This window comes from Castanea sativa, chromosome 4, assembly GCF_040712315.1.
Source record: "Castanea sativa cultivar Marrone di Chiusa Pesio chromosome 4, ASM4071231v1".
In the NCBI taxonomy this organism is placed as follows: domain Eukaryota; kingdom Viridiplantae; phylum Streptophyta; class Magnoliopsida; order Fagales; family Fagaceae; genus Castanea; species Castanea sativa.
Genome location: NC_134016.1, coordinates 143313 through 273329, shown reverse-complemented (window position 1 = coordinate 273329; position 130017 = coordinate 143313). Strand labels below are relative to the sequence as shown.

At 34.9% G+C, this 130017-nt stretch overlaps 7 protein-coding genes, 1 long non-coding RNA gene and 1 pseudogene across 19 annotated transcripts; 5 read left to right on the top strand and 4 right to left on the bottom strand.

The window, feature by feature from the left end:
• The first annotated feature begins 9011 nt into the window (after positions 1-9011).
• On the top strand, positions 9012-13611 carry LOC142631367 (uncharacterized). Its single transcript, XM_075805506.1, has 7 exons — positions 9012-9079; positions 9170-9216; positions 11738-11838; positions 12017-12073; positions 12154-12470; positions 12563-12787; positions 13545-13611. The coding sequence occupies exons 1-7, from the start codon at positions 9012-9014 to the stop codon at positions 13609-13611; spliced, it is 882 nt and encodes a 293-aa protein (XP_075661621.1).
• Positions 13612-19443: 5832 nt separating this feature from the next.
• LOC142631256 (F-box/kelch-repeat protein SKIP20-like) lies at positions 19444-21506 on the top strand. The gene has a single exon (XM_075805385.1). It carries the CDS (start codon positions 19833-19835, stop codon positions 21132-21134), a length of 1302 nt encoding a protein of 433 aa, XP_075661500.1. The 5' UTR covers positions 19444-19832; the 3' UTR covers positions 21135-21506.
• Positions 21507-21939: 433 nt separating this feature from the next.
• Positions 21940-25978, top strand: LOC142631255 (zinc finger BED domain-containing protein RICESLEEPER 2-like; annotated as a pseudogene).
• A 2158-nt stretch (positions 25979-28136) lies between these two features.
• Positions 28137-39196, top strand: LOC142631764 (histone-lysine N-methyltransferase ASHH3-like). Of its 5 annotated transcripts, XR_012843656.1 has the most exons (15): positions 28917-29056; positions 29639-29685; positions 29833-29962; positions 30347-30458; positions 32033-32132; positions 32704-32782; positions 32870-33041; positions 33129-33209; positions 33318-33492; positions 34189-34216; positions 34350-34437; positions 37255-37303; positions 37382-37465; positions 38409-38466; positions 38560-39196. XR_012843656.1 is itself a non-coding variant. In XM_075806076.1 (14 exons), exons 2-13 carry the CDS (start codon positions 29039-29041, stop codon positions 37451-37453), a joined length of 1053 nt encoding a protein of 350 aa, XP_075662191.1. In that variant the 5' UTR covers positions 28137-28276; positions 28909-29038; the 3' UTR covers positions 37454-37465; positions 38560-39196. The 5 variants fall into 5 exon arrangements, 4 of the variants coding, with proteins under 4 accessions (XP_075662191.1, XP_075662190.1, XP_075662188.1 ...); XM_075806076.1 differs by lacking the exons at positions 29639-29685; positions 38409-38466 and adding an exon at positions 28137-28276 and having other exon boundaries at positions 28909-29056; positions 29884-29962; XM_075806075.1 differs by lacking the exons at positions 29639-29685; positions 38409-38466 and adding an exon at positions 28137-28276 and having other exon boundaries at positions 28909-29056.
• A 2702-nt stretch (positions 39197-41898) lies between these two features.
• On the top strand, positions 41899-47490 carry LOC142633175 (putative methylenetetrahydrofolate reductase (NADH)). Its single transcript, XM_075807451.1, has 11 exons — positions 41899-42754; positions 42846-42906; positions 42991-43073; positions 43185-43358; positions 43906-44079; positions 44165-44265; positions 44386-44497; positions 45501-45581; positions 45668-45845; positions 46665-46999; positions 47110-47490. The coding sequence occupies exons 1-11, from the start codon at positions 42356-42358 to the stop codon at positions 47191-47193; spliced, it is 1782 nt and encodes a 593-aa protein (XP_075663566.1). The 5' UTR covers positions 41899-42355; the 3' UTR covers positions 47194-47490.
• A 2303-nt stretch (positions 47491-49793) lies between these two features.
• Positions 49794-54022, bottom strand: LOC142631810 (uncharacterized). The gene is made up of 3 exons (XM_075806131.1): positions 53385-54022; positions 52681-52887; positions 49794-50246 (listed from the first exon to the last, which is right to left on the bottom strand). Exons 1-3 carry the CDS (start codon positions 53895-53897, stop codon positions 50103-50105), a joined length of 864 nt encoding a protein of 287 aa, XP_075662246.1. The 5' UTR covers positions 53898-54022; the 3' UTR covers positions 49794-50102.
• A 5482-nt stretch (positions 54023-59504) lies between these two features.
• On the bottom strand, positions 59505-81350 carry LOC142631295 (light-mediated development protein DET1). Of its 6 annotated transcripts, none has more exons than XR_012843567.1 (14): positions 81133-81350; positions 80875-80923; positions 78135-78240; positions 76184-76614; positions 75803-76031; positions 74980-75153; positions 68726-68794; positions 68493-68549; positions 64875-64961; positions 61686-61850; positions 61376-61471; positions 61024-61123; positions 60607-60819; positions 59505-59820 (listed from the first exon to the last, which is right to left on the bottom strand). XR_012843567.1 is itself a non-coding variant. In XM_075805438.1 (14 exons), the coding sequence occupies exons 4-14, from the start codon at positions 78204-78206 to the stop codon at positions 60677-60679; spliced, it is 1623 nt and encodes a 540-aa protein (XP_075661553.1). In that variant the 5' UTR covers positions 78207-78240; positions 80468-80587; positions 80875-80923; positions 81133-81334; the 3' UTR covers positions 60424-60676. The 6 variants fall into 6 exon arrangements, 4 of the variants coding, with proteins under 4 accessions (XP_075661553.1, XP_075661554.1, XP_075661552.1 ...); XM_075805438.1 differs by lacking the exon at positions 59505-59820 and adding an exon at positions 80468-80587 and having other exon boundaries at positions 60424-60819; positions 81133-81334; XM_075805439.1 differs by lacking the exon at positions 59505-59820 and adding an exon at positions 80468-80582 and having other exon boundaries at positions 60424-60819; positions 81133-81334.
• Positions 68801-74961, bottom strand: LOC142631296 (uncharacterized). Its single transcript, XR_012843569.1, has 3 exons — positions 69570-74961; positions 69415-69474; positions 68801-69322 (listed from the first exon to the last, which is right to left on the bottom strand). It is a non-coding gene; the product is annotated as an uncharacterized LOC142631296 (long non-coding RNA).
• A 4982-nt stretch (positions 81351-86332) lies between the features above and the next one.
• LOC142631212 (nuclear pore complex protein NUP160) lies at positions 86333-124278 on the bottom strand. Of its 3 annotated transcripts, none has more exons than XM_075805326.1 (26): positions 123952-124278; positions 123471-123868; positions 123320-123380; positions 121254-121411; positions 112560-112645; positions 110720-110824; positions 110526-110623; positions 108716-108836; positions 103438-103620; positions 103067-103256; positions 102339-102910; positions 101625-101787; positions 100946-101220; positions 100641-100828; positions 95792-95868; positions 95328-95674; positions 94249-94317; positions 93841-94156; positions 93402-93530; positions 91452-91560; positions 91286-91357; positions 91055-91190; positions 88918-89025; positions 87679-87819; positions 87121-87294; positions 86333-87044 (listed from the first exon to the last, which is right to left on the bottom strand). In XM_075805326.1, exons 1-26 carry the CDS (start codon positions 124146-124148, stop codon positions 87003-87005), a joined length of 4515 nt encoding a protein of 1504 aa, XP_075661441.1. In that variant the 5' UTR covers positions 124149-124278; the 3' UTR covers positions 86333-87002. The 3 variants fall into 3 exon arrangements, with proteins under 3 accessions (XP_075661441.1, XP_075661442.1, XP_075661443.1); XM_075805327.1 differs by having other exon boundaries at positions 93402-93527; XM_075805328.1 differs by lacking the exons at positions 86333-87044; positions 87121-87294; positions 87679-87819 and adding an exon at positions 87885-88138.
• Positions 124279-130017: the final 5739 nt, after the last annotated feature.

The window sequence follows — 130017 nt, the reverse complement described above, 5'->3', positions numbered from 1 at the left end:
TAAGTATTTGACTATTTTGTATCCATATCAATATCATATTCATACATACCACATGTTACTAGCCAGTACTACAATAACATTTTCTTTTTTGTTTCAATCATATGTCTTTAATATTATTTATACTAGTCGCAAACCCGCGCGTTGCGCCTGATAATTATTTTATAGTAATTTTTTTTAATTTTTTTTTAACAATTTAAACTAATTTAATAAAGAATAATGTATTTCATAATCATAATTTTATTTATTATAGAAACAATCATAATGTAATATAGGAACAATCATAAATTATAAATATAAATTTTGTCGTATCAAAATGAAAACAATACAATTTTTCTCGAAATTCAAAATGCAAGTTAACGAAAATATTCGTTTTTTAATAAAAGTTAATTATGACATTTTGTGTATCATTAAAAAGAATATAAAATTTGGAAATTATTCTTTTAGTTTTAAATAAACATTCTCTAACTTTATTTTTTCTGCCTACAATTCAAAACACCGAAAAATGTAACTCAGAAAATTAATAAAACTTAACAATGATTAATTGGACCAATTAAGAAAAAAATTTGTTATAATTTCATCCACTCAAAATATATTATCAAATAAACAATTATTAGCAAAATCTAAGAATTAAATTTCTATGTGTGCATTGTTATAAAATAATAATAATAATTAAAATAAAATTGCTAAAGCTAAAATTTGTCACCCATCCAGTTATTTTCATTTAGTTAACCTTTGTTTTTCTTTAAATAAATGGCATTTTAGTGTACTTCTAATTCAACTATTAAGAGAACTTTGTCCGAGGTAATTTGCAAAGTAGCATGAGTTTGCCACACAATGTTGTTAGTTAGCAGGAAATGGGAAGAATTTTGGAGAATAATATCTTGAGCCTTTGAACCTCAAGTTCAGTGAAGAAATCGAGCCTCAAATCCTCAAGTTCTGATTGTTGACATAGAGATATTTTTGCTACATGGAACTCAAATTCCATAAAAGAAGGAGATGAATTTGAAGAACACAATGAAAATCTGAAATTCTGAAGAAATTGAAGACAAAGAGAAGAACCCACAAAGGAAGAAGAAGAACAGTCTGCATGGGAATAGAAAGAACATGATGAAGATCTAAAGAAATTGAAGAAAGAACACGATGAAGAAAGGAAACCACGAAGAAGAACCCAAGGACGAAGAAGAAAGGATTCCACAGAAGAAGAACCAAGAAGAACAAAGGACCAAGTGAACATAGGACATCGAGTTTTAAATACTCGATTGCCACGTGGATTTTTTCCACATTAGATTGCCATCACATACAACTCGAATTCCACCTTTGAACTTGAGTTTTAGAGTCTCGAGATGCTAGTTTGCTACATAGTTTTGCAAACATGACAACTAATTAAAATATTTCAAACATAATGTTAAATACAAAATAAATTCTACTTTGTCCACCACAACGGATTAAAGGATAAAAAAAAAATTAGTAAAGTCTCATAGTTTAACATCTAAATTGAGCACTATAAAAAATCATGCTACGTAATAGAAGAAATATCAATTTACAATAAATACTAAATTATCCAAATCATGCTATGTAATAGAATAATATTATATTTTTATATGCTAAATTTAATTCTTTATAATTCAATAGGATAACATTTAACAATCAAAAAGAAAAAAAAAAATTAAAACAAAACTAAATCGCATTAACCCAAAATATAGTTTTAAAGAATATAAAAAATTATCAACTTAAAGCAAACATGCAAAAAAAATAAAAAATCTACCAAAAATTTGAGAGAGAGAGAGAGAGAGAGAGAGAGAGAGAGAAACAACATTTTTGTTGTGAGGGAAAACTATGCATAAAATAGAAGAGATAGCGACAAATTTATAGTAAGAGAGTATGAATAAGAAGAGATAAAAATAAAGGAAGATGAAGGGAAAGGTGAAGAATGATATTAATTTAGAGGGTAGTGGGGAAATGAAAAGGTAAGGAATGGAGAAATGTTGGAGAAGTGTTGGGGAGATGAAAAGGTAAAGGAGGAAGAAAGGTTAGAGTAGTGTAAATATTAAAAAAATAAATGTTAAAAACAATTATAGAAAAATTGGAAAGAAAAAATATAATGACGGGGATGTTGATGTGGCTCAACTGGAGCGTAGCAACAATAAATGCTACGCTTCAGCTTTTAGAAATATTAAATTAGATTAGATTAGATTAACAAAACTTATCGGATCGTAAAAGAACACATCAATCATCATCCAATTTTTATTTAATTAAAGCATCCTTAACTAAAACAAAAGAGTGCTAGCTGTTTTAATGGGTCCGGTTAATGTGTGCCCTAAGGGCACACATTAAGCCATCTATTTTTGGAAACATTTTATGGGGAATTAAAAAAGTTGTAAAATTTTTTTAATTCTTGATAAAACTTTTTTTTTAAAATTGTATACTATTGTGTGCCCTTAGGGCACACATTAGTAAAATCCTTAATATATTTAGTACATACGTACGTAGGTGTATATATGGAATTATATATGATTGGACGACAAAACAACATAGAAATAGAAACCAAATTCTTCCCAGTTAGAGTAAGCATTAGTATAGTATCAATATGTGTAAACTTTTCTATCTATTTTAACATTAGAACTTACTTTTTCTATTTTACATGATCACTTTTACAAAACAACATCAAACTATCTATTTTATACCCCTTTTTATTTAAATAATCATTATTATTATTATTATTATTATTATTATTATTATTATTATTATTATTATTGGTGCAGTGTATCAAATGTGGAGGTGATGGATGCTTTGTCTGGAAGTTTCCTCCCGTTCTTATTTGTACGTCTCAATGGTTGTTCTTGGTTTCCAATCCCATAGCCTTTATGGCTTATCTCTTGCCTCATGAGAAGCATCTATTCCTTGGCCTCCTCAGGTGGATTGTCCGCCTCGGTTTCCCTAATCCACCTAGCACTTTGATTGTCCTGATTGGGCTAGGCCTGATTTGATAAACAGTTGGGTCCAATTATACCTCAGGTGAATCATGCTGATGGTTCCTTCTCTTCAGGCTCCCACCCCCCACAAATTAAATTTAAAATTACAAAAATTTAAAAGGAAAAAAAAAAAAAGGGTTTACATACTATTATATAATTTTTTTGCCTCAATTGTAATGTGGCAATGTTTGAGTGGTAGAAAGTCATTTATTATTAACATGAAATCTTTAAAAAAAAATAATAATAATAAGAATAATAATAATAATAATAATAATAATAATAATAATAATAATATATTATTATTATTATTATTATTATTATTATTATTTACCAAACAACCAACATTTTCAAAAAGCACTTTTGACCATTTTTACTAAACATTATGCTTTTTTTTTAAATGAAAATATTAACGAATTTCCTAAGAGTATTGATTTAAGAAATATTTTTAGAAACTTTTTATGAAAATAATTAAAAACAACTAACTTTATTAATAGTTTTTTTATATTTCCAATTAAAGTTGTATTAAAGTTTTCTTAAAATAGTCAATTAACAATTGTCCTAAATGCACCTATTAACATAATCATTTTGAAAAAAACACAATTTCATACTGTACTTTTTTAAAACTACAACTTTTTAAAAATTATAATTTCAAAAAGCTGAACCAAACTCACCCTTAAACAGGTAGACAAAGACAAAGTCAAGTGATAAGATTGCATAAATGCAACCTTAGAGCATTAGAGCACTAGCATCCAGGATGCCATAAAAAAATTTCATATCCCCAAACACTACTTTATCTATTTTACCAACGCATTTCACAACTCATCCAACATTCTAGTTCTTACTTTTACATACAATCCAATAAAATAGTATAAACTACTTAATAAAATAATAAAAAATACTCTTCTCTCTTTCTCTCACTCTCTTTTTCTCTTCACTCACAACCACAAGATTAAAAAATTATTTTTTCTTTACAACCCATGGACAATAGCATTAGCATTGGGGGGGGGGGGGTGTGAACCTCTCCTCCCCCTGGTTGCTATTTTACCATCTAGACCCTTAAAAACATGCTACATTTGGCGGTGGGTATCTAAAAATTTATACTATCTGTGAGCAATAAGGTTGTATATATACAACCTTACTGTTCATGGGTTGTAAAAATAAAAACTAAAATCTTAATGGAGTGAGAGAGTAAGAGGAGAGGGAAGAGAGAGATGAGAGAGACGAGAGGGAATTGATTTGTTTATATTATTTGTTGGTATAATTTATATTATTTTAATGAGTTGTATGTGAAAATTGAAATTGTGATATTGGATGAGTTGTAAAACACGATGGTAAAATAAATAAAGTAGGTTTTGAGAATGTATAATAAATTTTTTTTTTTTTTGCATCCCCGAATGCTAAGCATTAGCATTAAAGGGTGTAAAAACTCCCCAGTTGCTATTTTAGCAACTAAAATAAGCCAAAAGTCACAGACATCTAGGGGTGGGTTTGCATTTTTTTTATATACCAACTGTGAATAATTGGTTCTCATATATAAGAACCCACTGTAGCTTAGGATTTTAAAAATATATATTATTTTATACATAAAGTGGATTTTTAAGATGTAGAGAAGAGAGAGAATTGAATTATATATATTTTCAATGTTGTAGTTTATATTATTTTAATATGTTGTATGTAAAAATAAAAACTGAGATGTTGGGTAAGTTGTAAGATGGGATGGTAAAATAAATAAAATAGATTTTTAGGGTGTAAAATAGAGACTAATATGTATCCCCAGATACTAGTGCTCCTGTAGCAAGGTGGCAAATTTTTCAAGTAAGTCCTTTTGTTCATCCTCTTTCTTGATTCAAAATTCCACTATTTTCACTGCAGAAGTGGTAAATATATCAGCCTTTGAAAACATAGATTGGATCATTGATACAGGAGCCACTGATCATATGGTCCATTCTGTTTCAGTTTTTAGCTTCATCACTTGTGTGTCTAATTCCTATGTTTACTTACTTAATGGTGAAAAAACTTCAGTGACTCATATTGGAACAATACATCTCATTGAAACTTTAATCCTCACTATGTGTTGTGTCCCCTCCTTTACTTTCAATCTTATTTCTATTAGTCATCTTAACAAATTAATTACTAGTTGCCTCATTTTTCTTAGTTCATTTTGCTTTACTTAGGATCTTGCTCTTTGGAGCACGATTGGTCTGGGTAGAGAGCAAAATGGACTGTATCTACTGGATAACAAGTTCAAGACATTGTCTTCTATTCCAGCTTCTTCCATTTGTCAATTTGTTTGTACTTAATATGATCTTTGGCATTTTAGATTAGGGCATCCTTCAAGTGGAAACATGATCCTTTAAAATTTAAATAAAGTTGTCCCTTTTGTACAGTGTAATAAAACTACTCATTGTGACATCTGTCCAATAGCTAAGCAAAAGATGTTACCTTTTACTTCTAGTAATCACATCTCTGAATTTCCTTTTGATCTTGTTAATTGTGATTTTTGGGGTCCCTTCTCTACTCCTACTATGGATGGTTACAAATACTTTCTTATAATAGTTGCTGATTTTTCTAGATGCACTTGGATCTATTTGATAAAGGCCAAATCAGAAACTCAGTTGCTGTTGTCTCAGTTCTATGCTTTTGTTGAAACACAATACAACAAAAAGATAAAATGCATAAGAACAAATAATGGAACAACGTTTTTGATGAGGGATTTCTTTAAGTCCAAGGGTATAATTATGTTGCAACTCCTTAACAAAATTCTATTGTAGAAAGGAAACAACAACACATTCTTAATATGGCTAGATGTATACACCGAATTTCGTACCCCTTACAACTCGGGCCCCCATTCCCTAATAATGCTGAAATTCTAAAGCCCAAGGTTCGTGTAGGGCCCGATCAAATTACAAATTGACTTGAGAAATGTTAAGATGGAAAATATAACTTTTTATGAGCAAATAAATTTATTTATGGAAAATAAAGGCTAAAGAAACCCTCGGCCTACGTACGTAGACACGTACCTGTGCATGCAACTAGGGTTCCAGAAACTATGAAAGACAAGTTTTTATGCATTAATGTTGAGGTTTGGAACAAATCCCACATCATTTGGGAGCCGTTCCAAATCCCCATTTTTCAACTATATAAAGCCATACATGGTGCCTTTTCAAAACACACAAAAAATTCTAAGGAAAAACCTACGATTCACTAGAAATAGTGAATCAAAAAGGGAGTTTTTCACAAAACATCCTCAAGTCAATTTTCTTTGATTGAGACCATTTTTAGTCTTGAACTTTCAAGTTTAAGATTTCTAATCACTTTTGTATTTGATTGTGAATAGATTGATTAAGGGAAAAGGTCAAAATCAAAGATTGAAAAGCTTCTTGTTTGAGGTATTGAGTTCTAACCTTTTTTCTTTCATTTCTTAGTTTTAATTTTGTTTTCTTGCTTAATTTATATTTTAACATGTTTAGAAAGCCTAGGGTTTAATAGTTTTCTGTTTTAAAGCATGCTAGGTTGTTAGTTTTGTAGTTTTAAAGTTTTGCTTTGTTCTGTGTTCTTGTCTTTTGGGTTAGGGTTCTTCAGGGCATGTTTGTGTGTGCATGCTTTCTACATGTGTACATAGGCTCGAAGTATGTGTATACATACAACTGACCTGCGTACATAGGCCTATGTATGTGCATGCATACTCAAGCCTAGAAACCCTAATCCGAGTTTTCTGCTTCTGTTTCTTTGTTTCTTTTACATAATATGCCTTTGTTTTGACATTCTTGTATGTTTTTGAGTCTATGTTCCTCTATTTAATTACTTGTTTGCCTTTATCATGCTAGATTAGGGTTTCCTCTTTATTTCTTGCTTTGATACCATGAATATGCATTAATATGATCATGCATTAATGCCATAAGTGTTGTGATGCAGTAAAGTAAGTGAAGTAAGGCATGAATTCACATGAACATGCATTTTTGGGTGATGAACATGTTTTTTTATTGTTTAGATACCATGCTTAGATGTTTGGGTTACGTTTGATGTCAAAACCTTGTTGCCATGCCTATGGTTTTTGCCATGTTTGTTTGATGTTTGGGATGAAATGCCATGTTATATGCTTAGATGTATGCTAGTGTGTGTGTGAGTTTAAGATGCAATATTGAACATGTCTTTAATGAGATTAAGACGTAAGACACAATGAGTGGAAGCTGACCTACAGGTCCAAGCTGTTTTGGGTGCCTTAACAACTTCCCAAAATCGTTCCTAAACTCCGAACCCATACTCTGGTAGTAAGATCAATCCTTCCATGTAAGGGCGCTATATACATGGTTCCTAGATCATAAAACTAGGTGGCAACTCCTTTTCTCCGCCCCGGTCCACTCGGCCATGGCGTACTCCCCAAAGGCCTAACCACGCATTACGCCCTCACTAGAGCACTTAAATTTCAATCAAACATTCCTTTAGAGTACTGGGGTGATTGTGTTCTTACAACATTTTATCTCATCAATAGGTTGCCTTGTTCTATACTTTCTAACAGAACTCCTTATGAGGTTCTTTTTGGTCATCTTCCCTCTTTTCACATCTTAAAGTGTTTGGATGCCTTTGCTATATTTCTACTCTAGCACATCACAAAGACAAATTCTCTCCAAGAGCCACCAAATGTGTATTCTTAGGATATCCTTTTGGTGTTAAAGGTTACAAAGTCATGGATTTTCACACACATTCAGTGTTTATATCAAGAGATGTACAGTTTCATGAGTCTATATTTCCCTTTCAATCTCAAGTTCCTTCACAGTCCATTGACCCTTTTGACACTTGTTTTAATTTTTTTTCCTTACTAGTATTACCTACTCCCTTACCTGATGAACTTACTCCTATTCTACTTAACCCTAATTCACCTATAGCAAATACTGCCACTGACGCAAATACTGCAACTACTGTAGATTGCACTACTGCAAATTGCACTAATTCTACAGAGTGAATTTCCTTACAGATTCCTCCTTCCATTAATACACACTTTCATTCATCAAATTCTTTTCCTATTCCAGTCACTACTGCATCCTCTATTCCACCCATAAAATCCACTAGAGTTCATGAAACCCCTTCTTACTTACAAGATTACTCTTGTAATTTCCTTGTTAGTAATCCAATCTTAGGTAGTCCCTATGATATTAATAAAAGCCTTTCTTATGCCAATATTAGTACTTCACACAAAATTTTTGCTCTTGCTACAAGTGTTAAGATTCAACCGGAGTTTTTTCACCAAGTGATGACTTCTAAAGCTTAGCAAGCAGCCATGGACAAGGAGATATCTACTTTGGAACTTAACCACACTTGAGATATTAGTCATTTACCTAATGGTAAGACTCCAATTGGATGCAACTGGATCTGTAGGATTAAGTATAATCCAAATGGTTCAGTGGAGAGGTACAAAGCTAGGTCAGTAGCTAAAGGTTACACTCAACAAGAGGGCTTGGATTATTCAAAGACCTTCTCTCTAGTTGCCAAATCTATATCATTGATGGTGTTGTTATGTATTGCTATTCAAAGGCTAGGTTTCGAATCAATTAGATGTGAACAATGTCTTTTTACATGGAGACTTAGATGAGGAAGTTTATATGACTTTACCACAGGGATTTCACAACAAGGGGGACTATGATAATGCTGCTACTTGTAATGCTAATGCTGTTGGTACTGATATTACTGTTGGATACGCTAGGCCTCTTGTTTGCAAACTGAGGAAATCCCTTTTATGAATTGAAGCAAGCCAGCAGACAATGACATGCTAAGTTGTCAACAACAATCACTAAGCTTGGTTTTGTGCAGTCCAAATCAGATTATGCTCTTGTTGTTCATTCAAAAGGCTCTTGTTTCACAGATCTTTTATTTTATGTTGAAGCTACTTGATAGCAAGTTTGGGATAAAGGACCTAGGAGCTCTAAAGTACTTCCTAGGGCTTGAAGTGGCTACAATTGAAAAGGGTGTCAGCCTGAACCAAAGGAAGTATGCCCTAGAAGTGTTGACAGAATGCTTGGTTGCAAGCCAATGAAGACTACTATGGAACAACATCTCAGGTTGTCCAAAGATGAAGGTGATTTGATTGATGATCCATCTCAGTGTAGAAGGTTGATAGGAAGATTGATGTACTGAACTTTAACTAGACCTGATATCTGCTATGTAGTTAACAGTTTGAGTTAGTTTTTGAGTATGCTTAGACAACCCCATGTGTTAGCAGCACAACGGGTTCTACAATACATCAAAGGTATTCCAAGCCAAGGGATTTACTTTCCAACAAACTCAAATTTTCAATTGAAGGCTTATTGTGATGTAAACTGGCTTTAGGGGTGGCCCCCCCAAAATTTTTCAAATTTCCACTAAAGCATGTAAAAAAATTACATGCCCCCCCCCCCCTCAAAGTTAAGCTCCAGCCCCCCCCATATTATTCTCAACAATTCTTCTAGAGTTCTAGTCCAATAGAACTTCAAATTAAGCAAAAAACTTGGCCCACATCCAGCCCCACCAGCCAGCCCCAATTCCCTAATCAAACAAAATTATTCTTTTCTAAACCATAGACACTTCCAGCCCAACCCAAATCCAAAATCTAAAATACCTAATTAAACACAAACAAAAGGCATCTTCAGACTTCAATCCTCACCGTCTAAAAAAAAAAGAAAAAGAGAGAACAATCTAATGTACTTTCACGCCTCTACCTTAGTTTTTTACCTTCTCAGTTCACGCCTCCAATAGTGTCACACTCACGCCTTTGCCTTAGAAACAATCACCCTACAGGCTCACCGTGACATCGCTGCCTCCACCAGCCTGCTAAACTAGCCTTCATTGCCTTAACCTGAACTCAAGCCCTCACCTCAATTCCTCAAGGTATCTCATTCATTCATTCTCATCTCAGTTCTTTACTTGATTTCTCTCTCTTTTTCTCTACAACTGAACTAAATACTGATAGTAGAATAGAAATATCAAATATGTGTATGTGATTTCCCTTTGCCAGCAAAACAATTTATATTTATTTGACTTTGTCTTTTGTCTTTTTGTGTTTATTGTTATTGTATTCTTTATTATTTGATACATTGACTCTGAGACTAGCCTTTTGGCTTTTGTGTTGTTTGTCCATTAAGTAGGGGCCGGGTGGGGCTTGCATTGTGTAGTTAGGTAGTAAAGTAAGTAAATTATAAATGAAAAAAAAAAAAAAAATCTATGGAAGGAAATTGGGGTGAGGGTCGTGAGTCTGTGTATTTGGTTTTTAGTCATTACATTATACATGGTAGTGGGGTGTTGTAAATTTATTTGGTTTATGTTGTTTGTTTATACTTTTGATTGATTTGTTTATTTAGTTTTTTTTATCCTAAAAGGTCATTACTTAACTACAGGTGTATTTATATTATAATTCTTGTAAGAATGAATTTTATATGAGAATTTATTATCTCTCTCTCCCAAGTTAGTTTATCATTTGTTGAATTGATTTTTTTTTAGGATTGAAATTATGTGTCAAATAATGAGCAAACGACAAAAAATTGATGCATTTTTTAAGAAAAAAGATATTAATCATTCAAAACTTAGGAACTCTATAGAAACAAATGTTGATACTTCAATGCCTAATGAGCGTCCCTCAAAATGTTCAAGAATTGAATCTAAAGGGATAAACCATGATCCAGGATCTTGTAAACAAATATATGAATTCCCTGTCAACGAACAAGATGAAAATCGACGTGCTTTTCTCATAGCTGGTCCATATCATTGTTATTGATTCTGTTCCAGCCGAAACGGCCGGAATTTTTCGTTCTAGCATGCAAACCGGTACCAAAATACCCCACGTTCCACCTTGAGTCAGATTTCAGGCAGTTTCAGGTCATTTCGGTCTATCTGGACAATTTCGGCCAATACCGGCCGAGATGCAAATTCCGACTAGTACAGGTTTTGGCCTGCTATGAAAAAAAAAAAAAAAAAACTAAAAGCTCATTTACGCCATTTTGGGCTTCACTGTTTCTCATTCAGCTTCAACATTGTCTCTTTGAGCAACCACACTTCTCTATTGTTGACATTTCATTTGCTAGAGAACACTTACCTGTTAGGCATGTTGGGGTCCAGCCTTGATTGTGTGAGGAAGCCTTAAAACTTAAAACCAAAAAAGCATTAAAAAAAAAAAAGAAGCAGAGAAGTTTGTGGAGACTGGAGAAAAAGAATGGAGGAGATCAGATGGAAACGACATTAAGTGAAAATGGAACATACGTGTGGAGTAATGGAGGTTGTAAGGAAACTTCTAGGAAATTTCTTAGCTCAAAAACTAATCCTAGATTCTTATTTATTTACAATAATGCCACAAGTAAAAAGTTAAAAAATATTCACATAAATTTTTTATCAACTTTACTTCATTTGCTTTTAAGGGGAAAGAGTATACATTGTACATTTATTAATTTGTTTACAATTATGAATTTTATTTGTAGAAAATTAAAAATATTTAAATATTTTTTAACCCCACTTTATCTAAGATTTTTAAAAAAAAAAATTCATTATTTTATAATAGTAATAATATATATATTAAGGAACCCGAAACACCTTGAAATGGTACGTCGAAATAAGTCGGTACCGAAATATTCTATTCCACTAGACAAAACGAAATGGGTCCCGAAACGGAATTAATAACATTGGTCTATATCAACCTAGAGACATAAAGTATCCATACAAAGGACCGAAAAATCATCATCGTTGTTTTCAATCTTCGTGGTTTGAATCACATTCAAATTGGTTGGAATACTCACCTTCAACAGATTCAATCTATTGTCTACCTTGCTACCTTTTTCGTAAGAAACCAACAAGTGGTCCTGGATCAGATGCATTCACTGAAAAAGGTTTTAATAATTGGAAAAAGGTGAGAAATGTTGTGAGGGAAGATCCTAATACACCACATAAAATTGCTGAGAAATGTTGTGAGGATCTAATGAATTATTCAGGACATATTGACAAACTAGTTGAGAAACAAACATCAAAAGAAATGGAGAATAATCGATTGCAGCTTAAGACCTCAATATAGTGTGCTCAATGGCTAGCATTCCAAGCTTGTGCTTTTAGAGGCCATGATGAAAGCCTTGATTCAAAAAATGGAGGTAACATTATTGAATTGATAAAACACACATCAACTTTCAATGAAAATGTAGCTATAGTTGTCTTGAAAAATGCTCCATAGAATTCCAAATATACGTCACCCACAATTCAAAAGGAGATTCTGCATATTCTAGCTAATAAAGTGCAAAATGCTATTCGTGAAGAAATTGGGGATGCAAAATTTTGCATTCTAGTTGATGAAGCTCGAGATGAGTCGGAGAGAGGGCAAATGGCCATCATTTTGAGGTTTGTTGATAAAGAAGGTTTCATTAAAGAGCGTTTCTTTCATGTTGTGTATGTTAAAGACACTACTGCATTGACTTTAAAGAATGAGATATGTGATGTCCTTTCTCATTATAACCTCCACATTGAAAATATTCGAGGACAAGGATATGATGGGCTAGTAACATGCGTGGTGATTGAAATGGATTACAAGCTTTTTTTCTTAAAGATTGCTCATATGCTTATTATATGCATTGCATGGCTCATAGGTTGCAATTAGTTCTAGTTACAGCATCTAGAGAAGTAAAAGATGTTCATCAGTTCTTTGATCATTTGGTTAATATTATCAATATTGTTGTTGGTTCTAGTAAGCGTAATGATGAATTGCAACATGCTCAAGCAGAACAAGTTGAGAATATGATTGCTTCTAATGAAACTAAGACTGGAAGAGGTGCAAACCAAATTGGTGCTTTGCAACGAGTTGGAGATACTAGGTGGGGATCTCATTTTCAATCTATTTGTAGTTTGATTAAAATGTTTGATGCTACTTGCAAAGTTATCAACACTATCTCTAAGGAATGGGCTAACTATAAACAACACAGTGATACTGAGGGAACTTATCAGTTATTAACATCATTTAAATTTATTTTAATCTTCCATTGATGAAAGAGATAAAGGGAATTACTAATATTTTGCAACAACATTCTCAAGACCTTTTAAATGCCATGCATTTAGTTTCAACTACAAAATCACTTATTCAAAAGTTGAGAGATGGTGGATGGGAGCCTTTACTTGCTAGTGTTTTATCATTTTGTAAACAACATGAAATTGTTATTCATGATATGAATGCTCGTTACACTAAAGCTCGAGGTAGATATCGACGTCAAGATGAAGATTTAACAATGGAACATCATTTTAGAATTGGCAGATTTACAGTTGCAATAGACTTTCAATTACAATAATTAAAATGTAGATTTTGTGAGCTAACAACAGAACTTGCCATTCTAAGTTCAACTTTAAATCCCAAGGATGCTTTTATATTATTCAAAATTGTCGATATATGCAATTTGGTTAAGAAATATTATCCTCAAGATTTCACTGACAAGAACAAGAACTTTTGGAGTCTCAATTGCATTATTATGAGCTTGATGTGATAAAACATCTAGATTTTCAAAATATGAGTGCAATTTCCAAGTTATGTAGGGGATTAAAAATTTCAGGAAAGTCTAAAATCTATTTTTTGATTGATAGGCTTATTTGTCTTGTGTTGACCCTTCCAGTTTCTACAGCAACTACAGAACAAGTTTCTCAGCTATGAAGCTGTTAAAAACATGACTTCGCAATAGAATGGAGGATGAGCTTTTGGCAAATAATATGATAGTTTATATAGAGAAGGAAATTGCAAGGAATTTCATTATAGAGATGATAATGGATGAATTTTATTCCATGAAAAATCGTTGTCATACATAATTTGATGTGAATGTTCTTTTTCGTATGTCTACGTTGAACTAGACAATTTTTCATGTTTATTAATGTTCAAGTATTTGATGATATATGAAAGTTAATAATTTTGTATCCAATAGACTTATGAATTATATTTAGTATGTCTCTATTACAACCCAGCCCCCCCTCTCCCCCAAGTAATTATTCCTGGCTATGCCCAGTCTGGCTTGGATGTCCAGATACAATGAAACCATTGACTGGATAGTGTATTTCTTGGAGAGAGCTTGATTTCATGGAGATCAAAGAAACAAACAACGGTTTCGAGGTCCTCAGCAGAGGCAAAATACAAATCCATGGCCAGAACTTACTGTGAAATCACTTGACTGTTCTATTTGCTTGAGGATTTAAGGATACAACACACTTAAGGCAGCACTTTTGTATTGTGATAATAAGGCAGCACTACACATTGCTGCAAAGCCTATGTTTCATGAGAGGACTAAGCACATAGAGGTAGACTGCCATTTGCTAAGGGAAAAAATTCAGGCTGGGATGATTTAAAACTTTTCATGCTAACTTTCAATTGGCTGACGTTTTCACTAGAGCTCTTGGTGTGCCTGCTTTTATGAACTTAGTAAGTAGGCTGGGATTGTTAAATGTCTCCAGTGCTAGCATCATCTATACAAGGCCTTTCCAAGACACAACTGCTATATCTACTTCAGAGGCAGCTTTGGTCTTGAGGGGGACTGTCAAGAAGAAGGGTATGTAGATTGTTGAGAACAAAGCAGTGTTGAAGAAGCTAGAAGTGAAGAAGAAGAAGAACAAAGTTAAGAAGCCTCAAAATGATAAAGTCAAAGCAAAGAAAAGGCTAACTTCATTTAGTGAAACACCTGCGTTTTGGATGAAAGTTTTGAAGAAACTACTTGTTGTTTGAAGCTTTAAGTTGAGTATGTCACATTCACGAGCAAGCGGTTGTAGTTGGTTAGGATTAGCTTGACAGGTGCCTTAATGTTATTGGAGTAAGGCTATTAGGAAAGTTAGTTACTTTTCCTGCCCAATTTTCTTTCTTCCTTTTATCTGCAATACAGTATATAAACAGATCTTGTACATCAAGTTAGGTACAATTTTTCATTTACAGAGCTTTAGCAATAAGAAGCTATTCTCTCATCGAGTTTTCTCTCTGTTTCTAGAAATTTTCCTAGATCATTTTGTGAATCTCCTTTCTCTGTTTTTCAAGTTCTTTAATCGCCTTGAGATTTTAACAGACGACAATGAAAATGATTGTTTTGGAATCCATCCTCAAATATTCCTCTACCAAAAGGAAAAAAAAGCAAAAGCAAAGCCAACAAATTTAAAGTGAAATACTGAATCCATAATGGTTTTCAAGACAAAAACAATTAGGAAAACGAAATTGAAATTTCATACGTGAACAATGGCACATAAAGATAAAAGCACATGTTAAACGCGTTACGGTATACATCCACATCATGCCCCAAAATACAGCAAAAATACCCAAATGCAATTGTATTGTCATATTTTTGCAACAGTGGAATTCAATTTGGTTCGTGTATGACATGAAGGCAGTGATGATTGGTGTGTCTTCTATCTTGGAAGGAGGATAAGGAGAGGGATCTTTCTGGGTTACAAATTGGGCAGGTTCTGGCCCAGGCCGAAAACCAGAAGCTTATTTCATTCCATTATTAGAGGCAAAAAAATTTTGTATGCTAGGAAAGTCGCATATATGCTTAATTAGAATCATCATCATGTATTTAAATTGTTAAGGAGCAAGAGTGTATATAAGGAGCCTATCTTTAAATTAGCAATGAGTGGCAGAGAGATGAGATGAGATGAGAGATCCCCAATTCAGAGTCGCACTCGGACTCGGTCCCTTGCCATCAAATTTTTGCACGCAACTCAATAGTCAATACGGGAAGGCTTCTAGAAGCTGGATTATTATCTTATCTTAATAAATAATTCTTTATGACCTTTCATTTTGGTCCTACTCCATAGTCACTACTATTATTTAGACAGCATTCATTAATTATTTTGAGGGTTTCCTTTGTGAAATTGACATGATACTCTGTCAGACTCATCATCAAAGATGAAAGATCGATGGACCCTCCCTCTCTCCCTCTAGACTAATCGATTCCCATCAACAAATAATCTCCATTTTTAGTCACGCAAGTGTGATAGAAAAGAAATACGTACAGTTCCCTTTTTATCTGTCATGAATGATTGAGATTCGCTCCACTTTCCACACACTTTTCTTTTTTCTTCTTTCCCTCGCTACCACTACTACTGCTACTACTACTACTTTAGCAATTATAGTAAAGTGACAAAGGTGAGGTGGTCCACATCTAACTTTAATTCTGACGCTATCTCAGAGTGGTCTCCTTAATTTCTTGGTAATCCAGCCGCATACTTATTAGCCAGTTTACTACTCTCTAATTTCTACGCTTCTAGACAGGGGTGGAGCCAGAAATTTTGGTTTGAAGGGTCAAGTTGTGATGTTAATTTATTAGTTAAGACAAACCTCTATACACATATATATAAATTAATTTACTAAGAGAATTTATTATCTTCTAAATTTTAATGAGTATATAAAAGTCATGTATTTCTTCTATTAGACAGGTACAAAAATTTATCATTTTCTACATAGTTTAATTTGTTAAACCTCTTAAATTATATGATTTTAATATAATTTCTCTTTCTTTTAAGAGTACAATTGAAATGACTCAAAATTGGGGGCCAACTTCAATTTTTACGTGCTATATTTTTTAAAATGTATATTATATACATACTATAAATTAATTTTTTTTAAATTTTGGGGGGCCTTGGCCCCCCCCACCCTTGTGTGTGTGGCTCCGCCACTGCTTCTAGAAGTCTTGCACATGATCAATTCCCGCAACACTTATCATGTTTAAAAAAAGGTTGCGTTACTTGCGTGTACTACACAAACTTCTCACTTATTATTATTATTGATCCACCCTATTACCGCCATTTAAAGAACTTTTGAATCTATCATCTGATAATTTCTCAAATCAAACGGGTTAAGAAAATTTCTAGTTGTTTCGCATGCCAACAACTCATGCAACATAACAAAAAATTAAATTAAATAAAATGAACAATTACACATTACCACCCTAAAATATACCCTTTGATTACATTTTGTACTCCAAACTTTTCGAATGAACGTTATGCATCTTAAATTATAATCATTGTTACACTTTGCATCTCGACATTAAGTTCGTTGTTAACTTCAATAGAAAAATATGACACCACGTGAAAAGACATAATTTTCCATCTTCTCAATCCTTTAAAAACGAAAGACGAATTACATTTTACTACCTTAAATTGTACTCCTGATTACACTTTGTATCATAAATTTTGAATTTTCATTCAAGTTAACTTCAAACTTAATGTCAGGATGTAAAGTATAACAATGGTCATAGTTTAGAGTGCAAAATGTACATTCGAAATGTTTAGGGTATAAATGTAATATAAGATATAGTTTAGGGTTGTAAAGTGTAATTTTCAAAAAAAATTCACTATTTGTAAAATGTCGAGACGCCTAATGTCTTTATTCTATTTTATTACTATCTTTCATGTTTCCTAGACAAATGTTTAAAGTTTTTAAGGCCAAACCATGACGTGTCAATTACTTTGTTAATAAATCCAATTAATAAATTGTATTTATAAATAATAAATTTTCAGGATTTGACCAACACAAAACTTGTGGCACAATGGTTGCAAAATCGTGTGACCAAAAGAAGACCCAAACATCAATTCCTAATTAACCTAGTTAGGTTACATAGTTTGGTCCAGGTTTCAAAACATTGTCTAGACACCTATTTATGTATTTTATGATTCTTTCTAGCTATCTTTTTGCTTTCCATTTTTTCTATACATAAATGTAATTCTTCTTTTTTAAAACCAACAAATGCAACAAGAAGTCTACTTCCTAGTTAGGTTACATAGTTTGGTCCAGGTTTCAAAACATTGTCTAGACACCTAAGCATGTATTTTATGATTCTTTCTAGCCTATCTTCTTGCTTTCCATTTTTTCTATACATAAGTGTAATTCTTTGTCTTTTTTTTTTTAAACCAACAAATGCAACAAGAAGTCTTCTTCCATATTTCCAAATAGTGGGTCTTTCAAAGTAAAGTTAAAAATAATATATCTCTTCAAGCATAGGGAAAAAATAAGTCTTTATTTCATGGATAATAGAGTTCATGAAAGATAGAAATAAATAAGAATGTTAGGTACCAACTTTACAAATAGTAATTTTTATTTTTTACGTTGCGTTGTATGAACTGTCCCTCATGTAAAATTCGTACAAATTAAGACAATTGTTATCAAAACCACATGCCATCAATGAGAAGTTGCATTTGTACATATCTACAACTTTCATTTTTGAGCTAATGGTTGAGGATGGAATAATCTTCCCCATGGGCCATGGTTGTCCTGGCAGAGGAAAAGAAGCATATGCACACTGTGCCTTCTAGAAGATTTTTTTTTTATTTTTTTTATTTTTCCTCTTTATTTATCACCGCTATTTTGGCCATTGTGGCCATTGTCTTCTAGAAGATTTGATGGATTTCTGTTAGTTTGGCTTTGCATGTGGTCATCACTTTTATAGCCACTTAAAATGATGTAAGGTGGACACAGCTTTATTTGCTTACAAAGTTTCCCCTTGTGCAATTCTTGTCTTTCCTCTTTCCGTGTTTTCTAATTAAATCTGTCTTTCTTTCTATTTCTCTTTTGCATACAACATGATACATGCTATTGGATCATGAGAGAGATGTGTCACTTGATATGATAAGACTTTGTTTGTGTTCTTTCCTTCTTTTATTATTGAAAAAAGTTCTAGTGGGGGGATGAGCTGACTCCTACTACTGCAGAGTGAGGCAGCAGCTTTGATTCATTAACCTAATATCACCTTGAATCCACAGGATTAAAATTCTAGAATCCATAAGAATTTAGTGAACAATAATCTTAAAAACTTTATTTTTTAAATTCCAAATATTAAAAATAAAAAATCTTCATATAATTTGTACGATGTCATATTTAAGAACAACATGGTATAATCAAATAAGGTAACTCAATAAAATCCACCAAAAGACAAAAACAGAAGGTCTGTCTGAATTTTTTTTTTTTTTTTTTTCGTGTTGGACATTGTATCATAGAGTTACACCTTTATTAAGGCCTTATGAGTTTCAAATTAGAACAATATGTAACATAAATGCATACTTAAACTCATACATAAATTAAAGGAATCATGTCTAACATATTAAGGTGCTTTCCAGCCAAAAGGAAAAAGTATAACATAATGATATTCTTGAAACTGAGAAGGGTTTTTAGTCTAGTTATTGATAGGTTGATTGGTCAAATGCCATAATTAGTATAAAAAAAAAACTTTATTTAAGAGATCTCCATCCTTAATCAACGGCAAAGTGTGTTTTTCATCCTCAAAAGACAAGCCTATAACATATGTCTTTGATGCTAAGATTCCTCTCTGGCCTCCCCCACTTTATATATTAGAAGACAAGAAATTTTGCAGGCTATAGAAGTTAATTGAAAGGTAATTATGGGAATGCAACAATTTAACTATATACTAATCCCATAAATAAATAAATAAAACTATATACTAATAATCTAAAGACGCTCTCTCTGTCATCTTATCTCAATTCTCACACACATACGCATGAGGGAGTGCCTATTCTAGTCATTATATATATGCATCTATCCCACTAGGCCACTACTAGGCCTATCCTACATTAATGCTATTCCAATTCCTAGCCCAAACTAAAGTTCCGTCGTTGATTTCTGTGTCTCTTACTTTCTTTAAACCTACATGTACATCTTCTCCTTCCTTCTACACACAAAAACAACATCCATCCTTCAATCTCACCAAAAGTAACCCGAAATCCTCCACCATTCCACCTTCTATTTCTTCCCATCGTAAAAGACCTTTAACATCTTAGTATATATAGCTTTTCCTAGCATCCATTTTCATCTCACTCATTCAGAGCAAGTTTGCTTTGAGTTTTATTCAGCCTAGTGAGAGACTTAGTATAGGGGGTGAAAAAGAAAAGATAATGGGACAAGCAGAGAGTAGTGCCGAGAATTATGAGAAACAACAACAGCAGCATCAGCAAAAGCAGTTGATTCCAGGTCTGCCTGATGAGATAGCCATGGATTGTTTAGTGAGAGTGCCCCATCAATTTCATTCCAACATGAAATTAGTGTGCGAGAGTTGGAGAACCTTAATCATGCATCCTTCATTCTACAAAGAAAGACGCAGATCTGGCACAGCAGAGCATATGGTATGCCTCATCCAACCTCTTCCAATTCCAATTCCATCACCACCACAAAATGAGACACAGTCATCCAAGAAGACCCCAAGCCCACCTCAATATGGCTTGAGCATCTACAACGCCACACACCAGACTTGGCATCGGATAATGGGACCCAATGCAAACACCGGACATATCCCTATGTTCTGTCAGTGCGTGCCACTTCCAGCATTTGGGAAGCTCATGCTCTTAGGTGGTTGGGACCCCAAGAGCTTGGAACCAGTGACTGATGTGTATGTCCTGGACTTCATTGGTGGTTTCAAGTGGAAACGTGCAGCGTCCATGTCAGTGGCACGCTCTTTCTTCGCATGTGGAGTGGTAGGAGATTCAATGGTTTATGTGGCAGGGGGACATGACAATCAGAAGAATGCGCTGCAATCGGCAGAAGTGTATGATGTAAACGCAGATGAGTGGAGGGTGTTGCCACCTATGGCAGAGGAGAGGGACGAGTGTCAAGGGTTCACATGGGAAGGTGATTCCAGGTTCTGGGTCCTCAGTGGGTACAGCACTGAAGCCCAAGGACTATTTAGATCTGATGCCGAATGTTATGATCCCAAGACAGGATCTTGGTCCATAATTGAAGGGGTTTGGCCCTTTCCAAATGTTAGTCCAAGAGGCCTCACCACCACAATCACCATCAGCAACCAAAACCAATTGTGGTGCTTCTTGGGAGGACAGCAATTTAAGCAATCTAGGGACAACAATGAGATCCTGTGGAATGTGCTCAAGTCCGTTCAGCTTCCTGATGACATAAATGGAACATCACTATGTGTCACAGCTATTGGACAGGGTCAAAATCAATGTTGTATCAATAATCATCCTCAGCAGCAGCAGCGGATTTTCGTGATGAGTAGTAGTGGTGGCAGAGGAGTATTGTCATCATCAAATTGCGGAGAATGTGAATGTGAATGTGAAGGGAAGGGGGCATATATGTTGGAGAGGGAGATCAAAAGTAAAGGTGGTAGCAACTACAAATGGAATCATGTCCACACTCCTGTTGCATTTGCTAGCTTCCCATATTCGGCTTCGTACATTTTTATCTGAAAACTAACAGATTTACAACTGCCATCAGTCTTTTAACTCCTGAACTTTTCAGTTCTTGTTCTTTGGGCTTCTTTTGGTACTTGCTTCTAGTAGTTATGTGGACTTGGTTTAGTTTTAGTTTATCACTTCGATCATAACTTCCGGAATTTATGAGAAGAGAATGAGCCACAGAGATTAAAAGTTCATCTAAGAGTGCTTTTAAAATTCAGTCTAAAATGCTCTAGCTTGAGTTTCTAGTGCCCGTAGTGAAGTAATTGTAGTATTAGGTGCATTTTCAATAGTAGCAGTACTGTCTCGTCTTATTTGTGTGTTTTGTACTTTACACAGTTCAAAAGGCAAATAGTAGTAGTATGAACCAAGAATTGCTGGAAAGGATTCGTTTATCGAACGTTGAATTTCAACTTTTCGACTCACACTGGAATGTGCACCAAAGAACACATTGGACATTGATCACTTTTTCATTATAATAGGCCTACCATTCCCTTGTAAAGTATAGGGCTGCCCAGCGTGTATAGAACCCAATCAAATTGACCACATCTGACTGACCCGAAGCCCAGCAGGTCGACCTAAAGCCCATGATCCGTCGGATTCGGGTCCTTTTCTATGAAAAAACAAATATTCGGTTCGGGTAGCGGGTTAAGGGATTAAAAACCCGTATAACCCAACCTGGGCGAAAGTTTTAGATTAAAAAAAAATTTGGGTTCTTTTTAGGTGAACATGTGAAACTGAAACCTGATAAGACTAAAGCACTGTCACTGACTTATTAAGAGCTACACGCTATCTACACTTACACACAAACGCAAAGAAAAAAATCAAATCATTAGAAGCAAAAATCAAATCATCAGAAGTTCAAAACAGCTAAAATTCAAATGAACATCAGTCTTTCACAGTTCCACATGCAAAGGCTCAGTCTTCAATCCCATCTCAAACTTCTTAGTATCTCACTCTCTCATAAATTAGAATCTCACTCTCAATCTCAGTCTCCGTTCTCTCTACTCTCAATCTCAAGTCTCTCTAGTCTCAACCCTTCACTCCATACTCTCCACAGTCCAAACTCCTTTCCAAACCCTAACTGTTGATACCGCTGCCTCATCGCGACCACACCTGACACTGCTTCGTGTCGCTTTCCACCATGGCCATGGGTTAAGTCTTCTCATGCTCTCGGTCTCAGCTTCTTAGTCTCAAACTCTCAGGTATATTTTCTTCCTTTTTCATCTATCTTTTTCTCTATTTTGATATATGGGTTTTTCATTTTGTTCAAATTATTGAAAACTTAAAGATCATAATTGTGAGAAATTGCTTAGTCGTGCTGCCATAGAGTTGCATGTGCTTGATTCCACTACGAAACATAGTATCCAGTATAGTCACTCTCTCTATACTTTTCTGTTTGATTCAAAGATTAGGGGACCAAAACAAACTAAGTGATTGGATTCAAAGATGAAACCATAATTGTCTTGATTTGATTTGTTGGGTCAAAGATGAACTCCTAATTTGAGTGTACTCGTTTGTGTTCTTTTTCTTCGTTTTTATCTTGTGTAGGCTGGACGGTGTGGTTTGTATTTGCCTAATATTATGCCTTGTTCTGTTTTCTTTAATGAGCAATATACTTCATTGTAGAAATTTAAAAAAAAAAAAAAATGAACCCCTAATTTTAAAAGATGAAATCCTAACACACTTTTATTTTGTTTATTTGATTGTATGTTATTGTTAATTTGTTTAATTCATTTTGTTTTCCTAATTTAAAAAATTGAAACCCTAATTTTATACAGGAGTTGAAATTTGTTCAAGTAGGCTACTCATTTTGCTTCCTCTTCAAGTTTGAATCCCTAGCAACTAAGGATTCTTTAAGGTATCATTTATCTTCTGTTGTTTTTCTTTTAACTTCTTGTTGTTTGTTTGTTACTTTGTTGTTATTTTTGTTGCTACTTTGACATGTTATTGTTGTTGTTGTTGTTGTTGTGTCACTTGTGTGTGTTCTTCTTAGTGGGTTAGTAGTATCATTGTTATGGTAGTTTGCTAATGCATAACTTTGATGTCTTTAGGTTATGGAATCCTCTAGTGATGCACCTTCTATCTAAAACAACACCTATTACCCAAGTTAAACCTATTGCCCAAGCTGAACCTACTGCCACTCCAACTAATGCTGAGATTCTCCCACTTCCACCTAAAGGTAAAGGCAAGGTGTGTAATAATAGGAAAAAATCTACGGTTTGGGATCATTTTGAAAATGTAGATATTGGTGAGAGTCATTTTAAGGTTGTTTGCAATTTTTGCCAAAAAAAACTTATTTAGCTAATAGTAAGGAGCATGGTACTACCAATTTATTAAATCATATGCCAATTTGTGTAATAGAGATGCACTTAAAGGGCAACAAACCTTAGCATTTGAACCCAAAATGGATGGGGAGGAAGAGTTTCAACTTGTAAAAATAGCCTTTACTGTTAAGGCTTCTAGAAATGCACTCGTTGAAATGATTATAATAGATGAGTTGCCTTTTAAGTTTGTTGAAGGGTATGAGTTTCAAAGATATTCGACAACCTTACAACCTAAGTTGCGAATTAAGGATATCCCATCTCGTCAAACCATGGCTAGGGATGTGATTAGCATTTATGGTGTTGAGAGAGAGAGAGAGAGAGAGAGAAACTAAAGGGGGCCTTAAAGGGTCGTAGGGTGTGTCTTACTACGGATACATGGACTAATATTCAAAATTTGAATTATATGTCCTTTACATATCATTTTATTGATGATGATTGGAAATTGCATCAAAAAATTTTGAATTTTTGTCGAGTTGAAGACTATAAAGGGGAGACTATAGGTAGAAAAATTGAGATGTGTTTGCGTGAGTGAGGTATTAATGGCATATTCACTTTAACAATGGACAGTGCTAGCTCAAATGGTGCCACCATTAAGTTTTTACAAACTATAACTAAAGATTGGAAGGGGACTATTTTAGAAAATGAGTTTTTATACATGAGGTGTTGTGAATATATTCTAAATTTGATTGTGGGGGATGATTTGAAAGAAATTGATGCATCCATTGCTAAGGTGCATGAAGCTGTGAGGTATGTGAAGTCCTCACCAAATAGGAATCAAACTTTTTTGGGTTTTGTGGAGAGATTAGGCATTAAGTCTAAGTCTCTTCTTTGTCTAGTTGTACCAACTAGGTGGAACTCTACCTACCTCATGTTAAAAACCGCAGAAAAATTTGAGAAAGTATTTATACAAATGGACTTTGAGGATGATAGTTGTTCTTCATACTTTATGAACAAGAAGAATAGTGGTGGTATGGGATCTCATAGTGGTATTAATTTCCAAAATTGTAGGACATTTATGGGTTTTTTAAAGCTTTTTTACAATGCAACGAAGAAGTTTTCAGGTTCTATGTATGTTACTTCAAACACTTTTTTGATGAGATGTTTGTTATTCAAGAGAATATTGTCCATTTAAGTAAATCTCAAAACCACCTCTTGAAAAACATGGCAACTAAAATGGAATCTAAGTTTGATAAGTATTGGAGGAAAATGGATAAAATTAATCATCTTTTGTATGTGCCTGTGGTTCTTGATCCAAGAAAGAAATTTAGGTTTTTGAATTTTTTTTTTCTTCTGAAATTTATGGGAATGAAGTGGCTGATGAGATGATTGAATTGGTGAGGGGTACCTTGGTCAAGTTGTATGATTATTACTTTTGTGTTGATTCACCAAATGTACGAGTAGTAAGTGAGAGTGCGAGGACATACATAGAAGGTGAGTCAATTGATTGTACCGATCCATAAGTGATGGTTAATTCTAGGTATGAGCATTTCTTGGAGGCTAAGTAGTCCATAGGGTGTAGTAACGAGATTGACAAATATTTTGCTGAAAATTGTGAAAGTAGAAGGGATTTGAAATTTGAGATATTGGGGTGGTGGAAGGCCAGTTCAAATAGGTATGAAGGGCTGTCCAAATTGGCTAGAGATGTACTAGCTGTAACTGTTTCAACTGTTACTTCTGAGTCAGCATTTAGCACCGGAGGACCCATACTTGATCCATTTCGGAGTTCACTCTCTCCACTCATGGTTCAAAATCTTGTTTGCGCTCAAGATTGGCTTCAAGCCTTGGTTCCAATTTCTTTTCGCAAATCAAAGGATAAGTTAAAGGCCTTGGAAGATGAAGTTCATGATTTAGGTAATATTTTAACTTCCAAACTTTTGGTCTATTAAATGCTATTAATTGTGTCTTATTCAAATGAAATTTAATCTAATAGCCTTCATTTCTTTCTCTTTTCTAGTTATAAGTCACGCAGCAACAGGTGGTGGAAGTTCAAGCTTAAGCAAAGGTATCTCAATTAGTGTTGATGACTAATCACTAATCAAGTAAGTTTCTACCCTTACTGTTATTTCTATTGAGTTTGGTTTTGTCCTTTCTATTGTTTTTGGTTATTACTATTCTGCATTTTTTGGTCTTGTCCTTATATTTCTATTGATAAATATCTTTTTGCCCATTTTCTTGTAGGAGGAAGGACACATTTTGTATAGGAGGCAAATTTTTGGATACATTTTAGAAGTTCTTTTGGACATATTGCTTTTTTAACTTATAATTTATAAATCAACTCTTGCTTATAGGAAAGAAAACATATTAGTTTATAGGTTTTCTTTTCTATAACTCATGGACTTAACTATAGAGAATAGAGTAGTTGCTCTTTAATGCTTTAGAAAAGCTATTTTTTGGAAACACTTAGGTATTTCATAATTGTAACTAATTATAACTAACTATTGCCTTGGTAGTTTACTGCCTTACACACTTGCAGTAACTGCCTTTCTGCCTTCTCTGACTCTATGAAAATATTGTAAGATGTTCTTATTATCTGTTGTTGCCATACTTGTGGTGTGGTTGTGATTGTTTTATATGTTGGAATTTGTTTGCTAGCTTGTGTTACATGTATGGAATGATTGACACAACTTGGCAGGTTTAATAGGCTGAGATGGGCTTTTATGCCTATTAGACTTTCTTGATTTGTTTTTGGATTTTTAAGGTACTGCCCATGTCTTAAGTCTAAGGCATTTTGGAAAATATTTTTTTCTTGTGCTGTGTTTTGTGGTTTTAACAAGTGGTTAAAAAGTGATATTAAGTGTTTTTATGTGCTTGCTAATTTAGACCAGGTTTTTACATGTTATTTATTGTATTTTTGTTGTCATTATACGTGAACTAGAAACATTAAATTTGGACTGATAAGGCTTAGAGGTCTAAAAGATTCAAGGTTGTGTAGTGGCATACAAGCTGGGCTTGAAGGCCCAATTTGAAATAAATGATGTAAATAGAGGCTCATATGATATATATATATATATATATATATATATATATATATATATATATATATATATTGTTCAAAAATATATAAATCTTTGTTAAAAGTAAGCCCATTAATTTGAGCCCAAAAGGCTTGTCAAAAATAAGTTTTAAAAAAATTCATGCAAATTCACAGAATTTGCCCAATTTGAAGCCTAAACCCGCCTAACCGATGAATCCGACTCGTTCAACCAATGACTTGAACCGCCGGGTCCGACCTGTATTTTTAGTCGAGTACGGGTCACATTTTTTTGATAACCCAACCCAGTTGGGTCGAGCCTGGGTCAAACCCAAATTCGAGCCAAGCCGACCCATGGGCAGCCTTAGTAAACTATGCCTGTCAATAGTTAAAACTTTATTTTGCATTAGCTTTCAATATAATGCTCTGAAGACTGATCTATGTGCAAGAAATAACCATTTGACCCTTGAGTCCTAATCTCATTCATATTAACACCAGGATAACCAATAAATTGTTCGTTGTGAGATAAAATATAAAGAATATAAATATAAACTCACTATTATATCACATTTTCAGAGCTCCAAACTAGTGCATGTTCAAATTTTCACAAACTTCCTAACAAATTTTAGTTTTTGAAACCTATTTTACCAACAATCAAAACCACTAGAGGAAATTACATAATTTAAAAGAATTAGCACGAACTCTCCCTTACCTAGCTTCGGGTTCTTGAATAACTGAGCTAGAAATCAACCTAGCTTGAAGATTTGAAGGAATTTATGAGATGAATTGAAGGGATTTAACCCTTTGATGTTCCTAACCGTGAGAGAGAGGAAGGGGAATTGAGAGCTTGTTCTAATTTTCTTTTGAGAGGGAGTGTGTCCTAATTCCTAAAGATGTGAGAAGGGAAAGATTAGGGAGCTTACATGCATTGGCCGATTATTGAGGTTAGTGGGTATTTTATTATTTGGATACGAAGGTTGGCTGGGTTAGGTGGCTTAAATGGGTATAAGTGGTCCAAGTGTCTTAAATTAAATGGGTCATTATAGAAGTTCAAGTGAACCTTCCTTAATTACACATTTACATCATTAATCAAGTCACTATATCTATTTAAAGCATAATGAATAGCTACTTCAAAAAAAAAAAAAAAACACATAATGAATAGCCGCTATATATAAATTTTACAGATGCTGTTTTAACTCGGGGGTTGGCTAAATAAAATGGTAATTTACCCTAAAACTTATCATTTTTAACTTATCTACATTGTGGCTGCTAGTCCCCAGTCTAGGATTTCTAATTTTTTTCCCTACTAATGCTTTGTTTTATTTTTTAATATAATTTGATAATTGAACTTCACTAAAAATACGAGGATATATCAATTAAACAACAAGATTTTTGGCAATTGATATTATTAGAGAGCAAGCAAATAAAATAATATGAATAAAATATTTATAAATATGAATTGAGCTAGAAGAGAGAGTGGGAAAATTAAGTGATATGAAAGATGAATAGAATATTTGTTAAAAGATTTTTCTCAAAATGGCCTTAAATCAATGTAACTTTTTATTTTTAATTTTTTTAAATGTTAAGGAGCGTAAACTGAAAGAAGACGGGTCGGGTGGGTTAGTCGCAAAAGGAGATGGGAAAATGGGCGAAAAAGAAGCGGCCGCGCCTAGCCTTAGCCTTAGACTTAGCCTTAGCCTTAGGTTATGTATCTATGGATTGGGTTTTCTCTGGTCGCTGAGCCCCAGTTGCAAAAGTCACGTTCTGTCGTCTTGTCCTGCTTTTAGTTTTAAGTTTTAGTTTTTCTGGCTCACTGTCTCTACTCTGCCAGATCTCATTTCAATTCATTCTTTCCGGTAACCATTTCTTCTTCTTCTTCTACTTATTATGCTATGCTACTTTCTTTGCTTAAAAACCTACTGTTTGTGGTTTCATATTTCCCAACCACTCTCACAAACAAACAAACAAACTGAATCTTTTTTCTTTAATAATTGCTTTATTTCGTTCGCGTTTCAGTTTCTTCTGTGAAAAATTAGGTATTATTAACCATTCTCTGCTCTTACTCTTTTATCTTCTCAATTTTCCAAATTTCATATATGCAACTTGTTTCTTTCAGTTATTACCAAATTCCAACTCAAATTTCAAATGTTTTTCTTTTCTTTTTCTTTTTCTTTTTTATGAAACCTTACAAGATTCAAATCTTTTCAACTTTTCATTGTACATTTCTGAATCTTGACATCTTCCATTCATTTTTCTTTATACTATAGCCCCTACTATGTTTTTGTAATGTGAATAATTTCATAATAATTTCACAAGTTTTCTTCAATTTTTGTTCTTTTTCCAACTTCTTATTCACCTGAACTTGTTTCTTTACTTTAATGTACCCTGTAAAGTTGTGATTTGAGCTTTCATACCCAAACCACAAACTTAATTATTTCTTACCTATGATTTTTCATTTCTAATGCTATGTATTTTTCTTGATTCGTAGGTTACAGTCGCACCCAGTTTGATTCGAACTAGAGCTTTATTTTGCTTCAAGATATTGACTTCCCTACTCAATTGTGCGGAGGCCTTTATTTCTCAATATTTTATGCGGTGACTCTACTTGAGTTGAGGCCATGCCCGCTACAAAGAAGGTTGTTTTATCTTTTCTTATACATACTTTCTTGGAATTGAACTTATTTATACTCTGTAATTCTTTATTATATCTTGGATATATGTATATATGTGATAATGACGGTTTCATTTTCTTTCCTTGCTTGGTAGTAGGAAGTAGGAACTTGATTTTCATGAATTGCTTACTCTACAAGTGTTTGTGTGTGTGTGTGTGTGTGTGTGTACGACTCTCTTTGCTATATCAACTTTATTCCTCCAAAACCACAATGTGCTTGCCAAAGCTGTGAAACATCTTCTTTAATTGCTCGTTTCCCTTCTTGAAATATTGTTACGCTGGGATTCACATCTCTACAACCCAGATAACTTCTTTTTTTCGCTAAACAATGTATGATTGAAGTTCACTTTAGGAGCCTATAGTTTTTATGTTTTTTTATTTATTTGTTTTATGCAGTGACTTTACTTGAGCCACAGTATTTATCAGATCAGATAACTAGAGTTTTTATTTATTTTTAAAAGTATGGTTGATTGTGCGTTAGGCTAGCTCATTTACTTAAAGGTGAATTAAGCCACCTTATTGCCTAAATTTCCTTTTTCTTTCACAGGTCAGCAAATAAGCTGGCAAGCGCACATGTTTGCCGAAATTTTTTTGGTTGGCTCTCTTGTTTATGATATTTTCAAGAAATGATTGTTCAATTGGTTTAAGTCAAATCTGTTTTCAGGCTACCGTATTGTGTATAATGCTAATCAAATTATTGTGATTACTGCTCTTGCTTCTTGCTGTCTTGCGTTTAATCAGACTCCTGAGCATAATCGTGTTGGGAATGTCTTTAACAACTTGCTGAAGCAGATTGGGAATCCTGTTGATTTCGAACTTCCAGATTGGTTTAATAAGTGGAAGCCAATGCCATACACCTTTATAAGGCGAAGTATCCTTTTATAATGCAGTTTCAGTTATGTAACCATATCATAGTTGTAAGATATTATGTGAAATTTATTTGAGCTTCTCATAGTAGGTTTGCTGCTGACCCTGATTAGTGGGATAAAGGCTTAATTGAGTTATAGCAAGTTTAGCATTGGTACAATTTTAGTCATTTTTATTGTCATATCTTTAAACCTTCATTTATTATTTCATATATCTCATTACTTAGACTTGCCTTACATTGATTTAACTGATTTGAGTCTGTGGTATATTGGCTGACACATCAGTTTTTGATTTATAGTTTAATATACTCTGAAGTGTTTTGTTCTCTCCCCCTCCCTCTCTCAAAATCTTTCTATAGCTTCCTTTTGTTGATATTGACAAATTTAAGATATATACCTCACGAAGAGAATTAAAAGACGCCTTGAGGACGATGGAATATTCTGTTCCTGTAGCCCATCACCTGGATCTTCTGGCGTGTGTGGTAGAGATTGCCATTGTGGGTAAGGAATGTCTTTGGAATTATGGTTGCTTTACCTTGTATGTCTTGAAATAGGTCCATTAACAATTTAAATTGGTTGCCTATCCCTTATCAAGTCACAGTATTCAACTTGCCCTTGGTTGAGTTAGAATCACTTTGATACTAATCCAAATCACTGTAGCAGTGCTATGGTGAATCAGCCAAGAAAGCAAGTTTTTGTGGCAACAGTATGCTCACCAAGTTCCATTGTAGTCAAAGGTGAGGCAAGGTGCCACTTAGGTGCCCTAAATGCTGAGGTGACTTAAAGGCTCTAAGGCAAGGCGCCTTTAGAGCCTAGGTGAGCAAGGCAACTGCCTTAAGCCATGAAAAAGGTGCTAAGGGTGAGAGTGTTGTTTATATATTTATTTTAATAAATTTATTTATGGGAAAAGTTAACGAATGCCCTAAGTGCATTGGTTTAAGAAATAATTCTAGAAAACTTTTATGAAAAAAGAAAAAAAAAATTAGCTGCTTTTCATATTTTCCATTTAAGCGGTGTTAAAAATTTCCTAAATTGATTTATTAACAATTATTGTTAAGGGCACCCATTAACATGACCCTTTATCTATTAATAGAGAAGGTTGTTGTAAAACCTAGTATTAGATTATTAATTTAAATAATCATGTTATAGAATCTATTGTTAGATAAATTAATTTACAAGAGTTTGTTGTAAAACTTATTTTGTTAGATTAATTAATTTTATAGTAGAAGCTTGTCGTAAAGCCTATTGTTGGAATAACTAATAGAGCCTAAACTATGTTTATCCTATTTCGAAATAGTTTGATAGACTTAATTTCTTCATGCAACACATTTAGAAACACTTCATCATCATTTTTCAATGCACAAGTACATATGATTTAAGTTCTATATGTGTAATAAATTTATTTAGAATTGGGCGCCTTGCTTTACTCAAGCTAGCACCTTTTTGTCGCCTCACACCTTGGGCGATACAAGGCCTTGGTGCCTTAAGGTTGTCTTTCGCCTTTGACTACCTTGCCAAGTTCCTAATTAATGCATAAGCAAATTATTGTTAATGGATTTTACTCATTCACAGGGCATCCCATACTTATCAGTCATACGTGTTTTTGACTCCACGTGTAATACAAATACATGTATGACTGCATAATTTGTTGCGTTTTTTATTTGTTTTGGGCCAAGCAATAGGATTAGATTAAATTGGTGCATATATGAATGTAATTTTTCTAACTGAATATTAAGATTTTATCATATCAAAAGTTAATGCCAGAAAAGGCTATTGTCCAACATATTTGAATCAAATTACATCCATGATTTGTTCATTAACTCAAACAATGGTGTCTTGGGTTGTTAAAAAAATGTAATAGGAAAGTAATATTTTTCTTTATCATATTCATTATACTCTTGTCTTACAAGTCTTTTCAAATCATCTGGATTTGATTACCTGTTTCAAAAGGAGGTGGTTTCTGTAATGGGCAAAATGTGATTTGAAATTTACGTCAACTGTTGTTACATCTGACCACAAGATTCTTAATTAACAAAAAGGATTCCTGTGCATAATTTGACAGTTTATTCCTATAGGATGCTTCTGTCTAGCTGTTCTTCTGGCTGTAAATGTGGGAGTTCATGCCTCAACAAACCATTTCAGCACCGACCTGTGAAGAAGATGAAACTGGTGAAGGTATACTTCTGATTGAGGTTTTTATTTGAATTGACTTGCATCCTGTGCAGCAAGGTGTTTTTTATTTTTTACCCTTATTTATTGTTAGGTTTTATAATAAAATAAGAAAAATATTACAAAGATGGGGATTGGAGATACTGTAAAGGACAAAAGGAAGTACAAATGCTACAGACTATGAGTGAAAACAACCAAGCATTAGAAATGGCATGCTAATGTGATAGTTTATGCTGTATATAGTCCCCTACTCCCCTCCCCCACCCCCACCACCACCACAAATTTTCAACAAAGTTTAGCAACCAGCAGTTAGCAGATTGCGTTTTCAATAAGGCTCTCTCTCTCTCTCTCTCTCTCTCTCTCTCTCACACACACACACGCTTGGACATTGTCATTTGAGTTAATTGTTTGGGAATCCTTTATTTTCTTTTTGAGAGCTCATGCCCCTTTCAATTGATTTTATGTTTTGTTTTAGCATTCTCATCTCTTGTACATTGGATCACTTGAAATTTTTTTGTTGCAGCATGTACATGCACATAAAAATACCAATTTATTTTATGATGTTGCTTGCTTGCAGACTGAAAAATGTGGCTCTGGAATTGTGGCGGATGAAGATATCAAGCACGGAGAATTTGTAATAGAGTATGTGGGAGAAGGTGACCTCTTCAATCATTATATATGCCATCTCTATCTGGCTTTTTGTATTGTTTTGGATGCTGATTAACTGATGCTGTTTAATGCAGTTATTGATGACAAAACATGTGAGGAAAGGCTTTGGAATATGAAACACCGTGGAGAGACAAACTTTTACTTGTGTGAAATTAATCGAGATATGGTAATTGATGCCACATACAAGGGAAACAAGTCAAGATACATAAACCATAGCTGTTGTCCCAATACCGAGATGCAGAAATGGTTATCCACTGATCCATAATGCCAATTTTGTAGTTGTAATGTTTTTTATTTGTTCTTATATTTATTGTTTTGTTCCTTTTTTTCAAGGATAATTGATGGGGAAACAAGAATTGGCATATTTGCAACTCGTGACATAAAAAAGGGCGAGCATCTGACCTATGATTATCAGTATGAGCCTTTGCATAACTCTTAGATGCGTTCTTTTCACTTGCAATACATATGCCATAAATTCATGAGATTTTGTGTTCTTGTACTAAAGGCTAACAAATTTAGCAGGTTTGTTCAATTTGGTGCAGATCAAGATTGCCATTGTGGTGCTGCTGGCTGCAGGCGGAAGCTGGGGGTTAGACCTACCAAGCCTAAGATATCTTCGGATGCTGCATTAAAGCTGGTGGCATACCAGGTGGCTGTGTCATCTCCTAAACTGAAAGCAATTCTGTCTGGAGAAGATGTATGTATAGGTGGCTGTTTGATAATATGATATTGTCAAGATATGACCTAGAAACTTCAATCTCATTTTCCATTTTATCTCATGTTTTTAGTTTGATCGTTCCTAGAGCCTTTTAGCTCAACTAGCACCTCTTCGTGTTTCCAAGGGGGATGTCTAGGGTTCAAATCGCCCCTCCCCCCATTGTTGTAAATGAGCCCAAAAAAAAAATAATAATAATAATTATCTTGTTTGTTGAGTGTGGCTATGTCTCTCTACAAAGAGTATGCAAATATTTTTAACATCCTAAATACTAATCATGGAATTGGTGTTTGGGGAATGCTTAGGGGAGATTTGAAACACCAAAATTTTTTATTCCTCCATGAAATTGACATTTAGGCTTGTGAGTATCTGGCTTAGTGTATGGATCAGGGATTTGGTTTAGTAACTTTAGTTATGATCAGTAAGAAGTAAAACAGTAAGTACAATTCCAAGTACTTAGTTTTAGGTTTTGATAATCCAGCATTTTTTACAACTTAGCCATTAAAAAACTCTCTCTCTCTCTCTCTATTTATATTTATTTGGTTAGAATACAATGCATTTTGGTTTTATAAGTTTCTAGCGGCATCAATGGCTTGTTAAGTTATTTTCTGTGTAATACATGCTTAAATTTGAAGTTCTATTAAACATGGACTAACCATTGGGTTTTTGTTTGGAAAGGTTTATCAGAATGGAGGCTTACATGTAGGTAATGAAGTTTTTCCTTCATATGCTGTTGTTGTCTTCTAATATATCAACTGCATTTAAAATTGTAATGATTCCTATGATTGGTTTATTCGGAGCTCTTACTTGTTTATCATACTCTTAACTTTCTCATTCAGGGAGTTCGCATGTTAGTGAGCAACAAAGAACATGCTCCCGTAATTGTATTGGTGAAGTTATCATGATAACTCGCCCCATGAACAAAAGGTATTTGCCGAATGTCTGCTCCTTTCCTAGTATTCTGCATTTTGCAAGTGTTGTTTTAATTACAATGTCAAGAAAACTAAATTTGAAAAACTGCAATAGCCATAATTCTTTTAGTACTTATTTATATTAAGTGGTGTGCCTGGTATGCCTTTTCTCAGTTTCCCATTTCCCAACTGGAGCCTTTTACTACCCACCCATTCATTTGCAGGCGCCTCTCTCTCAGCCTTGGTCATATAGGCTGGTTACACTTTTGCTAGAAAAATTTATAATAATTTGGTCGCTTATTGCTTGTGACTATTTTCGTGCTGCTTATTGCTTATCAATGCATTACTGGACCAACCTAGTTGTAATAGAAGGATTCATTTGTAGCCAAATAGGCTACTTAGATGAACTCATCATATCCCAAGCAGATTGCGTGATGCTTTCTTTCATCTGAAGTGAGATGAATTTCCATCTAAATTTTCTGCAACTATTTAATTGTAGGCGAAAAACCCATTTTAGTCCCTATATTTTCACGCGATTCTCACATTGGTCCCTAACTTTTTTTTTCCACCAATTTTAGTCCCTATCCTGAAAACGCCTATAGTTTTCGTCCCTAGCATTATATCATTGACGGAAATTGTATAGCTGGCAAACGGCATGCACTGTTGGCACATTAAAAGCTGACGTGGCCATTAAAATAATAATAAAAAATGCCACGTTAGCATTTATATTTAAAAAAATTAATTTATTAATTTTAACTAAATAAAAAAATTATAAACAGAAAATTTTTTTTAAAAAAAAAACCAAACCTTGAGATCAAACCGTGTCTTTGAACAAGAAAAAATAAGAATCCAGTTCCAGATCTAAGAACAAAGAAAGAAAAAAACACCCACAAAAAACCCACCAAAACACTGCCACATCCAACCCATCCGAACCCAAAAGGAAAAAAATCAATCCATGCCTCACTGCAAAACACACACAAAACCCAGATCAATGCCGCTGGATCAAAACCCATATCAAAACACACACACAAAACCCTGATCTAAACCTATATTACTGCCACATCTAGCCACCGTCGCCACTAGATCAACACCACTACCATCGCACAACTACCATCGCACCACAACACACAAAAACCCAGCCCATCATCGGTGAGCTTGAGCAACCCATCATCGGCGAGAAATCACAACCCATCATCGGCGAGCTTGGCAACCCATCATCAGCAAGAAATCACAGCCATCATCTACGAGCTTGAGCAACCCATCATCGGAGGCAAGGTTGGCAAAACCCAGAAAAGTGCACACAACACATCAACCCAGCACTTGCCCTCTGTTTGGCACAAACTTGGTCACGCGCCAGCACTGTCTTGGTGTTTGGCTGATTTGGGACGGCCTTAGTCTCCAGATCTCTGTTCTGCCGGTCACGCGCCATCTGAGGTGCCCTTAGGTTGTAGATCGGAGAGTGGTTTGGGAGTAGAGAGAACCCGTGGGATCTTGGTTTAGGTTTAGGAGAGGGTTAGGTTTCGGTCTTGGCTTTAGAGCGGGATGATATATAGGGAGATTGAGAAGCACCCTCGTGGTGTTCGTTGTTTATCACGGTGGAGCAAGGAAGCTCCACCTGGGTTTAGATCAGAGAGAGAGATGAGAGCTTTGAGGGAGCTTCGAAGAGAGGGCTCGGTGAGGGTTTTCGATGAGGAGCGAGCCACCGCTTGTGGTGGTGGCGCTGATTTGAGGTTGTGACCTTGGGGTGGTTGGCCATGGAGGTCGTTTATGAGAGCTTCAGAGGGTAGAGAAAAGAGCTCGGGTTTTACAGTGGGAGATAGGGAGCTCAGGGAGAGTTTTGGTGAGGAGCAATCTGCCACTTATGGTGGCTATGGATTGAGGCTGGGTTTTGTGGCTGGGTTTTTGGTGGTGGCCGTTGTTGGTGGGGGTGGTGGTGGTTGTCGTTGTTTTCTGGGTTTGTTCTTGTTCTTGTTTGGGTTTTGAATTTTCTCACTTTTTTGGTTTTTATTTTTATTTCAGTCCTTTTTTTCATTTAGTTAAAATTTATAAATTAATTTTTTTGTTTTTAAAAAATGACGTGGCATTTGTGGGCATTATTTTAATATTTTTATATTATTCCGTTTGCCAGCTGTGCAATTTCTATCTCTGACGTAATGTCAGGGACAAAAACGAGAGGCGTTTTCCAGGATAGGGACTAAAATCGGTGGGAAAAAAAGTTAGGGACCAAAGTGAGAATTGCATGAAAATGTAGGGACTAAAATGGGTTTTTTGCCTTAATTGTAATCATAATATGTAGATAACTCATTTAGCTTTTATAATTGATTCATATAAATATTAGTTCATGGTTTCTTTTAAGTAATACAGCAAAGCCAGTGGTAATTAATAGGATTTGTTTTTGTTAAAGTGGCTTGCCTTTCTATGCTTTTTTAATTTTGTGTTAGAATTTGGTCATTTGATAAAAGTTGAGATGCAAGACCAGAGGAGTTATCTGTGATTGCAAATGGACTTCGAAGAATTATTCAATTCCTGATTTAGGTTTGTTTTTGTTAAATTTGGGTTGGAAATTAATATTTTTTTTACAAAATTATTATTCCTAAAATTTGGCAATGATGCAATCTGTTAATATATTTGATATAATTGAGTTGACCTTAATGGATTAATCCCTCTGTCATACTCTTACTTCCCATTTACTAATTTATCTATTTTTTATGTTATTAAAATTGTCATTTGCTAGATTTTTTTCCCCCTCAATTTTTGAGTTCTAACATACTGACATTTTATGTTATATTATAACTTAGTGTGCTAAAATTATTCCTTGCTTTATATGCTGCAGGTCCTTTGGTATTATTAAACGTTTTGATAAATTTTCCAGAAAACACTCAGTAAGGGATTTTCTCTGTTGGTTTCTGTTGATTTGATGAGTATGACGAGCCCATCTGAATAGATGTATGTTTTGGCAGATCATGTTTGAAGATGGTGCTATTGAATTTCTTGACATGACCAAAGAAGATTGGGAACTTGTAACATTGTGATTTAATTATGAGGTGAGTACAACTTTTGCTTAATATGGCTTATGTTTTTCATCCCTAGACTGTCATATAATGTTATCTGTATCTTTGAATTATATTTGCCAACTCTTTGAGCATTTGTATTAGCAAAACTGAGGGGGGAAAATTGTGATATTCCAAGAAAAAGTAATATTTGAAGGGGGATCACATGCTAACTCTTAGTGGGGATTTGGAGAAATGGTGAAAGCTTGTTTCTGGTCTGTGTTTTGAGTTTTGACCAAGGGTGTTACTTGAAGGCACTCAATGGGATTTGTCCAAATTGGTAAGGGTAACTTGTTTTGTTGTCTGCATTTTTATTTGGGGAAATGGTGGAAGCTTGCTTGTTGTCTGCATTTTTATTTTGAGCAGGGTGATGGTCAAAGGCACTGAAGTAGGCTTTGTCCATATTGGTAAAGGTTGCATATTTATTGTATAAAAAATTAAGTACGTTTCAGGTGATAGTGAGGCATTAACATTGAATTTAAGAGTTTTTGTGTCGGAATTTAAAGTAGCTATGGGTTTGGACAGGGAAAAGTGTTTATATTTTTTGTAAACCTTCTTTCTTGTTTTTGTGGGGGGGGGGGGGGGGTGGAGGTTTAGATTTTTTTTTTCTTTTTTTCCTTTCCACCCTTGTTTTTTTAATCTGTAGATGTATGAATGATGATGATTGTTTATACTTGTTATTAAAAACTAAGAAAAATAAAATAGATGGTCTATCCACTCTTGATGGCACATAATGTTGCTCTCTCTGTTACTTCTGTAATATCAGAGAGCTCCACAATCTAGATGTTTGTACTTACAAATTAAATATTATTTTATGCTTCTAGTTGTATAGAATAAATGTTTTTCTCTTATAATGTCTGCATTATCTTACTAGTTTAGCATGCACATTGTTTGATGATTTCGCTTGTTATTTTTTGTTGTTTTTTCATGGTTGAAGGATTTTGTTGAAGTAAAGATCCCACAGATGATAATAAGCATTTCTAACATGTTTCACTGTATGTGCATATTCCTTTTTCGGCCTTGGTTAATGGCTGTGAAATCAATACATAATTAGGTCAAACTCTGAATTTTTTTTGTTTGAATTTCAGGTAATCACTACTTCATTTACCGTTGCCTCCTCCGTTTCTCATGAAACAAAGATCCTTCTGTCTTGCACCTGACTCACAAGAATGTTATACCAAATGTAGGAACCCTAGCTGTGCTCTCACATAAATAAGGATTTGTCATTCCCTTCACAGGGTTCACAAGAATGCTGTACCAAATGTAATTTGTTCTTAATTCTTCTAATAAGGAGTTCATAAGCTGATTCCATTGAATATATATGATGCTTTTATTTTTTGGGTGAAGTGTGTGGGGGGGAGGAATATTTGGCTGGTAAAGGCACCCGTCTGGATTAAGTGTAATGCTTGTGACACTACGAAGTCCTATGAAGGCGGATAACATACACGCCTTGGGGAATGCATAGTTATATCCAAGAAAATGAGATCTTGTGCTGGGCACTTGATTTCAAAGTCGACTTGGTTTGTATTCTGCATCTGGGAAATGTCATTTGGATTATATGTTCTTAGAAGTAGATTGATTACAAGTAGTCTCCTTTTTTTAGTTTTCAACCAATGTCTTGATGTTTCATTTGAATTTTGGCATGATGAGCTTGTTCTTTAACAATTTGAGAGGCTTGATGCCCAATCAGGTAGTTGAAATTACCAACCATATTTTCCTGTTTCATCGGCATCCAAGATTTATAAAAATTTAAAAAAAAAAACATTATTTTTTGGGGCTGCTCCATATATAATAAAAGCATTGAATAAACAGATGTTTTGGTTCCTTGCATGTTTTATATTGGTATTCTCTCTCTCTCTCTAATCTCTTTGGATTATTATAATTTATAGGGTTGGTATGGATGTAGATATTTATTTATTTTCCCTTGCAGTTGTTGATCTATTTGTGTTTACAAATGAGTTCAGAGATTGGGAATGGATGGGAGAATTTGATAAAAGTCATTGATGGGTGTGTAAAATACTTGTCATTGTGCGACGAGGATTTGGCGAGGAAATGGGGATGGGGATGGAAAGGAATGGAGGTAGGTGCGGTGGTCCCACCCACCAACCATACTTACTTTAGGCCAACAATCCTGAATGTCATGCCTTCTCTGTATTTTTTAATTATGCGGGGTGCCGAGGAGAGAGAGAGAGTGGAGACTCGCTCAGTAGTAGTAGGAAAAGGATGGTGACGAGTGGGTGACCCTCGACCAATCAGGATTCAACCCCTAAAGCCTAACTGCGTCTTAACCGAGAATGATTTCTTTTTAGCTACAAAATAATAAAAGGAATAAGAGCTAAAGCCTTGTTTGAACCTCCCCTAATTTGGTCCATTTTGGATTTGGATTTGGATTTGAGACTAGTAAGCCTTTTCTCTCGTCACCAACCAAAGACGTTGAAAGAAACGTATTATGTACAGGAGGAAAGCAACATTAAAAATTAAGGCTCGTGCTATTATTTGTTAATTTGCTTTTTATAATTGTACACTTCTCTCCGCTATGAAATCGGAGTGGTGTTCAAAATTGAAATGTTACTATAACTTATTCCTTTAAATTAGATTAAAGAATATCATTTGATTGAGTTTATTATTAAGGGTAAAACTTTTTTTATACAATAATATTTCAACTCATGATTGCTTTTTAAATTTTTAATTATAAGGTCAAGATATTAATTGGGTTTTTTTTTTTTTTTTTTTTTAATGTAGATGAGTTTGAATTCCAAATTTCTTATTTGATGACATTAGACTTTATCAATTGAGCTAATTAAAACCGATTTAACGGTAAAACTTAAATATAGTACTTTAGATACAATATATTATATTCTTCAATTAAATTTAAATATATAGTTAAATTAATATTTTTTTTTATAAAGAGTTAAATTGAATTTAATTTGGGAACTTAATGTAGTGTAAATAAAATACCATACTTAAATTTTACCCATTATGTTTAGTTTTTAATTGGTGTTCAAGTATTTTACACATAAGTGGTAATGTGAAATATTAATATGAGAGTCCAATTGTTTAATGGATAATACAAATTTTAATACAAAAGTGATGTATCATCAATAATAGAAAAAAATTTAAACATCCACTTATAACTTACTATAATTTTAAAGTGGCACAAATCAATAATTACTACATTAGTTTAAACGTTTTTATTTTTTTTTACATAGTAAATTTGACAATAGTTGTACTCACATTTTTATTAATATTATGATTCTAACTTCTGAGAAAAAAGATTGATCTAAATGAGGACCATTCATGATTTTTTTTTTCAAAGAGGATTGTAAGAACATGAAGTTAGGCAGCCCATGCCCACCGAAAATTGTGAAATTGGAGTTCTTAAACTCGGCCCAAATCAATAAATATTTGTATAAAGAGTGGAATGAACAAGTTTGGGCTTCGCCCGATGACACAAATAAGAAAAGAAAAACTAAAAGCCTAAGGTTTTAATATATAAATGGATCTTTACAAGTTTACCTGAGGACAATGTTCTTGATTGTTACAAATACTGTTCACTTTCTCTCAGTTACTATTCTCTCTGTGATCTCCCTTTCTCAATTCTCGCTGGATCCCCTTCATCTAAGAATCTTTTTCCTTTATATACTCCATGATATCTTGCATCCTAACCCTCCATCTTTAATTCTCTCAAATCTCCTTAGGACACTTGTCCCACTAGACTCTTAGTGAAGGTGGTGGAAGGGGCTACTGAGCTGTGGATCCACTGTTTAGGCCACTTTCTCATTAATATAGCTGATAAAACTGTTACCAATCATTTAATGCGAAGGAACATGTGAGACTTTTACAAAAAACTTCTCATAAAGATCCTATTCAACTCCTGAGACACTCACTTGCACCCATTATATCCTTCAAGGACACTCCGTTACTTCCCATTCTATCCTCGGACCACCTCACTCCTCGGGCCGTGAATGCTCCTTCTAGAGGAGCAATTGAAGGTTACAACGGTACTTCCCATCTTTGGTCCTTAGGTCCCCACAAGGATTAAAGAAAAAATATTTATTATATTATATTTTGAAGGAGGTGAGTGAGTAATTGGAGCTTCATTAAAATTTGAGCTGAAGTATCTATTTGACAAAGATTATTTTTATCAACTTATTTTACTATTCAGCTTATTTCTGTTATTATTCATGGGTTCTACTACACTTTTTGATATTATTTATGAGTCTCACATTATTTCAGCATATTTTTACCTTTATTTATCATAGTTTCAGCAAAATAAACGAATTTTAAATATACTCAAAGTTGATCGACCTTGTTGTAATAGGTAGTGTAATATGTGAAGAAAATGTGGGTTGGGAATTTGGTCAAGTACGCGAAGAAACAAACATTTTTCAAATGAATTGACATGCAAATGTTATGGTACGATCAATGATGCAGCCTGGCCCTGTAGTCATGCGTGTGTGTCTCTCCCAACTCCCAAGAGAAGAAAAAAAGCAATTTGGTATTAGGTGAGGGAAGGGGGTTGGGATAAGGTGTTGCGCGAACTCATGATAAGGATGATAGATCTGCCGCCAACGTGACGATTGATAAAATGCTGTCGTCCTTTTTTTCTGACGTGGAGTTGCATTTCCTCGGCTCGTAGACCGCGGGGTTGTTGAGCTAGAGTTTTATGCGATTTCTCTCTCTATAAAATGGGAAGCACTTAACACACAATCTCTCTCTGTGTCCGTATTCTGACTCCTCTCTCTCTCTAATCTCTATCTCTAATCTCTAATTTCTTTCTTACTTATAATAATAGAGTGAAATTTAATCTAATTCATCATCTTAATTATTATTAGTAGAGTGTCGGTGGTGATTTCACAGATCCGAGTGGTGGGAGTGGGAAAAATGAAGGTAATAGAGAAGATCCGGGAAGCAGGGGAAGATAAAGTGGTGTTCTCCTTCGAGTTCTTCCCTCCCAAAACTGAAGATGCAGTGGACAACCTGTTCGAGAGGATGGAGCGCATGGTGGCTCACAACCCTGCATTCTGCGACATCACTTGGGGAGCCGGTGGTTCCACCGCCGATCTCACTCTCGACATCGCCAACAGGATGCAGAACATGATCTGCGTCGAGTCCATGATGCATCTCACCTGCACCAACATGCCTGTTGAGAAGATCGATCACGCTCTTCAGACCATCAAGGTTAACGGTCTCCAGAACGTCCTCGCTCTCCGCGGCGATCCTCCTAAAGGCCAGGACAAGTTTGTTCAGATCCAGGGTGGCTTTGCTTGTGCTCTCGATCTCGTAATTCTCACTTTCTCTCTCATTCTCATTCTCATTCTCATTCTAATGTATCTCAGTATCTCATCTCTTACTGTTACTGTTAATGTTGTAGGTGAAACATATCAGAGCCCAATACGGTGACTACTTTGGCATTACCGTTGCTGGTTATCCAGGTTTATTTTCTTCTTCTTTTGTTTTTTGTTTAATAAAATCTTTCCTTTCTGCTGCCTAATAATAATAATATTTGCTCTCTGCAGAGGCACATCCCGATGCGATCGGAGAAAATGGGTTGGCTACACTCGAAGCTTATCACAAGGATCTTGTTTATCTCAAGCAGAAGGTAACATAAGTGAAATGAATTTAAAGAAGAAAAAAAAAAGTGAAATGAATATACTTATTTATTTTTATTAATAATAAAATGTTCTCTTGTGCTTATGTTATGGTGTTTTAGGTGGATGCCGGAGCAGATGTAATCATCACACAATTGTTTTATGACACTGACATTTATCTCAAATTTGTGAATGATTGTCGCCAAATTGGAATTACTTGCCCCATTGTTCCTGGAATTATGCCTATTAATAACTACAAGGGCTTCATTCGCATGACTGGTTTTTGCAAAACTAAGGTAATTCACACACTACTTCCATCATTTTATTTTTTCATTCCTATCCGCTGTTTGGATTCATTCATTTGCTCTCTAATAATTGAGTATATGCTAGAGTTCTAAACAAATAATATTAATGGGTAGAATCAGTTTTTAAAACTCTTGAATTATGTCAAACCTATTATATGCTTCAGTGAAGAAAAATAGCTAGAGGGAGACCTAAAAGGACTTGTTCATTAAGAGTATGATTTTGGATAGGATACTATGACGGAGAAGAATACATGTAGCTCACACCTATCATAGGATCCATGCATGACCCCAAAATTTTGGGACTAAGGTTTTATTGGTGATGTTCTTATTGTTGTATTAATAATATTTTTAAATGGACACAAACTTCGTAAATGTAGGAAGTGGAAAAGCCTGCCCTTGCATGTATTTGCTAAATGGTTACTCGTTATTGTTATGGTGTGTTCTGTTGATAACTTGTGAAATATGGTGATTCTCTTTCTGTCTCTCTCAGTACATATCAATGTGATAAGAGTGTTTGCATCTTTTGGCATATTGTTAGATACCTGCTGAAATTATGGCCGCCTTGGAGCCTATCAAGGACAATGAAGAAGCTGTCAAAGCCTATGGAATTCATCTTGGAACTGAAATGTGCAAGAAGATTTTAGCTCATGGGATCAAGACAGTGCATCTTTATACCCTAAACATGGAGAAGTCAGCATTAGCTATATTAATGGTTGTTTCTCATATCCTAGTCAATTGTGTGTGACATATTAGTACTCATACAACATTTAGGTACTGATAATGGATGTACCTGGCAGAATCTTGGTCTGATTGAAGAGACCAAAATTTCAAGGTCCCTGCCTTGGAGACGCCCGACTAATGTTTTCCGTGTGAAGGAAGACGTTCGTCCAATTTTCTGGTATGCAACATTTGAAACTGCTATACTTTGGACTAAAATCCAGCAATTAACTAGGGATGCACAGAATTTATTGTATGTTTAAATTTCAAGACTTCTTATCTTCTGAGCCATTGATGGTAGGGCTAATCGTCCAAAGAGCTACATATCAAGGACTATAGGCTGGGACCAGTACCCACGTGGCCGGTGGGGTGATTCTTGCAATCCATCATATGGAGCATTAAGTGACTATCAGGTGGGCACGATCATTTAACTTCTAATTCTTTTTATGGTTTCGTACTAAATAGTAAAAATTCATCATGTTGAACCTTTCACTATCTTTAAATTCTCTGAGGAAAACATTGAGAATTCCTTTCTTTATTAGCAAATATTTTTGGCAATCTCGTTTGGCTTGATGACAAGCTTATTTGTTTTATTGCAGTTTGTATTATGTTGTTTCATTGATATGAATAATTAATGCTTAAACAATGTTGCATTCATTTCATAAGGCTGATATTTATTGATGGCATCTCCTCCCCTTGTAAAAGCGAGGTGGAAAAATGATCATGGGTTCAAGACCCACCGCATGCGTGTGTAAAACTGAACAAACTAAAAATGTTGGTTTGTAATAATAAAGGGTTGTTTCTTTAGTGGCATTGCAATCATATCTATTTTTGTTGGTTTTACATACATATAATATCTAAATGTCAATGGTCTTTGGTCTTAGGAACAATAGCATTACATTTTTTGTTTTAAAAAGGTTTACAACAGTAGTACATCATCCCGATGGTGGTAAGGAAATATGCGATCTGGTTTAAGATAAAGTTAACCCTTGTGGAGTTAGTTTGTCAAGGCTCTTGGTGGAATCAATAAATAAAATCATCTGAATGGTAGTATGTTGCCTATATGGGTTCTGGCATAATATGCACACTCTCCAAGTGGTGATTGCCTGGATTGTAACAGAATCTTGATACAAGTAGAGAATACAAAACCTCTTTGGTTCTGTCTCAGTCCTCATAATGAATAATAATACCTTGAATAGCTGTTTCATTCTTCTATTTTTTCATTTATATGAAGTCCTAGGACCTTTTCTCTTTTGTGTATCTGGCAACTGCTTCCTTGTGTAGAAAATATTTGTTGAATAATTTAGTTTTAATAAATGGAAGTAACTGTGATTTGGTTAGGCTACATGTACTGTTATATGTATTTTCTTTAGTCATGGCCACATCTATAACTTAAAGTCATAATTTATTGAACAGTTCATGCGGCCACGAGCACGTGACAAGAAACTTCTTGAAGAATGGGTTACACCCTTGACAAATGTTGATGATATTCAGGAGGTACAGTCTCCATTTTGGGCGTAATAGTCTTTCCTCATTGCCAGAGAGATTTCCATAATTTTTACCTTGAATTTTTTCTAAATCAGAAATTTAAGAAATACTGCCTTGGAAAATTGAGAAGCAGTCCATGGTCAGAGTTAGATGGGCTTCAGCCAGAGACACGAATCATAAATGAGCAGCTGGGGAAGATTATTACAAAGGGATTCCTCACTGTCAATAGCCAACCGGCAGTCAATGGGGAAAAATCTGATTCCCCATCTGTTGGTGAGTAAAAATTGTTATATGCATTGCATGTGTGTGTTTGTCATCCTAAAAATTATGAAATAACTTCATATCTTATGTCTATGTGAGTGTCTCTAGCACGAGTCAGATGTTAGTAAAGATTTAATTTTCTTTTGATTCCTACTGTTGAGAATCTTACTTTGAAGTGTTTAAATTGCTGAAGAATCGAAAGTACATAGAGAACTCTATTGTGCTATAAGCTGATATTATTGAACTTTGATTCCTGGGATATTATAAAAGAGATTTTGTTTCTATTCCCATTAATGAAGATTAAAATAATACTCTTTTTTGTAAGGGGTTCCATAATATTTAGTTCCAAGAGAGAATGTATGGCTCTAAATTTAAGCATGTGTCCTTTTACCAAGAGTATGTTGCTGGATTCATGTTGTGGTTTCTTCTGGTTGTTGATCTTCACCTTCTGACTTCAGTTTGTACTTGGTAGTTTCATCATCCTTTTCCATTTGTGCTATATGAGTGTTCACTTTTACTAAATAAATTAGTTATTAAATAAAGACATATGTATATATGAATTGACATTGTTCTATCTATTTAGTTCTATTAATAAATAAATAAATTATTAATGCATATGTTTAAGATGACTTGTATGTCTGGCACTTATTTTGTTCAAAGATTGTTGTCAAATTAAACAGTATTACCATAGGGGAATTTTTCTCTATTTTCATATTTTGAAAGGTGATCTGATTTAATATTTGTAGTTGTTTGTCAAAATAATTTTTAGATCTTTGATTTTTCTGGCTATTTAAATTTTGATGCCTCTTGACTAATTTTGGCACAATTCAGGATGGGGTGGACCTGGAGGGTATGTTTATCAGAAGGCATATGTAGAGTTTTTCTGTTCCAGGGAAAAGTTGGATGCACTTGTTGACAAAAGCAAGGCTTTCCCATCTCTAACCTACATGGCTGTGAACAAAGAAGGGAATTTGATATCCAATGTCCACCAAACTGCTGTGAATGCTGTGACATGGGGAGTCTTCCCTGCAAAGGAGATAATCCAACCAACTGTTGTGGATCCTGCCAGCTTTATGGTGTGGAAGGATGAGGCCTTTGAAATCTGGTCAAGGGGGTGGGCTTCCTTGTTTCCAGAGGGTGATCCATCCAGAAAACTGCTTGAAGAGGTCTGTTCTCTTCATATATGTGAAATTCTTTTGTTTATGACACAATCACATTCACAGACACACGTGACAAAGGGTTAATATATGTAATATTGATATTCTTTATTTTGCAGGTCCAGAGCAGCTTTTACTTGGTCAGCTTGGTGGATAATGATTACATCCATGGGGATCTTTTTGCTGTTTTTGCAGAATTCTGAGATGAACTGTGATCTCAGTCTCTTTAATTCTGGGTTCAAGTTGGTTTATATAAGTGTTGTCGGAATGTGTCAGTTTATAATCTTATTGCTTTGTATTAATAATTCATTGGGATTTTGATAACTCCCCCTCCTTCATGATGCAAATTTTATATTTGGAATAACAAGTAATCGCGGTTAGGTAATAGAAGTGTGCCAGTGTCCCACTAGTTCAATGGGATTTCACGGAAGCAACCTATATTGAATTTGTAAAAAACACCGCTCTTTGTACGGTAATGCTAGGCCCCTGATTCTCTGTCATGGCTTCCCGTTTACGTTTTGATGTTATCAGTATGAACGTCACTGCATTCCATTCATGTTGCCAGTTCTAGTCAAATGTGCTGATGAATCATGGTTTTCTTGTCCTCAGCCTAACACCAATGACTACGAAAAGTAAATATAGGCTGGGAACTGTTTCATCATTCAATGGTCCGTATGCTTACCATTGGGAGGTGGTATTTTGTATCAAAGGATATATACCTTCCCCCGGCCTCTTGTCATTGAGAAAAGATAAAAGCAAGGCCAACTTTAATTTATATATAACTATATATGTTCATGGACGAAGTTTTAATCCGTTTCACCATTTCAAATTCTCAATTGTCCATAAGCTTTTCGTTGCTCCTTCGACTAAAATAAGATGACAAAGCTTGTATTTATGGACTGCTTTCTTCCGAATTAGTTTAAGGAAAATTTCATAACCTATTACTTGACGATAGATAAACTATTGATAAAATAATTTACATGTGATTTTCTATCAAAAAGAATTTTTTTTTTACTTGACTTATTTTTACTACTGAGTTTTTTTGGCGTGATAGTTACTTTACAAATATAAATATTTGTGAAGGGTAGAGAGAGGAAAAAAGGTAAGAGCCGAGATTCAAGTCTCTATAAAGAAGTTTAACACACATGCATTTTAATTAGATTAGAGTAAAATTTTATCTCAAATTTAAAAAAAAAAAAAAAATTATGACTTATCGAATGAGTTTACAAACCAGTTTGGTGGTGATTTTTCCTATATTCATCATGCAAATCTACTTTAAACTCCAAAATATATATATATATATCCTCGTTTCCTTAGGATACTCTATGATAGGTGCTGTTATTATCAAATTTGATAGATATCACTCCTCTTATAGGAGACAAGGCCAAAATATAATTTAAAATTTTTATATGTAAATAAATTTTATTTCATAGGAGCTACAGCATGGTAACATTTCGGTCTAATTCGGTCCACTTTAGTTCATTCAGTTCGATTCGGTCCATTTTGGTTTATTTGGTCCACTTCCATGATGTTTTGGGAGGAGCAATTTGTGTAGAAAGAGGAGCTGTTTTATTAACAATTATGTCATATTTTCAATGTAATGTTGGCATGTTGTTGATAAAATTACAATTTTCTTATGTTATTAAAGTATTGTATATCTTTTCCAACCTAATATAATTGATGAATTTACTTATATATATGCTTCTCTTTAGGCTATATAAAATGAACTGTTTGTAAGAAGCACTAAAAACAAATTTTAACTACACATTATATTATTTACCAAATATCTCACTTATATAATAATTGAATGTAAAATGTATTATGTTTTCTTAAAAAATTACAAAATTTAAAACACTTTCAAATAATAAATATAGATAGCTGATCACTTCATAAGTATAAGTATTTGTAGAGTGTGAAAGGCAAGAGCCGAGGTTCAAGTCTCTAAAAGAAAGTTTTACACAGATTTATACTTAGATTAGATAGAGTAGAATTTCTATCTTTTATATATATATATATATATATATATATATATATATATATATATATATATATATATATAAAATCTAATATATTGTATGAGCTATATTTTATTAGAAAATAATCATATCATTTTAAGAAGAAATTGAGACTAATACTAAGTTTCATCTACTATTTTTATTTTTCACTTAACAAATTTCTTCTTGCATTGAGTGAGTCTGCAATTAAGATAAGTAAAGATGTAACTCTTTTTACTTTACTATTTCAAACAAAAAGTGGAAAATCCCTACTTTTATAATTTTGAGCTTTATCTGACCGATTTAGAATAATAAATTATCTTATCAGCTTTAACTTTTAATCACCAATAAAGGCAAAAAAATGATTTACCAGTTACCACTTGCCAAAATAGAATATAGTGAAATCCTTCGGTTTTAGAGGAGTGCGAGAGGGAGGAAAGGAGGTACTTCCAGTTTCTTTAGAACTGCCTTTGAAAAATAAGAAACAAAGATTTCAAATAATAGGGATCCATTTCAAACAAAATCAAATTTATTTTGTCTAAGAATCATTTCCATTGCATATTACACAATGCATGTCAACAAATATAATATTGTATAACCAAAAATGCAACCACAGTTACTGGTAAGCACCAGCTACAGAATATATACTATATAATATTTCCTGTGGGATGATCACGCCATTATCCGAGGTATGAAAAGAGCACACAACAAAAAACTTAAAAAAATCTTGATAGTGAAAATAATAATAATAAAGGCCCTTAGAACTTTAAATAATAAAGATGCCCTTAAACTTAAAAGACTTTATATTCTTAAGCAAGCAAAAATTTTATTAATTGAGAATGGAAAGAATGTACCCAACAATCATCTAAAATTACAGCAGCCAATCACAACCTCATGTCAAGTGTGGGGGAATGAACCCAAGTACAAGACTAACATTTGGGATCTGCATAAAGGCCACTGACAGCTGACAGAAACTTAATCCTCAAGATTCTAGCAATGTATTTTTATAAACTAGAAATTATAATGTCACAAAATAGCCTGAAATATATCGTATGGCAATCAGGAGATTAGGCATTAAGAAGCCATGCAAGACTTAGAAGTGTGAAATTGCCATCTGATCATGAGATATTTGCATTCTTTAAAGATGTGGACACGACCGCACCTGCAGATGTCCGCATTACATGCAACCCAAGCATAGCAGTGCAAGAAGCATCCGTCTTAAGATGAGGCTGCACTAATTCCCAAATCTTTTTCTTCTGAATCTACAGATTGTCATACAGAAAACAATAAAATGCAGAAAATTAGACTCTTTGAATGTGTTAAAGAAAGGAATAAATGATGATCATGATATTGCTCAGAAAAGGAGGTGCTAGAAATTCTTAGATACCCGCCATCAGACCATTCATTATTTATTAATGGGAGAGGTGATTACCATAATATGGGAATGTTACAGTGGTCACAGCTGGTAGGGACACCTCACAAGGGATACCACACCACTTGAATATTCCACACAGTTCTTCTAGAAGAGTATAACTCGTACAGCACAAGTCTACAACATAATTTTCTGTATATTATCTCTCCATTACTCTTCTAACAGAATGTACATAGAGAAATGAAGTATAAACCTCTCTAACAGAATGTACATAGAGAAATGAAGTATGGAGTGTAGACCTTATAAACAAGTGATAAACTACTAATTATTGTAAAAGCTTAATGTGGGACTCTCTCACACCCTCGGGTATAAACAAAGACATACAAATGACTTTAGCATGTATTCTAAGAATCTATAAAAGGTGTGGGTCATTATCAAACACACCCCTCTCGTACTACAAAATTGACTTTTTAAAATCTTGTGGTATCTAAATAATGCAATTGACCATACTGTTAGACTTCTGTCCCTTTTTTATTGGATGGAAAATGACTATGTGGGCACATGTTCATAGTAACTGATTCCTACCCACCAATCAAAAAAACTGATTCCCACCTAACACATATCTCCACAAGGATTTGTATCCTAAGATTGCATCACTTTTCTTACAAGCCAAGGATCCATTTATCTTGATGATACACCTCATCCTACTCCCAACCTCTTCAAAATAAAGAATGCTTGAAAAGGCTACCTAGCAACAAAGGAAGCTCTAAATAGATTTGGAAGCCATGTTTGATAAAAAACTTTAGCACATAGCATACACATTGTAAGTGCAAATTAAACAAGGGAGCACTGAACAAAAAATATCACATAGAGGAGGGGATTATAACTCATGAACAATTTCCACTACATGTTTTTCAAAGCACTTCCAGCCTAAATCATAGTCTCTCACAAATTAGCTTGATAATCATATAGGCAAGAAAATCCCTCTTGGCTAAGGGGATTCTCAGTAAGCTGAATGAACACATAACATATTGACCCTAGAGGTGTTGGTTGTAACATTGTAACAAGAGAAAAGACCAGGTTATGAGGACTAAGAAATTGGAAGACACTGGTTGTAACAATCACAGAGAGCTGGAGACTATAAACTTCAACTAGGTCAGAAAAGGGAATTCAATAAAATGAACAAGCAATTTATGCTTTTCCTTGTTTCAATTTGATGTAACAAAACTATCAAAGTGTCAAAACATGTTTTTGAATTTTACCATATTTAGTGGAGCAAGACCTTGGAGTTTAAAAGCTATAGCACTTCAGTATATATAGCTATAGACCCAAGGACTAGTTATCAGGATAAGTCACATTACTATTACTCACAGCAGGGGAAGAGGAGGAGAAAGAAATGCAAGTACATCATTAAACATGAACAAGAATCCACAACAAATGTCTAGAAACAGTAGAAAGGCTTCTGTTTGTAATCAAATTTCAAAGTGATGAATCAACAATTACTCCCTCCCTCTTTCAATAATTACTCCCTTCCTCTTTGGGCTATCTCCAAATAATTGAAACTTTCCACAAGTAGACGTTCTATTTTCTACACTACAGTCACTTTTTGCCAAAAACTAAATGAGATTCTCATAAAAATTAGCGCCATCTCTATTATAAAGGACATTCTAGGAAGATCACCATACCTTTACCTTTTCATTAAGAATTGTGCCATTTCGAACATTACAAAAAAAGGAGATAGAAGGAGTAAATAGAAAATTGATTCGGAAAAAAAAAATTAAAAAATAACGCACCAGATATCTGGTTTGACAGGCTACTAGTCTAATAAGCTATATCTAATTCAGGTATATGGTCATTATCATTAAAAAATGGGTGTAATATTTTACATAATGATCTCAAATAATTTGACATTAATGCAGCTATTAGCATGTTAACATGTGCCTATTACGCAGATATAAGTTCTATCCTCAAACCTCTTAACCATTTCTTTTTTTTTTTATAAGTAAACCTCTTAAAAATTTTATACAGTAAACATAGATTCCACACAAATAAAATAATACAAATTATGTGTTATTGACCAAGGTATTTGTGCAATGATTGTGCAAACACTGATTGACATGCAAACCAAAAAATTTCGGAGAAATTTTTTTATTGGTAAGTCACACATGAACTCAGCGAATCTTGGACCATGACTTTACATTCCAGCAATTCTTATAGAGGGAGAGGGTATCGTATCGTTTGAGATACAGTTGATTCACTTGTTTCTTTTCCTATGTTAATTGGAGATTAAATGCTTGAATGCTTCAAAGGAAAGAAGTGGGTACCTGGTTGGGTGTGGCAGCAGCAGGTTGATTTTCTTTTTCGTCTTCTGAACCAAACCAAATTCTTTCACCAGGTAGTGAATCCTCTGGAGGCACTAGAAGCTCAACATTCTCATGGGATGCATCAGAAGCAGCCATAAGCATCCCACATGACTTGACACCACGCATGTTCCTTGGCTTCAAATTAGCCAGAACAACTACTTTTTTATCCTGCATGTAGATGTATATCAAACATTTGATGCAGTTTCACAGTGTATACTGAAACAATTAATTTGGACACTGACAAAGAGTGAAAGTCCATTTTATTTTTTGATAAGTAAATATCAACATTATGAAATTTCCAAATTAATGAGCAGGTAAAGAAAATGACTTTACTTTTTGTGTTCTCCTTTGGAAATGATTTCATTTGCTTCCTACATTTTTCTCCAAAGATTGATGGGAAAAAATCAGGTTTAGTCAGATCTCATAGTTTGAATAGATATAACTGTTTCTTTCTTTCCTTCTTTGTGTTGAATCATGGAAATGCTAAGATCTGATTAAACCCTGATCAAACTATGTATGTATATTTGATCTCTTGAAATCTATTATTCCCTGTATGTCTTTTTTTAAAACATTTCTGGGAGTGTTTAGTTTAGCTATTACTTACTACATGTTACATGGAATAGAGCATATGAAAGAAAGAAATTGAGAATTGAGATAGAGCTGACCTGAAGGAGGTGAAGGGGAACAAAATTGACAAGGCCGCTACAGATGGTTCTGGGTTCAGCTTCTCCAACATCGACCTCTTCGACGTAAAGAGAGTCAGCCTCCTCATGCCTCCACGCCTTAACAACACGCCCAACCCTTATGTCCAGCATCTCCGCCGCTTCTTTTATTGTTATTTCCGGATCCTTCTTCTTCTTCTCTTCTTCTTCTTCATTTTTGTTAGTGTTACTACCAACCGTCGCCGCATCAGTATCGGCCGCCGCCGCCGTGCAAAATGAAAACGATGGCACCCACTGTGACTGTCCTCTTGCAAAGGAGGAGAGGGCGAGTGGCGATGGAAGACGACCATTATTATTATTATTATTATTTTGGTTATGGTTATTGCATAGTGTTACTGATGATGGTGATAAGGACGAAAGCAACAACGCTCTGCCTCTGCTTCTCAAAACCTTTGCAATTGCACAATAAGAAGCTGTTGTTATTGTATTCGTTGGCACTGCCATCGCTACCATCATCCTTCAATACACTCACGAATCAATGTCATAAGGATATGGATATGTATGTCTATATATTATTATCCTCACATCATTTCGTTACCTGCCTTCACCACAAGTCACAAGTCACAACTCACAACACAAACTCCCCCTTTTACAATAAGCATTACCATTATTATTATCATTGTTCTCAATTTTTTTTAATTAAAATTAAAATTATTGTGATTTAAGTGGTGAACGTTGTAATTGATTTTTGGTGCAAGTGAAAATCAAACTTAACTCTTATATTTAAGAACAAAAAACTTTTTTAATTGAGATAATTGCAATCCATTAAATTATTGAAAAGCTTTTGAAAAATAATGAAAGAGAAACTAATTGAATTCAGCTAATAACTTCAAGTTTTTTCTAGTTTTTGTCATGCTCTTTATTTTTGGGCGAAGTTTTTATTTTTGATTTCTCTAAGGGAATTAGGCAAAGTATTTAGTTTAAGTTTTGTTCTTCACATTTTAGATTTATAATCATGTGCTATTTTCCTTCTAAAATAATAATAATAATCATGTGCTATTTAGAAATTTTATAATGTGAAGTAACTTCTATTCTCTAATATCAAAATCAGATCAAATCAAAATAGATTGAATCTTACACTACCATCTGATTGGTGGTGAGAAAATGAACAAATAAAACAAAATTTTGAAATTTATTATATGTTGAACATCTCCTAAGTGCAATTATTTTTGTGATTAAAACTACACAAAGTTTTGATGCCATTTATGTCATAAAAATAAAATGACAAACACCTTTAAATAAACTAGTCACAGAGAAAATTTGTTAAAAATACTTTGTTCTCTCTAAAAATTAAATTATTTCTAAAATTATTTCGTTTATTTATCTCTACCAATATATCATTACGGCTAAATCACTTTTAAACTAAACTAACAAACTAGTCCAGGTATAAGTGATTAACCGATTTCCATAAAGCAAGAATTAATCTACACAAAGCATATCAAAATATAAAGCAATATGGAAAAAGGGTAAAAGCATGCAAACCACAACTAAAAACTAAAGTGTTTAGGAAGAGGATAACTCGAAGCTCAAGCAGAAAAACCTCAACTTGAACCACACTGTCAAAAATCTCGACTAGACAAGATAGTTGCAGTACAATAGAACACTATGAACCCTCCAAGCCCAGAAGCCTAGGTGTATTAAGCCCTCCAAGCTCTAGCTAGTAACCTGCTTCTCCAAGCCCTTTCTCCTTCTAGCTTACCGGAGACCCTCCATTGAAGCGCCAATGTAAACTCCACTAAATAGATTGGATTTTGAATGTAGCTTCCTAAATTTCCAATAACCTCACTCGCTACTTACAAGGGTATGTGTATATGTGAGATGAAAGAAATACAAATCTCAATCAAGGATTGAAAGAAATGGAAAAAAATGTATAAAGTGTTTTTGCTCAACAACCATGAAACCTCACTTAGTGTGTAAAACACTAGTGAATATTTAAACCCACAATTACAAAAATACCAACACAAGCTTATATTCAAACATTATATGTGCAGAATGATAAATATAAGCTATACTTAAATATTGCAAACTACTTTAAGCCATAATTTAATCACAACACAGCAGTAACTAAAAGCAAAGAGCAAGGATTAGAGAGAAGTAAACACAAGATAACACTGGCACGTGTTATCGAAGAGAAAACTGAAGTATTCGGTGAAAAACCTTCTGCCGCCCTCCAAGTGGTAAAATGATCCACTAAAATATCAATTAGGATACATGAATAGCAATAAACCCTCCAAATCTAACAACTCTCGGCTACCAACTTTAGTTTGGTCAATTCTTCATCGGTTCTTCACCATCTCATCAATTGGTGTTAGGCTGAGCGCTATAGGATTTCCCCCTAAACGATAATTTCTTTGTCCCAATACATGTGTGATTGGGATGAGCTCAATCCAATCGAGTTTAAGGTCCATTACCCTCTTATGGGCTGGACTTGGCTACTCAGGCCGATCTTGGGCCTTAGCTAAATGGATCGGTATTGATTTTTTGGGCCCACCCCACCCCACCCCACCCCACACCACACCACACCACAGGTACATTAATATAAAAATAAAATACATACAAATTTGTCACTAAATAAAGCTAATTAACATAAACTTTTCAAAAAAACAAATATAAACTACTTAAAAGAAACCAAACAATCAGTTTGAATCAATTTTCAAAATTCAAGTTACATATTACAATTCATAAGAAAAATTGTACACAAAAAGAGGGGATAAGTAGAACAAAAATGAATAATTTTGTAGATGAAAAATATGTTTTTATTCATTTTAAGCAGGAGCACTACGTTACTCATTAGTTTCAAAATTTTAACTAAGAATTTAAAAGTTTTATTTGACTTGGAATAGCACCGCCATATTGAGAAATATTTTGTCTAATGGCATTCGATCACAGAATCCATTAATAATGGCATAAATGACTATCATATAAAAAGTGGCATATGGAAGCCACAATAATAATAATAATGATAATAATAATAATTTTATTATTATTATTAGAAAACTTCTAACCATGTGCATATGAATGAAAAGACAAATTTCAGAAGAACAAATTTTTACTACTAACTAGGAAGTAGGATGGTGTAGAGGATTTTTTTGGGTTCAAAAATACACTCGTCAGGATATTTGTGAACACTTCTCGGACAAAAGCTGGCCGGGTTGGGTATTGGGCCTGGTTCGTTCTGCAGGATGGACATGACTAGAATTGGGCTAGATATTTCCTAAAAAAATTATCTCACCCCAAACCAACACTCCAAACAAATAATAAAATATAGCCCTGTAATTTGTTAGCTCACGACAAAATTAGTATATCAGAGTATGTATGTAGGGTGCTAAATAGCTATAGCACACCAAGCAACAAAATTTGTCCTACAATAGTGTATAGCTATTTTTAGCTGTGCACGGTAGTAAATTTTTTTTTTTAACGTTCGCACTACTTTTTATTATTTTACTATTTTACAAGCTCTCAGTCGCACAATGTGACTCCAACTTGTGAGTCACAATACAAACCCTTCATATCTCTCTCTAACTCTGAACTTGTAGACAACAATGGCGAACCCAAGTCTGTATGTTCTTCTACTTTCACTTTTTTGCTTCTCATCCTCCATTTCCTTTTCTCCCAAGCTTCGAAAAACCCAGATTTGGAACCTCTCTTGGCGTTCAAAGCCTCTACAGATAAAGCAAACAAGCTTACAAGTTGGAACTCCACCACCAAGCCTCTCTGTGCGTTCACACTATTTTTTGGCGACGAGACTTGCTGGAAAACGAAGGGAGAGAAGTGAGAGTGGAGAGCAGAGAGGCACAGCACAGAGATAGAGAGAAAGAAAGAAATTAATAAAATAATATTGTAAATATATTATTTTAGTGTGATATTTATATTATTTTATTACAAATAGTTCCACTTATATTAGATGTTTTGCATAGTAAATAAGTAAAATAGATAAAGTAGTTTTTTGTGGTGTCAGGTAGCTAAAAAAATAGCACTACTGATAGATGCTCTTAATAAGTATTTAATAACTGTATTCTACAACATATATATAGAGACACAGGTAGGGATGGCAATTTAGATCCGGCCCGCGGATACCCGACCCTAATGGGCCGGATTTTACCCGGCCCGACCCTAATGGGCCGGATTTTACCCGGCCCGATAAAGAATAGGGTCGGGTATGGGTTTTTAAAAAAAAAACCCGAAGCGGGTTCGGGTCGGGTCCGGGTTTTATAAAAAAATCCGAAACCCGACCCGAAACCCGCCCCGGATAAAAACCCGGTTATGGAGGATAAGACATTTTGTAAGAATTTCTTAGTCTTTTTCATTTGTTAGTTGGAGGATAAGACATTTTGTAATTTCCTAGACTTGTGGGATTTATTTTGTAACTTTTTAAGTGATTTGTTGATTTAAAATCTTAGTTGTGATTTATTAATTTATGATTAACTTATAATTTGGTTTGATTTGGTTGCCCTATAATGTGGCCTAAATGCCAAATTTTGGCATATGGGCCATGTTAAATGGCTTGAATAGACTTGAATCTAGGGAAAAAATTTAATGCGCTTAAAAAAAAAAAAAAATTGTTAGGCTAGATTTGGGCCCAAGAAGATAAACGGGGCCCGCGGGGCCTGTGGGGCCCGGCGGGGCGGGTATGGGCTCCGGGAAAAAAACCCGATTAATAATCGGGCCGGGTCCGGGTTCCGGGTCTTGGCCCGCGGGTCGGGTCCGGGTATGCAAAAACCCGGCCCGAACCCGACCCGTTGCCATTCCTAGACGCAGGATGGTTCCATGCAGAATAGAACTTAGCCAAGAAAGATGTTGACAGTGCATTAAAATGTATATTTATTATATATCTATTTGGGTGAATATATCCTTATTATTATACTTAATTTGTATAATTAAATTATGATTTGTATTAATTTATATTGTTTATCTTTATATAATTTTTTTAATAAAATATCATTTATTATGTGTAATTTTATATTTTCAGAAAATCATGTGAAAAAGGAATTTATGAGAGTTTGTGGGAAAATAGCGGTCAAACTAGAATTAAAGAGGAGCTAAAAGACTATGCTTAAATGTCTAAGAATATTCGGTTGGAGTGCTTGAGACGTGTACAATGTTTGAAAAATGAAAAATATTAGAATCACAGCTTTTGTCACATTTGTCACAACTTGCTCACAGGGCAAGTTGTGAGTAGTGGAGTAAAAGCGGTGGGTCCACAACACCACCACTTATAACTTGCTATCTAAATTGTAACAAAAGTTGTGATCTTAGCATTACTCTTGAAAAATTCATATTAAGAAAAGAAATCATGAAGGTATATTCTGAAAAGGAAAAATTAGATTTGAGTACTGATTAGTATTTTGAGCTTGTCTCTTTCCTCAAAATCCAATTGACACAAGGTCAGATGAGCTGGAACTGTGACTTAAAGCCCTACAATTTTGTAGTTTTGAGCTTTCTGAATTTCACACTTTTTGAAGGCTTAAATTTATCGGCAAGTTGTTGTTGAAAATCTGGACAAAAATTAAATAATCAAGAGTTTTATTTTCTTTGATTTTTTTTTTGGTTAGGTTTTAATGTGGGTTGTGGGAAACGAATTGGGGGGACACAAAAGTTGTATTTTCTTTTATACAGTATGATAATTCATTGTGATTCTTCTTAAGCTTTGAGATGACAACATACTTGATTGTTCAATGAGATTTTTCTTTATGTATGAGTTCTTCCATGCTTTTAATAAATTCAGTCATATTTTTCTCATTATTTAAATGTCATAGTTTCAATTAGAAATTAGGTTTTAAGGTGAATGAGTTTTTCTGAAAATTATTCTAATTGCATTGTTAATCTAGGTTACAATGTGTTCTTAAATTGTCTCAATTCAACTTAATCATAGGTTTTTCATTGTAAAAAATAAAATCAATTATAAAATTTATTTATTTTTAGATCATAAAGAATTTTATATCAATGTAGGGAAATGCCTTAATGCCCTTGTATTTATACTATTGATTTTAAATAAGTTATTATTATTATTATTATTCTTGTTTACAATCACAAAGAAAAATTACTCTTTTTCTTCATCAATTTTTTTTTTTTGTTTACATTGTCTTTGAATTCACCTTGTTCCTTGTTGTTCGACCTTGATACTCTCATAATTATATTGCTACGATCTCCTGCACTTAAAATTGAGCAAGCAATTTTGGCACTATTGCCGGAAAGCTGCCGTGTATTCAAAGACAATTACCTCATCAAATTACTTCATCCTAAGGTATTCTACAGTGAGACCTTTTCTTTGGTTACTTAGCCAACCCCGTCAGGACGTTGGCCGGGTAGGCCCTTCAGGTCCTCTTTTCCTTGCTCTTTTTGGACTTTCTCTACTGGGCTTGGGACTTCATTTGTTGACCTGATGACATTAAAATACAGGTATCAACAAATGGAAGGCAGACAATGTAATATAACGTGCTAAGCTAAACCACTTTCTCATTCACCCTTCTTCCTATCGTTATTGTTTATTATTTGAGAATTTTAAGGCATTGCACAACGTACATGGATTATCTGGGAGAATTTGCTCTAACTGTGTTTAGATGTAGCTTTCCACTGAAAGTTTATTTGTTTAAAATATAATCTTACATGGAACAAAAAATGAGACTTGAACAAATTGTAAATATAAATGAAGTTAAAAATGTTAGTAAAAAAAAAAAAAAAAAAAAACAATTGCCCCGGACATATAGTCAAGTTAGCCAGAAATAGTTTGGTACCTCTCAAAAAAACTAGTGTTAATGCTCATGGCAATGTTGAAAAAATCTAGACTTTAACAAGCATTATTTTCGTATAGGTATAACCTTCCCTTAAAAGACATTGACTAGAGGATGAGAAAAAGAACGGGTGCAAGTCAAGAGTGAGAAAGAACGTGAGAATCAGATGGTCGCAAATTCCAATCAGCAACATTTTTATATTTCATCTGTTCTTTTTCTTTTGTGAAAACATTAATATAAGGCACTACCTATATCGAATCTCAGGGAGAATTTCCTAAGCCAATAATGAGTAATTACTTTTGCTTGTTAATGCTCATTGCAATGTTCCAAAGTCGTGAATGTATTGTTATGGGTAAGTGCTTCGGGTGTACAACGTTGAATGTGCATTATTATACACTACTAAAATAAAAATAACTTTGCTGAATATATCTAACCTAGAGTAGAATCTCATTAAAGGTTGTTGTCACAACTTGGAGCAATCAGCCGACGAGATTTATAGAATCTTCATCTTCGGAAATGAATATTCACAACTGATGGCTGTGAGAACAAAAAAGTATGCTGAATAGAGAGAGCAAGGGGTAAAAATGGATGAAACAGGAATGAAGAAAACTTTTTTGTCCGACCATCCGCACTACCAGCTTCGGGACCTAATTAAAAAAACCAGATCATAATTATCATGAATGCTCCAAAACTCAACTGAGCAAAAGAATTAAAGGACAACCTTAATAACACAAGCAGAAGCTCATGTTATTAGAAACAACGTGTGAATTAATGATCATGGAATTCAACCATCGCTGAGACCATTTTGTTTTTTTTGTTTTTTGAAGATACCAAAAGGTGAAGACATATACCTAGTTTGATCTTAAATTTGAGGGAACATGGGGGCCTTCTTAAAATGAACTTGATGGGATGGTCTGTTGACGGTTTATGCCGGTCGGTTGCAGATATCAGCTGCAACAGTGGACCAAAAAACATGAGATAATGGTAAGAGTTTCAGATGGCATAATGACAAATTGCACAGTAGCAACTGAGGGTGAGAAAATAACAAAAGAAGTTGGTTAGTTTGATGCTCAGCTTTCAGTCACTTTCTGGCTTGTCATTAAGCAAGCACAAAAGAGCATTCACAGCATGCCATTCAAAAACAACTACTGGGTATGTAATAGCACAGAGAAAGGAGGGAAAACAATAGTTTTTGAATCAAACCTTTTCATCAAACCGAAAGAGAGATTGGTCAAAATAGGGAGAAGGACTCTGCGACTGACAACTGAAAGGTAAAGAGCCCAGCATCTTCTTTACAAACTGCAGAATTCATTGGCTGATGAGATATGAGGTTAATACAACAAAGTTACATGGAGTATGCAATGATGGAGCCATACATCAACCTTCTTATCATGCCTTATAAACATACAATAACAACAACAAAGCCTTAATCCCAAATTTTTTGGAGTCAACCTTATAAACATAAAATATAAAAATATTTACATGTAACAAGAGCTGCATATGAAAATTTCACCTGTGAAGAGCTGTTTGCTTTATTTTTCATGGATCTTAGTTGCTCCAGAGCATGAATATTATTTGAGTGAGATGATATGAAATTCATATACAAAGAATTTCTTGATGTCGAGTGGAAGTGGTCGCAATACTGCTCAAACAAATGATATAGGTCCTCTGCAGAATTCTACAAAATGTATAAATATAACAACAAAGTCTTAGTCCCAAAATTTGGGGTACAAAACATAAGGGACTGACGCAGGACAACCCAGAACAAAATTGAAACAACAATAAAATAAATGGATATGACCTAGGAGTTAGCACCTAAGTCTAACTTGAAGTTAGCACCATGCGGGAAAACCACTAGGAGTCAGCACCTAGGGTAGACCTGAAGTCAACACCAGACCAAAGAAAGACCAAACGTCTATTTTTACATTCATCAAAATATCAACTATCTCTTTAAGGAGTACAATAAGTTGCTTATAAAAGATTACTAAACCCTAATTCTAATTGGCTAGGAAACCCTAATTGTTTTGTTACAAAAATAATCTGGCTTCCAAATTAAAATATTAATAGCCTAATAAACTACTAGGACCTAAAACATAAAAAATACAATTGACTTGCAAAAATAAATAATACTAAATAAAAATCTTCTTGCATCTCCCGCATTATTCTCCTCTAGTTGGAGAAAACTTGACCTCGAGTTTTAAAGCATTGAAGGATAAGGACGATGACAAGTAACACTTGCTTCAAGTCTGGAATCAACTTAGGTAGCACAGGGAAAAGAAAAACCTTGAATTCCACCAAATCAAACTCATTTGGAATAACAAAATCAATGTGTGCAATCAGTATAATCTCGTCTTGAACCTTATGAACCATAGGAAGCACTGTGGTTTTAACCTCTTCGACTTCACCAAGATGTAGATCTTCAAGGACTGTGGAGGGTTGATCAGAAGCACGTTCAACTATTTCAACTTTCACATCATGTGCACCCTCAAGCTTGCTGGGTAGTTTCTGAGTGGGTGTTATTATCTTTTCTAGCTGGGTATTAATCCTAGTGATTATTTGCTTCCCCAATGTCCACGAAATAGGTGAAACATTCTGATTTACCTTTCTTACAATAGCAAAAAGTGACCTAAGAAGATCCAAGGAAATGTTTTCAGTTTCATTTATGACCAGACTCATAAATGTTTCCATGACTGAAAGTACAGCAGGTGGATGGTTGGACCTAATCATCTTCAAGAAACTTTGAAACATCTCAACAACCAATGCATCACACTCAAGATCCAACATCACCAAGCATAACTTGACCTTTGCAATAGTATCAGGAATTGAAGTCACCTTCTTATAAGAGCAAGTAGACACATGAAACATTTTCAAATGCTGCCACAATCAACTAAAATATTTCCTTCATTTGCTCATCCTTATATGGGGCATCTGGTGTTGTTATTCTTGTAATCTCAATAATGCAAGATACAACTGAAACCTTCACATCCATTTCAGCATGTCTCAAAAGTTTATTATTGATTAGAGCCTTTACTGAGGGAAAAAGTGCACCTCGCACTAATTTGGATGGTACTTGCTCTACGTATGCTAACAAATTTTCAACTTCATCAAGAAGAGTAAGGAGTTCATTAATGGAGGAAGGAGGGTTAAGGAGTCTATTCTCAGCCTCCTTAAGCTGCTTCTCAAGTTCACTATGAAAGGAAGTCTTTTTTTTTTTATAAATTTTTTAGCTCAGACTTAGGGGCACAAATCACAGAGATTGAAAGTTGAAACTAACGTTCTGATTTTTTTTTTTTTTTTGTGTGGGGCCCGGGTCTTCTACTTTTAAAAGAAAATTGGTGTTGTATAAGTTGGGCTTGGGGCTTGTTAAAAGGATCGAGTTGTGGGTTTTGCAATAGGATGACTTTTTTTTATAAAAAAAAAATTGGATGCTGGTCTATTGGATTGAGCTAAATTTATAATGGGCTGTATTGGGTTCTTTATTTGGGCCGGGTAAAATTGTGTTTGAGTGGCTAATGGGTCAGGTACAATTTTGAGAGACAAAAGCGCTGGTGTTTTTTTAAAAAACAAAAAGCTTGGTTAGGCAGTTGGTGGGATTGCGTCAGCGGCGGTAGCACTGGGCAAGTGAGGGCAATGTTGGCGCAACATCTAGAAAGGGATGGTGGTGGCGTGCGAAGCAAACTTCATGAAAGAATTCGACCAGATCCAACTGTGGGCATTTTTTTTTTGGCGGTGGTGTGGTGCGATGGTAGCAATGGGCTCTTATCTCTCTTCTTTCTTTGACTTTGTAGTTGCAGGAATTTGAGGACTTGACTGTGGGTTTAAGATGCAGGTTTCTGGTTGGCTTGAATATTTGGTTTTCTATTCGGTTACACAACTATAGGACAGCTTTTTGGTACTAAGAGAAGGTTTGGATTGGGCTGAAACGTGCACGTCTGCGTTTCAGCCCTTTTTTTTTGCTGGGATGCACACCGTTCATTGTTCATTGGCCATGAACAATGATTTTAGGCCAATAAACAGTGATTTTAGACGTGAACAGTGTTTTTCACCCATTAAAAAATTATTTTGCTACAGTATTTTTTAGTTTCAGTTTTCAGTTTTCAACTATATTCAAATGGACCCTAAGTAGAAAAATGACAAAGACAACTTTCTAGTGGAGGAAAACATGGCCGTAATGGGATTTTTTTTTTTTTTTGGGTGATATTTTCTGGCTCTTTCCTGCGGTGATGCTTCAACAAATCGGTGTTTGCTTTGATACCAAAATTAACGCAGAACAACCAGAACAAAATTAAAACAACAATAAAATAAAGGCATAACACCTAGAAGTCAGCACCTAGGCCTGACTTGGAGTCAGCACCAAGCGGAGAAACTACTAGAAGTCAACACCTAGGGTAGACTTGGAGTCAGCACCAGACCAAAAGAAAGACCAAACGGCCGTTTTTTTTTATTCATCAAAATATCAACTATCTCCTCAAGGAGTACAATAGGTTGCTTATAAAGGATTACTAAACCCTAGTTCTAATTGGTTAGGAAACCTTAATTGCCTTATTACGAAAATAACCTTGCTTCCAAATTAAAATATTAATAGCCTCTAATAAACTACTAGGACCTAAAACATAGAAAATAAAATTGACTTGCAAACATAAATAATACTAAATAAAAATCTTCTTATGTCTCCCGCATCAGATACAGCCACTAAAGTTACCTGATAAAATGCAACAATTTCAGTGGTCTCCATGTTATATACAGCAAAAAAAGCAGGGAAGTGATCAGCATTTCGTGCTCCCTGAACCTGAAGGAGGTTCAAAGAATTAAAACCATTAGACATATTTTGGACATTTTCCAATAATGAGCACAATGCATATTCCAACCAAGAAAGTAAAAGTTTAAATATAAATAACCCATATTCATTTATAAGAATCTACAACTACTTGATAAGCTTCGCCATTCTGTTAACCGGAGTGGCCACCACTTGAAAGCCCCAAGAGCCACCATGAAAATTATAAGCAAAACTAACCAGTGTTTGGGCTAGAGACTAGATGACTTGAGAACAAAAACGAACTGACTGGAATTCATGGGATCAATATTGACATTTTCACAAAATCCAAAATTTTTTTTTGGAGAGGTGCTACAAATTTATCAAATTAAGAAATGATTTGGGATACTGAAAGTATATAGAAGTAGAGATATGATGTGAAATCAGCACTAAGAAATATGAAATAAAAAACTTTCTTGCATATATAAGTAGCAGCTAAATCATCAAAGGATCTCTTACTAATCAAACTATTCTCAAAAATGATTTACCCGAGAGACTAAGAAAAGAAGGCTAGAACTAAGATGTTTCTAGCGGAAATTTCAATGGAAGTCAAAATACCCAGTCAAAATACCCATTCATTAAGGAGGCGGTTCTCTTCTTAAATAGTTTATTTGTGACGTAACAAAAAGGTTGGTTGAAGGTTAATATAGTTGCTGATTTTTTTTTTTGGAAGGTAACATAAAAATTTTAATAAAAAAAAAACCAACTTGAGTACATTGGGGATGTACAACGAGGCAAAAATCAAAAACCAAAATTACATCGCTCAAGTAAAACAGGAAGGGAAAAACAAGAAAAATGAGACAAAGTGACACTCCAATTAAGGAGAGTATGCAAGAAGGACTTAGTCTCTAGGGTAGAATGTTCACATCCCTCAAAACTTTGAGCATTTCTCTCGCGCCAAATACACCACATCAATCAATGCAGCACAAGTCTACAAAAGTCTATATTGCAATGTTGCCCAAACTTACCCTACCAAGACTCAAACAACTCAATGACCTGTGCAGCATAACCCAGTGAATTCCAAACAAGCAGAACACCAAAGACCACAACTCACAAGCTATTGGGCAATGAAGAAGAAGATAATCCATTGGTTCCCCACAACTCTTACACATATAACACTAATCAAACAAAAGAATATGCCTTTTGAGAAGGTTTTTGTTAGTTAAAATCTTACCTAAGGAGGCAGGCCAAGAAAAGAAAGCTACCCTTGAAGGAACCTTCAATTGCCACATCATTCTCTAAGGAAATGATAAGAGGGTAGGAGGGTAAAAAGAAAGATAAAATCTTCTAACCTCAAAACCTCTATTCCTTGCTAGCTTCCAACAAAACTTGTCAAGACCAATCCCCCACACAGTCGAAGAATAGACCATATTTATAAATAGATCAAAAGCTTCTCGCTCTCAATCTTGTGGTGGACAATGAAATTGAACATCCATATGAACCTTCCCATCAAACCAACACATAGCCTCCGCCACTGAAGATTCCCTTGCCCTACTAAGACAATAGAGTTCCAGAAAAGCCTCTTGAAGGGTACAATCCCCACACCACACATGATTCCAAAACTTCACCCACATCATACCTAAGAAGTTTAGGAAAGTTCAACTAGCCACTTCTAATATATCTACATAGGCTAACACCATAAGCACTTGACACCTTTTTAGTGCACCAACCACCCCAAACATTCTCATATTTCGCCTCTATAACCCTCCTCCATAAAGCATCTGTCTCCATGTCATACCTCCAAAACCATCTTCCTAACAAGGAAGAGTTAAAATTCCTCAATTGTCTTATACCAAGCGCCTCCCCCCCCCCAAATCCTACATAGGCTCACAAATCTTAAGCCCATTTTACCAGGTGCAATTTAGATTCACCACTAATTCCACTCCAAAGAAAATCTTTCTGCAATTTCTCCATACAATTAGCCACCTTCCTAAGTATAAGAAGAATGGAAAGATAATAAGTAGGTAAAGAGGTGAGAGAGCTTTTAATAAGAGTTACCTTAACCCCCTTAGATAAATATAGCCTCTTCCAACCTACTAATCTTCATTCCATATTCTCCAATATAGGATTCCAAATAGTCAATTCCTTAAATTTAGCACCTAGGGGAAGGCCCAAATATTTCAAAGGAAGGGAAGATTGCTTACACCCTAACAGCCCCACCAAAACATCCATATTATGCACCACTCCAACTGGAACCAACTCAGATTTCCCCAAATTAATTCTTAGACTTGATACCTCCTCAAATTTGGTCAGAATCGCCCTTAAGATAACTAACTGATTAGGGTCAGCATGACAAAAAATAAGAGTGTCATCCGCAAATAACAGATGAGACACCATCATTGAAGAACTAGCTGTATAGCCTATAGAGAAACCCAAAAGTTGTCCAGCAGTTGCAGCCACATCCAACATATGACCCAATGCCTCCATAACAATATCAAAAAGCAACGGAGATAATGGGGTCCCCTTGTCGAATCCCCCTAAAACTTCCAAAGAAATCAGATGGGCTACCATTAAGCAAAATGGAAAATTTGACAGTTGAAATGCAACACATTATCCCTTTTCTCCATTTCTCTAAAAAATCACACCGCTGAAGCATATACATTAAAAAACCCCAATCCACATGATCATATGCCTTCTCCACATCCAACTTACACAACACTTTTGGAATCGCTCACTTCAATCTACTATCAATCACTTCAATCTACTATCAATACATTCTGAAGTAATTAAAACATAATCCAAAATTTGTCTATCCTTCACAAAAGCATTATGAGAATCTGAAATAAGCCCATATGCCACCCTTCGAAACCGATTAGCCAACACCTTAGAAATAATCTTGTAGATCCCACCAACGAGACTAATTGGCCTAAAATCCTTGACCTCCATATCATCAACTTTTTGGGGAATAAGGGCAAGAAAAGAAGCATTAAGACTCTTCTCAAACGCAGCCTAAGAATGAAAATTCTGAAACACTTCCATAATTTCTGCCTTCAAAAACACTCCCAACAAGACTGGAAGAAAGCCATGGAAAAACCATTCGGGCCAAATGGCCTCTCTGGCCAAAGTGCATCTACCTTTAGAGATAATAGAGAAGTCCACATCATCTAGAACAGGTCTATGAGCCACAGTTTCAGAATAGAGCTGCCTAAAAAAGCAAGAAATACACTCCGCTATAGCTTCCAGATCCAAAGTCAATTCTCCATCCACCATAATTTGATCAATGGAATTAAGGTAATACCAACAATAAAATTCTACAGATGAAAAATCCGATGAATTCAAAACATAAAGAATGAGATAAATTGCCATCATAGACACATCTCTTAAATAATATCAAGCTGTGGTCTTATCTAGGGAAACCAAAGGTAATTCCAACTACAGTGATTCAATGGCTCATTCCCTAGAGCAGTCCTGTTCTATTATCCCTGAATTATTTGGAAGCATGTGGAGAAAGGCAGTAGGTTTAAGTCATTGTAAACCAAAATGCCAAAAAGGAGAAGAAAGCCTCACCACTCCCTCTACACTACCAAATTTGATTAGCAGGTGGTGCCGGTCCAAGAATTGTACCTGTCCAAGAGTTGTGTATAAACAACTTGTTATTAGCCAAATTTGATGTGCACAATAAAACTTGTTCAACATATTTGAGAAAGATGGTATAAGGAGATATGCAGGTAATGTTCACTTTTAAGTAATTTTGCAAAACAGTCACACAAACATGTATACAATAAGAGCCAATAACCTACCTTCCAAATAATCAAGTCTACATAATCTTGAAAATGGAAATAAAATTTCTTCTTCAAGCACTGGACCCTCTGCAGAAGCCAAAAGATGGTGTAAGAGCAATGGAATAGATATTAAATTATCCATCTCCAGCTGTAGGCCCCATAAACTCAATGGGCCAATGGCAACTAAAAAGGATATATAACTAGGTGCGGAACTTTGAAACAGTACTAAATCTTGATGCATCAAAGCTAATGACAATTGAAAAGCAATATAGGTCCACCACTTCTTTTTTGGAATTTATATGCAACCAATGGGACATGAACCCATGACCTACTTTCTACCTTGGTGCTATAAGAGGAGAAGATACCATTGAGATAGAGCTTGTTGGAAGTCCACCACAAATTATTTGAATAACATCTAAGAGATTTAAAAATGAAAGATTATCACAGAACCAAAAAAATATGCCAATCTAATCCATGGTTTTACTTTCTACCTTGCTCCTATAAAAGGAGAAGATACCATTTGAAATAGAGCATGTTGGAAGTCCATCACAAATTATTTAAAGGCGAAACTACACTAATGGTCCTTGAAGTTTTCCTGTTGAGCGGTTTTAGTCCCTGAAGTTTCAATAGAGCGCTATTAGTCCCTAAAGTTTTAAAACTAAACACAATTGCTCACTTCACTAACTTCCATTAGTTTCTTTGCTTACTTGTCTAACGGAAGAATGAGTAGACATATTTTTAATGATGTAGCAACCCTGTCATATCAGCTGCAATGTCAAAAAGTAAGATAGTTGCAATTAACTTAAGTGGCCGAATCAAAATTTGAAACTTAATTTAAAAATACAACCTAGAACCAAGTCACCTCTCTGGTACTCCTTTCTCTCTTTGTAAATTGTAGCCAAACATGAAACATCAGATAGATACGGCGAGACAAGGGGGACTCAAGACAGCAGCCACTTGATTTGGATCAAAGTCTCCAAAGACCTTCAGATCTTCAAAGAGAGGCAGCACACCTGAAGTCTTATAAGATCCTAAACTAATACATTCACGAAGCCCAATTTTTAGCGTATAAATCTCAAGAAAGCAACACTCAAAGAATTTACCTAGATTGTCATTGCCTTCTTGTTCAACCCTTATTGATGAGTTGACAAGGCCAGGGGCAAGTCTTTATAAAGGAAGAGAATCAACCGCACTAATTGAGACCGAAGCGCCTATGCTTGCTGCCGACCCTTATGAATGACCCAGTATCGAATACTGGTAATAATATCAGCAAAAGAACGTTCTCCCGTGCTTCCAGACATGCCGAGCTCCACATATTCATGTACAGTAAAAGGGGGGATCGATTCTGTGAAAGATAGGATCAGTAAATGGAAATTCACTGAGATTTCATCTTTGTGAGATCTTCAACTCTCCTGTGGCGGTACGTGAATTCTTAAGCGCCAGTGCCCCCTGTCCCATCCAATCGCCTCGGGGTCGAGCCCGCCGCTCGGCCCTAAGATGGATCAAAGAAGAGTGGGAAACCTCTCGCTGATTTTTGGAGAATCTAATTCATGTTCATGCTAACAGAAGAACAGATCCAATACCAAGACGACTTCTTTCTCAGGAAGTGCAGCAAGTACTCTAGGAATTTTGGGATATCATGGCATCATAGGTGGTGGTGGCATTTGGGGTATACTACCCAAAAACAATGGAAGAGGTGCCCCCATTGGTTGTTGGGTCTGACCAACCACTTGTTGAGCTTGACCCGCCACTTGTTGGGTCCTAGAGATTGTAATCAGACAAGTCTGCCAAACGATTCACTTTCTTTCTTCGATGTGTGAAATCGTCTAGGCTCTTGCTTGCCTTTCCGAATCCAGCATTTTAGGAAGTCTCGCCCAGGGGAGTCCGTTCTCCTCAAGGTATGGTTCGAAAGGGTGCATCCCATGTCTTTCTTGGTAGGAAAACCCCAACCGGCCATTTTCGTCTTTACCAGAATCCTTTTATCGGTCAAGAGAGGGACCAAAGTAAGACAGTGAAAGAGAAAGCACTTCACGTAAAGACGCGATATTGCTGGATCGGGCTTTCGCCCGTTGTCCAAGATTCCCCACTGCTGCCCCCCGTGGGACAAAAATACGGGCTTTCCTTTGTTCGAGAATCCCCTGCAGTAGAAGAGGAGGCATGCCATAGTTTAAGAAGGGGACAGAGATCCGGCTGGATCTGATTTTCTTCCAAGCCATCTCTACGCTGTCTGCAACTCAAGCTGACTTTTTGAGCAGATATTAAGCCAATGATCAAGTCAAATACCAAGACAAATTATATAATATTAAAAAAAAAAAAAAAAAAAAAGAGAAATAGATGGAAAAAATGAAAGGGTCCTATTGGGTTACAGACAAATTTAATTTTAAATGTTCACAGCAAGAGATCTGCTCCAGGTATTGCATATATGTAGGACTATGTAGGTTGTGCACTGATGTACGGAACTCTCGCTTGCGGATCTCCTTCGCTTGCAGATCTCCTTGTCTTGCTGTCTCTAGAGATTTTTGACATGGATTTCATCGAAGTTGCATAGAGAGAGAATAAGAGGTAACGGAGAGAGAGGGGTAAACAAAAAGGAGAGATTTTTGCAATTTTTTTAAATAAAAAATGTTGCCAGGTCATTAAAAGTATGCCTACTCATTTTTCCATTAGACACATAAGCACAAAACTAACAGTAGTTAATGGAGAGACCAATTGTGTTTAGTTTTGAAACTTTAGGGACCAATAGTGCTCAGTTGAAACTTAAGGGACTAAATGCGCTCAGCAGGTAAACTAAAGGGACTAATAATGTAGTTTTGCCTTATTTAAATAGCGTCTAAGAGATTTAGAACAACAAAAGATTATCACAACCAACCAATCTAAGCATAGGGCAAGGACTATTCACTAAAGCAATCAAATTGGAAGACATATCCTAGGAGACTTCTAAGGTCCTGACTCTTTACCATTTGACTAATTTATACTACTAGAATAACTACTTACCAAAAAAAAAAAAAAAAAGAAACTACTAGAATGACACATTAATAGACCTTGAACAGCACAATGTACCCTTATCTTCCCTTGAATGAATTTTCGCTTAGATCTTTTAAACTATTGTCATGATGTTCTACATGCAGTCCCTTTTTCCAGTGGGGAATTTGGTCAAAACTCATTCTTGAGTTTCAGCACTAGTCTGCACATCAAAAACCGAATTGGCTATTGTTCCCTTGGAAACTATAATTGTTTAGTTATTGACATACTTAAACCTTTGTGTTCTCAGTTTTTTTTTTTTTGGTTTCAGTGTTGCATCCTAGCTTGTTTTTTGTTATTGCATTGTAAAATAGGTCTCTACATCTGAATTCTGATTAAACCAGCTGAATTTCTTCTTATTTTCTCAAATTTATAGATATGTCCTCTTTCCAGGTGTAACTTGGTGAATTGGTCTAAGGTATGCTCTCCTTCCCATTCTGGGGGTCTAGCAATTAGAAATCCGAGATATTTTAATGAAGCGCTATTGGGAAAATGGTCGTGGAGCTCGGGTCTGGGAGAGAAGCATTATGGAGAAGGGTTAAATATGGATGTGAGGAGGGAGGCTGGTGCTCTAATTCTACTCCAGGCTCCTATGGGGAGACTACTAGTAGTGGGTCTACTTTTCTAGCTACATTCAGTTTGAACTTGGAGATGGGACTAGAGTGAGATTCTGGCATGATGTCTAGTGTGGGGATAATCCTTTGAGAGTGTGTTTTCCAGAATTATTTGGAATCAGTAGTGTTAAGGAGGCTAATGTGGCTGATCTCATGCAGTTCCCTAGTGGGGTTCTTTACTGGGATTTGGAATTGTTGCGAGCAATTAAGGATTGGAACTTAGAATGTTTGCCTATTTTTTGGATGTTATACATGGAGTCTCGTTGAGGGGTATTGGTGAGGATAAGATTTGTTGGATGCTTGCTAAGAGTAGGGGCTTTGAGGTGAGCCGTTATTATCAGGCTTTGTTGGGTATATGTAATCATTCCTTCCCTTGGAGTATCCGAAAGCAAAAAGGTTCCTTCCAAAGTCGCGTTTTTTGTTTGGATTGTAGCTTTGTAAACTATTTTAACTATTGATAAATTATGCAAGAGGAAGATGTGAATTCTGGATTGGTGTTATATGTGCAAAAGTAATAGACAATCGGTAGATCATCTTTTATTACATTGTCCTATTGTTTTTGAGTTGAGGTCTATGGTATTCACTCTCTAGTATAAACTAGGCAACGCCAAAGATTGTGGTTGAGCTCCTAGCACGTTGGCAAGGAAAATTTGGCCACCATCGTAAAGTGTTATTTGGATGGCTGTATTGTTTGATGTGGTGTATTTGGCAAGAGGAATAACTGATGTTTTGAAAACTTTGAAAAAGACAATAGCCGACTTAAAACTTTTCTTCTTTATAACACTATCGGATTAGATGTCTATCATAGGAAGTCATTCCATTTTTTCAGTTTATTATTTGATGGATGCTTATAATTTGTGTATTTGATTGTTTTGGTCCCCTGCTGTATACTTGGGTGACTCCTTTTTATGACTTTGAATAAAATTTTTATTACATATAAACAATTTAAAAAAAAAAAATCCCTTTGACTCTCAGAACAAGGCCTTCACATGGTATGCATTCCAAGAAGGCTAAAATGCAAAATTCACCCTTTATGTTTTACCAAAATTCATTTCAGTCATCTAACTTTGCTTTCATTTATTTCAATTCTTTAACTTTCAAGTTTATTGGTTTTTCCATTAATTTTTGTTACATATTGTGGTTAATTTTCCAATTTTTTAAAATTTCTTCAAATTTTTTAAATTAAAAAAAAATCAATTAATGATTGAAAAGTATTTTCCATTTTTTTTTTTCGAAACATTTTAACAAAGGTGGACGGAAAGACCTTCATTGAATAAATTTGAAACTTAGAGTGTTGAAATGAACGAAAATAAAGTTAGAGGACTGAAATGAATTCTTAAGAAACTTAGAAAGTGAATTTTGCATTTTAGCCTTCAAAGAACCTAGCATCAAACTTTGAAATTATAATTTTTTCCAACATTAATGTTTAGAAGGGCTTTTCCCTCTGAGTTAGATACCAACTGATGAGAAACAAATTCAGATCCACTTCCAAAATCATAGATGATGGAGAAATGGTTGAATTTTCTAGCAGGCCACTATTACTAGTAAGGAACAGATTATAGATGACTTAGTGGTCTTTGCCTTTCACCTCTCCTTGAGATTTTATGTTGTGATGGACAATGAGCTTTGGATCAAATGGCACCTCCTCCTCCCACAAGGGGATTGAGTGTGTGTGTAGCTTAACAATGAACATCAATCAAGTCCAACAAAATCAATCAGTATTTATAGGTCAAATTTGGTGTCTACAGTCTAAACCAACTCTCTTGTGGTGGGAGAGACTCAGCCCAGTGAAGTGTAGCTCTTGGCAGCGAGGAAGACTAGATTGGTCTGGAAAACATGTGAACTATTTTTCGGTGGGCTAAAATGGGCATGAAACAATGGATTGAATAACAGACCTGATTTATCAATTACTGACGACACCAAATTTGACCCATTAATACTATGTGATTTTGATAGACTTGATTGCTCGTGATTAATGCTATTAGAGATATTTGGTTTTTATTTCTATATATCATGTCATCTCATTTAAAGTATTTTCCCCCCACATTATTCACTATTGCAGATAGTGATAATTCAATAGTTGGGGTAGGAGGGATTTGAACCCTAGACACCTTTGTTGGAGACTGTTGGAAATGTCAATTAAGCTACAAGGATCTTAGCATTCACTGTTATAGATAGTTGATCATGGATTATGAGATTTGGGTTTGAAGTTTTCTTCCGACACTTAGTGATGTTTCTTGTGTTCTTATCTCTAAGTGTTTCTTGAGTTCCTTTCTTTATCTTATGCTGCTTGTTGATTCCAAGCATCCCTAGGTAGTGATCCCTAGAATCTATTTTCTATTTTTATCACTTAGTGGTGATTCCTAGGTTCAATCTTTCTTGTTCTTCTTTGTTTCTTCACACCCCTATTTTGAGAGTTCATTGTCCTGCATCATATCCAACATTATAAATTCATCAAGGATAGAGCTATGATTATTTCACAATGCTTCGTGAAATGCAAGAAAATAGAGAGAGAGAGAGAGAGAGAGAGAGAGAGAGAGAGAGAGAGAGATGAAAACAGCCAAAGTTGCTCACAGATAACTGAAACAATACTTATATTCAGGAAAAAAAAAAAGGAAGGAAAATTATATAACCAACCAAGGTCGGATCTTTTTCTTCATTCCATATTCTGCGGAATATGAATGAAAGCAAGCGTTGTTTGATGCCACTCAGAAAAGACTCGTCTAGATTAGGCTGGCTGTGATGTAACCCATTCTGAACATGAGTCTGAGGCAACTGATGCAGTTTACTTTTGTCAGGAAATGCCATGCACTGCCATCAATGGCTGAAGGGTCAGTTCAGAGCTCCAAAAACCAAGACATTAGAATAAGTTTTTATTAATCAAACTTGTTTGATTTGAATAATAATGATATAGAGGAGAATGCAAGGTAATTAATGATATCTGCAGATGCATATGCAATCCATAACAAAAAGCACATAGATCAAACCAACCCAGAAGGGAAGGCTAATTAAACACGAAAAAAAAATACGAAGGCCACCACACCAAGCAAAAGAAATAGAAAAAGAATGGTCAAGACTAAAGATATACTCAAGAGTTGAGAATGTAAAAATGCTGTACCTCCAAATAGCCTTATAGTTAGCACAAACCAAGAATTTATCATAAGTACAGGAGCCATTAGATGATAACATTTTGATGGTGGAGAGAGAGAGAGAGAGAAAGAGAGAGATAATATGGACAAAGAACTTTGTGGTTCTGCTGGTGCATCCTAATCGATGAAACTCTCCAAATATTTTTCTGTTCTTTTTTATCCCATTGTTAAGCAGGCAACTGCAAATAGAGATTCAACCCTTTTTACCCTACCCAAGGGCATTATTCTTTTCCACTATTCTAGGAAATCTGAAGTGAAAAGCCTGTTGAACTTAAGTGAATATCAAAAGCTTAAAAAGTAATGCCACTTGCCTGAGCATTTGAATTGAGAAAAAGTTCATCATCTTCATGACAATATGCCCCAATAGCTCGTACGTCCACAAGGTTCCCAGAGTCCCTAATTTGGAGAATGTGTACTGTTTGATAGCGAAGTGACACGATAGCCAATAGATCATCATACAAGAAGACACCCATGTTATGAGCCAGATTAACAAAATCATTGTGGAAGACTTTCTCATCTAGTATAACTCCATCTTCCAATCTAATTGCACAAGAAGATATAGATTTATCAGACATAGAGTAACCAATTTTTGTTAGATAGGCATAAAGCAATCTCTACAAATAAATTAAACCTTCAGTGTGTAAATTTCTTGAAAATTGTAAAACCACTGATACGAAAACAAGAGCACGTACCTCAATAGATGAAAGGTTATCTTTTCTACTGACGGGAATCCCGGAATAGCTCCTCTAGTAGCAGGTGCATCTTGGCTTTGTACAGTAGAAGTAGTAGCAAATATTCCATATTGGTTACTATCCATGTAAAGGAAGAAATCTTTGCATATTTGTTCATTGCAGGAGGCAAGTGATACACTATATAACTGTGTGAAGAAGCTTTCAAATCTCCTTGCTTTTGAAGGTAGATCATGAGCATCACAATCTTCTTCTTTGCATGAAAATGAAAGCCAGGTTGGCCTGTAAACAATCAGATCCTGATTATTTCTGCTGAAACTTATAAGGTATTGACCATCATCTGTAAATTTGCGAAATGAATGGTCTGGGCATTCAACATCATATATGGTAAAACTTGGAACTAAATTCTCATAAAATCTTCTGGCGCAATGAACCTGCAAGCAAAAAAGTTTATTTAGTTTCTTGTTAAAAATTTTTAATTTATTTTCTACCAAGCTGTTTCTTTTATCCAATCAAAAATGAAAAACCTTAAAATGACAACATATGAGTTCCTACCTAAAGTTCCCAGGCTGTAAGAAAAATACTGTCTTTGATAACAATATTATAGTTTCTTCTTCAATCATAAAATAGTTTTACTATGATCAACAAATGTATAATAAGAGAAGGAGATGGCAAATAAAAGAAAAGAAATGAATGTTCCAAAAAAAAAAAAAGTTTTAACATTCTTCATACATATATATATATATATATATATATATATAAATATGTGAACTTGATACACATTGTCAGTCCACTTCCTAATATAGTATTAGAGCCTGGTTTAACTGTTCCTGGACGCTCCATGTGCTTGGCCCATTTTTCTCTATTTCAGATGGATTAGATGGGTCTATGCCTCTGTTAGTTTGTCTTTTTCATTCATTGTTTTTATTGGTAACTATACACAAACCTAGTAGGTCTTGAATCCATAAATCTCACCCTCCACCTTGTTCTTACAAGGAGAAGAGATTCCATTTGAGCTAGAGATCATTGGCCAGTTTGTCTGTGTTCCAAGTAGGTCATTAATTTTGTTGGGCCAGGACAGGAGAGGGTAATTATCATAACATGTGTTATGCATGAAATCCTCAGTGCAAGCTTCGGTAACCCTATAATTAGTTTCTTCTGTTCTGCACATGCAAGTCCTTTGGTTGGTTCGGTGCAACTAAGCATGCCTAAACACGAGGGGAAGCATTAATGTTAATGTGTCTATGAGCTTGACACACTTTTTTTTTATAGGTAATCAAAGATTTATTACATAAAAAAGGACATCATGTTAACGATGATGAACACTCTTAAACTTAAAATGAATGCAAGTAACTCAAGAAGAGACACAAATAGAAGAAAGAAATTCAGAAATGGAAATACATTGCGTAAAACCCCAAATTCTACCCCACGTAAATAAGGTCCCAACTAGTATAGGCTTCAAAAGATCTATTGATCTCACAATATCTTCAAAAGTAGGATTATTACACTCCCGCCAAATTAACCACATCAGAAAAGCTTGAACCACATTCCAAATATTAGAGAAGTGCTTCCCCGGCCAATTCCACCAACCAAAAAGCAGGGAGGCTACTGTTGACCCACTTCCTCATAGATTAAGCTTTTGAGACTAATGGTCACCATCAAATAAGATATAAAAAGGTCCAAATTACCAAAATACAAGACAAGCAAAAGACTTCAATCCAAAGCAAACCAAGAAAAACCTAAGTGAGTGGAAAACACACATCTAGAGGAAAAGGCAAATCCAAGTTCATGGAAAACCATGTTCAATCCACCATTATGCAGCCCAATCATGAAGCAGTGATTTCAGCTAGTCAATAACAGTAAGAATACATAAAGAATCAAGATCTTTCAAGTTGCACAAGTCCACAAATGGAATCATACGAATTGAAAAATGACAAGATTAAGAAGAAAATACACTAGTTCCAGGAGCAGGAGTGCAGATTTGTCGCTGAAAAATCCTTGCAACGATGTTGTTACTTCTAAACATTACTACTGATGCCCAAACTCAATCGATATCCCCCCTGGAAACCAGTATATGAAAATTGATATAAGCTAACCATCCATTAGAAGCATCATTTCAATGTAGCCATGCATGCCAAGAACTATTGCAGATATGTGTGTGTGTGTGTGTATATATATATATTGTAAGAATAGAACTCAAATTTGCAGTCCAATTATAATATTAGATAAGAAGCAATGGTTCTAATAAATTTTATCAACTATGAGAAGATACTTGGGTGTAGCATTATATGAATAATGAAACTAAAATTGGTTGATACATTGCATGATAGAAGTAAACATGGGTAGTTCACTTCTAGTATTAATCAATTAACAACAACCCCCCCCCCCCCAAAAAAAGAAAAAGAAGCGCTTATATAGAAAATTAGAAGTCATTATTTTACAAAAAATTTTATAAAAAAAAAATTCTCATCTACAAATAATAGTCGTAGGAATTCCGTTAAACAAATAATGATGATGCTCCAAATGGTAAAGAGTAGAAACAGATTGCTCAACTATTCATAACTACTTCTGAGGACTTCCACAATGGCTATGGATTTTAGATATTCAATTAGCTGTTTTGTGCATAAATGCAATATCAACACCAAGGTTTTTTTTTTTTATCATACTAAATTGATCTATACAGCAACATGCATACAGACAGCTCTGTAAAAGTAAAGGCAGGCAATCAAAAATTTAAGCAGGAGCAAGAATGCATAGTCATATAAGTGACAACAGGATTGAGGCGATGAGCGGCTGAGAAAAAGGCTTGTTTTTATGGGAATAAAAGTATAAGAGTATACGATGATGACCCATAAGATAAATTTTATTTACTAAAAGGATGATGAAGAGGTAGAAATAAAAAAGTAAAACCATAGAGAAGGCACTACAGATGTCTTTTTTTTTTTTTAATACGTGAGAGGGGACTAGAGATATCCTTTGAATACAGATTATAGAGAGGGAAAATTATTAAACAAAAAAAAGAGGGAGTAAAAAACTGATAAGAGCAAATACAAAATCTCAGTAGAAGCTACTTTCACTAGGAAGAGCACATATGCTCTAAAGAATCATAAAAAGATCAATTACAATCGCAAGGCTACGTGTTAGATTGATGAGAAAATAAAAGATGAAAGAGGCAAGGGAAATCAACAAGATGTGTGTCCCTTTAGAGATATAATCAAGCCAGAAATAAAATTTTGATCCAAATTAGGCCCAAGTTCTATTTTTCTCCTTGACATTTAAAAGTTTCAAATTTACCCCTGAATTTAAAAGGTCACAATGTTTTTTTTTTTTTTTTTGTGATAAATATGGTAGCAATGTTATCCTTCCATCACTTAGCTATGAACTGAATTGCACATGTGGAAGACAGAAGGTTGATGTTGCATAACTACAATCTGACCTGGTGGGAATTTTGAGATAAATGGTTGCCCCACCCCACGCACCCCCCCCCTCCCCCCCCAAAAAAAAAAACACAGCCCACTCTTAAACACAACTCATGCTGCCACCACAAACAGCCATTTGATATGGAAAACAGGCTAAATTGCAAAGATTTAATTCATTTATGGACGTAATTGAAACCTTTTAGGGACGAAAAATGGACCTACGAATAATTTTAACACCAGAAGTTTATTTATCTATAGTTTTAGTAGATGTAACTAGATGTATAGTTAATTTCAAGATAGAAATTTGGATTATAGACAAAGATGAAGGGATTGTAAGATTTGATAGTCAAGGGATACCAAAGAGTGAATGCTTTCAAAATCTTGGACGATTTATTCATAAGGATGGGGAGATTGAAGAGGATATGAATCATAGGATAAAAATAGGGCAGATGAAGTGGAGAAGCACATAAGGAGTATTGTGTGATTGTAGAATATTCATTAAATTAAGAAGAGGAAAATTTGTATGATGAGCTACACTCTACAGTACAGAATGTTGGGAAATGAGGACACAACATGTTCATAAGATGAGCATAGTCAATCCTGATTAGTTGGTTGAGGATCCATAACGAACCCTAAAATTTTGGGACTAAGGCTTGTTTGTTGATGTATGAGTTCATCTATGTGCAAAGGATGTTGGAAACAAGGACCAAAATTGTACTTTATCCTATTATTATTTATGTAAATTTAAACCAAAAAAAAAAAAAAGGTGCTCACTTATTAGCATAGACACATTATTTCATTAAAACAAATTAGAGTGGCCTAAAATGAAGATTGTTAAAATAAAAGTTGATGCTATTACAGGTATTACCTGTATGAAATATAGCAGCTAGATATGGCAAAAGGCAATGAATGTACATTGAAAAACAACATCAATTCCACCAACTTTTCTTTCCAAGACAGCCTCTAGCTTGAGAATTATAAGACTGCCCTGCATCAGAAAAAGTTTAGGGAAGAAAAGGTGGGGAGGGGGGGACTAGACTCCAGATAAAGCCCAATTTCAGAGGGAAGTTTACTACTACTTCAAAAGTAATGACCTTCTCAAAGAAGTAAGTATGATAATTAACCATTAAAAAAATTAAATTAAGATTAGCCACTACTGGAAAAACGCCATAAAGTAGATAGCTTGAAATGTAGGAATCCATATTTCCAACCAAAAAAAATGCAGGAATCCAATTCCTAAAAAAGTAAAAAAGAGGGTATGTGAATAAAACATACCAAATGGTTTTTGGAGTGCAAAAGAGAAGTTGTTGATTGTTGCTGCCATCTGGATCAAAAATAATATAAATTCAATAGCAGCCTACTCATACTCATACTAATACTACTATTACAAATCATCAAGAAGTAGTAAAGCGTATCAGGATTTACCCATCAATGAATCCCAATAATAATAATAATAATAAGAGTCACTTGTGCTATCTATGATGAGTATTGAGAGAGAGAGAGAGAGAGAGAGAGAGAGAGAGAGTTGATTACCCGTGGAAGGCGGCGAGAGAGGAAGCGTTTGATAATTGAGATGAGCAGCAGGAGCAGGAGAAGGAGAGAACTTCACATAGCACGAGAGAGAGAGAGAGAGAGAGAGCCACAGAAGGCTTGCCGAGTTAGTGAGTGAGTTAGTGAGTTATTAGCGAGTGACGTGGGACTGTTTGAGCCCTTCCCTTCCCCTCGGATTTTTTCTAAAAATCTAAACAAACAAACCCGATATCAAAATAGGTACAAAAATAGAAAGGCGAACTTCCCATTTTCTTCAGATTTTTTTTCAGTACTTTAATTTTACTTTTATTCATTTTAATTTTTTAACTTTTAAGTTTATTTAATTAAGACTTTTTCATCAATTTTTATTATATATTGTGGTTAAATTTTCAATTTTATAAATTTTTTTTTCAAATTTTTTAAATTAAAAAATATTCAATTAATGATTAAAAAATATTTTCCATAACTTTTTTTTCAAAAAATTTTAACAAAAGTTAACAGAAATGCCTTAATTAAATAAATCTGAAACTTAAAGGGCTGAAATGAACAAAAGCAAAGTTAAAAAACTGAAATAAAATCTGAAAAAAGTTAAAGGGTCAATTTTGCATTTTAGCCAAATAGAAAATAAAAACACTAATACTATCACTTTTCTTTTCTAATATACCCTTACATAATAAATAAATCCTCTTTCATATTACCACCAAATATTAACATTTTTTTCATTAAATTAATAATAATTTTTCATCTTTCAAATCTCTCTCTCTCTCTCTCTCTCTCTCTCTCTCTCTCTCTCTCTCTCTCTATATATATATATATATACATTTTTTTAATTTAATTTTTAGCATACAAACCAAAGTTCCTACTAATAGCAATTTAGATAAGATTGTTATTAATTGATGAGGAATGAAGAAAAATTTACTCCAGACCATCCATGGTCATCCACACCAGCAGTCATCCAGAAGAAAGCACCAAACAAAGGCTAACGCCCATGGTCATCCATGGACGAAAACACACCCGCAGCACTCGTCCTAGGAAAGCGCCCATCCCCATCCTGAAGGGATTCGTCCACAAGAGGACCCCTAGACGAGACTTTTACACTTAGAAATTACTAAGTACATTTCACCACTCCGCAACATACGTATAACTTCCGGTGACCGTTGTATGAGAAAATATAACTCATAAACAGTTGTGGAAGTTATCCTTGAACCTTCGCACCTCCTCAAATCCAGAGGAGGTTACAATCTCAATAATTGTTCTTAGAACACTATATAAACACCCATTTAGACCAGAAAAAGTGTACGTTTTTTACTTCTCCCAAAAAGTTAGAACTCCAAAAATATAGTGAGAAAACTAACTTTGTCATCGGAGGGTTCTTGGCCGGCGACCCCAGTTACCTTTGATCGCTTTTCTTTCTTTTTCAGGACATCGAGAGATCAAGTGGTCCTTTCAAGTTCAAAATATCCAGCCTACTAATTTTCTTCGCATCATCATTAATCATTTTTCATGTTTTGCAAATATAAAGGAGATGAGGAAACAATGTAATTCAACATTGAATTTATCAAAAAGCTATCAGATAAAAGAGTTTATATGGAAAAAGAATTAGTGTGCGTTTGTTTACACTTTTAGAATCCAAAACGTGCATTTCCAACCCCAAAATCTAAAACGCGTGTTTGGTAAATTATTGTCATCGCGTGCTATCAAAAAGCAGCTTTCTAAATACAAAGGACTATCGCATTTTGAAAACAGACCTTGGAGCTGCTTTGTCGAAAACGCAAATAAATTTGAAATGTTACCGTTGGTCATTTTCAGCATTATCCCTAAACTAACCTTATTTTTATTTTAAAATCCCAATTTTACCAAGATCTCTATAAAAAAAAATACCGTCATGTAAAAGAAAAAGTGTTGCAGGCCTTTTCTTCTACTGCGTGATTCTTCTTCAATTCCAATATAAACCCATAAACCCACTACTGCTGCAGGCTTCTTCTTCTTCTTTGTTAAAACACAACAAATTTTCACATCAGTTAAGGTATCAAATCTTTCGTGTGTCAAAATAAAATATAATAAAATAATAAAATATTAGACTAGGATTGACCACAACTAAAAACAAAAGAGTATTGTGAAAATATTCTAACATTTTATTATATCTCTAAACTTTTTAAATTAGTACTACTTTTCTTTTTTTAAAAATAGTGCTATTGACATTTTATAACAATTTCATAATAAAGTTTACATAGTAAGTTGTTATTGGTTCTCATTTAGACTTACTAGTGACATTATTTTTTTTCCTACCATTAACAACTTGTCATATAGACTTTATTGTGAAATTTTTGTGAAAATATTGTGTCCATAACATGCATTAAGAGAGGTAATTAAAACAAAGAATTCTCTTTATATATATATATTGTCCTTTAGGTAATTTACAACTTAAACTGCCATTTTTATTAGTATTAGCCAAACACTCAGCTCTTTCTAAAAGAACTTTTTGATAAATTTTACCAAACACTCTCCTTTTTTAAAAAAGCCTAATTTTATACCGCACTTTTTAAAATCGTCACTTTTTCAAAAAGCATAATTTAAAAAAACTGAACCAAACTCACCCTTAATGTAAAAAGGTGATTTGTAATTTTTTTCTCCTTGCTTTCTTTTGCCAAAGAAGACATTTAAAGCCTTAGTTATGGCCAAAACCTAAGGAAAGGGCTTACGTGCAATAGCATTCGAATTAGACATTATAAAATAAATAGTATACATGCCAAATTTTGCCTAATCAATCTCAAAAAATGCCTACATCAACTTATGCAATTGTGGGGATAAAAGGCCCAAGATGCGTTTTTGGGCCATGGGTTTTGTCTGAGAATGTTTACCTGTCTGAGGATGGATTGGTAGTGGTAAGGATGTCAGACCTAGAGACTCACGAGCAAATTGTGGTAGAAGAAGCTAATGGAAGTAATTTGAGGAGGGTATCTCCTCAGCTAAGCGAAGTAAGGGTCAGATGGTACGTCATGTTGACTAGAATGATCTTTTAGAGGTCTTGTGAATGAAGATATGTTTAACGGAGGCACAGAGAGCAGGAACAGTTGGGAAATATCTTAGAGAAAGCTGCTATCACCGCATTGAATGCTTTGTACCTAAGTCTCTAGCCACATTAATAAGGAGGTGATATCTGAATAGTGATTTTTAGCCTTACAACTATTACCTAAAAACTTCTGGAAGGTACAGATGGGACAAATATCAACGTTAGCAATCTAAACCTACACGTGGAGAGCAAAAATGAGAAGAAGGGGGAAGTATAAGAAGGAAGAAGGTCCCGGAGAAAAGAGAGGATGGAGAAAGAGAGAGAAAAAAACACACTGTAGATTGGATATCTGTAATCAATCTTTAGGAGAGAAGAAATATAAGAATCTGCTCCTCGGCTTGAGTCGGAAGACATTTTTCATCATACAAACCAATCCATCCCTATTATTTTGCAATCTTGGGCCACTGTTGTTATCGTTTAAACTCATTAGAAACAAGATTTCTAGCCTACTCTCTATAAATTTATTATATTGGGCTCTTTGGGCTTATACCATTTCTCTTGTTAAGCTTAGGTACAAATTGAGACTTTACAACAATTATTCTGCAAAATGCATTTTTGCTATAGTATTGGTGCAAATATACACAAGCATTGTTGTTTTGCATTTTGATTTTTTTTTTCTCTCTTTGAGTTTTTGAAGGATAAATGAAAAAAGTGAATGATAGTTATGGTGTGTGTAAAGAGAGAGAGAAAAAAATCAAGAAAATTTAATATTTAATGAGATAGAGCTTTAAATAAATAATTTGATGGAGGTGTTTTGAAAAGTTGTTACGCAAAATAAACATGAGTTTTTTGCATGAGCTAATATAAATAATCTACGAGTTTCCTATTTCATATCTCAATGAATTGTTTTCAAATCCATATTTCTTAATAATAAATATATAAATAAGAACAAAGTCAAGCTACAAACTCCTACTAAAAAAATTAACTTTTGAAATAATTGTTGAATTGCACGTTCTTTATATTCGTAACATTTCATGCCAATTGAATGCTATTTACCATTTGATCTATAAACTTATTTTTAATATATAATTAAAACTACAAAAACTTAAAATTCAGATATTTTATTGATGAGATAATTTTTTATTTTTGATCTATTGTAAATTTTACAAGTAAGAATGATATAAAAAAAAAAAAAAATGCAATCCAATGATAGATTTGTGAAAATTTACATCCAATAATAAAAAATAAAAAATAAATTAAGGGAGGTTTTTACTTTTTTCTATAAAAATATTGTGGGAAAACTCATATTTACTTCTTATGCTATAATGACAATTCCGTTTCAAGTAGGCTGTTGATCACAAGCATTAATCTTTTCATTCTAGGTTTCACTTCCAAATGCTGGGTGGAAATGGATAATGGAGACAATTCAAGCATATAAAGATTGCCAAATGTATTTATTCTTATACATATTACATTAGTTTTTAAATTCCAATCTCCAGGTAACTGATTAAAAGTCATAACATCTTCATTCTAGGTGCAATGTTCAAAAAATGGTAGCATCCACATAAGTATTTCAAATACAAATTTGAATAAATTTGAGGCCGTTTAGTATAGGAGTTTAAACGCATGTTTTTAGTTTTTAAACAACATTACACGCATTTTCACACTTTTTCATCCACACATATTTCCAAAAAATACAAACAATGTTACTAGAACAACGTTTCCAAACAGTTATTACCTTATAAAGTCAATAAACCCACTTGAAAAAAATTATTACAGTGCATTTCTTTGTTGTGGAACGTATTCTATTTCCCCCACCCCACAAAAACCACCTCAGGGTCAGCAAAAGTTAAAAGTAAAATGCCCATTAAGCAAGTTCATCTAATCTATCAATATTCAACACCCAGACGAAAAAAAAAGGTGGAATGAAGACCGTTCAAACAAGAGAAACCCATGCATCGCATAGGTTTATGACTATTACAAACTAAACCCTAAATTAAATCAGTAGACTAAATTTAAAAATGAGGAATTAGCTAATATACACAATAAATTTTAAGTTTTACTCTCTGACCACTTGATTTGTTATATTATTAACGTGTATTTTATTGCTTGATAACGAATTAGATAATAAGACATATACATTATTAGGTAGCTTAGGTTAAAACCGAAATAAAAATATTCGTACATTGGTAAACTGGGAACTTAAAAATCATTTCAATATGTGAATCACATCTCATATAAGATTATCCATGAGAAACAATAGCAAACTTTAAAAAGGTATCAAACTATTTTTCTTATACAAGAGGGAGAGGACAAGAGAGACTAGGAAAAGAAAGCTGCCAAGAGTCCAGCATAATTGACTCCAGATTACCAATTGCGAGACGGTTGGTCTCCAAACATCCAACACAAAAAGCCCACATATTTGCTTTTGTTGGCCACCATTCGTTTCTCCCCTCACCAGTCCTCAAAACATACAGAATTGTAATCAAAATGCATAGCCCCAGATGTAGATATTTTCCTCATTGCAGTGTTTATCTCCAGCGTATGGGGTATTGATGTCCTCAACTAATCTACAAAATGCTTCTAACAGGCTCTTTTTAATGATTCTGCAACATAAGGGGTAGTGGTGTCCCCGACTAATGTACAAAATGCTAACAGGCTGTTTCTAATGATTCTGCAACAAGGCCCAACAAATAAGCCCACGCCATCATTATTTTCTATGATGGAAACTAATGCAATTTATGCACTCAGTTAAGGCACTTCTTTGTCCTTTACTAAGTATGGTAAGTATCAGTCTATCCTGCCACTAGCGCCCAATTTTGAGTGTGTCAAGCATGTTACCGATATTTTCTGGAAGTACTTAATGAACAGCAGAAGGCACATCATCTGAATCCACCCTAAGCTGAAAAAACGTACAAAAAAAGTAAGGAAAATCAGTGGCAAAGTTGATCAGATCAAAAGCTGTTTATTGAGCATACCAGCTGAAGGTGCCTCAGCAAAGCTTCATGCAATAACTTTTTGAGCTTCTCACAATGATCTACCATGCGACCGGAACTGATTGATTCCTCAAGTTGGCGCCACAGGCGCTCAATTGTTGTGTATGGAAACCAAACTGCAAATGGTCTTTTCCGATTGATTATGTCTACTGGCCTCTGCAGAAGGGTAAAAGGTTGTTAATAGCTACATTTTCCAGTATGCACCCAGCAGAAGTATATGAACTTGAAAAAACAAATTTACCAGCAATTTAAGTAATTGATCTGAGCTAAAGAATGAAAGGAAAAAGTAATTGAACTAGTTTGGAGGAAATTCCCCCAGCCCACTATATGATAATTGATAAATTAATAAAACCATCCATGTGTACTTTTAGTTAGGTGACCTATTTAATGAGTCATATAACTTATTTAAATAATACACAAGAATGGTTTTATGAGTCGCCATGTAATGGGTGGGAGGAGATTCCCCCAAAACAATTTGGAGGAAAACTTGGTCCAAAATGAAATTAATGAATTTGCATATTGAAAAGAACTGCATTGTACCGCTGATGCCAATGATTCTATACAATCAAGCAACAGATTAGTAGCCTCTGTATATCGACCGTAATCAACATAGAGCCGAAATAATGATGAAGGATTTGATTCTTGACCAGTCATCCCCCAGGTCCTTTCCCTTCGATTATCCTGTCACAACTCGAGTGAAAATGGTTAAGGAGGTGAAGCATAGCATAGGTTCATATCGATGCAAGAATGAGATTTAATATCCAATCTACCCATGGGAACCCATTAATCTGATTGAAAAAATTCAAGAAAATAGCACTAACAAGGAAGGAATAAACCATGTGGCAACATGTATCCAAAAAGGTGAGTCAGATCCAGGGAAAATAGAGGTTCAGAATACTCTCCCAACATGTGTCCAAGAACCCATAAAGGCAAATTGACATGGGAACAATAATCTGAGGTTCAGAATAATCTGCCAAGAATGATGCTGAGCAAGAAGAGTCTGTAAAGACAATAAGGATGGAATATGAACAATAATTGAGATTCAGATTACTCTACCAACCCTTATGTGATGCTGATACGAAGCATAGAATAGAACTGTTTGTAAAGACAATAAGTGGCATAGGAACAATAATCTCAGCACTGAACAGAGTCTGTAAACTACTAGGAAAACATAAAAAACAAACAAATAAATAAGGAAACAAAATTTTGAGATGAAATGTAGCACATGTATTCATCAAAAAAACAGAAAAAACATATTTTGATGGAAAAACAACATTTCTGCAACTCAAAGAAGGTTTCCAATGGCAAGTATGGCTAATACCCTGAAGCATAGATAGACTAACAAACTGAGACTAAAAAGTCAAAACATTTGGACTTAAGCAATGACTTCACTGGAATTAGTCAATAATTGAAGAAAAAGAAAGGAAACACCAAACTCAATGAAAGATAAACATTAGTGTAGTTTTGACAGTAGTCCTATTTTCCTTTTCTTTTTGGCAGTTTATCTTGTATAATGTTGCTTTTTCTTCTTATCTTTGCTCATTTAACCCTTAGGGCCATCTAACCATGCTTTTTAGTTTGCTCTTATAACTTCGGTCCCTTTCCAAAATCAGAAGCGAGAGAGAGAGAGAGAGAGAGAGAGAGAGAGAGAGAGAGACTAAAGATGCCCCTATGTTAATTGTTTGATAGAAAAGGTATATCAAGTTTAAAGCTATAACGCAGTTCATCACATATTTAAAACCCCACCCAGATATTCCAATTTCTAGCTAGAGAAAGTACCTTAAACATCTGAACCAGCCAAAGAGGCAATTCAATCTGAGGATCCATAGAAAGGAGGGTTTCAGCAACAATAACCGGTAATTTGGCATGAAATCCCCTATATTTTACCTGCAATTTAAAGGAGGTATAAATAAGGTGGAGAAATAAAGGGAAAGATGGTTGCGGGGTGGGGATAACTTTCATGGTTTCTTTTAACTGAGAAATTATAAACATTATCAAAGTGCTTGGGAGTTTAGGGGAGAGGGGTTTGAGCTGTAGTGTCAACAGTACACACACACATATATATAAATATATTTCTAACCACCACACACACACACAAATAAACACATCAAACAGTTATGACAAAACTTGACCCCAAGAAAGGAGAGAAGCTGCAGTAAAGGCACTCTTTCAAATTCATTCAGACTTTGAGCAGAAAAACTCTTAACAAGTTTCTGACCATGAACATAGATAAACTCATTAAGTGAAAACCCATTTGTCATTTATTTATTTATTTTAAATTGAGAGCTTTAAACAAAGCTATCATTTAAGCTCTGGAATCACAATTTGATGACCTGCCCACACCCAAATAGAAATATTTGCAAGACATACAATTACCTGATCCTCAGGAGCTAAAATCAAGATTCATGAAGTCCTAGTAAAAGAAATTACCAACATGGACCCACCAACTTGCTTAAATCAATAGGTGCAGGTTGACATCACCCACTGCAAACCCCACCTTTGCTGCCCACCCTGTCATGAACCAAACCCATACCAAGGATTTAAATACATGACTTATCATAAGAGACTAAAATTTTCCACCCACCAACCTCATCCTAACATATCGGAGATCTACACCTTCCATATAAAGCCTTATAAGGTGTCATCCCAAGACTTGCTTAATAGCTATTGTTAGATGCAAATTTCACCAAGGTCGAATGATCAAACTAGCTACCTTTGAAGTCTAGGACTCAGGCTCTCAACATGTCTTCAAATATTGAATCAAACCTAAAGTGCAAATAATACATCCAAAAATTTCCTAAAAGTTAACAGGTTTTCAATCTCCAAAAAGAAAACAAAATAAAAGATTACACTAACAAATTTCCTATGACATAATTGTAGGCTCTGAGACACTACCCCTACAAAGTGGGCCTTGATGAGGACGTCAAGGATTTCAATGGGTGAGATTGTGATACTCCAAATTGATTGGATATTGATTAAGTGTGGGTGTGATGAGTCCTACAAAGGTTATATGCTAGGTTGATCGGGCTTTTATTAACAACTGCAAGAAGCCTCAATTGTAACTAGATTAGTCCTTTTTGGCTAATGTTTTTCCTTCGGTCGTTACAAATCCATTGTGCAAGATTTTTTTTGGCTTTTTTTTTTTGGGGGGAGGGGGGTTAATTATAAATAGGTTGGATCAAAATTTTGAATCAACCAATGTAAACTCAAAACCACGTATTGACTGATTGTCCTTTTTTTTGTGATTATCAAATAGGCAACAAATATATCATTTTAATTTTAAGTTCCAAAAAAATTCTCTTACAAGGTTGGCAAGTTGAAATTGCTGGCTCATGAACAAAGACAGTGCTAGGCATAAGTATGTAAGGGGCTTCAAATATCTTATTCGAAAATATTACCCATCAGCCCACGACATCATGACTAACTAAAATCAGGGTTACTTCAAACACCCATTTTATGAATTCAAAATGTAAGAACGTCAAGTAAATGATGACAAAAAACCGTAAACATTTTAATAATCTCCGGAACAACTTAGAGAATTAACCTCTGGAACAACTTAAATACCACCAGAACTTGTACTGTTTAGAGTAAGATTGCAAATAAAAAGAGAAATAAAAAAGAAAGGTAAGGGAAAAAGGACATGTTCAGAACACAGAACTTCACTGCTATTGTTGGCATCAGATTATCAGATTGTCTGGTTCCTAGGTTAAGCCAACCAGCAATAGCAAACAAATGATAACAAGTCAATAGCAAACAAAACACATAAATATAGTATAACTCTATATGCAAAAGATTGACAGGTATATGAAATCTAGAGCTTTTTTAAAATTTATTACAAATAAAAGAGGAATCTTTGAAGGTTTAGGAGAACCTCAAATGGCAAATTAAACTATTATAGAATGCAGAAGATACTAACAAGATAAAGCTCAAGAGTTTCCCATTGAGTATTCCGCTTAAATTGTTGAGTTGCAGGACACACATCTTGTGAAACATGAACAGCCATTTCATTCTTTGATGATGTCAACAAAAGACCATGTGTCCTGAGATCATCCCTGAAAGTCATAACTCGCCCAATGTTACTAAATTGCAGATGTGTAATTCAATAGCAAATAAAGCCCATGGATAACAAGGACAAGTCTGTTTTTACCGAACACATGAAGAATCTACTTTATTTGGACAGCATTTCAGTGACATAGCACAGAATATTCTTTCCAGTTCCCTGAGCAAGAAAGGACCCAAGTCACATTTACAGGCATGCAAAAGGAATTCATAATTGTAATGAAATTATGCTGCCACATAAGCACAAAACGCACTTTTTCAATCTTGAACCCTTGTAGAACCTTAAAAGAACTGTAAATGCCATATCATACAAACTTTTCTGGACCAGAAGATCAACCAGATCTGCTGAGACATTGTGAATTTCTGCAAGAAAATAGGAAATAGTACAAATAACAATTGATTAAAATTAGGGGAAGAAAAAGATCGCTGAGAATTACGTTTTAAAAAAAAAAGATCATTGAAAATTTACTCCGTGGTATAACCATTTTTTTCTTATTAGTATAACCTACTTACAGTTTTCCAACTTGATTTTTTGAAGGTGTCACTAAATCTCCCTGAACTTTGTAGTGAATTAAAAAATAATAATTTTTCAATCCAAAGTAATGGAAAAAATACATGTGACAAGCACATGACTGAATGAATAAAGAAAATGAAGACACTTCTGTATCTATATTTCAACACACTGTACATTATATTTTCCTTCTTTTTCTTCTAAATTTTACTGATAAAGAAGGGAAAATAAAGGATAAGGAAAAAAATAATAAAAATTCAGACACATCTAGCTATTCCTGAAATTAGAGAGAGAGAGAGAGAGAAGCGGATTAAAAAAAACTCTAGATCCTTTTCTTTTAATGGTTTTGTTTCGATATTAACAATTTTAGTCTTCTATGTTTGCTAGTGCTTGAGAAGAATTCAAAGAGAAGAACAAATACAAAAATAAGTGGAAGAAAAAGACAACAAGTAAAGCTAAAGACCTCTCTCTCTCTCTCTCTAAACACAAAGAAATAAATAAATCTTAGATCTATTGTATTGGTGGCATTAACATGGTTAAAATTCCAGGTCCAAATCTATTTTTCTTCTACCGTCTAAATAGCTCCAACACTGACACCCCTTGATCTGCCTCAGATGAAAGTGAAACAAGCAGGATTCTACGTACATGGCCACCAATACCATCATCATTGACAACACCAAGGCCATCCTTGTCAACATACGTTTTCCCTCTCCCCCCATCATCAAATAGCAGAGCCATTAAGCTTCCACTGATGCCACTGTGGCCTACTTCACTATGGCTGGTCAGTATGGTTGCTGAACCAAACTCTCTCTCTCTCTCTCTCTCTCTCTCTCATGCACACACATGCATATACAAAGGCAGATCACATATATTCAATTCTCTTTATTTTATATTTAGGAGAAATTATACTTTTCCACTCTAACGTATCACCCCGATTACACTTCACCCGCTGAACTATCAAAACGCATGATCGACCCCCAAGTTTCAAAAAAATACTACACTTAAGCCCTTGCCGTATGTTTTGCTGTTAACTCTAATAGAATTTAGCATTGGAAGACCAATTTATCTTCAGCCATATGTTTTGTAGAGAGGGGTAAATTGGTTTTTTAATACTAAATTCTGTTAGAGTTAACACCAAAACAAACGGTAGGGGGACATTGAAACAGAGTTACAACTTTGGGAGGTCAATTGTGCATTTAATAGTTCAGGGAGTTAAGTGTAATTAGGGTAATAGTACAAGTTGGGAAGGTGTAATTTACCCTATTATTTATTAATTTTATATCTATGAAAGAAAACATTCTATATGTTAAGGTGCAATTTCTGGAAAGGTGTTGTTTGATTGGCTTAACAAGATATCTGACTTTCAAATGTCAATTTCCATTTATCTTCGACAGAAAAATTGATATTTCATTTTAGTCCATGACCATAAGGAGAGAGAGAGAGAGAGAGAAATACTTAAGGTGGATATTCCAAATTGCATGATCAATTAACATGAAGGTATATTTTTAAAATAATAGTTTTTGACATTGTATGAACTTTTGGCCAACGATTAGGCAAAGTAAATGAATACAAGGAACAGGATTATCTTGTGATATTTATCCACAGGCAATTTCTCAACAAGAATATATAAACGAGATATCCTATGGTTTTACCAGAAAATATTCATTTGACAAAAGATGTTAAAGACTTTTACCAGTAAACGTCCATTTGACATTTGCCATTGAAAGAAAATATTCTGCTGAAGTAAGCACAAACTCATTCTCAAGTTTCTCGATATCAATATAAGACTGCCACCTTTGAGACTGAACATCATTGCTCACTGCTGTAGCAAAAAGAAGAAATATTATTGACTCAAACGAAGAAGTATAATGCACACACTAAAACTCTATATATCTCATAGAAAGTCTACCATGAAGGATGCAAGAAAACCCATGGCAGTTATTTTGATACATCTTAAGTGTACATGTGTGATGTGGATTGAGAGGGGATTCAAATAATTGATGTCTCTGTTGGAAACATCAGGAAGTATCAGTTGAACAAGAGGTCAAAACATGTGGTAGTTATGAGAACAAAGATGTAAATATAAAACAAAAACTAAACAAAAAAACTGTTTTTTCAATTGCTTTATTTACCCTGCTCCTCCACTTTTCTAGCCTTTTTACGAGGATAATGCTCATTGTGAAGAGAATTTCCTTCAGGCAGAGGATCAATCCAAGCATATGCAGGATAAACAAGATGCAGTGCATTGATAGCAGCAGAGAGCCCATTCAGTCTCTCTTGCAGCACAAGAGCAGTGTTCTGGTAGTCTTTCAGAGTTGCTTCACTTCTCAAACGAGCTGAATATAGGTACATGTAACCTGCTGCTCTTCGCCAGTTATGTCGATGCATTTCGAATGTGTACAGCAACTTATATAAGTTTGGCTTTGCCAATATATCAGAACGCTCTGCCTAAATATTTCAGAGCAGGAATGTCATTAACATTGATATGCAGGAACCTGAACAAGAAAGCAGACAGTTTGTTTTGCAACAAAGGGACACACCTTACGGGCAAGCTCTTGTTCTACCTTATCATTTAAGCCAATAAAGGGTAGTTGACCGCCACAAAGAATCTGCAATCAATGTAAAATGCATCAAACTCTCTGGTAACAGGCGGATTGGAAAATTAGCCTAATACAGTGTCAAATGATGACAATAACTAACACGGCATGGAGTATATAAAACCTCCTGCACCAAAGGTTGGCAAATGTTGATGGAATAAGCAGAAACTGCGGTGGTATGAAGCATCAATACAGATATGGGATATGGAAACAATACCATATGGATGTGGTGTTATGTCAATTCTTGAATATTTAGGATATGATGTAGCGGCCATACATTAATTAATTAATATATAATCACATATTTCTAAACATATATATGCAGATCTGACTTTTAGTTAAAATTTGAATACTAATAATGCAGCTATAAAAAAAAACAACAATAAACAAAGCCTTAGTCCCAAATTCATGTTTTACATTCATAGAGATTTGAAATTTTGAAGGTCTCCAACTTTCTGAAATACCAGACCTTTTGTTTCAACCCATTCTCCCACCCCCCAAACCCCCAAAGGAAAAAAAATTTGTATTCATGCTCTATCCCCCCCAAAAAAAACAAAAAAAAAAACGTATTTTTTATTAGTATTCTCTATCCAAAAAAAAAAAACTATTTTTTTTTTTTTATATGGCTATGCAAGAGACAGATATCCCACCGCATCCCTATCTAGCCACATTGAATATGTATCAATAATAAACTACAGTTTAACAGGTTTTTTGAGGTATTCATGCTTCCTAGTTGAGGAGTTTCCGTATTAAATTTGTACCGAGGCATTTGGCATGTTGCAAAAAGTATTCTACCCTACTTTCAGGCTTGCCAAAGATTTATGGACAATTCTTTTAGCACTTTTTGAGAGACAAAACCAAGCCAATTTGTAATGCTGTTTGTCTTTCCTAAATGGATTTTGAAAATCACATCAAAGATTCTCTCTCTCTCTCTCTCTCTCTCTCTCTCTCTCATGAAGTAAAAAGAATATTGGATACAACAGCAAAAACAATAATGGAAATTTTATGATTTCGTAGAGAACCTTCATGGCGTCGCATTCATAAAGAACAATTATGAAACGCCTCAAGCAGATGTATTTGCTCTCCTCATCTGGATTTGTAATTATTGCACAATATGCATCATAGTAGTGATTAAGATCTAATGTAAACTTGAAGACATTTGCCCAAAGTCTTCCTTTGGTAGTGGCAGTTGATTCACTTAATGGATCTCCACCCGAGTTTTCACCATTAGGACTTTGAGCTTCATCAACTTGCTCGAGAGCAGCAAGTGCAAACTGGTAAGCACCTTCACTAATATTATGTTGCTCAAAAATCTGCATTGCCCACTGATAGTAATGCAATCTCCATGCAGCATCTGATATACAACCAGCTGGGATGGGGAAAAAAGAAAATAACAAATACTTAAAAAATAAATAACATGAAAAAAATATCATCAATATGTTATAAAAAATAAATAATAATTGCAAACTTTTCTGAATAAGCTCACTGAAATTAAGATGCTCAAATCCTGCTTTGTGAGACAAACTCTGCAAAGCCTGGGAAGCTCCTTTTCCTGACGATGCTCTGAACAAAAAATTCCCAATGGCAATCCAAACCATCAAGACAGGTGAGCATTTAAAACCATGAAATTAATGCAATATTTAAATTGAAGATTTGCAACCAAAACTAGTAAGACCAAAAACACAGAGAGACTGTGATAGAATATACATTTAGTCCTTTATAATGTGATATACTAGTTCTTCAAATCCAAATAGTGAACAGTCTTTGCTTTTTATAAATCATCAAGAAAATACAAATTTAAGATTAGTTCTAATTGAATGTGGAACAGTCCGTCAAAAGGGTATTAGGCACTTAAGAGTACAAGGCAAAATATAGGCAATCCTTATAAACTAAGCAGCTGCATTAATTACCTTAGGTGATCACTATTCTGCTCTGTACCATATAACAATGAACTAATGACACGCCCAGAGCAAGTAATGATTCCATCTTGGAATCCCCACAATTTTTTATGATGGGGATATATTCCTCTTTGTTTTCTTACATATTTTCATGCACAATTCTTAAGACTCCATAATTCATTCCCCCAAAAAAAAGTTTGGTTTAGATCCATATGTATTACATTATACTCTTGTGGTTAATATCATTGTATACAAACAGTACACAATTCATTTCTACCTTTCTTTTTTTATTTATAGAAGTGAATTTTTAAGTTTTTGGATAAGCAAGCAGTGGAATTTACAAAAGGCATTGGTAGGGAAACATTCTGCCTTAGGGTGAAGCACTCTAGAGAACAATGTTGGACAAAGTGTAGACGAAATGTCAGCTTGAGTAATGCATACATTGGTGCAATGCCCCAAAAGCCTAATGCCATGTTCGGAAGTTTGGAGGGAGAAGAGAGTAGAGGGAAGTAGAGAGGAGGAGAGTAGAGGAGAATGGTTATCCTCCACCTTATTTGGATATTTTTAAATTAAGGGGAGGGGAGTAATTAGCCTTTTGATAGTTTGTAATTTTGTTAATATGGTAAAGGTAAATTTGGTAATTCATTTGGTCAAGCATTTCTATACTCTACTCTCCCTCCAAATCTCTCCAATTTGGGGGAATAAAAAATGAGAGGTTAGAAGAATTAGAACCCCTCCAAACTCCTCCAAATCCCTCCCTTAAAAAACATCCAAACAAGGTAATTTAACTTACTCTCCCTCTTTCTACTCTACTCCCCCTCCATCCAAACAAGCTATAAGGGTTCTTTTATAAGGTTTTCCCACGGAGAGTGAGTCAAGGTCTAAGTTCAGGCCAAAAGACATAATCAATGGACAAGAGGTAAATATTTTCGCACTACCCTTGATCCTAAAGGCCGAGGGATGAAGGAGGTTAGGTTATTGGTTGAGGATCCATAGTCAACACCAATTGTGGCAGAGCTTATGAAGTCCACTAATGGAGTCCTTTTCTGGGATATAAGTCTCTTGAGGGGTGTTCATGCTCGGGAATTAGAGGTTGTGTTGAGCTTCATGAATACCATATATGGTGCTACAGCAAAGGGGTTTGGTGAGGATAATATGTGTTGGAAACCAGATAGAAATAAGGGGTTCATGGTTAATAATTATTAAAGTCTTTTAGTGGGCTCTAATGATCATTGTTTTCCATGGAAAAGTATTTGGAAGTAGAAGATCCCTTCTCGAGTGGAATTCTTTGTTTGGACTGCTACTTTAGGGAAATACTTGACAATTGACAATTTAATTTATGTAAAAGAAAGGTTTGGATATTGGATTGGTGTTATATGTGCAAGTGTAAAGGTAAATCAGTTGACCATCTATTTCTTTACTATCTAGTTGCTATGGATTTGTGGTCTATGGTTTTGGGTTTATTTGGAGTAAGCTAGGTTATGCCGCAGTCTGTTGTGGAGCTTCTAGCTTGCTAGCAAGGCAGATTTGGTCGTCATAGAAATGGTCATATATGGTTAATTGTTCCCCTTTACTTAATGTGGTGTCTTTGGAGAGAAATGAATAGTAAGTGTTTTGAAGATAATAAGAAATCCATACCAAATATCAAGCTTTTTTTCTTTAGGACTTTATTAAATTGGTTGGCTACTTTGCAAAACCAATCATTCTCTTCCTTTCTTGATTTTCTTGATTATTATAATTTTTGTTGACCCCTTGTACACTCCCTAGGTACTAGGGTGTCCCTTTTTTTGATATCAATAAAACTTATTTCTTATCCAAAAAAAAAAACCAAAGTTTTGGGACTCAAGTTTTGTTATTATTATTTCTTTATGAGAACAATTTATTAGAAAGAAGCACGGTTCAAATGTAAGTGCCCTTAAAGATTTAAAATCAAACACTCATGAGGTGCAAAAAAAAAAAAAATCAACAATAGAACTGCAAGACACCCCCCAATCAAAGTACAATATTAAAAAAAAAAAAATCTCAAAAAGCTATTCTTAATATCTTGCATAGATTACTCTTCGTTCTTTAAAATTCTGGCGATTCCTCTCTCTACATAACCTTGTTTTGGTGATGTCTAAACACCCCCTCTACAAATAGTCAGTAGTCTATTACCTGACCTGTCATTACGTAAAGTACCCCAAAAGCCCTAAGTGCAATAGACCACAACTCTCTAGCTATGGCACAAACAAGAGCTCAACTGTTTTGCTACTTCCCTTACACATTACACATCTATTAAAACCACTATCTTCCGTTTAACAAGGCTATTTACAGCCATTATGAAATTCAAAGCTGCTATCCATACGAAGAAAGCTACCTTACATGGAAAGTTACCACCCCAAATACTTTTCCAAGGAAACACAAAGTGAGGCGCACGTCTCAAAAACATGTATAATGGACCGAACATTAAATTTCCCTTTTCCCATTTGGATTGCAAAGCAAACAATCCTCATTCCTATCTACAACTTGTATAGAGTAAAGTAAATCCATCAACACATTCACACCTTCTAGCTACATTAAAAGTGCAAAAAGGGCACAACTCTAGGGCATGGGAGTATACAAAGAAAGAGACAAAAGATAACGAAAAAATTACTAGAGGATCATCTAAAGTTCAACTTAGCTATAAAATCCATAAGGTTCCATACGGGAAAAGTAGAGATTTATGTCCACTCATATAGAGATTTAAGGAGCAATAATTTCAGTTGTACTAAAGAATACCATAGCATCTTTTCTTCAATAGTGTGTCAATCCACCTCTCCAAATAGTCCAAATTAGGCATGGAGGAATTGGCCTCCAAATCTCTTATTAGTGTGCCTAAAATTTCCCTTTCCAACATGCTAAAAGATCAATTAGTGAGCCTTACATCACCCAACTTACGATGAAGAGGCTTAGTGCTAATGGCTAGAGAGCTGTAGACATTGAACAATGAAGAAATAGGTGGCTCACAGATTCCCCATCAGACTCACACATGTAGCACCAATCCATCAATACTATTCTTCTTTTTGGTAGGGGAAATACTTGTCCAATATTTGGAATTTGATTCCATTATGTTTAATGTGGTGTCTTTGGAGGAAGCATAATAGTCACACTTTTGAGGATGAAAAGAGCTCAAACAATCAGCTTCTTGCCTCCTTTGTTGGCACCTTGTTTGATTGGTCCCGGGTTTGGGGACTCACATCTAATGAATCTCTCACTATGTTTGTAGATTCGCTTCTTTCTTGTATATAGCTGTTTTTTTTTGTAACCTTTGGCTGCTTATGTTTTTTAGCAGACCTTTTATTATACTTTTTCTTACCTATCAAAAAAAATAAAAAATAAAAATAAAAAAATTCCCCAAAGCGTTGGTTGAAGTGAACACAGCAACCCAAGATGAAGCTCTCACTCTCTCCATATGTTATTCCAAGGGAAAGATACATCCCCCATGTTCTCAACACCTTGTAATAGCTTTTAACCAGACCACAGAGTCAGCACATTGGTGTTGACAGTCAACACCTATGTTTGCTTGGAGTCTGCACCTATGGTGGGCTAGGGTTGGCACCAAACTACGGAGACAATTTCAATCGAAATCTTTGTTCATCAAAATAATCTCCCCTTTGTTAGTTATTTACATAGGAGTACTTCTTCTTCTTTTGATAAGTAGTTATTTACATAGGAGTACTAAACCTATATTCCTAATTGGAATGGGAGACCTTAATTGCCTCAGTACAAAAATAACCGTACTAGAAATTATATTAATAATAACCTAATAAACTATTAGGACCTAAAATAAAATATTAGTCTTGCAAAATTAAAAAATACTAAATTAAAAAATATATATATATATAGCTCTTTAACTTTCCAGCATCAAATAACCTAGGGGTTAACACCTAGTCTTGCTTGAAGTTAGCACTAAGCAAAAGAGAACAAACCTAGGATTCAACACTTAAATAAAATTACTAATAACCTAATCAATTCTAAAGACTGAAAATAAAATCAAATTGACCTATAAAAAAACAAATAACTCATAAAAATAAAAAAGACTAAATTAGAATTAGAGTTGGGAAATTTGAACCTTGATGTCTCCATTGGAAATACTAGAAAGTGTCAGTTGAACAATAAGGCTCTTGGCTAACTTTAAATAAAATTTTATTTGCATTTCCACATCACTCTAATGTTTGAAATTGATGGAGTATAGCTCCTCCAAAATCATGAATGAAACTTGCCTTTGATACTTTTTTTTTTATGTAATAATTTTCATTGAAAGAAAAACTCCTTTAAAATAAAGTATTAGTCACATAATAATACATACTTAAAAAAAGGGTAAAAGAAAGTAAAGTTTCATATTTTTGAATCCTGAAGAGGTCTAATTCCAATCAATTCCCATGTCCTTTCTATGAAGTCTTAGAGAATATTGAATACCTGAAGAAACAGCAAACAGCTTCATTGACTTTCTTCTCTTTCATCATTCCATGTGATGCATATTGTGCCTGAGCAAGGAAGCAACATCCTAGAAGATGATGAAGCATGCACCATTGACTATCACTATCTTGAATACTTTGAGATGTCTTCTCCTTCCGTAAATGTGCCTCCACCATTGTGAGTAGGTACTTTACAAAGAATTAGGGGGACAAAAAGAGGAAAAAAAAACAAAAACAGAAGGTCTCAGAGAAATTTCTTAAAAAATAATATAAAGGTTCTCATCATATGGAAGGCAGAATAATCACCTCGGCAGCATCATACTGGCCATGTCTAAGAAGTATCAATGCAAGCTCTCTTGAGTGGCTCAAGAATGAAGAAGGTCCTCCAGACTTGCCCCAAATGATCCAGCTGGTAAAGTCTTGAATCGAATTACTTATATCATGCGGATTAGGGAGACATCTTGAAGAAAGGAGGGTATGACCTCCAGGGAGACTTTGCATGTTTAGTAAAAGTATAAAAGCCAATGTGAAGTGACATTTGCCAAGCTTCTCATTCCATGACCTTTTACCCATATTGCTGTCTGGACCAAGGAAAAAAACAGGATGATTACCAAGTCTGTAGTGCATCATGCAATATAACCCACATAAGATCCAACTGCCTGAACCCTAAGGCACATATTGGCTATTGCTATATAGAATTGGCAGAGTATGCATCTGGCACCCAACTTTCAACAAGTATCAATAACCCAAAGAAGGCTAAAGTAACTGTAGCATGTTTCACGTTACAGAATTGCCTGCCTTGCTAGAGAATATTCCAATTTAACATCACATGTTATGCAGATATTACAACTAAATGTTATTTATTAAAATAAGCAATTTTATGTAGCAAAAGACTCTTTATCTTAAAATATCATAGTGTTATTCCATGTGTTGAGAAACCTGGACAGCAATAGAAAATGCATAGAAAACCATAACATAAACTTACCAATTTGTAATGATGAAAGCTGCAAACTGAAATCTTCAATTGCAGCCGGTTGAGATGGTGTGGTGGCAAAGAAATGAATGATAAGCCACTCAGAAACGATTTCTTCAATCACTGGAACCATATCAAGTTGTATTCTGGATATATCATCATGGCACATATGGATCTGCATGCAAAATTTAAAGGATTTTCTACACATATTAATTTATGTATCCGATATTCTTAAAGAGAATAAAAAACCATCATGATGAGAATAACGTTGTAAGACTAGTGTGAGCATGTACAAAAAAAGTAAAACAAACAGAAACATGACAGGTAAAATAAAATACATGAGTATCAGAGTAGTCAGGTCATGTTTGCAACCCTAACCAGTTATACCAAATTTTCAATAATATGTTATAAGCAACTCTTTTCATTTATAAATACATAAGAACTATATATACCATTGATTATGCTTTATAAATGAACGAATTTTGATCAAAGCAACACTACTGACAGGAGACAAATGAACTTTGCTTCTGGGATTTCAAGCAGATAAGCATGCAAGAAAAATATATCTGCATTATGAAGCATATCTATATCATAGAACTGGAAAATTTTCATACTTGCTTGCTAAAAATATAGATAGATAACAAATGAAGAAATATCAAATAGTATTTAAATTCATTAAAAAGAACAATTGCTGACAACAAAAATTATAAAATAAAAAAAAAGTACCTGCCCACTTATGTTCACCAGATAGGTTAGAAACAGAAGAATATCCATTGCAGTTTCAAACATCACCTTTGAAATTTGAGAAGTAGCCTGGACCAAGGTGAAAGCATTGATACTCGATGGTGTTTCAGCATCAAGATCGTGTATGATTTTGCGAGGTACAATAAAATTTAAAAATTTCTCAATTACATATAAAACTTTTCCCCATGTGTCAGCTCTTTTGCACAATGCATGAAGAGAAACAAGCATGTCAATAGAGAATTTCCGAAGATTTTTATGATCTGCCATTTTCTTCTCCCAAGCAATATCAGCTCCAATATCGGATATATGGAGCATTGCTGCTGATGAACTATATCCAGTTACTAGAATCTTTGATACGCAAGGAAGAATTTCTTCAGATGAAATAACTGGTGCACTAACAAGTGATTCGTAAAATATGGCAGAAGCTGTTTTGCCTAATTGTTGACTGATGCTAATAACACACCTGAACACTTCAAGAAGAATCTCACGCTCAAGATCATCATCAAATAAATCTAACCCAGAGCTTACAAGATCACCAAGTTCATCAGAAGAACCTAGCAGAATACAAATTTGAAACAGAATTATTAGAAACAGTTCGAGAAGAGAGAAATGGGGCAGTGGGTGACAATGAATAACAATTGAAAATTGTCCAAAAACAATGGAACATAGGATTAAATCTACTTCAGAAAAAGCGAGGATCTCCAATATACCACTGATAAGCCGCTCAATATCCTCCATACAGCGAAAAAGAGAGAATGAATTCTTTCTTATTAAACCAATAGCACCTGAAGAGGAGTCAACAAACAAACCACATGGAGCATTGTTCTTGCACCAGTTATGGTAGTATTGCGTACAGAAATTTTTCCAGCAATAAAACACAGATGAATTTTCAGTGGACCCCTAGCAAAAGATACATAGTTTATCAGTTTAATTACAACCTCCAGAATATCACCCTCTCCTCCAAAGAAAAGAAAAAAATTCAGAGTGAGAGAGAGATTACTTCCAAAAAAAAAAACAAAAACAAAACAAAACAAAAAGTAGAGAGAATTATTAGAATCTGAAATAACAAAACAACGAGAACCTCATGTTCAATCAGTGAAAGGATTTCCTTTTTCAGTCCATCAGCAGTTAAGGACTGGAATTCTGAATCAGACCAGTGCCTATTGTAATCCAGCAAAGTTGCACGCAAAGACATATTATGATGAATACCAGGACAAAGCAGCCTGCGTAAGAAAATTGAGGACACAAATGGCACAATATGATCCTGCAAATGCATATAGAAAAGCACTGTGAAAACGTTCTGAAAGGCAATGATGAGCATTTCATACATAAAATACAGGGCAGAGCTGGAAATTTTTTTTTTTAAGTCATTGCAACTTAAATTAAGAACTTGGTTTCTTTTTTAAAGTGCAAGTAACACCATAAGTGGAATCTTCTGTCTTAGGCTCAGGAATTGCTCTATCAACATAGCCTATTTTTTACCTCCTTTTAAGAAGGTGATCAAGCCAGGTGATTATGTCCACCCAATTTAACACTGGTAATTTGAAAAGTGGGGTTATCAGTGGGAATAGTTGACTGTCCCACAACTTCTATTTGTCTAGTTTCTGATGTTACTTCGGACCTTTTTTCCCTCAAAACATTGGTCAAAAATTGGTCAATAAGCAAAGAAGGGGAATAACAATTGCTGAAATATCACGTTCAACATGATTGTTATTCCATGAATGGTAGGATTGGTCACTGGAGGCCTGGCTACTTCGGATTAGTCACAAAATTTTTAGTTTTTTCTTGTCATCATGGGAGCTTCCATTTTCTTTTTCATTGAGTCAAAAACTTTCAAATTCTTGGTTAAAGAGGGAGGTACTTTTTACATGTTACGTATTTATCAGAGATGTAGGGACTCTCTTTGTTCAGTGTTCATGGGTAAAGAGAGTGCAAAGCGTTGGCTAGCAAGTGTCTCCCACATTTCATCAGTCGACCCTAAGCCATGTGTCTCGATGAGCACTGAGATGGGTCCTTTGGTGTTTTTGAGTTCCGATGAAGCATAGGCTTGAGCCAATTCAGTCTCAATTTGAACCGACACGCACCACGACGCTATTCCCAGTGGTCAAATGTTCCGATGGTGCTGCAGCTAGGTTTCTTGGCATTGATGAGTTCGTAGAGACTCAAAATGGTTTGACATCCACACCTGACTGTGATAAGACCTTGCAGTACTTGGAGGGCTAATATTGTTTGTTTGCAGGGGACTAATCTAGAGTTGATTACTAGAAGAATTTTTCAAAGTATCTGGAGTTGTTCTTATATAGATTGGTTGTATTTGGGTTTTGAAGGTGCTTCTGGCTACATTCTGCTCATGTGGGATTGAAGGGTAATGGAAAATGTCGAGGAAGCGGTAGGATATTTTTCAGTCTCTTGCAGATTTAAAAATATTGGTGATCAATTTGAGTGGGCTTTCACGGGTGTCTATGGTCCAAATTTGAACAGGAAACGTAAAGAAATGTGGGAGGAACTGGCAAGACTTATCAGTTGGTGGAATTTGCTATGGTGTCTAGGAGGCGACTTTAATGTAATTCGTTTTCCATCAGAGAGATTCAAGGCTATAAGTTATACCCAATCTATGTACGAATTTTCTGACTTCATCTCTCTTCATGGGCTAATGGATATCCCTATGGAAAGGGGCCTTTAAACATGGTCTAATTCCTGCTCAGCATCTAGAATAGATTAGCTTCTCTTCTTTCCACTTTTGGCAGATCATTTCACTAATTTCTCCCAAAAAAGGATGTCTAGAGTTTTATCAGTGCACTTTCTAATTTTTTTCGAGGGTGAATTCCTTTTCATTTTGAAAATATGTGGTTGATGGCGTAGAGGTTCTGAGATAAAGTGAAGGTTTGGTGGGCATTTTATCTATTTCAAGGAATTCCTAGCTATATATTGGCTAAGAAGTCGACAACTTTGAAATTGGATCCAAAAAAGAGGAATGAAGCAGAGTTTGGAAATGTCACTACTAAAAAGTAGCGGTTATGGAGTAATTTAAATGCTTTAGGTGTTAGAGGGAAGACTCGCCCTAACAACTAAGGAAAAATTAGAACAGGGAAATCTCCATACTGAAATTGAGAAGATCACTTTATTAGAAGAGATTAGTGGGAGACAAAAGTCTAGGGTGCTGCACTAGAGGGAGGAGAATTCCAATATAAGATTTCTTTACAAGATGGTCAATTCTAATAGAAGAAATAATAGTATTGAGAATCTTATGGTTAATGGGAGTTTTTCTTCCAATTAGGATATGATTGTGATTTGTATTACTCAATCTTTCATGAATTTATACTCTACGTAGCAAGTTGATCGACCATTTCAAATGAGCTGGAAATTCCAACAATATCCTGAGATAATGTGGACTAGTTAGAAACACCTTTTGAGGAGGCAGAGATATTTGAAGTCATTAAGGATTTTAATGGCGATAAAACTTCTAGGCCAGATGGTTTTCCAATGGCATTTTTTCAAACTTGCTAGGAGATTCTCAAACTAGATCTTATGGCTATGTTTCACCATTTTTATGCTAAAGGTCAGTTTGAAAAAAGATTAAGTAAAACCTTCATTACTCTCATTCCATAAAAAACAAACTGCAGTAGTAGAAGTCAAGGACTTTCGCCCTATTTGGCTACTCCACTACACAGTCTCCACTACACAGTCATGGGAGATATCATTTCAGCTTTAGGCAAATTCTCAAACTTGTACTTATTACTAATGAATGCCTTGACAGTAGATTGAAGATTAGTCAGGGTTACTCTGTAAAATAGATGTTAAGAAGGCTTTTGATCATGTGAATTGGGGCTTTCTTATGAATTTGCTAGTGTAGTGTTTTCTCTGATAAATGGAGGCAATGGATTTTCTTTTTTCTATTATCTATTTGTTTTTATATTCTCATTAATTGTTCTCCTTGTGGTTTTTTTGAGAGCTCCAAAGGGTTGAGACAAGGCGATCCTTTGTCTCCTTTGTTATTTGCTTTGGTCATGGATGCTCTTGGAAGAATGTTAGATAAAGTTGTCCATAAAGGTCACATGTCAGGTTTTCGTGTGGGTGATTTAGAGGGAAGATCTTTGGTAGTGTCTCATCTCCTATTTGCTGATGATACTCTTATTTTCTGTGATGCCGACCTTGATCAGATTCTGATTCTTCGTATGGTGCTCATTAGGTTTGAGGTTGTTTCAAGTCTAAAAATAAATCTGGGTAAGTCAGAATTTGTTCCTGTGGGAGTGATTCATAATATTGAGTTATTATTGAATGTCCTTGGCTATAAGCAAGGTACTCTCCCAATGAAATATTTGGGTCTTCTTTTGTGTGCAAAATTCAAGGATAAGACGATCAATATGAACCCCAATTTTGGAGAAGGTAGAAAGGAGAGTGGCAGGATCGATTTTGGAGAAGGTGGAAAGGAGATTAGCAGGATGGAAACGCTTGTACTTATCCAAGGGAGGTAGATTCACTTTAATTAAAAGTACTCTATCAAATTTACCTATTTATTTTCTCTCTTTATTTCCTATCCTTGTTTTTGTGGCTAACCAAATTGCAAAACTTCAATGGAATTTCTTACTAGGTGGTCTAGGGGATGAACCCAAATTTCACCTAGTTAAATGGGTCACTATTTGTACTCCTCTTTCTTTAGGTGGTTTGGAGATAAGGAAGTTAAGACTTTTTAATGAAGCATTGCTTGGGTAGTGGTTGTGGAGATTTGGGCTTAAAAGGGATGCTCTTTGACGAAAAGTGATAGAAGTGAAATATGGATGTGTATAGGGTAAGTGAAATATGGATGTGTATGGGGTGGTTGGTGTACCAGTTCAGTTGCTGATCCCAATGGTGTTAATTTGTGGAAAAATATTGTCCAGGGATGACCTTCTTTATCCTGTTAAATATTGTATGAAATTGAGATTGGTCGAGGGTGAAGTTTTGGCTAGACCGGGGGTGTAGGGAGACTCCTCTTGTTGTTAGCTATCTTGAACTATTTAGAATTTGCCGAGATAAGGAGGCAAGTGTGGCTGAGCTTTTGAAGTGCAATAACGGTGTCCTTCATTGGGATGTAGGTTTTTTTAGGGCTATCCATGACTGGGAATTGGAGGCTTTGTTGAGTTTCATGGATACCATATATGGCTCTTCTATAAGGGGAATTGGTAAGAATAAAATGAGCTAGAAACCAGATAGAAAAGGGGTTTATAGTTAGTTCTTATTATCGTCTTCTAGTTGGCTCTAACAATTTTTGTTTCCCTTGGAAAAGCATATGGAAGCAAAAGATCCCTTCTCAAGTGGCATTCTTTGTCTATACTATTGCTTTGGGGAAATTTCTGATGATTGACAATTTAAGAAAAAAGAAGGTTTGGACATTGGATTAGTGGTATACGTGAAAGTGTAATGGTGAATCAGTTGACCATCTTTTCCTTTATTTTTTGGTTGCTATAGATCCATGGTCTATGGTTCTCGGTCTATTTGGAGTTAGTTGGACTATGCCAAAGCCAGTTGTGGGGCTCCTAGCTTGCTAGCAAGGTAGGTTTGGTCGTCAACGAAATGATCATATATGGACAATTGTTCCCAATTGTTTAATGTGGTGTCTTTGGAGGGAAAGAACTAGCAGGTGTTTTGAAAATAATGAGAGATCCATGCTAGATCTCAATTTATTTTTCTTTAGAACCTTATTGGATTGGTTGTCAACTTTGCAAAACCAATCATTTTCTTCTTTTCTTGATTTACTTGATTATGTAATTTTTGTACTTGATTTTTTGACCCCTGTACACTTCCTTTGTACTAGGGCGTCCCTTTTTTGATATAATAAAAACTTATTACATATCCCCAAAAAAAATAAAGATTTGGAAAAGCTATCCTCTTGGGTTCAGCTGAAAATTTAACTGAATATAAATAAATAAATAAAAAGATAAATAGAAAGAAAGGTTTTGGTTTCAGAAAGCTTTTCTTTAGTAATACATTTTAGGTATCTATGTTCCTAAAACTCCAAATGAAAGTGGAAACTTTTCATAAACATGCTAAATGAAAAAATTGAAATTTCAATTATTCCAAATGAATCACAATCCATGCACAGAATAAAGAGGCTATAAATCCAGAAGTTCCAATGAAGTTGGATTTTTGCGGGAAACAAGACCAGCAATTGTACACGTTTGTGCATTCATTCATGAGACTTGTGCATGTGTTCATACAAACAAAACAAAAAACCATGACAACAGAAGTTCTTTTTTTTTTTCATGCAAGCAGGAGGTATTTAAGCTCCAGTTTAAAACCTGGCCTTTTCAATTAGTAACTTGAAAGCCATGAACAGCAGAAAGTTAAGAAACATAAGATTACAACACCAGATGCAGTACCTTTCCAGATGAAAATATTGAATGTGTTATCCAAAGGAGATCATCTGAAGAATGTTCAGAACTTTGAAATAGCTGGTCAGCCACAAACTCTTCCTGCAAGGCATAACATTGCGCTTCTTCCCTAACAATGATGTTTCAGAATAAATTAACCTTGGACAGTAATATATATGGACAGGAAACATATAAAGAATAAAAAATTACAATCAGATAGAAGAGTAATGAAATGTTTACATATCATATATATTTGTGAAAATAAAAATAAACACATGCATGTGAGCACACAATACCAACTTAAAACCTCTAAGAAACTCTGGTTTTAAATCTCACTTTATTGCAGTTTGGGAACAAATATTTAGCTTACACATAAAACAATCTCTCCATAGTTCTTCATTCTGTAAGTGCTAACATATATGCATGTAAGGGTGCGTTTGTTTCGACAGTAAAGCAATTCCGAAAAATGTTTTCAAGAAAGGAAAATATTTTCCGAAAAGGAAAATATTTTTAGGTGTTTGATGGCATTTTAAAAAATACTTTGAAAAATATTTTCAGGTGTTTGGTTGTGATCTTGAAAATATTATAGAAAATACATTTTTTACTTGATGCTCACATTTTCTCAACTTCCAAACAAATATTTATCATCATTTCTCAGTAGAATCACAAAAGAAACAAAACCCAAAAAAAAAAAAATCATAAAATCCGAGAGAGAAGCAGCGCGATCGCGAAGGAGGAGGCGCGATCAAGGATCGCGAAGGCAGCGCGATCGCGAAGGTTGGGGTGCGACAGCGCGATCGTGAAGGCTGGGGTGCGTCGGCGCGATCGCGGGGGCTGGGGTGTGTCGGCGCGATCGCGATGCTGGGGTGCGCTATTGCGATCGGTGCTGGGGTGCGCAATCGGTGCTGGGGTGCGACTACGCAAGATCGCAGTGCCAGGGTGCAACGACGCGATCTGGGTTATGACGCGATCTCGCGGTGGGTCATGGCGTGATCTCGCGCCGTTGGTGGGCTGGTAAAGTGGGTCGGAGGTGTGTGGGTGTGGGTTTGTCCAGTGGGCCGGAGGTGTGTGGGGATCGGAGGTGTGTGGGTGAGGTTTCGTCGAGTGGGCCGGAGGTGTGGGTCGTTTGGTGTGTGAAGGAGACTGCGAGAAACGGTGGAGGAAACTCACCGTGGGAGAGTGGCAGCGCTCGTCGGACGGAGGTGAAGCTCGGACTGGCTTGAGGCAGGGAGTGGAGCTTGTCTGGAGTGACTAACGATGCGAGAAGCCGAGAGGGAAAATGAGGACTGAAACCAATTGAAGGTAAAATACAAATGGAAAATCATTTCCGGGTGGGGGGCAGTAATTTACAGTCAACTGATGCTAATTTTCCGTTTGACTAAAATTTCAGCACCTGCCAAACACCCGCAAACGCGGAAAACAATTTCCTGAAAGCGTTTATCGTCGAAACAAACGCAGCCTAAGACTGAAATATTACCAAGGAATAGGAAAAGATATTGTAAAAAGAAATCATTAGTGTAAAAACAAGAAGAAAAAAAAAGGGGGGGGGGGGGTGGACAGAACTAGCAAGTAGCAACATTTTCAGGAAAAAATCTAAGATTTCGCTGCTCAACTTATTCAAGGGGCAAGCCAAAACCAGCTGAAGGTTATAAACATACTCAAGCCAAAAAGTGGCATAGAGGTAATTGCCTCATTTTTGTATGGGACATACTAAGCCTAAAATATCAAGATAGCAAGAAGGCTGATCAAATCTATGGTATAATTTAACATTAGAAAGAAACAAGGTGAACACAAAATTAACAGGCACAAATAGACTTACACATTAACAATTGTAAATAACAAGTTGTGAAACACCAATCCGTTATCTTTCAGTATCCATATCTTGTCTGAGGTAAGTTTGACATCAATGCATCCCCCCTTGAAAAAATCAGGGCAGTAGTAAATTTGGTGCAATGAATAATTCTCCACATACGAAAAATAGAAAAGCAATGGATGGACAAACCAATCGTTTACCTCCTCCAAAAGTATATTTTGAACAGAAGGCTCCAGCAACAAAATGGTCCTGTCACCAAAACTACAATGGAGGCCATATACATAGATCATCTCCAAGCTTACTTCCTAAAGTTGAACCAAGAAATCCATCATGATGGGCAAAATATCAGCTTGGGCATATATCACTGAACATTTATAAGTAACGAAAAACCAACTTATGCTACCAGCCAAACTATAGTTTTTAAGTGTTACATAGAATCATTACTCTTTCTTTTTTGGCAAGGAATCAAATCATCATCCCTACAAGCGTGTACATTTGGTAAGCCATGATCACATACTTTCTACCTACTTTGGAGAGTTTTAGATGTGATTATCAGCTGAACATTGAACTTTGAAACAATAAAATAGTAAGTTATAACAAACTAAATGATCTGAATGGGCTATCTGATTATCATCAATTGCTGCGAGAGAGAGAGAGAGAGAGGGAGAGTTAATACTAAAAGAATTAATTCAAAATTCTACCAAATGAATTCCCCTCAAACCGTTTTTTTTATAATCTTTTATGGATAATTGTAATCAATTAATAGTGCAAAAGTGGCGCAACCCTAGTACATGAAGAGTATACAAAGGACACCCAAAAAGAAGAAAAAAAAATACAAATTATCTTCTAAAATTCAGCTAATCTATGAAGTGTTGTAGTGGAGATGTAGACATGTTAGCAGCAGCTCTCATTCATGTAAAGACATGAACAAAAGTTTCAGCTAAAATAGTGCTAGTTCACAATCTTCAAAAATGCGAACAATCATCTCTCCCCATACACAGCACATCAAGCACAAAGGAACATATGATGAAGGCCAAAAAGGAACCAAGCAGCATGCAGACACTCCCTGCCTCTACGTGGCTCTAATATCCATAGAGATGGTCATAAAAAACTCCTCAAAATACTTGGTCAAGTTAAGAGCCTTGTAACTCAATAGCATAGCTTGGTTCCCTTTATATTGATAATCAGGCTTCGAATCCCCCTCCTCTTCTTATTGTAACAATTGAATTTAAAAAAATGGTTAGAGGGTGAGGTTTTGGATTGAAGACCCACTGGGCTCACGCGTAACTTACCAATTAAAAAAATAAAATAAATAAGTAAATAAAAAGATGCTAAGCTACTCACATGTTTTTTGAATTGAGCATAATAACCCTCCATCCTTTTATCATCCTATTAGCTGGAGAAATAATTATGATGGAGCTGATAAATCCAACAAAGGTTGCTTACACCAGAAAAATAATTCCCATGTTTGTCCTACTCAAGTTTAGTAGTATCTAGGAAGAGTAGAGTACTACTAATTAGAGGTTTATACTCTTCCACAAAGAACTAAGAATTTAGGACTCTACAATCATCATACTTGGGATCAGCAGGTTGGAAGAAAGTGTATTTGTTTCCAATCAGGATCTGTGTGCAATTCCAAGCTTATGTAAAGGGCTTTTCAGTAAACATTGTGCTTAATATGCATTGTTAATCACTTGCTAATAGCTTAAATTGACTAGTTTATATCAGTTAGTAAATGATACTTAATATATATTGTTAGTCCACTTTCTAATATAAGAATTGATTGTTTGCATCATGACATCAATTAGACTTAGGAATACCTAATAGATCTTCAGTTTGACTTAAGGAAACCCCACTTGTTGTTATGCACTATAAGACCTGTAATGGGTTCGTTGTTATTAGGATGGGGGGCTGTTTAGTCACTTTAGTATAACGATTTTCTATACCCTAAGGTTTTGAGACAAATGATTTTCAACAACAAAACTTTTTAGGCTTTGGAAAACAAGTTAAACATTTGGTATCATTTAGAAAAATACATACCGAGGTTTCTCCATACAAGATAGCCAATGGAATTATGCTTGAATCATTTTCAACTTGGCCCACCCATAACCTTTTAAAAGTAGCTCCTGAAAGTACAAGAAAGAAGCAAACGTTGTAGAAATAAGTACACGCTACAGTAACCATAAGCAACTAAAAAATTGATGTAACCATGAAGATTAATTAGTTACTACACAAATTTATCTATATTCAAGATTTATTTTATGGGACCACGTGTGGAGTCCAACTTGAAGTAAAATTTAATGTGGTTTTAAAGATCTAGTTATATGTGTCTTAGGATTATAAAATAAAAAAAAAAAAATTGGGTCTTTATTTAATAACAAGTTATGGTCAGTTTTTGTATTCAATGGCAAAGTTGCCATTTCTGCAATTCTTGCGAATCAAGGTTATTGTATTGATTTAGTTGAGACTTATCTTATGTTTTCTTTTCTTTGGGTCCAAATTAGTCTTTCATTAGTGATTACCTTATTAGGTTTTTAGGTTACTAGTCATATTTATTTCTGCTCAGTCCAGTTTGCTAGTTGGGGAGGGGGAATTTGAACCTTGGATGTCTCCATTGGAAACAATAAGCTTTTAGCTATATATAATTTATGTTCTTGAAGAATAGATGGAGTTTATTAATAAAAAGATTGAGTGTCTTGAGCATTGATGCATGTTGGCCTTTGTGTGTTCTTTTACCCTCTCTATTCTCTCTTTTCTTCTTCTAATTCTTATGCTATTGTTTACGGGTTCTGTTCATACAACCTTGAACATCATATATTTCTCCTTTTTCCTACTTCCTTACAACCCCAAATCAAACCATTATCAAAACCCTAGAACCCAGATTTTCTCTATGATCTGCTTATTCATTACCCTATTGCTTATGCATTATGGAACATGATTTTCAAATTGTCTGGGGTCTTGTGGGTTATGACAGAGGGTATTGAAGATCTCCTCAATAGCTGGAACAGAAGGTTAGGTGGACCCAAAAGTCATACAATCTAGAGCAAGATCCTCCATTGTCTCATGTGGCGCCTTTGGTGTGAGAGGAATGCAGACTTTTGAGGGATGGGAGAAATCAGTGCCTGATCTTAAGCTTATTCTTCTCAAATCTTTATTTGAGTGGATGAATGCTTCCTCTCTATTTTCCTTTGATCACATGTTTCAGATACGTGACTATTGTCCTTTCGGTGCTTAGTTTGTTTGTAATCTGTGTACATGGTCTATGTTTTTAATTTTAATAAAGTTTTATTACTTATCAAAAAAAACATATTAATCAATATTGAAAAAAAAAAAACATAGATGAAAAGGTCTAACCCTTAATTCTACAACTTTAAACCCTAGATCCACATCTCCTGACCAACCCACTACAAGCACAAATAGACAAATTCCCAAATTTTTTCTTACGTCAAAATTTTCCATCAATATTGAAAACAAAAACATAGATGAAAAGGTCAAAGAAGAAACATGTACATATAGGTAAATTATGTCATCTTGACATGGCATTTTAAATGCTCACAAAAAAAATAAACCAAAAAAAAAAATGTTTTTATTTAGATGACAGGGGTAGCATGGTTAATAATATTTTTTCTCTTGGTAAGTTACACAAACATCAATGTGAGTATTGAACCTATGACATCACCGTCCACCTTCCTATTGCAAAAGAGGTGCATTGAGCTGGAGCTCATTGGCATCTGTAATAGAAATACCCATTTACAACTATCATAAACATGGTCTCTCATCTCTTTTTCTCTCATTGAGAAAAAGATTCTATCTAATGCAAAACTTCTCGTAGAATCTCATTAACATTGTCCAAGTTTCATGCCAACTATTGCTAGACCCAGCAGCATAATCCACTCTCAAAAAGTGCCAAATCTCTACACAATATGTAAGCTTTCAAATCTTCAGTAAATCCATCTACATTCCTTTTTATCTTTGGATAAGTAATAGAATCTTTATTGAACAAAAGTACATCATGTTCACGATGGTGAACAAAATGTACTTGAAACAAATACAAAAAAATCAAAAAGAAGAATTAGCAAATTGTAGGAAATCAAAAATGGAAAAATACATTGCGTAAAATCCCAAATCCGAGACCACTCAAACAAGGTCCCAACTAGCAAAGACTTTAAAAGATTAACAGATCTCTCAATATCTTCAAATGTACGAGTATTTCATTCCCTCCAAATTAACCACATCAAACAAGCTGGCATATTCCAAACATTGGAAGAGTGTTTCCCCAAACAATTCCTCCATGCAAAAAGAAGAGAAGCAACTGCCCTTAGCATCACCCACTGAATCCCAAAAATGAAAAAAAACTTCACTCCATAAAGCATGAGTAGCAGACTTACAGCGGAGCAAACTTCACTACATTCCTTTCAATGCCAAATATTTGCTTGAAACCAATCACCTTTGACATTGTTGCATCACCTTCACTTCTCATCATCAATATTTTTTGTTCCACGCACCAACTATAAGGCCTTGTTTGGTTGCTGAGTGATAGTTAACTCATCACTCAAATCCCATCGCTCATCACTCATCACCCTATTACTCATTTCTCATAACTTAAAAATCCTCAAAACACTCCCACCCTTGTTTGGCAACTAAACCCAGTTCTGATTTTTTCCTAAAAACTCACAAAAACTCAACTTTTTGTGGGACCCACGGGCTGACCATTGTGCAGTACAGGTTACCCGCAGATTGAACAAAATTGTTTTGGCCAAGCACTTTCCTTTTTCACTGTGCAGTGCAAACTCATTTCCCCTTTCACTTTCCCCTCTCAAACACCTCAAACCCACCAATCACGTTAGAGCATAGCACCGATCCACTGAGGTTTTTGTCACCTTCCGTGGCTCCGGACCCATTTCCGATCCATAAACTGAAAAGTGAAAACTCAGGTAATCTCATCCCCTGAATTCCTTTTTTTTTTGCTCACTCTGTTCCATAGCACAATCACTACCATTCTTCAAAAACACCATTATTTATTCATTTTCACATAATACCCACTTAATCTTTTGCTTTCTACTTCTTTTTTCTTTTTTTTACAGAATCAGTCTGTTTTTGTTTGCATTTGGAAAAATGTTTTATAATTTGAGCTTCAATTGCTGCAATAAGACACCAATTCATCTGGGAAACAGAGAGAGAAATATGGTATGGCAATCATATTTCATAAGAAAGAAAGAACTGAGCAGTGGGTGGGAGAAGAAGAAATAAGAAAGAAAGAAAAAAGAGAGAAAAGAAGAAATAGAGAAGCAGACGTGAAGAGAAGAAGAAAGAAAGAAAGAAAAAGAACCAAAAAAGAAGAAGAGAGTTTTAGCAAAAAAAACAAAAAAGAAAGAGAGTCAAAGTGATTAGACAAGACACTGCAGTGGGTCCCATTTAGTGAATGAAATTACAATATTGCCACAAAACTCATATTTCATAACTTGAAACAAGCTTTTCTTGTTTCCAAATTTGTTAACTCACGTCTCCAAAAACTCAATTTTGTTAACTGAGTGAACTAACCCAATTCTCAGCCAAACAATGTTTATATATGTGGGGCCCACTGTTTTTGGTTATGAGTTAACAAAACTGAGTTTTGCAAAATCCAAACATGGCCTAATTGTGAGAACTTCATGCAAACAGAATCATATTTGCTGAACACCTAATTGAGCACCTAATTCATGATTGCCTAATTTTTCTAAACACCTTTTCAATATTTTCCTGGTGATACAGCAAATTCGCTGAATAGACCAAATTTTTGTCATTTGAGAGAGGAAGTGTCATTTGAGCCAGAGTTCATTCACAAAACCTAATCAATGAATAGTGTATCATTTAAGGTATCCAAAAGTAAGACAAAGTGTGTTTGATTAAGCTTATGTTCTAATTTATTACAGCTTTTTCAATTTTTTCTAGTTACAAATGTTTATTTACTTTGCTAGTTTCCTTTTTTTTTTTTTTTGATAAGTAAGAAGAATATTACCTAGCTTCTATTGACACTGCTTTTGTACGAAGTTTATGGGGTAGTCCTTTTATTGATTGGGATGCTTTGGATGCTGTCCAGACTTCAGGAGGGGTCTTGCTGATTTGGGATAAGAGGGTCTTCGAAAAGATGGATGTTATTGTTGGACAGTTTTCTATCAGTGTCTTATTGAGAGGGGTGGTGGATGACTTTGTTTGGGCTTGTACAGGTGTATATGGCCCTAATGATGACAGACAGCGATCTCTTTTGTGGGAGGAGTTATTACGGGTGCGCGTCAGGTGGCCCATGGCATGGTGTTTAGTAGGGGACTTTAATATTATCAGGTACCCAAGTGAAAGACTTGGCTGTGAATCGTTCAGCCCTGCTATGTTTGCCTTCTTGGACTTTATAGAGAGTAACTCTTTAGTTGATCTACCATTAGAGGGGGCTTCCTTTACATGGTTTAGAGATTCTGATATCCCCTCTATGTCAAGAATTGACAGGGCTTTAGTTTCTCTAGAATGGGAGGAACACTTTGGGAATATATCCCAACGGGTACTTCCTCATGTTATTTCTGATCATTGTCCGCTTTTGTTGGAAGCTGGTGTTGTTCGAAGAGGCCAAAGTGCCTTTAAATTTGAAAACATGTGGTTGCAAGCTGAGGGTTTTGTCGATAGAGTTCAGCAATGGTGGATTGGTTACAGTTTTACGGGCTCCCCAATTTTTATTTTGGCACAAAAGTTGAAGGCTTTGAAAGCAGATTTAAAAAAGTGGAACAAGGAGGAGTTTGGTGATTTGGCTTGTAGAAAGAAGCTTTTGCTGACTGAACTTATGGGCTTAGATGCTAGAGAGGAGTTGGTGGATCTTTCAAATGAGGATCAGATTCATCGCATTCATCTTAAAGGGAACATAGAGCATTTGGCTTCTCTTGAGGAAATTTCCTGGAGACAAAAGTCTCGTGCTTTGTTTGTGAAGGAGGGAGATAATAATACTCATTTCTTTCATAGATTAGCAAATTCTCATGGATATGCTAATCTGATTAAGAGGATAGAGGTGGAGGGTGTTCTTTATGAGGATGAGGATGATGTACACTCTCAGTTAGTTCTCTTCTACCAGGAGTTGTATGAGGAAAATGAGGTGAGGCGTCCTACTATGGATGGATTAGATTTTGCTTGCATTGAAGAGGAAGAGAGGTTGTCCTTAGAGAAGAAGTTCTCAAAGGAGGAAGTCATCCAGGTTTTAAGGGAGATGGAGGGTGATAAAGCCCCCAGTCCTAATGGTTTCACCATGGCTTTTTTTCACAAATGTTGGAGTATTGTGGAAAAGGATGTCATGGATTTCTTTGATTACTTTCATCGGCACTCTGTGTTTGAACGGTCTCTGAATGCTTCGTTTCTCACTTTAATTCTGAAGAAGTGTAATGTTGTTAACATTAAGGACTTTCGCCCCATTAGTTTGGTGGGTAGTGCGTACAAGTTGCTATCCAAGGTGTTGGCTAATAAGTTGAGGGCGGTTTTGGATAATCTTATCTCTGACTCTCAAAATTTGTTTATTAGGGGTAGGCAAATTCTGGATTCAGTGCTTATTGTAAATGAATGTCTAGATAGCAGGTTGAAGAGTAGATTACCGGGTGTGGTTTGCAAGCTTGATATTGAAAAAGCATATGACCATGTGAACTGGGAGGCCTTGTTTTATTTGCTGGATCAGATGGGCTTTGGGTTGAAATGGATGGGGTGGATTAAGGCTTGTGTTACTTCTATCCATTTTTTGGTCCTGGTAAATGGTTCTCTTGAAGGTTTTTTTGGTAGTTCTTGTGGATTGAGACAAGGGGATCCATTATCACCGCTTTTGTTTCTTCTAATAATGGAGGTTTTGAGTCCGTTGGCTTCTTGGTGTTGCATGTGTTGTTGTTGTGATGAGGAGTCGGTTGACCACCTTCTTCTTCATTGTTCTATTACTCATTCCCTATGGTCTTTTATACTTCAGGCTTTTGGTATTCATTGGGTTATACCAGGTTCAGTGGCAGGTTTGTTATCTTGTTGGCATCAGTGGCTTGGGAAACATAATTTGGACATTTGGAATTTGGTTCCAGGATGCTTAATGAGGATTGTGTGGTTAGAACGAAATCGTTGTTTCTTTGAGGATAATGAGAAGACGTTGGATGAGTTAAAGGTTTTATGCCAACGCAGTCTTTTGGAGTGGTCTCGTTGCTGGGTTTTACTGATTGTTCTTCTCTCGTTGAGTTTATATTTTCTCTTAGCTTAGTTTCCTGATTACTCCTTTTGTTGTGATGTCTGTTTTATTTTTTCTTGTTGTTCATCATCATGAACAACTTGTACTTTTCCTTTTTTCTCATTTATAATAGTTTTCTGATTACCTATAAAATATATATATATATATTATTAAAACAAAATGAAAACAAATGAGAGCCAATACAAGGTGTTCATGATAGTGAACACAAGGAGAAGCAACAAACAAACAAATAATAACAAAGAATAAGAAAAAACATGAAGTGTAAAACTAAGAGAAGAAATGAACTCAACAATAGTGGAGCAATCCGAGAAGCCCCAACACCTAGACCAATCAAATAAAGTCTTTTGGCATAGAACTTGTAATTGAACCAAGGATTTCTCGGTATCCTCAAAAGAACGTCGATTTCTTTCCTTCCAAACAATCCACATCAAACAACCAAGAACCATATTTCATATGTCTGAATTAAATTTTCCCAGCCAAAAACTCCAACAATACATTAAGCTTTCCACATTGCCTGGCATGACCCATTGTGTCCTAAAGATCTGAAACATATAAACCCACAGAGAATGAGCAACCGGACAGTGGAGGAGAAGATGATCCACAGTTTCCTCATTCCGATGGCATATACAACACCTATTCGCCAAAATGCGCCCCTTAAGTTTAAGATTATCCAATGTAAAGATCTGCCCATGAACCGCTATCCACACAAAAAATGCCACCCTCCTAGGGATCTTAGCTTTTCAAACTCCCTTCCACGGAAAGTTGGAGGCAGCTGCACCCCTAATGATATTGTAATAGGACCAGGTATCAAACTTGCCATTCCCTTTGAGACACCAATGAGAAGAGTCACTCCTGCCACCCCTAGGGATTCAGGATTGAACAAACTCAAGGAAAGAGAAGGCAGCCCCTAATTCCCTTTCATGAAAATCCCTATGAAATCTCAAATTCCATATTCTATTGTCACCACCCTCCTGGTATCATAAAACATCAGAAATGCAAGCTTCCTTGTCATTAGAACACACATACAACTGAGGATAGAGCATTTTAAGCGAGTTATCTCCAACCCACTTATCATGCCAAAAGAGAATACGAGTGTCATCCCCCACCACTAGGGCCACATGGTTGGAGAAACTCTCCCACCCATCATGAATACCACCCCACGGACCACATCCGAGGGCCCTTCTACATATTTTAGTAGTCCACCCCCCTTGACCCTCACCATATTTAGATGCAATAACCCTCTTCCAAAGGTGAGTGCCTTCCCGCCCAAACCTCCATAACCATTTCCCTAACAAGGCTTTATTAAAATGCACTAACTTCTTGATCCCCAAACCACCCAAATCTATGGATAAACACACCTTCTCCCAAGCCATCAATGGATATTTAAAACACTCCTCTGAAGATCCCCATAAAAACTTCCTCTGAATACGCTCCAATCTATGAGCCACAGCAACAGGAATGACAAATAATGATAGATAGTACATAGGAAGGCTAGAAAGAGTACTCTTCACCAGGGTAAATCTACCCCCCTTTGATAAGTAAAAACGCTTCCAACCTGAGAGTTTCTTCTCCATCCTCTCCAAAATAGGATTCCACATAGAAGCTGTTTTGTAAGGGGTGCCCAACAGCATACCCAGGTATTTCATAGGCAGACTACCCACCCTACATCCAAGAATGTTAGCCAACGCCTCTATATTTCCAATCTCCCCTACTGGAACGATCTCACTCTTTCCAGCATTAACTTTCAAACCAGTAAATGCTTGGAAGCAAGTCAATGCCAACCTAATGGACAACAACTGGTGCTTTGTGGATTCTGAGCGGCCTTTACCAGTTCTAAATTTATTTTTCTTCCAAACATTATTAGACTGAATGTATGTTGTGCTAAATATTATCGTGCACTTTGCCCGGCTGAATGGGTATATCTTAAGGTTTGTTTCAACAATTTAGACTTTAGATAAACTCCTGTTGGCATTTTGTCCATTGCCTTTATGTGTTTGGTAACCTAAATCCAATCGAATTGAGACCCTCATGTCATTTGGATCAGCTGCTAGTTTTTGTTAGTTCCCAATTATTTATGGCTAAACAAAAGAGATAATTACAATGCCCCTCCCTACCCTTCTTCCTCCCCCCTCCATCCCTACCACTCAGCCAACATCTACCCCTCCTCTGCCCCCCTCTTTACCACAGCCTCACAACCTGTCACCTCCTCAATTCCCAGGTTTCTTTCCAGTACCGTTCCCACCGCCTTTTGGTTTTTTGCCTTACCATCCTTTTTGTCCACCTTTTACTCCTTCACTGGCCACCCCACCTTCCTCTGTCCTGTCGTTACAACCACCTCTATTGCCTAAGAAAAATAAGCCAAGGAAAATATACTCACCCAAACACACTGAATAATAAATTTTTGTCCAAATTTTTTTGAGAGGTAACGGGAGTCTAGAAATGAATATACAATGATCGAACAAATTGAAAGTTTGGGATGTAAAAAAGAAAGTAATCGAAATTGCCTGCAAATTCTGGAATGCTCATTGAATGACTAAAGATCCTGCTATGACTTGTACTATCCCATACTCGTAAGATCCCATCAGAATGAAGCACAAATAGAAATTGTTTGCCATGCACCTCATATATTACTAAGTCCTGCACAGGTCCTACAATCCTACCCCTGCATGACAGATATTTACAAGTTAATCAGTGATTAAAAAAATTAACAAGTTATAGTAGTATAACTAGCATTATGAACAACAAGACTGGAAATCAAGGCCTCAGTAATCCCAATAGAAGGAAAGCAAGAGATGATATGGGTCGCAGTAGGTTAGAAGTATGAAATCAAATCACATTTCTCTCTCTATTTGTTTTTATTTTTTATTTTTGGATGAATGATAAAATTTATTCAAACAATGAAACAGAGTTTCTGTAGGTTAATGACTACCACAAACTTAGTACTCTTCTATTATAAAAAAGAGGTTGGGCCTTGCTGCGATGGCAAGTGCCTTCCACCAAAGGCAACAGGTCGCAAGTTTGAGTACTGGAATCAACCTCTCCAAAAAACAATTGGTTTAAGGCTACCTACCTATCACCAATCCGGCAATCCCCAATCTCAGACCCCACAAAAATAGGAGCTTTGTGCACTAGATACAACCTTATTATTAATGTTTTTTTTTTTCCCCTTTTGATCAGTAACCTTATTATTATTGTGAAACAAAGAAAGAAAGTTACAGCTCAATACCTGGAAAAACAAGTGCCAAAATTACAGATAAAGCCCAGCAACACACAAAATAGGAGAAACACCTTCTAACTAACAAGAACAATAACAAAAAGATACAACTACACAACAGCAGAGATTTCCCAGCCTCTATATGCAGCACAGTACGTTATTCTTAGAGCTTTTTATTTTTCTTCTTTTGCAGCAGCCTACACCTTAACATAATTATTATAGCTTTCAATATTTCATCCTCACTCTTGAACTTGCCACCATAAAATCACATTCCTTACTTTCAAAAATAACCAAAATGAATATTTTGATGTTGCAGCAGCCTAAATGTGGCCTCCTAGAGGTTTTCCTAAATGTTTTATTATTAGTATTTTTTTCTTTCTTTCTTCCTTGTCCTAGTGTGTCCAGTTGTATACAGCTAGTGTACATGGGTAGCTCTTTTTCTTAATAAGAGGAAATTATTTACCTTATTAAAAAAAATATTTTGATGCTGTTTATTTATATTCAAAATTTCATCCTCACTATTGAACTTGCCACCATAAAATCACATATCTTACTTTCAAGAATAATCAAAATGAATAAATTGACACTGCTTATAATTATTCAAAATTCATCCTCACTCTTGAGTTTGCCACCATAACCACATATCTTAATTTCAAGAACAATCAAATTCAATACCTATCAAAAAAAAAAAAAAAAGAATAAACAAATTCAATGATTTGATACTGCTTATGCCAAAATCATGATTTCCAGAGTATCAAGAGTGTTCTTTTATATTGGAACTGATTCTTTAACAAGAGGCAAGTAAAGACCTATATAAGTATAATAAAAGATATGTGTGTGCAAAGAATCTTCTTCCTATTAACTCACTTCATTCATTACAACCAAAATCAAGAGGCCTAAAGCCAAATGACATGATAAATCTAATACTATGTTTGATGGGTGGAGATGAGAAGTGGGGGGAAGGGTGGCTCATGCTCCTCCCCTGTCTTCCTGTCTCCCTCCATTCCAAACATACACTAAAGCAGTTTGAACTCAAAGAAACAAGAGTAAAAAAAATTGAGCGCAAAATGCTACTCTCCCAATACCTTAATCACCAGCCAATATCCTATTACAAGATAGGAAACCTTTAAATAAGCATCCCACAACAGCAGCAAATTCTTAAAAAAAATTATGGCCAGAACTTCCGTTAGACGGGGAAATAATCTAGATCGTCAATCTAACTGGCTAACGGAACATTTTGTTGAATATACATATATATATACACACACACTATGCAGAAACCCATCATATTTCACATTGTAATTCAGATTGATTTGGATGATATGAGAAATAAATACGGAAACAGTTTCTTGATACCTGGACATGAAACCCCACAAACGACCCATTCCTGAATCATCGCGCAGCTCATGGACAAAACCTAAGCAAGCAGGCAGGCAGGCATGTTAGCGGTAAAAAGTGATAATAGTCAGTGACAGACATTGTTGAAATTTGAATTTGATGATAATACCAGGAGCAGTGTGGTCAAGTATGGTGCCAAATTGGAAGCAGCAGACAGATCCATCATTGAAGCCAGCTACAAGACAGCCTGCGGTTGCTGCTACAGACGTGATGGGTCCATGGTTGGAATGAGTGCGACGAATATCAAACTCAAAAAGATGATCGGGTGGGAAAGTGGAATTGGAAACATTATAGGTGGAAATGTTGTTGGTGAGTTTTAAGAGGTAAGCGAGTCCCGAGATGGTCAAAACATAGAGAGTAATCTGATTTTGGGAGACACAAACAGAAGCGAAGGGAGAGAGCGCATCGGGGAAAGTGAATCGAAGACCGACGGAAGGAAAACCTGCATTGGTAGAAGAAGAAAGCTGTAGCAATTCAAGGGAATGAGGAAGGGTTTTGTGAATTCTCCTGTTGCAGCGAATACTAGAGTCGATTAGAATAGCAATTCAATGAAAATGAAAATGAAAATGAAAGAAAGAAAGAATACCAACCATATGAGATAGGTAGGAGAATCGTGATGATGTTGAATGATAGAGCAAGAGGAGGAGTAATCCTGTACGGTCAGAGGGGCGAAAGGCGGTGAAGTAGAAGTAGAAGTAGAAGTAGAGGATGAAGGAGAGACAAAGAGCTCAACCCAGTTGACGGAATCGGAGCCGATAATTGGAACTTCCATCCCGGCCAACCCCATCTTCTTCCTAAACCCTAAAACTCTTTTTGAGTGCCCAGGGTTTAGTTTAGTTCATTTAAACTGGAGACATGCCCCGCCTTTCCTGCCATCAGTGAGTGGGGCAATTACTAATGATACACCTTTTTTCTTTTCTTTTCTTTTTTTCTTATATTTTAGGTTCATTCCTCTTTTAGGCTCCACTTTTTCTTTTGTATGATACCTAAAATCTAAAAAAAAGTTCATTTTAGTCGCTACGGTGGTCTTACTAATAGAAATAGCCTACGTGATAGGCAAAGTACACTACTAGCACAATAGGCATTGATGTGACCATTAAAATAATATTTAAAATATTTATTTAGCATTCAAAAAATAATTTTACTAACGTATGCCCTAAGGACATATAATAGTAAATCTCTATCTCTCTCTCATTTCGTTGTTCACCACTGATATGGATTTGATTTGGGTTAGGGAGAGAGAGAGGCTCAGATTGGTGGTGGTGGTGGTTACAAATCAGTAGTGGAGGTGAAGATCCGTGGTGGCTAGGCAAGATCAGTGGTGTTGGTTGTGTTTTTTGGGTCACAATGGTCAATTGGGTCCATTGGTAGGGTTCGCAATTGGTGGGTTGGTTTTTTGGTTGTGTGTGGTGTGGATTTGCTTTATTTATAATTGATTTTTCATGGGTTTAAAAGGAACATTATGGATTTGTGAATGAGAATTTGTTGTTGTTAGAAAGCTAGTGGTTCCTAATGAAATTGGATAGGAATTATAGAGGAATTAATGGAAATTGTCGGGAAATTAACTTAATTCAAGGTAGTCACCTTCTATGGAGAAAGAGAGATTAAGAGAGAGAGATGCACTAATGTACTAAGAAATTAGTTTATTCTTCAATGATGGAAATATGATTACAATTAGGTATTTATAGAACCATGAAACTATTCTATTGGCCCACATGGCCTTATCCTAATAGTCCTATTATTCCTCATGTGCATTAATAATTTCAACATTTGTTAAATGTGATTAACATGCATTAAATGTGATTAACATGCTTGAGATTGTAACTAACTAACCAACTAACCAAATGTGGGTTCCTAACAGTTGCATTTGGTTGCAAAAAAAAAAAATGCTTAATAAAATGTTATTTTGTTTAACTGTTATTGATTTGAGTTTTGAAGTGTTTGGTTATAAGAAATAAAATAAAAAAGGTACAAAAAAGACAAAGAAAAGACAAGAAAATAAGGATTGAACATGAATAGGCAGGGAAGAACACAAAAAACATGAACATGTTCTTCTGAAAAGTTAATTTTATTTAAAAAAAATTGAGGAATTTTGTTTTTAATTTTTTTTCTAATGTGCCTCTTTTATTTATTTAAATGCTGACATAGACTTTTTTAATGTTAGTTAAAATTTTAATATTATTTTAATTGTCATGTCATTGTCTAATGTGCCAACAATACACTCTATTTATCACGTAAGCTATTTTCGTTAGTGAGATGATGATAGGGACTAAAATGAGAACAATTTTTTGATTTTAGGGACTACATCCAAAAAAAAAAAGTGGGGACCAGAATGGGAAGTGGCTCAAAATGTAGGGACCAAAAATGTATTTACGCCTTACTAATTTGTACTGCTACCACCTCAGTCTAACCTAACCCTGGTTTTTTTTAGAATTAAAATAATTCAGATTTTATTATTATTTATTTTAAAATCAAATGCTAAAATTTGGTATATTTATAGGTACACAATTTTGTAAATTTAACAAAACATTTTAAAAATAATATGCCCAATTGTGTACATTCAATGTATACATTTTTTAAAGGATGTACATTAAATGTACACATTTCTCTAATATTGAACTTGTGGGGAGTGGCAGAGTCCCCATCTAGGCCTAAAGCCCCAATACCAATCGGGCCCCGTGAAATGAATTGGGCCAAACATGTATACTTGTAGGAGGGCCCAATGGGCTATACGGTATGGAAGAAAGGCAATAGGGTCATACCGAGCACCTAGGAGGAGGAGGGCAACTTTAGTAGATTGTTCCCGAGAAGAATGCAATAAGCTAAAGAGAGCCGAGCTTTACTCAAGGCAAGGTGCACAAATAATTCATGTCTGATTTCTAGAAGGTACCTAGAACCTTGGGAGACTTCTAAAACAAGCAAGAAGGTTGAAAATCTTCACCTCTGCATTAATGAGGGGATTTCCAACTAACTTCTGCCGCATTGAATGCATATAGGACAACCTAAACAGTACAAACATCCCCAAAAGTCAAAATTCCAAGATAAGGAAAGGGAGGAAACTAATAAAGGAGAAGAAAATATCCCTGAAAACTCAGTTAGCAACAGGACAGCTATAGAGATCAGAGCAAAAAGATACCTATGTAAGGGAGAAGACAAGAAAAGAAGGGGGGACAATAAAAAGAGAGAGAGAAATAGTAGAAGGAGAAAGAGTAAAATACCAAAACACTGATGTAGTGTAACACCATGGGAAATTGAATTTTTCTCTTGTAACACGTTAGTCTTACTATGAACGAACATAACTTCATGAAATCAATTGCTTGAATTTCCCATTGTGGACTATTTATTCCCTTTTTTCTCTTTTATAAATAAATTGTCAATCAATCAAACTACTTCCCGAGGACTCATATATTATTCTTGAAGAAGGGTGGTTTTTTAATCCTATAGTACTCAATTCTGCATATTCATCATACATATTTTTTTTTAAATGTACACAATATGGTATGTGTAATGTGTGTGTGTATATATATATATTTAAATAATTTACATTTTTTATAATTCAATGTACACTATTTTTATATAAATGTACACAATTTTGTACATTCAACACACACAATTTTCAAATAATATACATTTAATTTATACATTTTTCAAATAATGTACTCAATTTTGTGTATTCAACATTCAAAAAAAAAATTTAAAAATGTACATAACTCTGTACATTCAACATACACAATTTTCAAATAATGTACACAATTAAGTACATTCAACGCACCCATTTTTCAAATAATGTAAACAGTCCTATATATTTAACGTACACAACTTTTCAAAAGAAGTACATAATTCGATTTATTCAAAGTACGCACTTTTAGAAAAATGTACATAATCTTGTATATACAAAATACACAATTTTGAATTTCCAACCTACACATCTTTTAATGAATGTACACAACCATGTACATTTAACTACACAATTTTCAAAGAATTAACACAATTGTGTAAATTCAACATATGCATTTTTTTAAAGAATTTACGCAATTCTATACATTCTATGCACACATTTTTCAAAGACTCAACATATTCAATTTTTCAAAAAATATACAAATTTCTATACATTCTACACAATTTTTAAATAATCTACACAATTCTGTATATTTAACCATGCAAAATTATGTAAATTCAACATACATTTTTAAAAGAATGTTCATATTTCTTTACATTTAATGTACACATTTGTCAAGTAATATATACAATTGTTTATATTCAACACACAATTTCTAAAAAAAAATGGTACAACATTTTGTACATGCAACGTATACAGTTTTTAAATATTGTTGTAGGTATCTCATTTTTTACCCCTTACAACTTGATCTCTAGTTCTCCAATGGCAATATCACTAGGAGGCCTATGACTAATTTAGAGCCCAATTATGGAAAGTCTTTAACTTAGAGGATGTTTTGGTGAAAAAAAAACATGCAAGAACCCTAAGAAATATGTTGATAACCATATGTACACATACTTTGACCATGCGCGAGCATGTAGTATTACATATTGCCTTGTAAATGAAGTTTTTAATGTAGAATCATGTAGAACTAATCTTACATCGCCTAGAAGAAGCCCTACATCCTCTGATCACTATAAAAGGCCCCAAAGGCTTTTTTTCCCAAAACACGACTGAATTCACTAGAACATAGTGAATTAAAGATGGATTTTTATTTTAAAATGTCATCAAGTTAAATTCGTCTTGGTTGAGACCTATTTTATTCTTGACTTCTTTGTTAAAACTTACTAATCTTCTGGTTTTTGTCTTGATAGATTGACCGAAGGAACGGTTAAAATCAAAGCTCCAAGAGTTTTCTTGTTTCAGGCAAGGAAGTCAATTTCATACCATACCGGCTGGTATGGCCGGTATTTACTATTTCGGCGTTTACACTAGTATAGGAACACTAGTGTTTTGTGCCGATTCAAATATTGATCGTATCGAACTCGTTTCGACCGTATCGGGTTATATATTGGATTTCGGTCGGAAAATAAAAATTGGCCAGTAAGTAAAATTCAAACAAATGAAAAAATATACAAATTGAAAAGAAAATAATCGTTGTCGCCAATGATTTTCTAGCATTGGTCCCATTTTACTGTTGTCCTTGTCTCCTCTTCTTCTTTTTCTTCTTCATCTTCTTCTTGCTCTTCTCTCCAACTCTTGCGCTTCTTTTAAATACATTTTGAGACTTTCTTTTATTTTTATAAAAAGCAAAGAACCTTTGTTTTGTGTGGTGGTGTGCCTTGATAGCCATCCACGTGAACTAAGTACTAACATTTCAAAATTACAACTTCCAAAGAGCTACTTTTCATTTTTTTTTTCAGAACTCAGGTTTCAAAAAAATATAGTGGGAAACTTATTAGTTTTTTATTTATTTTATAAACATATGATTTGCTAGTGACTATCAAATCTACTCATCACCATCATCTTTTTTTTTTTTTTTTTTTGCTGAATTACATCACCATCATCTAAGTAGATTGCATATTATTTTAATTAACTAACATTTCAATTAGGGGTTAACATATTAAATGAGACATAGATTTATAATTTTAAATATTTTTAAGAAATTATATATATGTCTTTTACTATTCAAGTTTCAACATATAAATATTTATATTTATTAATTTATATATATAAATATATTAAATTAGCGGTAATCTCGAAACGGTACACCGATATCGAAATATTTCATTTCTTTGATCAAACATAAACGGCTTCTAGTAAGGTATTAACTCCCTTAGTTTGAGGTAAGAGTTTAACCTTGGTTCATTCATTCTTGTTTGTATATTTTTTTTTATCCATTACTTTAATATCTTGTTTTGTAGTTAGGGTTTATTGCTTTCGTGGTTAGAAACATACTAGGTTAGTTTGATTTAATTTTATACTTGCTTTTGTGTTTGCTATGTTTTTGGGCAAGGATGTGCATGCATGCTTCGTGCATGTGTATGCATCCAGGTGAACATATGTATGCTTGTTTAGGTGCGCACAGGTTTTAACCTACAAACCTAAGTTTATGTATTCTTAATGTTTTTCCTATCTTTTTTGTTATGCATGATTAGGCTCTATTTAAGTAAGTTTAAGTTTATTTAGGTTAGCATGCAACAATAGACCATGTTTTACATCCTTCTAATTGTTAGATTAATAATTAGGGTTTATGTGTGTGATAAACAATGTGAACATGCATAAGAACATGAACATTCATTGATGCATATGTGTTGTGATGTAGTGAGGTAAGTGAGGTAAGTGAAGGTAAGTCATATATGTGAGTATGAATATGCATGTTTGATATGATGACTTGTTTCTAAATAGTGAACATGAGAATCAATGCTTTGAACGATGAACATGCTTGGTTGATGTCATGTATGTATGGTATTGTGCTTACTGCATAATAGGTGGTGAACCATGATTGTCTTTGTCCTTTTACAAACTGTATTCGAATCTTTCTCCCTCTCATATATAAATTGCACTCAGCTCTCTTATTCCAACACACGCTGAAGCAAAGTTTAGTAGTATATTTTATTTCTTTCCTATAGTTATTTCCTATGTTGTTGAGAGAATTAATAATGATGGATGAGAATGAAATCCCTGGCTTCTTATGGTCTTCATTTCCCAGTTATGA

Coding starts and splice junctions, on each gene's coding strand:
- LOC142633175 (XM_075807451.1), top strand. CDS start 42,356: ATGAAGGTAATAGAGAAGATCCGGGAAGCAGGGGAAGATAAAGTGGTG. Junction 43,074..43,184: donor TTGTTTATCTCAAGCAGAAG/GTAACATAAGTG, acceptor ATGGTGTTTTAG/GTGGATGCCGGAGCAGATGT. Junction 44,498..45,500: donor GAGCATTAAGTGACTATCAG/GTGGGCACGATC, acceptor TTTATTGAACAG/TTCATGCGGCCACGAGCACG.
- LOC142631212 (XM_075805326.1), bottom strand. CDS start 124,148: ATGGGGTTGGCCGGGATGGAAGTTCCAATTATCGGCTCCGATTCCGTC. Junction 123,381..123,470: donor ACTTGACCACACTGCTCCTG/GTATTATCATCA, acceptor CTGCTTGCTTAG/GTTTTGTCCATGAGCTGCGC. Junction 102,911..103,066: donor TATTGAGCGGCTTATCAGTG/GTATATTGGAGA, acceptor GTATTCTGCTAG/GTTCTTCTGATGAACTTGGT.
- LOC142631295 (XM_075805437.1), bottom strand. CDS start 78,206: ATGTTTAGAAGTAACAACATCGTTGCAAGGATTTTTCAGCGACAAATC. Junction 76,032..76,183: donor ATAACCTTTCATCTATTGAG/GTACGTGCTCTT, acceptor TTGTGCAATTAG/ATTGGAAGATGGAGTTATAC. Junction 61,124..61,375: donor TCTTTCGGTTTGATGAAAAG/GTTTGATTCAAA, acceptor CCACTGTTGCAG/CTGATATCTGCAACCGACCG.
- LOC142631810 (XM_075806131.1), bottom strand. CDS start 53,897: ATGATGGTAGCGATGGCAGTGCCAACGAATACAATAACAACAGCTTCT. Junction 52,888..53,384: donor TTCCCCTTCACCTCCTTCAG/GTCAGCTCTATC, acceptor ATCTACATGCAG/GATAAAAAAGTAGTTGTTCT. Junction 50,247..52,680: donor CTGCTGCCACACCCAACCAG/GTACCCACTTCT, acceptor GACAATCTGTAG/ATTCAGAAGAAAAAGATTTG.
- LOC142631764 (XM_075806073.1), top strand. CDS start 29,665: ATGTTTGCCGAAATTTTTTTG. Junction 29,963..30,346: donor ATACACCTTTATAAGGCGAA/GTATCCTTTTAT, acceptor GACAAATTTAAG/ATATATACCTCACGAAGAGA. Junction 33,042..33,128: donor AATACCGAGATGCAGAAATG/GTTATCCACTGA, acceptor CTTTTTTTCAAG/GATAATTGATGGGGAAACAA.
- LOC142631367 (XM_075805506.1), top strand. CDS start 9,012: ATGGAACAACATCTCAGGTTGTCCAAAGATGAAGGTGATTTGATTGAT. Junction 11,839..12,016: donor GTTTTAATAATTGGAAAAAG/GTGAGAAATGTT, acceptor CTCAATGGCTAG/CATTCCAAGCTTGTGCTTTT. Junction 12,788..13,544: donor CAACGAGTTGGAGATACTAG/GTGGGGATCTCA, acceptor TTTGATTGATAG/GCTTATTTGTCTTGTGTTGA.
- LOC142631256 (XM_075805385.1), top strand. CDS start 19,833: ATGGGACAAGCAGAGAGTAGTGCCGAGAATTATGAGAAACAACAACAG.